The sequence below is a fragment of the Rhipicephalus sanguineus genome, unplaced genomic scaffold (assembly GCF_013339695.2).
Source record: "Rhipicephalus sanguineus isolate Rsan-2018 unplaced genomic scaffold, BIME_Rsan_1.4 Seq689, whole genome shotgun sequence".
NCBI lineage: Eukaryota > Metazoa > Arthropoda > Arachnida > Ixodida > Ixodidae > Rhipicephalus > Rhipicephalus sanguineus.
Window position 1 is genome coordinate 19384 of NW_023615773.1, and position 144179 is coordinate 163562.

Here is a 144179-nt window from a genome sequence, read left to right on the forward strand (position 1 = left end):
CTCCGGAAATAACGTTTCCTATGCGTACAAAAAACTGCGCATAAACGGTGCGTTGGTGCTGTTCGAATGGGACGAGAAAAAAAAAACGTTGTCCCCATAAATCAATATTACGATCATTATAATTCAGCAAAACACGTCCACCTGAACCTCTGCGGTCGTCGGCCTAAGGAGCGGACGAAATAACATAGGTGAACGTGAGTGCGCGCAGTATTGGTATTAGTAAATGAGATGTCTTGAAATCTTCATCAATCTGCAGCCTGATTAATATTTCTTTTGCCATCACTGAAACTTGGCTAACAAGCGATACTACAGACGCTGAGCTAACACCCATACTATGCGATTACGCAGAGAAAGGCATACACAAAGTGGCGGAGCGGCTATCTTTATAAAAAACAAGATTCCTTTCGCAATACATCGCGACGTAGATGGTGAGGCAGTTTTTTTTTTTGTAAACACTTGATAACGAAAAAGTTATTGTTCAAAACAACGTTATCGTTCTTGGCTCTGTGAATTGTGCACGTCCGTCTAGACCTGATTGCATGAATGCATGTGCGCGTAATGCGGCGTCGGGTGTCTGGTGGAAGAAATAATTATCATCATCGTCATCAGCCTGATTGCGCCCACTGCAGGGCAAAGTCCTTTCACATGTTCGGCCAATGAACCCGGCCCTGTGCTTTCTGCTGCCACGTTATCCCCGCAAACTTCTTCATCTCATCTGCACACCTAACTTCCTGCCTCCCTCCCTCTCGCGCGTTTGCCTTCTCTTGGAATTCAGTATGCTACTCTTAATAACAAGCGATTATCTTGCCTACGCGCCTACATGCCCGGCCCATGCACATTTCTTCTCTTTAATTTCGAATATGTCCTTAACCCCCGTCTGTTCCCTGACCCACTCTGCTCTCTTCCTGTCTCTTAAGGTTACACCTATAATTTTTATTTCCATTGCTCGCTGCGTCGTCATCAATTTAGGTTGAACCCTCTTTGTAAACCTCCGGGTTTCTGCTCCGTAGGTAACCACCGATAAGATGCAGCTGTTATAAATGGTGTTTTTTTAGACAATAGAGATTTTTTAATAAAAGTCTTATGACAGTAAGGCTCCTGTCGCTTTCACACACGAACTCCACGTCAAGGCGGAAATACTTTCCCGCAGTTGAGATTGATGCAGCTGATTAAAAAACTGGTTAATTAACTTTTGAAATATTGATTTGAGGGCAGTTTTATACTAGAAAGTTGTAATGTGCACCAATTATTTGCATACCCATATTTTAGAAATCACGAAAGTTGCGACTCCTTGTCACGACTTCCTTGTCGAGGGTAGTTCCAGTGTTCTTCGCTGTCGCAACAGTGCGACATTTGGTGAAAGTGTTTATGAGTTCGTGTTCCGGACGTCCCCGCAAAGTGGCGAACAGAGCCAAGCCTGAACCACGAGAAAAACAACGCCCACCCGGACCATCGAGCTTGTCGCAGGTCGCCGTATTAGTTGTCGCAGAATCCAAGGATTTTCATCGCAGAACGGACCCTTACCAGACAAGACTATTGCAGCAATGGCCACAACAGCCTCTACGAGGAAACGTCCCTTCAACCGTGTTTCCGTTCAACACATTTTCCGTTAAGCTGCATCAGACGACCACAAAAGCTGCCTAGAGAAGTTTGAAAGGTCATCGATACACCATCGACAACAAGAACTCTGAAGATAAGTTGCGCCACTTCTCGTGGAAGAACGTGGCCACGACGCGATTCGAAAATCGGGAGCCGAAGCTAAATGCGTAATTTCGCAGGAGCCTCTTATCAACGTCCACAACGTCATTTGGAAAGAACAAGCCCGAGTTCTGCTGGAATCGCAAGCACAGCTGCCCAAAGAGAGGAGCGCCACCTTCGCGGTGGATGTTACTCATATTTTCCGACCCGGATGTGCCAGGAAAGAGGGAAGGTCGTCCGCACGCAATCCAATATTGCAGGGCCGTAGCCAGAAATTTCTTTCGCGGGGGGTGGGGGGGAATCAGCCATATACTTTATGTATGTTCGTGCGTGCGTTTGTATGTGTGCGTGTATATACACGAAAGCAAAATTGAAAATTTGCGGGGTGGGGGGGGGGGTGTTGAACCTCCCAACCCCCCCGCCCCCCTCGCTACGCCCCTGCAATGTTGTGATTCAAAGGTTAGCGGAAATTTGCGAACGCTTCCGTTGTCCGCATTCGTGCGCCTTAAGCGCAAGTTGGTATCATTGATAAATGCGGTCGCTTCTTCGTAATGATTACTTAATGCAACACACGAAAGGAACAGTGCATCTCATTACGCAATAACACACAGAAACGTCCTTTCCATAACGCCTAGCTAGCTTGAATGCGAAACGATAAGTGCTTCCAAAGCATCTTCACGGAGCTTTTCAAAAAATAAACCGGCACCGCAAGAAATGTTTACGTAGAAGTGTGCCTTACGCTGCCTGAGGCATTATCTAGTCTGCATTTGCGTCAATTACCCTGAAAATGAAGTGGTTGTATAAACAAGTTAAATTTGTAGTGGGCTGCTTCGCTGAATGAAATAATTTCAGGGGTTATATGTGCCAAAACCTCGGTATGACTACGTGACATGACGTAGTAAGTTGTGTGTGTGTGCGTGTGTGTGTGTGGGGGGATTCGGGTACATTTTGAGAACGTGGCTGGTTACAGCTTATGTTCCAGTAGCGTACAGGGGAAAGCACTTATTCGCCGTTGTATTTCCCTCATGTTCTGTGTGGATTTCGATTGAGGCGAAATGCTAGAGGCCCGTGTACTTAGGTTTAGGTGTACGTTACAGAACCCCAGGTGGTGGAAATTTGCGGAGACTTCTACTACGGCGTCCCTCAATACGATATCGTGGTTGACGGACGTAAAACTCCAACAATTTTCCTACTTGTTCGATATGCCGTTTACGCGATGATATGTCGTTCTATAACGATGCTGCACTTAGTTGTCTTACTTAGGGTCTCCGGTCCACACGGAAGCTAACCTCGTATTTCCTGCGGCCACACAGCTTCTCCAGTATAGCACCATTCGTTTTATTGACTTGTCCTTCGGTGCATAATTTGCCCTTTTCTTTGTTCATTTTTTTTTCTATAGACTCACACCGAGTCACGCGTACTTCTGCGCCAGTTGCTCGAGCGCTGTTTATTACGACGCATCCGTCAGCGATGACGCCGCCAACAACGGCGTGTCGGCGCACAGACACACGCATTCGTACAATACGTTGCGACCGTATACAACCACGCGCTAGCGTCCTATTGTTTTTATTGTCTGACGGCTGATATTCACCCACTGTAAAGGTTCAACACTTGGCGTTCACTTACACTGTTGCAATTGCACTCCGACTTCAGCTTTTGTCCGACTTCAGCGTTTGTCGATGTATGTTGAGCTAAACGCCAAAACTAAGCTAAAACATTCAAAACTGCAGAGAGTTGTCAACGTGCTCTAAATAACAGGAGGAAAGTCTTTTTTTCTCTATGCAGACCGGCCTTAGATTTTAACGTATGTCTGTTTTCAAGCACGTGTTCATGGCTACGAGCGGCACTGGCTAACGCTTCCAGGATTATGCACACAGAAATGCCAATAAAGTGTATGGGAAAGCTACCGCCGCTGTAATTCAATTGGCAGAGCATCGGACACTTTTTTTATCGGGAAGTTGTAGGTTCCGCCCCTACCAGTGGCAAGTTTTTCATCCACTCAAATTTCTTATCATTTACGTCATAATTACTACTACACTACAGTTAAATACTACAAATACTGTCCCGTGTACCTCCCTTGTCTTCATTGTGTGTTGGTTTAATTAGGTTTGCCTAAGCAATTACGCTATATCATCTAATCAGCGACTTGATATAGGCCATTATTTTAACGCGATAGCGGTAGAGAGCTCGTGTCGCAGAAATTCCGGTGTCGGCATCGGCGTCTTTGGTTGTGAGCGAAAAATCGTCCTTGACCGAAAAATTGAGAAAGATGCAAATAAAATAAACAATAAAATCTTCGGCACCACTGAGGATCGAAGCCGGGCCGTTTGCGTGGCAAGCAGGTGCCCTACCACAAAGCCACGACGTTACTTGCAACTGCTTCGAAAAAAAAAAAGAAACACTACATAAATGCCATGCAGAGGAAGGAGTCTCCTTAAAGCATTTAATGTTGCATGGCAGAAGCGCACATTCGCGCAAGGCGACGCTTAACTGCATCAATTGCTTCAGTGCTATTTTCGTGTGTGAAAGACTTTGAAGCACACAGGCATATATGAAGACCAATTTCACATCTTTTGCACTCCCATCGGCTATTATCGGACTCTAATAGCCGTAATCTTAACATCCGCGCCCTGCGAGGCCGGGGACTTCCACACGCCGGATGTGTAAATAAATGTTATTTCTCTCTCTCTCTCCTCGGACATCTTGCCGTGTGCCTTGCAAACTAAGCACAGCCTTGAGGGATTCTTTATTTTGTTGGGCAGGTGCCACGACGAAAATGAGCCCATTCGGCGATTTGTAGGCGCATTGGCGAGGCCATCAAACTACGTTTTTGCTTGACGCCAAGCTTCGAAAGAGCCGGTACAGTGCACCCATCGCCGCTAAAAACCATGCTAAAAGACACACCAACACACCACACACACACACACACCCCACACACACACACACACACACACACACACACACACACCACACACACACACCACACACACACACACACAACCACACACACACACAAACACACAACACACACACCCACACACACACACACAGCTTCAAAATGGATAACTATGTCTATCTAGCGGAAAGCATACTAAACAAACAGCAAATATTAGATACAGTGAAACCTCGGTGATACGAATCGTAGGGGTCCACCAAAAATATTCGTATCATCTAAAATTCGTATCACCAGAAAGCATGGAAAATTAGCATGCGACAAAGAAAGCTGGCGTACATTTTCATTTATTGTTTTTCAGGGCCGCAGCAACGTCAGGAAGAACCCTGAATGATTGACAGTTAAGTTTTCATATGTCGGCAATCATACCAGCACTTATAAATACACGGCCCGTACGCGCGTACTTAATTAATGAACCAGGTGCGTTCGGAACCGTGACAGCAGTAGCCCCTTCCAAATTTTAGTATGCTTTTCTGCATGACACGTAACGAAAGAAGCGCTTTGCATGACATGTAACGAAAGAAGCGCTTTGACGCGATGGATCAAGGCCACAAAATTACAGAACCACAGTCCTGTGTTGTGTTTTTTTTTATCCCGGAGGTGTTGGGAATGTTTTTTGGGAGATCTACAGCCGTGCCCGCACAAGTGTGACCTCAACGGTCGCGCATGTTGACGTGAGGCCTGACTCCTTCGCCAAGACCGTGCTCGCCTTCTCTCGGGCCTCGTCCACCTTGCATAGGATGTCTGATGCACAAGGCAGGCACGTGTAAACAGTACAACGACAGCAGCCCGCGTCGACGCGTTAGAAAAAAATTACACCATCTCCCGCTAAAGGGGACCATGAGGCGATGCGAAGCCGGAGCACTTGCACGATCGCGTTCCGTTGGCGTTCGTTGGGCATGCTACCGACCTCGCGTCGTGGAACGCGAAGAGGGACGCTACGCGCGTCGTATCTTCCATCTAGCCTGGCCGTTAATTCTCACAGGGCGAGCGGGGAACGCGGCCTACAGGCGGGCGAGAGGGGGGCAGCGTAGGAGAGGAGAGAGAAGGGGAGGGGACGCGCATGCGCTCGAGCTCATCGCGGCGTTGAGCAGGGGAGAATTTCGGCATGTCTAGCCCGCGTTTCAGAGGAAGAGTGGAAAGGGGGAGGGAGAGGGGTATGGGAGGGAAATGGGAGGGAAGGGGAGAGGGAAAGTGGAGAGGGGAGGGGAGAGGGAAAGTGGAGAGGAGGTGTGTAGAGGAGGTGTGTAGAGGGGAGAGGTGGTGTGGAGAGGGTATGCGCATGCGCAGTAAGGGTGGTCAGAACGCACACCACCACCACACACCACCACCGGATTGAGCTCCGCCTTAAGATACTTCGCATCTAAAAAGCATGGCTCTAATGTCCTCTGCAATCTAAACGCGAAGGCACACGGAGGCACATAAGAGCCTCAAAGATTCGCGCACACAATCTAGGAGGCCGTGACGTGTCTCCGAAGGTTTATTCAGACCGTAAGAAAAGTGTTTTTCTTACACCTTGATTTTGAGAATTTGGCGGTGCGGCGCGCATGCCCACGCTTGCGTTCCCGCGCTCGCACATGCTTGGCGCGTCTTCTGCGACAGCACGGACAGCACCTCTTCGTAATTGGAGGGGGGCGCTGCAAGCGCGCAAGGTGATCGGACGTGCGGCGCAACGGCTCATCGTTTTTGGACTGGAACCGTGGATCTATAAGCTGAACCCCAACGAAATCGATGCCCTCAGACGCCTAACATCGCAAGAAATCTGTGGACACCGATTCTCTACAGGTGGGCTAAGTTTTCAAGACTTTTAAGCCAACTTGAAGTTTCCGCCTCGCCGCGGTTGAGCTGGCCCTATCAAGGGCTGGGCTCGACGCCGCTGGCGTCGGGGTTTCCCAGGTATGGCAGCGACGAAGATCACCGGGTATGACCCGGTGACCATGCAATGGACTGAAATTGACACCAAAAACCAAGATGAAGATGTTCCACCCACGGAAAATGAGTGTTTGCAAGCCCTAATGCGATTACGGCAACGCAGGACACAGGCGAACACAACCAAGGGAGACGCCAGCGCAGCGTCGCTGGCACAGGCGGGGATTCCCCGCTCAGGAACTCCCGGCGGTGCTCGCGCTGCGCCGCAGAATGGAAGTAAGAAGACAGCACAGCAGTGGCGCCCGAAACAGACGCCACGCCTGCGCTCAGAAGACCTCATCGTGGTCCTGAAACCCCGAGGGACGCTCCATTTAAAGACGGTGTTCAAGCACGGAGAAGTGGGCTCTGCAGTAGCTAACGTCGGTGACCTAGCAGCCGAAGACCTCAGCGTCTGGCCTGTGGGAACAGAACGTGATCGTTTGCGGCACGCAGACCACAGCCGTGGCGGACAAACTTACCAAGGAATTCGACCTCACGGTGGAGGAACAGAATTACCCCTTCCGTGGGCATCTGAAAATCAACGGTGACTGTTGCAAAGGGGTCATCCGCGTCCGTGATGACGAAACCTCTGCTTCACTCAAGTCGAAACTCCGCTGGAGGGAGGGCGAAACGCTTTCATCAGAAAACTGGGCTCCTCAAATGTAGCGGTGGTGACTTTCGAGGGCCGAAGACTACCCCGATACATCCACTACAACTATGAATGTGTCCCCGTGAGAACCTACAAGAAGACGATCCCGGCTTGCTACAGATGCGGTACAGTCGGCCACCGGGTAGACAACTGCCCCCACCCCGAAGATGGACGCTGCGGATACTGCGGCAAGCAAGTTGGGGCCACTACAGACGGCCTAACAGAACACGAGTGCCAGCCATCCTGCATGATCTGCGAAGGGGCCCACCTCACAGGGTCCGCGGACTGCACCGGAAAGTTCCGTAAGCTACAACGCTCGGAGGCAACGAACCAGGCAGGACCCTCAACAACACCGAGCAAGCAGCCACCCCCACTTCCGAAGATGGGGAAGCAAGGTCAGCAACAGCGGCAACCACCGCAACAGAAAGCCGGAAACAAGAACATGTCTCAACAAGTCAAGCCAGGACCAGGAAAGAAGTCCCCGACTCTCCAGGCCGGGGATTTCCCTCCACTCAACAATGCTCCAAAACAACAGGTGAGTGACTGGGCAGGGACTGCCTCACAGTCCTCCTCTCCTTCCTCCACCTGTCTCACACTCGAGATGAGTAAGCAGTTGGAGTCCTTAAGGAAAGAAAATGCGAAGCTGGCAGCCAAAATTCAGGCGCTCGAAAAGGCTAGAGCGGAGAACCCTACAGCGCATGGATGACGAGAGTGACTCGGCTTCAGTGTGCTCGGGCAGTACGATAACATCTCACTCGGCCTCGATCGAAAATCTGGAGTCCCGGGTCTCTAATATCGAAGAACAGCTACTAGCTTTCACCGAACAGATGACCCAGCTCCCAAATATGATTACTCAAGCCGTGCAGGCAGCTATCCAGCTGCAGACGCAGCACATGGTAGCAACTGTAACCCAGCAAGTAACGCAGTCCATTCAGACATGGCTCAGCAGTAACCCGAGATTCTCACGACGCACAGGGCCTATCCGCGAGGTCGGGCGCCCCAGTAAAATTCTCCGCGCAGCGGAGGGCGAGAAACGCGAGGAATTCTGCGACTTCCTAGAGAATGTGCAAAGTGACGGTACAGCTCTCTCCGCGGCACCGCTCACTAACCCATCTCAACAAATATAATAAATATGGCAGGGCCTACTTCTAAAGCAAAGAAAAAAAGAATCGCTTTCGATAATACAGTGGAATTGCAGAGGTTTCAGGGACCGGCGCAAAAGATCTCACCTGCACCTCTACATTCAAAATTTGGACGAAATGCCTGCAGTGATGGCCCTTCAAGAGCCAGGTTTGCAGGCTAAACTCTCAGGCTATAACACGTTTCAAAGGAACCCATCCACCTGTATTCTGGTGCACAAATCGTACACCGCGCAAGAGATAGACCTAGAGCTTAACTCGGAGCATTCCTACACCATGGTGCAGATCCTGCCCCTCCGTAGGACAAACCATGCGGTGTATATACTTAACATATACACTCCACCCAAAACAAACCACGTCACGTATGCAGACATTTTCTGCCGTGCACTGAAATGCGCCGACAGTGCACCTCTGGTTATCACAGGCGACTTCAATGCCCCTGCAGACTCTGGGGGTACAAACGCGAGGAGGCCAGAGGGAGGCGGCTTGCGGAGCTTATATCCACCTTAAGCCTCACCCTTCTCACCGACCCGGCCACACCCACGCGCCTTGGTAACTCGGTGAGCAGGGACACATGCCCTGACCTCACTCTGGTTAAGAACACACGACACGTTACATGGACTAACCTAGAGGAGACACTGGGCAGTGACCACTGCCTACTAAACATCACACTCTCCACACACCCTTTCAGACGGAAGGACAGACCAGCGCGAATAGTTAACTGGGACAAAATGCGCAAGGAAAATATCCCGCCTATCCTCCGTTCAGGCAATTATGCAGACTGGGCTGCGCACATCATACTCACCCAGAAGAAATACGAATCCATATTGCAAACATCGGATGAGCACCCCGCGGTTGACAACCACCTTCTGCATTTGTGGGAGGCCCGACAGAGCCTCACGCGCCGATGGAAACGCCAGAAGCATAATAGAGCCCTTCGAAAGCGAATTCAGGACCTAGCAACACAAGCAGCGGAATACGCAACGCACTTAGCAGATACAAACTGGGCAGACAAATGTAATGATATCGCACATCAGATGTCAAACAAGGGAACATGGCGGCTATTTCGTAGCCTCATTGACCCCACACAAACGCGAGGAGAAACGCAAAGACACCTCCGAAGAGCCATTCATGGATTTCAAGGTACCACAACACAACTAGCGGAAACGCTTCGGGACAGGTATCTCTGCCAGCAGCAAGATCCGCGAGGTCCGGAGTATAGATATTCGGGGAAAGAAAACGAGACCCTAGACGCCCCTTTCCTCCTACATGACATGAAGGCAGCATTGGCAAAGATGCGCAGAGGAACAGCTCCTGGTAGGGATAACATCACGGTCAAGACGCTGGCAAACTTGGCCGACCCTACGCTGACACAACTCTTGGAATACATTAATGATATCTGGAGTGGCCGGATGTCGGTCCCCCCTGAGTGGAAAACAGCCCTGGTCACATTCATCCCCAAACCAGGGAAGCCAGTAAAGACAGACAACCTTCGTCCCATCTCTCTAACATCTTGCGTGGGCAAGTTGATGGAAACGATGGTGCGAGACAGACTTTCGGAATATCTCGAGCAGAAGGGGGCCTTTGCTCCTACCGTGTTCGGATTCCGTCCTCATAAATCGGCACGGGATGTACTCCTGCAACTACACCGAGAGGTCATCCAACCGGTGGTGATGAAATACAACGACAGGGTCATCTTAGCCTTAGATCTTAAGGGGGCCTTTGATAATGTTAAACATAGCGTCATTCTCGAACACCTCAGCGGCACTAACTGCGGAAAGAACACGTTCAATTACGTGAAGGACCTTTTATCGGACAGAGCCGCCCTGATCCGCATAGAAAACTCAGAATACGGACCATATCAAATGGGTACTAGAGGGACACCGCAAGGTGCTGTCCTTTCTCCCATCCTATTTAACATCGCCATGATGCATCTACCACGCCAGCTGGCGGGCATAGAGGGCATTCGCCATGCCCTCTATGCAGATGACATCACGGTTTGGGCAACACAAGGGAACTTGGGTAACATTGAGGACAGCCTGCAACAAGCTGCAGAAATTGTACACACCTACGCGGCGCGCTGCGGACTCCAATGCGCACCGAACAAGTCTGAATTCCTTCACATCAGAGGCATGTCCAAAGAAAACACAGATATCTCCATTACGCTTCCTGCGGGTCCAATCAGACGAGCGGAGGAGATCAGGGTTTTGGGCCTATACATTCACCAACAGCTCCGAATTGACACAACACTGACCAAACTGAGGAAAATAGGGGACCAGGTGGGTCGCATGATCCGCAGGGTCTCCAACAAGAGGGGGGGACTTCGGTGCAAAGATGCGTTGCGGCTGGCGCACGCTTTTGTAACCAGCAGGGTCATGTACTCCGTCCCTTACCTCTACCTCCGCAAACATGAGGAAGAAAAAATCGAAGCAGTAATTAGGAAAACGTTAAAGAGGGCTTGACCTTCCGATCTCTACATCCAACAGCCGTCTTAAGGCTTTGGGTGTGGTGAACTCATATCAGGAGCTTAGGGAAGCCCACCTCCTCAACCAGTACACACGGCTGGCCCAAACACACTCTGGCCAAAGTCTACTTGCGCGACTGCATATAAAACATGACTTCCACCTACAGGAGCGGGTCAAGGTGCCAGAACTGTGGCGCACAGCCCTTCTGGTCCGACCTCTCCCCACTAAAATGGACAGAGATGAACACACCGCACGACGTGAGGCGCGCGCTCGGGCGCTGGAGCTACAATATGGACAGAAGCCAGGTGTCTACTACGTGGACGTTGCTGGCCCAAACCCCGAGGGGTGGTACACGGCCGCTGCTATTCACGAAGGAACGCAGGTGGATGGGCTAACCTTTAGGGCGTATACTGTAACACAGGCTGAAGAGGTCGCCATTGCCCTTGCGGCCTCTCACAGTAATTCCAGATGCATTATTACGGATTCGCGGGGCGCGTGTCGCAACTACGTAGCAGGGTACATCTCACCCTTAGCCTACAAAATACTGCGCAACTGCATAAGGGACGCGGACCCTCACCCGAAACGTATTATTTGGACTCCGGGTCATCAGGGATTGCGGGGAAATGAGGCTGCAGATGCGGCTGCCCGAGCGCTCATTTCCGGGTTTCCTCCATCAATCCCAATGGAGACAGACGGGGAGGGTTACCCTCTCCTCCGGTATAGGGAAATTCTAGAATATTATAGGGAAATTCATCGCCGCTACCCTCCTCCTGCAAGGGGGCTGAAGAAAGCAGATGAGCGCATCCTATTAAGGCTCCAGACTAACACAATGTTATGTCCTGCAATCATAAACATTTCGACCCTACGGTCACAGGACAGTGCCAGCACTGTGGGGAGGTGGCGGACACCTACCACATGGTGTGGGCCTGTCAAAACAACACAGCCCTTACTCCTCACCCGAACCCTACACGAGAGGACTGGGAGGCGGCCCTGCTCGGCTGCTCAGACCTTCGGGCCCAACAGGCCTTGGTACAGAGAGCCAGGGCGGCGGCTTCAACCAATGGGGTCCCGGAATAGAGACTCCACCTAGTCTGTAGGAACCTCTAATGAGGTCCCACACCTCCCTTGTAAATAAATGCTTTTCACCACCACCACCTACCCTAAGCAGTAGCAGAGCATTTTAATGCAGCAGGTCACACTTTCGAAGATCACAATCTTTACATACTTCAGTGAAACTTCCTGCCCCCAAGGGACAGAAAATATACAGTCGTACCTTATTCACAAGTTAAATACGCTCCAGCAAGCAGGTATTAACGTTTCTAAGAGGGCTCTTGAATCGATTCGGCATGGTACATACACAACGAAAACCAACGAGAGTTAAGCCCTTCTTCTAGGAATTTCGAACCTACTATTGTTAATATACCACGTGTTTCCACTCACAATCATTCAGCGAAACGTACACCCTCCCCTCTCCGCCCCCCTCGCTTTTTTTTTCCTTTTTCCCGCCTTCCTTATGCCTGACACAGTTCGTCACGGCGGCCTCTCCCCCCCCCTCCTTCCGCTCCCCCACTCTGGAGAGGGGGAGCGGAAGGAGGGGGGGGGAGAGGAACGTCTGTTCGAGCACCCACCCCCTGTTTACGGATTTTTGCATCATCTTGTAGGCAAGTTTTATAACAGAAACCAAGGCTTATCTTCCAGAAAATGCACACATTACATAGGCGCTGTCAGAAAACGCTATGTTTATTGCTCAAATAAATATAAAGTTATAAATAAGCACAAATGACAGCATTAATGCCCATACGTATGCTCTTTACCAGCGGCGCCTTTTACTGGGTAAAATTCGCAAGTATATTTTTTTGTGGCTTAGTATCGCGCATGCTTTACGCTGTCTTCTTCCCGAAGTGCACACGCAGCACACGTGCGGGCAATGTTCTGCCTAACTTGTGTACACATGTGCTCGACGTTACGTTGTACTAACACAAATTAAAACGTTCAATAAATCAGCTGGCCGTTTGCTATATAATTACGTGGTTGCGATGGTGAGAAATGTAGTGATCAAGCTTGTGGCGACAGAAGTATTTTTGGGCGAGCCTGTGCACCCTTCACACAGCGTAACTTTTGTCATTTTTTCCAAGTGAACTATTATAACGAATACACTGCAAAAATTATGATGTTCCCCATGAAAAATTCCTAGAAAAGCTGAACAGATCGAATAGAGGGCCGCTATCATTAGCAAAAGTTTTGGGTCCATGGCCAACAGAAACCTTTCAAAACATTGCTGCATGCTCCCTAGTACAGTTTTTAGAAGAGTCGGAAATATTAAAAGATACTGATTCACATTTGTAATTATTCTTCCCATTGAGATACTTCTGCTCACATGTTTCGCGTTGCCTCTAGTGATTCAAGACAGCTGTGTTTAAAGTGCGCGCAAGGTCCCAGTGACTGTTGTGTGACCGCAATATACAAAGGACTGTGAGATGAACTCTTCGGCAAAGTGCGAACGTTTCCTGTGTATCTTGTGTGTGAACATTGTTGTCGACACGTGGACATTATGCATGACGTGAGAACATTCCTTCTAATAGGACATTAGGGAGTTTTAGCTTGAAGGTCTACTTCTTTACGTTACCGTGTTACCGGATACCGGATGGAATCTGCGAATGCGCGAACCTTTACGGAACGTAAACATTTGAGCAACGTAAACTACTCGCCGGATAGGCTTTACGTTCGCGGCCCTATCTCGCAAATCCACCTTTGTTCGTGGCTACTCGCGATATCCCCTTTGCGGAGACTCCAGCCGCCGAGTCAAAATAAGCCGAAGTGCGAGCGCCACTTACGATAACCTTATTTCAGACTGATTACCGAGGCTAGAGCGACCTAGAATACCGAATCCGCAAACGTGAGAGTCCTAAAGACGCTGACAGGCTAGATAGGTGGCGCCATCTAGCGGGGCCAAGGTGTACCATGCAAGCACAAAATTGTTATTGCAGAAACATCGGACATTCTACTTCCAATGTAAATGCCTTGCAGCGGCATAATTACAAATGACTTGCCTTGTTAATCATTTTCCTCTCAAGTACACTAAGCGAAAACAAACGTGTCCATGATTGTGGTTGCGCGAAGCGTCACAAGATATCGACACCATCGCCCGGTATCCCGGTATTGCTACACCCTTCGCTTACTCCAAGCGCTAATCACCTCTCTTATGATTTTGCCGCAGTGTAATTCAATATTATCGAAATTAAATGTAGTTTAAATGCAGTTAGCATCACCATTTAGTGGTTTGCGCAAACGTAAAAGTTTATGTTTGGGCAGCTAAAAACCTTTACTAAAACTCTAGTTCCGGTAAAACGGTAAACGAAATGCGGTAGAGGTAACGTAAAGAAGTATACGTTCAAGATAAAACACCCTATTGCCGTAATTGAATTTTACAATACTCTACTTTCATTTACAAGTTCGTGACGCAAATTGATAAGCCAGGGAAGCAGAGTAGCCGGAGCCATGTATAGGCACCAACCTCTCCTTAAACACATTCGATATAAAAATACGCCCTTCCCAGACCCTTATCTCCTTAAGGGGTGGGTGAACGTTAAATTTTGGAAAATTACACCCAAGAAATTGTTAGGGTGTAAGGACGGTTCGACGATTGTTACACCATTTATTTTGTTAAGAAGCATCGATACGTATCTTATGCCAGTGGATGCAGTGAGGACGAGGCCACATGGCAACTTTCCCGTGTGAAATGCCGATGTTTCGGCTTCTTCTTCATTTAACTGATCATTTGCCGATATATACCACGCCGTATACCACATTAAATATACCACACTATTTCCATTATACACCGCGTGTTCAAAAGGTTAGGTTAGGAGCGAGCGTTGTCCAATGCGAAAGAAAGAATAGCAGTAGGTAAGGCACGCCCACGCCAACTTTCGCTTGCCCCATTTGATCGACAGGGGAAGGGCTCCTGCAATTTTCGGGAACCTCTCCTTTACGTTGTGTTGCGAGGAATTACGGGGAATGCTTCTAACTTTCCAGGAATATGAAGTCGAAAGCTGAGTTGGACATAGCAATGTGAAATAAAGCGTCAGACAGTACATTCTTTGCAGCGCCATGGCCGCCAAACGCGCGTCACATATTATTTAACAACCATACTGCGCTGCTGCTCTCGCGCATTAGGCGCGCTCATTTAATTTTTTCACAGTTGCCTACAAAGAAATAACAAAGCATTATTGATTCGAAAGAGACCCCTATCCTCCCGCTGTACACACACTTAACAGGCAGAAAGACGGTGGGCTGGCTTGGCGCCTCCTTCAAACAAACTTTAAAAAATCTAACGGTATTGTATACGCTTTATGTTACAACTATTTGAAGGAACAGTTGTCAAGCATTGATTACTTAGACGTTCTGCTGGATTACTGGGATCTTCTCCAGATTTTTTTTTAGTATACCCAACTTTTTTGCAAAGAAAACCAAGCAGAAGCCAGAGCGACAACACCACCGCCCTTCTTCCCCATGTACCACACAAAAAGCTGATGTTTCAGCCTAATCTCAGGTGGGTTCACAGTTGAGCAAATATTGAGCACTGACTTCCCCTGACTAACAGGCGAAATACTGACGGGATATTTTCGTTACATTCCACATGTACATTACGTCTCAATTCTTCATTCTTTCAAGTACTCGAATGCAAATTTTCAGATAATACTCATCATTGATCTTAAAAGAATTTCATTTCTCACCTTGCGATAAACGATACTTGCTTCTATATGTTACAATATATCGATTTATGTCTACGATTCTTGCAAACACTAACCAACCACAGCAAACAAAAACGAAAAAAGAAAGAAACTGCCTTGTGTATTCTCTTCTGTCTGTTGTGACTTCTAATAGAGATATGGAATTGCTGATTGTATCGTGGCTCATATGTTGGGATGCTATGGAATACGGGTCTCATTACTCATGAATTATTTTTGCTTGCTTTCGGATTCCTGAAAACCATTAAAAGTTTCCGAAAAAAAGAACAGAACCACTCAATAAGAACCTAAAGTTCACAGGCGTTCAAGTCATCTTTGCAAGGGGACATGAAAAATGCATCCACCTCCCCGAAGGGAATCGTGAGGAAATGCGAATGCATCTCTTGCGCCGAGAGACACGGCGTAGTAATTTTAATGGCATAAAGCTGGACACATCGACGCGCACAAGTGTCTCCCTTTTGGGCGCCTCTTTCAACGAACGCTCCTACGTGCGTTCGTAATGACTAGGGATGTTGCCACCGCCTTCAATGCAGCACAAAGCGTTTAGAACGCGCTGTTTTCAGGCTGTACCAAGACAGCTCAAACGCTACAAACGCGTTTCAAACGCACTGCATTGAGGCGGTGGCGCGAGAGGGAGAGAGCGAACGGCGAGAGAAAGCGGCGAAACACTGCACCTACCTTCTCCTACACTATATCCACACACGCGGGAGCTCCGCCGAGCTCCCGCGATGCGAGCGCCCTCGCACGCCAGAACGCGCTCCTCCTCTCTCACTCAATCTCCGCACTCCCCCGCACCACCCTGCCTCCTTGCGAGGGGCGAGGATAAGCGCCGCGCGCGCGCGGTTGTTGAATTTAAGACTTTTTTTATCTCGTGTTTAGCGTCCCAAAACCACGATATGATTACCAGAGACGCCGTAGTGGAGGGCTCGGGAATTTCGACCCTGGTGTTCTTTAACGTGCACGTAAATCTAAGCACACGGGCCTCAAAATTTCGGCGCCATCGAAAATGCAGCCGCCGCGGCCGGGATTTGATCGCGCGACCTTCGGGTCAGCAGTCGAGCGCCATGACCACTAAACCACCGTGGCGGGGCAGCTATGGGAGAGGGAGTGAGGGCGGAGAGGCGCGCGGACACCGACCGACGCCTGACATAGCCCGACAAGAAATGCATTCGCAATTAAAAATGCTGCTGGCATCTGTCCAGTTGTTAGGCGGAGTTTGTGGTGTCCTGACTTCTTTCTTGTGTCCGTGATTGCACGCCCTGTCTTTTTAGAATCAATAGATTAGAAGGTGAGCTTCCGGTTGGCGATCTCTTATGTTCAAATAATATCTCTGGTTAAGCAGCGGCCCGTCTTTCTTACGAAGAAGCGGCCGCAGTTGAAAGGCACCACCCCACACTTGTACGGCAATCAGTGAATTTCTTGGTGTGTTCTACGAAACAAATTTCCGTCAGCTTCTGTCTTTGACAGGTTCATTCATCCTCTACAGAGCGGCGCAAATCTTACCTAGCTTATGGCAAACGTAAAAACAATAGTATCTCCGAGGCTAAAGAGAGTAGGAAAGTAAATACGGTGTTAATGTGTTTTCACAGCGGCCAGTAACCTCGGTAAGATTTCTGCCGCTGCACTCTAAAAAAGTTTACACCCTTAAGGAACAATCTAAACACACGGTGTTTAGAAATAGCCCTTATAAAGTTGGGTGTAAGGATGAATTACACCCACTGCAATGGGTGTTTACCAACACCCCTAAAGTACGGGTGTTAGAACAAGCTACACCCACGCAAGTGGGGTGTAACACATACAACCACCCGTGAAAAGGTAGGGAGGAGCATATATGGTCCTTCTTCCCTGTCAACCCGCCTGGGGCACAGACATCAGCGGGCATCACGGGATTTATCTTAGCGGTCTGTCACAGAACAGAGGTGGCCCGTTCTATCGGGCCACTCGTGATTGGTGGAGGCTCGTTTGATGGTCAAGAAATGAGAATAGGCAAGAACGGTCATAGAACGGTCTCTGGCCCCCTTCCATAGATAGAACGCATACAAAACGGTCTCCGGACGACTTGGACTTGATCGGAACGTAAGCGCTGGAGCCGGAGAATTGAATTTCGATCCAATCTAAGTCGTCTGGACACTGTTTTGTATCCGTTCTATCGAGAAAACGGGGCCGGAGACCGTTCTATGGCTGTTCGTGTATATTCTCATGTTTTAACCGTCAAACGACCCTCCATCAATCGCGTGCGGCTCGATAGAACGGAACGCCTCCGTTCTGTGACGGAACGGTTCCAAAATATCCCCCCTGGTCCTGTTAGGCGCACCCGAAAATGAATTTTGCCGCTGTAGTTGCCCTTCCGAAGAAAGAAAATATTGGTGCCACCACTGCACTTTTATGCCTGCATTTATGCAGTTAATAAAATAAGGTGCAGTTGTCTTGAACGAGCAGCTTAACGTCAGTGGGGCTCTTCGATTTTCCACTTCTGGCTACCCGCGGGCTGCCAGAGCCAGCCAGAGCGCGCTCGTTTTTCTCGGGTTGCTCCGACCCCCCCGCGGCGCACTTCCGGTTGGCGTTCGTTTTTCTCGGGTTGGACGGTTCTGGCGACCCGCGGGGAGCCCGAGGGTCGCCAGAACCTTCCAGGACAATTTAGTCGTGGAAGTTCTCTGGAAGGTTTCGGGCTAGCAGACGCCGAAAAGAGACGACACGCGCCCGCCGCCATCTTTGTGAGGACTCGACGGATTGCAATGCGGGCGCTTGCGGACTACACCTTTGCTTGTCCTTACGCTCGGGCCGCTCGGCGCCGCTCCGCCGTGCGAGATGGCGCGATTACGAGTGGCGGCGAGCATTTGGAGCTAATGTTTATTGCTTTTCTTATGTGCCCCATGAAGTTTCCTTCCGTGAACAACGCGGCGAACTGTCGCGTTCTAACCATTCTAACTGCGTCGTGCACATGTCCCAAAAGTTATGTACACGTTCGTACGAACGCATGGAGACCCCTTTCGAGTTTATTTTTTCGTAGTAGTAATTCGACTGTGGTGTTTTGTGTGCTTTATGTGCATTTAGCTGAGACGATTGTGATCGATATATTTCGCTCCGTCGTATGTTTGCGTGCGTGAACCCCGTCTGAACTTAACTATTTCAACTAGGTCATCGATGTTGATAAAATGCACTGATCGAATAAAAGCGATCGCGACGTTGTTTTTTGAGTGATGCTCGTTGGTCGCGAACGGCGTGCGAGCGTACTTCGATCTACGGGCCAGTACATGAGGTATATGGTATAATGTTATGCTACGACGCGTCGATGTGAAAAAACGAAGATGAATTCAGAAATGTATACATCCTTTTGTTGCTTATTTCATCGCCGGCTCTGTCTTTTTCCACCTCTTAGTAATAATTCCATGCAGTATGTACGCGGTTATCACCTAGTAGCTCAAATAAAAGCTAAGCTAGTACATGAGATTTTTGGAGTGCCACTTAGGACTGGAAAAGAGGCTCAGGCAACATCTGCCAAAACGAGTCCAAGACGCGTCACACGGAAGTTTATTTTAGATATAACACGCACTCGTGGTACCCATACCGCCGCACGTCTCAAGTTATGACAAAACGCAAGCTGGTCAACGCGTGTGTGCGACGATAGATCCTCGAGCTCTTTTGGGGACACGATCACTTTCGCGAGATTTTCGCGTCGTGTTGTGCAGCGACTGTTACACGTACTAAGCAGACGTGAGCTGGTTAAGCAGCGTTAGCGGCGCGGCAGCTCACCTTGCATCGCTTTCGTGGCGCCGTGCGCCAGCTGGCTGTTTTGTTCGCGGACGGGGTGAGTTGCGCACGATTTTGCGAACGTACGTGATCGTATCCCAAATCCGTATGCTCGAGAATATCACTTCAGCTCTTCAGCAAACCTAGCCACATATTTTCAAGCGGGCAATGCAGAAAAACCAACGCGCACGCGGCGCAAAGTTTCGTTTGCTGCCACGGCGGTAGCGTTTGTTTACGTTTACGCTGGCTGTCCCAGCGTTCGATTTTGTAATCTTGGGGCAGCTTCGGGTTGTCTCGGGCTTCCCACACACGTGACCAAGACGCTGTTTCCTGTCCCGACCGGAACTAGCTGGCTGACCCTCTGGCTATCTCTGGCTGCCAGAAAGCTGCCAGAAGTCCGAAAATCGAAGAGCCCCAGTGTGTGTTTGGCATCAACTGGAACATACGAGGTTTGTTCAGGTCGTTCTCCTGTTAAGGGTATACTTAAGAAATGTGCAATCCCTAGATGAAAAAGTGGATTGATAAAGTTTCAAAATTCCAGTAGTGCCCACACCACTGTGCCTGTTGTTGTGCATTGTGCCTACATAGCAACAGTATAATGAAATTTTGCATACGCATCTTCAGGGAAATTTGAAGATTATCGCTTTCCATGCAAAGACAACAGAAACATTGGTAATGGAATAAAATGAGTATTTATTAGTTTTTTAAATAGCTCGAAAACTAAAAGCTTGTCATGTCACTTAAAAAATCCAAAACAACATTCCATGCACTGATTTCAGGACAAGTACTGTCAATTGTGTTAAGCTAAAGGTTCAGTAGCGAAAGATCTCAATTAATAGCTACTGCAAAAAGTCACAAAGCGCAATTGAGTATAAAATCTGAGTGAAAAAACACAAACCCGTGTGACCTACGAGAACACATTGAAATCGGCAGAGGCTTGTAACAAAAAGTCACAAGAAAATGAGCAGAAAAATTGAAATGAAGAAATGAAGTTAGTACCACTATAGTAATCGTTTCTATAATCGAAAACAAATAACTACTCGTTACCATATGAAAATATAACTTTTTGGTTTAAACACGAGTCGATCACAGGTGGTGACATATTTTAAACAGAAACTAAGGCCTATTTTAGGCTTTCTTGAAAATACTCAGAAGCTTTACTACTTGCGACCTCGGTGTCGTTACCCGCTGGCCGAGAAGGAGCCATTCAACAGCGACGAGAACGTTCAACGCCTTGCGAGGGAACTCGATATTCAACAGCCAATGTGCTGCCATGATGCAGCTACTCCTTCTTCAGTATGGACACTGAAGAGCAGTTCTTTGTCCACGTTGAGGAAAAGCTTGCTTGCGTAGAGAAGATTGCGGCCATCGTACACAATGCAAGTTGTTGTTGGAACGCTCTCTCTCTCTGCATGATAAAAAATAAAAAAATATTGTCCGGAAAGCACTACGCAGACTTCAATGATTTGTTTCAGTACATAACAGTTTCTGTACCATGTAGCATACAAATATAAGGCTCATAACAGGCCCGTAGCCAGGAAGTTTTTTCGGGGGGGGGGGGGTGCACTTGCCGGAAACATTGACCTTTTGAGAAAAAAACTAATTTTTATTATTTATTTTTGGTAAAAACACGTACTCCACCGAAATTTCGGCGGGGACCCGACCCCTAGCCCCCACCCCTGACTACGGGCCTGGCTCATAAGATGCCCCGTATTTAACTAGAGAGAATTAACAGCTTTTCTACGTGCGACTATCTTAGTACTACTTGTCAAATATAATCAGCATTTTTAAAGCAAAAGGAGCATTTTGTGGCAATAAGGATTCCTGCACAGCGATAAAAAGCGTATGAAACAAAACTATGCACAAGGACTTCAATTCTTCAAGGCTGCAACTTGCAGCATTGATGAGTGGAGAATTTAAAATATCTGATAAACCATTAGTTTAGTCTTTTACCAGAAAATGTAATTGGAGGTGATGGTAACAACTGCGTTCTATAATGCTTGTACACGTAAAGCTATTTAGTGAAGTTACAACGCCAAAGAGGGCGAGGCGCATATAACTCCTAAAGGGACACTAAAGGCAAATAACAATTTATGTCAGAGTGAAAGCTCAATGTATGAAAACTTCGAAAACGGCAATATTAACAACAGCAGTGCCCTACTTACCGAGAAATTAATCTAAATGTATCACATCATGAGCGCCACGAGTGGGATATTTTTGAAGTGATCCCGATGACGTATGAGAGTCTGCCTACAATAAATCACTGGCAATCAAACTAGCAGCAATAAAAAAACCTTCCGTGCATCAAAAGACGTAATAAAATGCTGTTTGTTCGTTTCCGTTTGATTCATGGAAAAAAGAACCTCTGTGGCGTTGCCATGGGGAACGGCGCGCGTCGTTCAAAGGTTCCGTTTTCGGTGAACTGCGTTTCGCCCGGCGCCCTGCTTCGCTCACGCGGTCGCGTCTCAGCGGTAGTTTCGGGATCGCGTGCTGCCGCGTGTTTTGCGCGCTCGTGAAAGTCGCTCTGACAGGAAGTTCGACAATATGCCTCATGCAACGACGCCGGCACTACGAGCCCTCAGCAGCATACCGCGTTCATCGGGGCTCAAGCCGCTGAATTGCTGCCCAGCGTCGCAAGCCAATGTCTCGTTGTCAAGTTCTCCGTCCACATCCATTGCAGCGATTGCGGCAAGCTTCGGTGGCTTCTATGGCCGTTGTTGCTGCTGTGGGTCCCGCTACTTTCGCTCTGCTGCTGCTACTAGTGTCTGCGGCCGCGCAGTAAAGGCGGGCAATGTTGGGCACAGCAGCAGTGACGTATGAAAGTCGGATTTCAGGCGGGTGATTTGAAGTGCGCTAACGCGATGCGGACCACTAAAACGTGATTTTATTTCAAAATAAGCATTTCCTTGGCATAAAAGTAGCACTACGAGGTTTCTGGACCGCTATTTCAACAACCAACGTCGACTAATTATTTGCCTTTAGTGTCCCTTTAATAACAACAGCAAAGTAATGAAAGCTAGTCATAATGGAAACAAACAGAATAAAATAAATTGTTCTCGAATGGGCGCACTCGTAGGCGACGCACATACGCCTGTGAGTGCGCGCATTCCGCATACTTTGACTTCATAAGAAGGGTGGGGGGGGGGTGCAGAGATTAACATTCCTCCCCAAGAGAAAACAGAGCAAAGCATGAGAAGCAGGTGCGGAAAGGGTGTAAGGGGGGAGAAGAGAGAAAAGCGGGGGGGGGGTTCAATGTTAAGTATACAATGGTTACTGTGTACTAATCGGGGACAGCCAACACGGGCGCATGAAAAGACGACGCCTGGCACGATTTTCACTCGACTCACTGATCACCAAGCAGAACAGCATGGATTCTTGCGTCGTCGACGAGCTGCTCCTGCGCCTAGGGCAACGCCGAAGAACGCCACCGATTATGCCACGGACGGCAGCGCTCGTACTCGAGTGCTGCACGATCAGGGGGGCCTTCGACTGCGATGACCTGCTAGACATGGCCTGCCAAGCTGTTGAGGATTGGTCGACAGTGTTCAGCGAGTTCGACCTTGAGCAACGCGCCTGTATGCCTGGCAGGCACCTCCAGACAGCTCTCACTTACTGCGGCTACACCGTCAGTGGTGATTTTCTGAGGCTGCTGCGCACTATATATTCGCCCATTGGGTGGGTGACCTTCGACGCCTTTGTTACAGCTTGTTCTGTGCTCGCAAGCACTTGCAAGTGAAGAAGCCTCACCTCTTCACTGGAGATTTCTCAAAAGGCCCTTTTCAGGGCCACCCAATATCTGCTTTGGCTGAGCTCACCCAGCGTGATCCTGGTTCTGCACCCTCACAACATTTTTCTTGGAGTAGTACACTTAATTAGCGTTACTGAAATTGATTAGCCTGTTGTCTGATACATATTTCACGGCTTTCCTTCAGTCCGAAAGAAAGCCAAAGTAACGGTATAGCTGTCGTCATTTGCAGTAGATTGACGCGCCGGCTGGTCGCGTAATGCGCGTTTTTTTTTTTTGCATTTTCATATGAGATTTAGCGTTGTTGCTCCTTTAGGGTTACAAATATTCCCGCGCTGCACTTTGGAGCTACGTTGCCATTGCAATTAGAAAACAGACAGTATAGGTGAAAGAGTAATGAACGACAAGCGGAAGAGAACAAAGTCCATTATTTTGTCAGTGCGCGTGGAACGCTTTCGGCAACAGCTGCTTTCAATCGGCAGTAATGCAGCAGTTTCACCGAGAAACTTATTATGAATAGTAATAGGTGGTATCGATGTATCCCGATTGGGTACTAACCACTGAAATTCATTGTTTTCAGTCATGGACAACATAGCGATGAGTTCCAGCACCACATCACCAATGTTATTTTAACGCGACAGTGTTGAAGAGCTCGTTTCGGAGAAATTCCGCCGTGGGTGTCGTTAACTGTGAGCGAAAAATTATCATCTTGTCCCTGACCGAAAAAATCGAGAAAGATGTAGACATATCTGATCATCATTAGCTACAAAAGCATCAACAAAGTGAGAAGCTGCGAAAGTTGGCGTGTTGCCTGAAGGACGCGTAGTGGCCCGTTGGCTGATTCGCAGAAGGAAGAATTACGGCGTAGTGGGCACATAACAACTGTACTTGAAGTAAGCGTTCTAGTATAGTGTGAAACGGCCAATGTTTCGCGCACAGTCGTTCGTTTCCTTACGGCACGGTTGATGCATGCACCGAGAACCATTTTTGTTTCTCAACGTCCTTCGCTTTCTTATCTTGCGCTTGCAATGTTCGAATAGAATACCGCTTTCTAAAACCCCGCTTCGAACACAGGCCACCTAAAATTACCTAGATAACCGTATTTAATTTTTTGAGTCAGTTTACATACATAGGGGTCTACAAGTGGTGAATGTGTCGGGCAGCGATGCAGGAGATTGCGGTTTTTCTTGTGGCTAAAACGGTTTCACGGCTTAGCACTGCCTGTTCCCGGCACTCACTTCTCGAGAAAGTGGTCTCCTTTTTCTGCTCCTATTTCACTATTTTTTACGCTCCCGCCAACAACGGTGCGCAGTGATTACTCGTGGGTTTCACAAGGAATCCTCATTCCTATTCTGAAAGCACTAATACATTCTACTACCTTGTATCGCTCTTGTCCGATAAATAAAGGAAAGTGGGCACATTTGTTAACAGAAATGCTAGTGAATGAGGGTCCAGGTTAAGTTCCGAGCTGAAGGCTAAAAATATCCAGAGGCAGGAATAACTCGCGTGCTACTACGACGTAGCTTAGTTTAACGTACTACACTGTAAGCAAAAAAAAAGCCGAGATGGGAGTAAATGGCCTTGTCCTCTAGCGCACGCCCCGATGGGGGTTTTATATACTCCGTCAAGGGGAGTAAAAAATTTACCCCCCTTAAGTACGGAGCTTTTGGATGGACTGAGGGGAGTACTTGTTCACATCCATAGGGGAGCTTTTCCAGGTAAGTATGGGAGTACATTTTTATAACCATCGAAAAAAAAATGCTTTTCGCTGTCGTACCATGCACCAGAGAATCTTTAATTAAATTAGCATCGAAACACGCAAACTCGATCACACGTACATAAACATGCACACAACATTCGCAAAGTAATACAACACTCAAACTGACAACCGCTCGCCACCCGCGCTTTTTTTTTTTCTTTGCTTCACAACTAAACTTTGGTCACCGAGTATATATAGGCACCACATCTTGACCTCCAATGTAGCTCGGATGGGACACTCCTTTTCCGCGTAATTATGCACCAAACATTCATGGCGTATGTGTATATTTGCGGTGGGCTTATAGATACTACTGAGGCACACTCGTCTTTTACTATAAACCCGCCTAACATTCAACGCCTTTTTAATTAGCGAATTTTGTTTATCAGCTGGCACTCGGTATCCGCCTTAGCAGTACAGTGCGGTGAGTCCGTAAAATGCACCTAATCGTACACGAACCACGAGCGGCCGTGCACGAACGCTTCAGCAGCACACATTCAGCAACACCGGCGAAGAACCGCGCCGCCCCGCCGGTATACCGCGTTGTTGCCGACGGCGTCGCTAGGCCTCTCGCAGGAGTACGGCACGGCTATACGACGAACGGCAGCTCGCGATCACAAAATGGTTGCTGCTGTGCAGTTTTCGTCGCCGTTATTTTACACACACAATAAAAAAACAGGTGTCCGCTATCCGCGTTAAGCTACGGAGCGATGCACTTACAACGAACGAGACGGCTCGTAGTCGCGGTTCCTGTTGCTCGCAGTGCAGCTGCGGCCGCATGTTGGTTCAATCTATCTCGTATCGGCGCTCGCCTTCTCGCTATACGTTTGACAACGGTGGTTGCATGGAACAAAGAGACAATTTAAACTTACTCATTCCAGCAGCTTTTATTTCTGTGAAACATATTCTTTGCTTCACCGGTGGCCGGTGCGAGCTCGTATATAGACTCGCCATGGCGACCGGTGTGCCTGTGCGAGTTCGCTACGCGCCGCCGGCTTGGTACCGACGACGTAGCGAAGCCTTCTTACCGCTTAGAAGTTGCAGCCGGGGAAACATCGGTTCGGTGACACTCCGAGAAGCAAGCGTTGCCGGTGGTCGGGGCGAGCGCGTCGCCGGCGCAGCTCTCACACCGGCGGCCGGCCGGCTTGATGCTGACGACGTTGCGAAGCCTACTTCTTACTGCTTCGAAGTTTTAGCCGGTGAAACTCCAGAAACAACCCGCTGACGATCGCAACAGCTTACTTTTGTTACCGATGAAATTATTCTTTGCAGTTCTTCGTAACTCGGCACGTTGAAGCGAGGATCCGTGGCGTGTCGGAGGCTTGCACTCGTGTGCATGGGCACTGCCGCTTGACGGGAGAATAAACACGGGACAGCCAGCTCGATGTGTTCGCGGTCGGACGCTGGCGCGAGTTGAACTTGTCTCTGACCAGAACGGTTCAGTGGAGAAAATAGTCCTACACGTCTACACAAACCAACCGGCCGTTGCAAATCCTCGCTGCAAATCGTCGGTGCAAACAGATGCCCGTACACACACGCACATTCACACACGCACGCATATCACGACCAAAAATGGTTTCTAAAACTCCCATAGTGAGTTTCTAACCACGTGACACGCACGTCACGACCAAAAATACTTTTGAAACCTCCCATAGGGAGTTTCTAACCATGTGATCTAAAACTCCGTGGGGAGTTTAACAAGGTCCTGTCGTTCATAAACTCCCTCATTAAGCAAGGGGCGTTTTACGACGACATGTGCCGACTTCACCCCGCTACCACGGAGTAAATGATTGAGGCATGGGGGTTTTGAGGGCTCATATGCTGGAAAGGCTCCCATCTCGGCTAATTTTCGTTTACAGTGTATGTTCTGCTAAACTTTATCAGCTAAGGCTTGGAAGTAAGATTAAAGGAGCCAGCCCGGCTGGGCCGCTATTTTGATTGTAAGAGGTCTAAACGGCAAAATTCATCTTGGAGACAACCACTAGGTGGATGCGTATCTCTGTTTAAGTTTGTCGATATTATGAATTGCCACAAGTAACTGTGTGTCACTAGTTCCCTGTATTATTGAGAGCTAACAGACAATAATGCCAAGTAAGGACATTATTGTCTTGGCTTTATGGTCTGTTAGTTCCCATTAATATTCTGTCTAGCAAATAAAAACGAGCCCTTAAAAGTGATCTTTCTCTAGTTCCCTGTATAGTATGATCCTATCTTTTACTGCCACTATGCCGGTATTTCTATTGCCAGCTTTTTACGATATAAACTTTTAATTAAAGTCCGCTTTTTTAAAACTTGTCCAGCACATTTTTCTTCAAAACGCTGGTAGGGATCATGCATCGCCCCTGTTTTATGTAAACATTTTTTTTCGTAGGCGTGGATAAAGTTATTCACCATTTCTTACCAACTCATCAAGTGCGCAAAATACTTTGATGTACAATTTCCTGAAAAGAAACAAACAGGCTAAAATCTTTTAAATATCTTATACATAAACGCCATGTTCCACAATGTCGAGTGAGCCAACAAAGTTTATGTCTGCTTTATGATTAGTGAATTCAATTTTTTGCCTGTGTTGCTAAATATGGAACACGATATTTAGAAGCACCTGTGATGGAATTTCGCAGTTGCAACACGGGCATTTACGTGTATGATTCCAAAAACGAGTCAAAGATTTCAAATTAACATTTTTTGGGGGGAGTTTGCCCAAAGGCATACATAGTTAAATATACAGATAGAGGCCGGTTTCCGCTATATACATCGACAGTGCTCTACCTTGAGGATAAATAAAAATGCCTTTCTTTTGCAACCTATCCTTGACAACTTCGCTGCCTTTTTTTGCTGGAGGGCAAAAGTGAGCGAATCAAAGGCGTAACGATAGGCACCTTCTCTTGAATTGAGTTCTAGGAACAGCTAGCCCTAGGCCAAGGAACCTCCTCTCCGAATGGAACAAACGGCATCAGTTTTCTAATGCTAACCATGCCTCCCACAATGAAAGAGGTCGCACTAACCACTATACCACTGCCTTGCAGCTTTATGAATTCGCCAAAGTAGCTATGTTTGTCCACAAAATTTGACGGGCCCATATTGTTGGTAAAGAGAGGGAACATGAAAACGTTCACTCCAAGATCCCTTGCACCTCCCACTTTTCTCGCACTGAACAGTAAAATCTTTTGCCTGAACTAAAGAAGAGGACGAGAAGGAAAAGCTTCGCGCGTCAACATTTACTCACTCTCATTCTCTCTCATCCTATATCCGGCAGCTACCTAAAATTTCGCAGCTGCGCCAAAGAAAGAAAATGAAGTAAAGTGGGGACGGATTGCCGTTAATACGATAACCTGTGTAACGAATCACAAGAAGTTCGGGGAGTTCACAAGGGGGGTAGCAGTCGTTATCTCGACCACGAGTCACAACAAAAAAATGGTAGAAGAACGCCTTTTTTTCGTGTTCCTTGACCTTCATACATATTTTTAAGTCTCACGGGGTACATTCGTGCCATTAAGTACCAGCAAACATAGTTGCGCTAAAACATACAGTCGATAATAAATACACACTCATATGGGAACAAATGAACGAAAAAAGAATGCAGCTTAACAATGTTATCCGCAAGGTGGCAGCGCATTTCAGATACCAGGCGAACTGCTCAGTACAGCATACAAGTGAATGGCATATTCTCTTCTAAAATATTGTTATGCCTAAAAAACGAGAACTCATGAGAATCTTCAATATTTATTTTGTGAACAAGATGCCTGTAGTTTTCTTTTTCTAAACGTCAGCTCTCCTTATAAAGATTCTTTTCCCGCTTCGCCTGGCGCTGCTTCTTTTTTTTTAAGAAAATATACGCGAGAGACAGTAGAAGATCCACACTGAAGCTATTCAAATATGCCACAAAAACATTTTAAAAAGTTCAACACAGCAGGCAAGTGTACGAGACGGTCATCTCCGAGAAGTAGAGCAGGGTGGATAGGCGTGTGTTTGTATAGGTGACTGAAATATGTTTGTCTCTGCGTAACAGTATGGGGACATGTGGTCAGGATGTGTGTAACTGTTGATGGTTCTTGACATTTTTCACATGTTGTCTATGACACTTTTTGGAAGAACCTGTGTACCGCAAAACACGCAAAGCTGACAGGGCGCCTCGGTTGCGCAGTGGTTACTCCGTTGGGCTGTAGACCAGAAAGACGCGGGTTCGATGTCGGGATTTGGAGGAGGCGAAATACTAGATGCACGTCTGCTATGAGATCGCAGACACCGTTGACATACCACTGTTTTAGCATCTTTTTTTCTAAATGGTGTAATATCACGAATACACTCCCTTCCAACACCCTTGTTCAATTAAAGGAGGGTGAAGGGCACATCTTCGCAAATTACACCGCAAAATAATTATCGAAGCTTGCACTAAGCTGAGCCAGGCTTGAAAGAACGAAAGTGGACGATTCTGAAGATTAAACTTGTTTCTGGCCTTAGCTAAGTGAGGCAGGTTGTTTCGACGTTGCTGCTAGGTCAATGCTTGGCCTTAGTGAGATTATGATTGGTCGCTTCGACGTTGATTCTCAGCCCAGAGAGGTTAAACCACAGACATTCACAGCCACGACACGGGCACGTTGTCGTTGGCGTAGGCTTTCCGTCGCTTCAGGGTCTACTCGCAGCCGCAGTTGCCTTTCCTGTTCCCATATAGTATTCTCGCGTTGTACGTATTCGGGGTCTTCGGCTCGCCGCCGTCGCTTCGCCGTCATTTATGGTGCAATCATCTGCATATCATACGTAACTTCCATTAATGTATTCTCCGGGTTCGAGCAATGCGTCAAGGAAAGGCGAGAAAGGACGACACGAGCGCTGACTCTCAACCCCGCTGCACGTTTACCCGAAGATATTCATCTACCAACTCACCCAGATCGGCGTGTTAGTTCAATATAGCTTGCTGAATCATATGAATAGAAATGTACTATTCACTAGACCCCATAAAAGGGGAGCCAACACGGCAACCAAAGACGTTAATCTGATATGACGCCTGTATCATAGCAGGACATATGTAGTGTTTTTGTTTTCTTGCAAAATTAGACAGCCCGCACCAAAACCAGAATGGACGTTGTTGCACCGCCATTACGCCTGCATAGGCTCTTTTTCCAAACCACTTTATAGACCTGGCGTGCCTCTTTGGTGGAATACCAGATTGCCACGCCGAATGCTTGGGTTCGATTCCTGCGCATACTAATTTTCATTTTTTTTTCGTCGGGTCAACGCTACCGATGTCAGATTTTCTTAACGCTCTCGCATTTAAATTACCAATGTCTGCTCTCGCCGTTTCGAGGCAGATATAAACTGTCAATCACCTGTGGCGCATACCCGCACACCTCGGCGCGTGGTAAACTGGTATGTGCGCACGTGTCTGTGGGAAAGGGTTTGACGACGTACGCGACGGCATTTTCACGTTATTCAGGACCCGACAGTCATATTCGTCAAATGCTATTATCCTCCTATGCCAATTCGGTCTACACCAAGTTAAGGAGGCGATCATGACAGCACCCAGATAGATAGATAGATAGATAGATAGATAGATAGATAGATAGATAGATAGATAGATAGATAGATAGATAGATAGATAGATAGATAGATAGATAGATAATAGATAGATAGATGAGATAGATAGATAGATAGATAGATAGATAGATAGATAGATAGATAGATAGATATATAGATAGATAGATAGATAGATACGTGGACAGAAATGCTCAAAGTGCTGAATGTTCGCTAAATGTTATTGAAGGTACGACAGTAACGTATTCTTTAAGAAAGCGCAACATCGACTTTCGCTTCCCGTTATACTTTTTAAGGTTGCCTAGTTATCGAAATGCCGGATTGTGTTGACTGTGTTACATGGACAGATGCCTTAGCGATGTACCTGTTTCGCATACCTAACCATTTACGCAGGGCGTAAATGATCGTGCACGCCAAAAAAAAAAACTAAATTTTCATGAGAACAGCATTGAATCTATAGTGACGTAGACAATAATAAATCACTAATGGGGAAAAATTATAATACACCATAACACGTTACCAGGCGTTGGTATTGACACCTTTGTGACTTTTCGTGCAGACACAATAAAAACCTCGTTCATTTTCAGCTGGCGTTATTCAGCGAGAAAAATACCGCTCCAGATATCAATGCTACTTCAGTGATTCTGCATAGGCATATTCTACTAACACTGCGAACACACGAACTTTAGATGTCAAGTTTAATGCGTAATAATTTTCTTCCGAATGGTGTAATCGTCGCTGCTTAGCTGCACTGAAGAGTGTATGCATGGGTATGTTGGTAATAAAGCAAGCAACAATTGTTTTGTGCAACAATCAACGCACATCTTATCAGAGGGCTGTGGTGGCGCGGTCCTCCGAGAAACATACTTGCATCGTTTTTATTAAGCCTTCCCGCAAGGCGGACCGATGTGTTGACAAAAATTATGTGCACAGGGTGACGATGCATTCATGCTTATTCTCCAAGAATTACAAATCAGTAGTTTTTTTTCAGGTTCGGAAATAAATAATTTCGTAAATTTGGCGTTACATTGTTAAGCATTATCGGTCCAAATAATAGTAAAAGATACCACGCAAGGCGTTTTGAACAGCGTAACGAAAACATTGATCGGACAAGACTTACGCTCCGACTGCATAAAAAACGGTTAAGATAAAAACTAGATAACATTCAGATATTCTTCGTAGGGCCCTCCAACTTCGACGCGGTTCGGAATATTGATGCCCAAACGTTCGCGAAGCCTGACTTCCTCGGTTGGAGGAAATGGTTTTCGCTGAATTTTTATTGTTAAACGGGAGCAATGAAAACGTTATCTTGAAAACCTTAGCTCAGCTAATAACTGTTTGCTACAAACTCGGTTTGCGGGAAAGAAGGAAAGGCACGAGACGCAAGGGGAGAGGGTGAGCGATGCACAAGTGGAAAGCGAAAGGGGGTGGTGGGAGTTTAGAATACAAAAGCCATTGTGAGACGTTCTCTAACACCCAGGGTGGGTATATAAAAAGACGACGACTTGCCGGATTGTCACTCGACTTGCCACTTCTCAAGGTGTTCAGCATGGCTTCTCGCCTCGTGAACGAGCTCCTTCTCCGCCTTCGCCAACGGCAGCTACAGCCAATGATCATGCCACTGACAGCGGCCTTCGTGCTGGAGGCCTGCATGAGCCGCGGTGTCACGGAGCGCGTCGAACTTCTAGACATGGCCTGCGATGCCATAGAGTACGGGGCGGCCGTGTTCATGGAGTATGACGAAGATGGAGACGGGTGGATAAGGGACAGCGACTTGCAGGCAGCTCTGGAAACGTGCGGATTCACAGTCCTAGAGGAATACTTGACACGTCTGCGCGTGACATATTCCCATTACGGCTGTGTTTCTTACGACGGTTTCCTGAAAGCCTGCGCGTGCATCGCGAAACGTCACCGGTGAAGTCTCCTGTCCGCCGCACCTTAACGCTTCTGAAAAGGCCCTTTTCAGGGCCACCCGAATGTTGCATTGGCTGAGTCCGCCACTGGCGATCACGCTTCGTGTTACCCTCATAACTTTCTACTTATAATATACCTAGCTGCACTCAAGCGCGCAGCCAGGAATTCTTTTTTTTTGGGGGGGGGGGGGGGGGGGGGAGCGGGGGCACTTGCTGAAAGCCCTGACTATTTGAGAAAAACGCCTATTTTATTATTTATTTTCGGCCAAACAGCATCTGTCACAAAAATTTCGAGAGGGGGGCAACCCCCCCCTTGAAATGCGGGTCCGAAGCTAATTTTCGAAAGTGCGTGTCATCGCTGAGTTGTCTGATAGCTTCGTTTTTATACATTGCAAAGAGGACTCGTCGCCAGGGCCCAGGAGGCGATCCCGGCCAGAGGATTCCTGGGCTGAGGGACCCTCCCACCTAGGGTACCCCGAGCTTACGAGTCGGGAACACCGTTTTCGGAAAATTAAAAGTTTATTTCATCATCATCATCTATAGGCAGATTACTATACTACCACAGTTGTCCGCAAGAAATTACCGCAAGATGCACTAAACAAAGGTCTACAACGGAGCATGTCAACTAGATAGGAAATCATCACTAGTTCAAAGGGACCCCCGTAGCACAGCCCAACAGCCACCAGCATTCATAAACCAAATACTCAAATGCGCTACCAAACATAAATAAATCATCCGTAAGTATTGCCCCATATGGCAAGCAACGAGAGCCTTGAAAAAGCGTTTCCCGGAGTACCAAATGTCGTGTATCACCGCAATAGGAATTTTAAGGACATGTTAGTGCATGTAAAAGTAAACCCTCATTCTATGCCCACATAACACCTTGCTCGTCCCAAAATGTAAGACTTGTAAACACCTTCAAGATGACGTTATAGTAAAAGCACCGGAAGTGATTACGTCCATCATAAAAACCTAGTTCACCTGCATTAGTTCAAACGTTACTACATGATCGAAAGTTCCAATTGTCAAAAGCGGTACATTGGCGAAATGGGACAACCTGTTAATGTTAGATTAAACGGGCATCGTGCGGACACGGCGAAGAAGTTACCCAAAGCAGGGGCGCTGCAAGCGCGCAAGGTGATCGGACGTGCGGCGCAACGGCTCCATCGTTTTTGGACTGGAACCGTGGATCTATAAGCTGAACCCCAACGAAATCGATGCCCTCAGACGCCTAACATCGCAAGAAATCTGTGGACACCGATTCTCTACAGGTGGGCTAAGTTTTCAAGACTTTTAAGCCAACTTGAAGTTTCCGCCTCGCCGCGGTTGAGCTGGCCCTATCAAGGGCTGGGCTCGACGCCGCTGGCGTCGGGGTTTCCCAGGTATGGCAGCGACGAAGATCACCGGGTATGACCCGGTCACCATGCAATGGACTGAAATTGACACCAAAAACCAAGATGAAGATGTTCCACCCACGGAAAATGAGTGTTTGCAAGCCCTAATGCGATTACGGCAACGCAGGACACAGGCGAACACAACCAAGGGAGACGCCAGCGCAGCGTCGCTGGCACAGGCGGGGATTCCCCGCTCAGGAACTCCCGGCGGTGCTCGCGCTGCGCCGCAGAATGGAAGTAAGAAGACAGCACAGCAGTGGCGCCCGAAACAGACGCCACGCCTGCGCTCAGAAGACCTCATCGTGGTCCTGAAACCCCGAGGGACGCTCGATTTAAAGACGGTGTTCAAGCACGGAGAAGTGGGTTCTGCAGTAGCTAACTACGTCGGTGACCTAGCAGCCGAAGACCTCAGTCTGGCCCGTGTGGGAACAGAACGTGATCGTTTGCGGCACGCAGACCACAGCCGTGGCGGACAAACTTACCAAGGAATTCGACCTCACGGTGGAGGAACAGAATTATCCCTTCCGTGGGCATCTGAAAATCAACGGTGACTGTTGCAAAGGGGTCATCCGCGTCCGTGATGACGAAACCTCTGCTTCACTCAAGTCGAAACTCCGCTGGAGGGAGGGCGAAATCGCTTTCATCAGAAAACTGGGCTCCTCAAATGTAGCGGTGGTGACTTTCGAGGGCCGAAGACTACCCCGATACATCCATACAACTATGAATGTGTCCCCGTGAGAACCTACAAGAAGACGATCCCGGCTTGCTACAGATGCGGTACAGTCGGCCACCGGGTAGACAACTGCCCCCACCCCGAAGATGGACGCTGCGGATACTGCGGCAAGCAAGTTGGGGCCACTACAGACGGCCTAACAGAACACGAGTGCCAGCCATCCTGCATGATCTGCGAAGGGGCCCACCTCACAGGGTCCGCGGACTGCACCGGAACGTTCCGTAAGCTACAACGCTCGGAGGCAACGAACCAGGCAGGACCCTCAACAACACCGAGCAAGCAGCACCACCCCCACTTCCGAAGATGGGGAAGCAAGGTCAGCAACAGCGGCAACCACCGCAACAGAAAGCCGGAAACAAGAACATGTCTCAACAAGTCAAGCCAGGACCAGGAAAGAAGTCCCCGACTCTCCAGGCCGGGGATTTCCCTCCACTCAACAATGCTCCAAAACAACAGGTGAGTGACTGGGCAGGGACTGCCTCACAGTCCTCCTCTCCTTCCTCCACCTCTCTCACACTCGAGATGAGTAAGCAGTTGGAGTCCTTAAGGAAAGAAAATGCGAAGCTGGCAGCCAAAATTCAGGCGCTCGAAAAGGCTAGAGCGGAGAACCCTACACCGCGCATGGATGACGAGAGTGACTCGGCTTCTGTGTGCTCGGGCAGTACGATAACATCTCACTCGGCCTCGATCGAAAATCTGGAGTCCCGGGTCTCTAATATCGAAGAACAGCTACTAGCTTTCACCGAACAGATGACCCAGCTCCCAAATATGATTACTCAAGCCGTGCAGGCAGCTATCCAGCTGCAGACGCAGCACATGGTAGCAACTGTAACCCAGCAAGTAACGCAGTCCATTCAGACATGGCTCAGCAGTAACCCGAGATTCTCACGACGCACAGGGCCTATCCGCGAGGTCGGGCGCCCCAGTAAAATTCTCCGCGCAGCGGAGGGCGAGAAACGCGAGGAATTCTGCGACTTCCTAGAGAATGTGCAAAGTGACGGTACAGCTCTCTCCGCGGCACCGCTCACTAACCCATCTCAACAAATATAATAAATATGGCAGGGCCTACTTCTAAAGCACAAAGAAAAAAAGAATCGCTCTCGATAATACAGTGGAATTGCAGAGGTTTCAGGGACCGGCGCAAAAGATCTCACCTGCACCTCTACATTCAAAATTTGGACGAAATGCCTGCAGTGATGGCCCTTCAAGAGCCAGGTTTGCAGGCTAAACTCTCAGGCTATAACACGTTTCAAAGGAACCCATCCACCTGTATTCTGGTGCACAAATCGTACACCGCGCAAGAGATAGACCTAGAGCTTAACTCGGAGCATTCCTACACCATGGTGCAGATCCTGCCCCTCCGTAGGACAAACCATGCGGTGTATATACTTAACATATACACTCCACCCAAAACAAACCACGTCACGTATGCAGACATTTTCTGCCGTGCACTGAAATGCGCCGACAGTGCACCTCTGGTTATCACAGGCGACTTCAATGCCCCCTGCAGACTCTGGGGGTACAAACGCGAGGAGGCCAGAGGGAGGCGGCTTGCGGAGCTTATATCCACCTTAAGCCTCACCCTTCTCACCGACCCGGCCACACCCACGCGCCTTGGTAACTCGGTGAGCAGGGACACATGCCCTGACCTCACTCTGGTTAAGAACACACGACACGTTACATGGACTAACCTAGAGGAGACACTGGGCAGTGACCACTGCCTACTAAACATCACACTCTCCACACACCCTTTCAGACGGAAGGACAGACCAGCGCGAATAGTTAACTGGGACAAAATGCGCAAGGAAAATATCCCGCCTATCCTCCGTTCAGGCAATTATGCAGACTGGGCTGCGCACATCATACTCACCCAGAAGAAATACGAATCCATATTGCAAACATCGGATGAGCACCCCGCGGTTGACAACCACCTTCTGCATTTGTGGGAGGCCCGACAGAGCCTCACGCGCCGATGGAAACGCCAGAAGCATAATAGAGCCCTTCGAAAGCGAATTCAGGACCTAACAACACAAGCAGCGGAATACGCAACGCACTTAGCAGATACAAACTGGGCAGACAAATGTAATGATATCGCACATCAGATGTCAAACAAGGGAACATGGCGGCTATTTCGTAGCCTCATTGACCCCACACAAACGCGAGGAGAAACGCAAAGACACCTCCGAAGAGCCATTCATGGATTTCAAGGTACCACAACACAACTAGCGGAAACGCTTCGGGACAGGTATCTCTGCCAGCAGCAAGATCCGCGAGGTCCGGAGTATAGATATTCGGGAAAGGAAAACGAGACCCTAGACGCCCCTTTCCTCCTACATGACATGAAGGCAGCATTGGCAAAGATGCGCAGAGGAACAGCTCCTGGTAGGGATAACATCACGGTCAAGACGCTGGCAAACTTGGCCGACCCTACGCTGACACAACTCTTGGAATACATTAATGATATCTGGAGTGGCCGGATGTCGGTCCCCCCTGAGTGGAAAACAGCCCTGGTCACATTCATCCCCAAACCAGGGAAGCCAGTAAAGACAGACAAACCTTCGTCCCATCTCTCTAACATCTTGCGTGGGCAAGTTGATGGAAACGATGGTGCGAGACAGACTTTCGGAATATCTCGAGCAGAAGGGGGCCTTTGCTCCTACCGTGTTCGGATTCCGTCCTCATAAAATCGGCACGGGATGTACTCCTGCAACTACACGAGAGGTCATCCAACCGGGGTGATGAAATACAACGACAGGGTCATCTTAGCCTTAGATCTCAAGGGGGCCTTTGATAATGTTAAACATAGCGTCATTCTCGAACACCTCAGCGGCACTAACTGCGGAAAGAACACGTTCAATTACGTGAAGGACCTTTATCGGACGAGCCGCCTGATCCGCATAGAAAACTCAGAATACGGACCATATCAAATGGGTACTAGAGGGACACCGCAAGGTGCTGTCCTTTCTCCCATCCTATTTAACATCGCCATGATGCATCTACCACGCCAGCTGGCGGGCATAGAGGCATTCGCCATGCCCTCTATGCAGATGACATCACGGTTTGGGCAACACAAGGGAACTTGGGTAACATTGAGGACAGCCTGCAACAAGCTGCAGAAATTGTACACACCTACGCGGCGCGCTGCGGACTCAATGCGCACCGAACAAGTCTGAATTCCTTCACATCAGAGGCTGTCCAAAGAAAACACAGATATCTCCATTACGCTTCCTGCGGGTCCAATCAGACGAGCGGAGGAGATCAGGGTTTTGGGCCTATACATTCACCAACAGCTCCGAATTGACACAACACTGACCAAACTGAGGAAAATGGGGACCAGGTGGGTCGCATGATCCGCAGGGTCTCCAACAAGAGGGGGGACTTCGGTGCAAAGATGCGTTGCGGCTGGCGCACGCTTTGTAACCAGCAGGGTCATGTACTCCGTCCCTTACCTCTACCTCCGCAAACATGAGGAAGAAAAAATCGAAGCAGTAATTAGGAAAACGTTAAAGAGGGCTATTTACCTTCCGATCTCTACATCCAACAGCCGTCTTAAGGCTTTGGGTGTGGTGAACTCATATCAGGAGCTTAGGGAAGCCCACCTCCTCAACCAGTACACACGGCTGGCCCAAACACACTCTGGCCAAAGTCTACTTGCGCGACTGCATATAAAACATGACTTCCACCTACAGGAGCGGGTCAAGGTGCCAGAACTGTGGCGCACAGCCCTTCTGGTCCGACCTGTCCCCACTAAAATGGACAGAGATGAACACACCGCACGACGTGAGGCGCGCGCTCGGGCGCTGGAGCTACAATATGGACAGAAGCCAGGTGTCTACTACGTGGACGTTGCTGGCCCAAACCCCGAGGGGTGGTACACGGCCGCTGCTATTCACGAAGGAACGCAGGTGGATGGGCTAACCTTTACGGCGTATACTGTAACACAGGCTGAAGAGGTCACCATTGCCCTTGCGGCCTCTCACAGTAATTCCAGATGCATTATTACGGACTCGCGGGGCGCGTGTCGCAACTACGTAGCAGGGTACATCTCACCCTTAGCCTACAAAATACTGCGCAACTGCATAAGGGACGCGGACCCTCACCCGAAACGTATTATTTGGACTCCGGGTCATCAGGGATTGCGGGGAAATGAGGCTGCAGATGCGGCTGCCCGAGCGCTCATTTCCGGGTTTCCTCCATCAATCCCAATGGAGACAGACGGGGAGGGTTACCCTCTCCTCCGGTATAGGGAAATTCTAGAATATTATAGGGAAATTCATCGCCGCTACCCTCCTCCTGCAAGGGGGCTGAAGAAAGCAGATGAGCGCATCCTATTAAGGCTCCAGACTAACACAATGTTATGTCCTGCAATCATAAAACATTTCGACCCTACGGTCACAGGACAGTGCCAGCACTGTGGGGAGGTGGCGGACACCTACCACATGGTGTGGGCCTGTCAAAACAACACAGCCCTTACTCCTCACCCGAACCCTACACGAGAGGACTGGGAGGCGGCCCTGCTCGGCTGCTCAGACCTTCGGGCCAACAGGCCTTGGTACAGAGAGCCAGGGCGGCGGCTTCAACCAATGGGGTCCCGGAATAGAGACTCCACCTAGTCTGTAGGAACCTCTAATGAGGTCCCACACCTCTCCTTGTAAATAAATGCTTTTCACCACCACCACCTACCCAAAGCAGTAGCAGAGCATTTTAATGCAGCAGGTCACACTTTCGAAGATCACAATCTTTACATACTTCAGTGAAACTTCCTGCCCCCAAGGGACAGAACCCTATTGCAAAACCCAGCGCCACTGGGTACCAGCGTCCAGTGCCATGCCTGATTATGGGCCCAGCGTCGCGCTGGATACTGGGCCGCTGGAGCGGCGTTTTACTGGGAGGCGCTGGGTACTCAAGCTCAAAACGGCTCTACAGCGTTAAAACAGCGGTGCCTACGTTCCCTACATATACAAATTGCTAAAAAAAGTCATATAGAAAGCATTAGTGCAATAAAAAAAAAGAAAAAAAAAGCCGTACGAAAAAAAGAAAAAACTCTACCAGGAGGATTCGAACACGCCACCTCTCAATCTCCAAGCGAGTTCTCTACCACTGCGCCACGCCGAAACACGTCAACATCGCTGTAAAAGAGCTAGTCAATACAGTAAGAAAGCGTTTCGTTTCATAGTCGGTGTCGTGCATTCAAGGAAGACGCAATCTTCCTTTCCGGATCACGCTTGCTTCTGTATTAGACACAAATAGAGGTTGGCCGGCAAGGAATGAAATGCCCAAAAGGGAAGAGCGCTAGGTTTCTTTAAGAATTCCCGTTTTAACTCCGAAAATTATCAAATGGATCGAGGAGCCGGGTATAGTTTGACGGCTGTTACTGCCGATTTTTAATAGCCGTTCCTCGCCCTTGCTAATGACGAACGTGTACAGAAGCTTTATGATGACTCGTTCGATAAACACGCTCCTACATGAATTCATACTGAGTAGTTTTGTCGCGCGAGCGACGATATTACTGCGGGGCGGGCGGGCGTGGTGTATTCTGACTTGCAGTTCTAGCGATACCTACAACTATAAAACCGCTCAGCAAAAACAAATACATTTAGTTTAAAAAAGATGCCGGTGTTTAGTTCACTAACGCGTACCAGTTGACAGGTATGTGTTCTGACGTATGAGTCAGAGAAGTACCGGCGAGTGCGGCCGGCTGCCTTCGGTGAGCCTACGTTCGTTGCTGAAAGCGCGTCGCATCGATGGTCATCGCTCCTTGTGGGAACACCGTACACAAGAAAAAATGGTTAATTTAGGTTAACGAATGTCCAGACTATACTTTACAGTAAATCTTACACGTTGGAATTGCGTGTACTTAAACCAAGAAGCGCCGGTGGCATGCAGACGGACTCGGCCGGTACGCTAGGCCTAACGCTCGCTGGGAGTCGCACTGGGTAGGACCGATCTCGGCGCAGATGAGTTGCGATGGTTGAAGTTTCTGAATTTTAGCCTCGAAACCTTTTTAACTGATACCTAACGTATAGCTGAAGTAAGTGGAAGTGCAAGAATTGCCTGAGATGCGTTTCTGGTGCGGCGATATCGAACGACGGCTGTTTTTCTGGCCTCCGTTAGGAGGGGCCGCGAAGCCAGAGCTCATTACTTCTTGCCAACCGCATGGCGATGTAACGATCAGCTCTGTATATTCAGACCAACGCCTCCAGACTTAGAAACATTACAATATGAAGTCATAACCGCAACACATCACGGATGCAAAACTGATATATATGATCGGCATGCACAAATTGTGTATTCATTGCTGCTACGTGCTCCGCAAAAATTAACAACGTTATTGACACTGCATGAATAAGAAAAAGCGTGGCAAAAAGAAAAATGACCAGTGTTGGCTGCTTTTGGGTTATTAACATTTTTTCTTCACATTCGACAGGGAAACATTAAAAGTGACCGTGATTTCACATATATATGTATATATATCACGTATAGCATGAAAATAGTGCGCATCTCCTCGTCTTTCTCTGCCAAGCTAGAATTTGTGACACATGTTTGAGATCCATTAGGATAGCATCTATCGGTACCATCGAATCAGACATTCGATATTCAACGATACCAAAGCATTCTGCCGCGCACGATACTGAAAGCAGCGCGCGGCACTGGAAGAACAGTGCAGGCTCCAGTATGTACCAGCGCACGCCAGTGAGGATTCCAGCGTCTCCAGCGCTTCCCAGTGAGCGCCAGCGTCACAGCGGCAAAGCCAGTGGCTCTACCAGTGCGACCCAGCTCTTTCCCAGTGCTTTCACCGGAGTCCAGTGAATTCGAGCGTATACCAGTTCCCAGTGCGGTCCAGCGCCAAAACGTACTGTTATCACGCTGGGGGTACTGGAACGGCGCTGGTTTTTGCAATAGGGAAAATATACAGTCGTACCTTATTCACAAGTTAAATACGCTCCAGCAAGCAGGTATTAACGTTTCTAAGAGGGCTCTTGAATCGATTCGGCATGGTACATACACAACGAAAACCAACGAGAGTTAAGCCCTTCTTCTAGGAATTTCGAACCTACTATTGTTAATATACCACGTGTTTCCACTCACAATCATTCAGCGAAACGTACACCCTCCCCTCTCCCGCCCCCCTCGCTTTTTTTTCCTTTTTCCCGCCTTCCTTATGCCACAGTTCGTCACGGCGGCCTCTCCCCCCCCTCCTTCCGCTCCCCCACTCTGGAGAGGGGGAGCGGAAGGAGGGGGGGGGACAGGAACGTCTGTTCGAGCACCCACCCCTGTTTACGGTTTTGCATCATCTTGTAGGCAAGTTTTATAACAGAAACCAAGGCTTATCTTCCAGAAAATGCACAAATTACATAGGCGCTGTCAGAAAACGCTATGTTTATTGCTCAAATAAATATAAAGTTATAAATAAGCACAAATGACAGCATTAATGCCCATACGTATGCTCTTTACCAGCGGCGCCTTTTACTGGGTAAAATTCGCAAGTATATTTTTTGTGGCTTAGTATCGCGCATGCTTTACGCTGTTCTTCCCGAAGTGCACACGCAGCACACGTGCGGGCAATGTTCTGCCTAACTTGCGTACACATGTGCTCGACGTTACGTTGTACTAACACAAATTAAAACGTTCAATAAATCAGCTGGCCGTTTGCTATATAATTACGTGGTTGCGATGGTGAGAAATGTAGTGATCAAGCTTGTGGCGACAGAAGTATTTTGGGCGAACCTGTGCACCCTTCACACAGCGTAACTTTTGTCATTTTTTCCAAGTGAACTATTATAACGAATACACTGCAAAAATTATGATGTTCCCCATGAAAAATTCCTAGAAAAGCTGAACAGATCGAATAGAGGGCCGCTATCATTAGCAAAAGTTTTGGGTCCATGGCCAACAGAAACCTTTCAAAACATTGCAGCATGCTCCCTAGTACAGTTTTTAGAAGAGTCGGAAATATTAAAAGATAGTGATTCACATTTGTAGTTATTCTTCCCATTGAGATACTTCTGCTCACATGTTTCGCGTTGCCTCTTGTGATTCAAGACAGCTGTGTTTAAAGTGCGCGCAAGGTCCCAGTGACTGTTGTGTGACCGCAATATACAAAGGACTGTGAGATGAACTCTTCGGCAAATTGCGAACGTTTCCTGTGTATCTTGTGTGTGAACATTGTTGTCGACACGTGGACATTATGCATGACGTGAGAACATTCCTTCTAATAGGACATTAGGGAGTTTTAGCTTGAAGGTCTACTTCTTTACGTTACCGTGTTACCGGATACCGGATGGAATCTGCGAATGCGCGAACCTTTACGGAACGTAAACATTTGAGCAACGTAAACTACTCGCCGGATAGGCTTTACGTTCGCGGCCCTATCTCGCAAATCCACCTTTGTTCGTGGCTACTCGCGATATCCCCTTTGCGGAGACTCCAGCCGCCGAGTCAAAATAAGCCGAAGTGCGAGCGCCACTTACGATAACCTTATTTCAGACTGATTACCGAGGCTAGAGCGACCTAGAATACCGAATCCGCAAACGTGAGAGTCCTAAAGACGCTGACAGGCTAGATAGGTGGCGCCATCTAGCGGGGCCAAGGTGTACCATGCAAGCACAAAATTGTTATTGCAGAAACATCGGACATTCTACTTCCAATGTAAATGCCTTGCAGCGGCATAATTACAAATGACTTGCCTTGTTAATCATTTTCCCTCTCAAGTACACTAAGCGAAAACAAACGTGTCCATGATTGTGGTTGCGCGAAGCGTCACAAGATATCGACACCATCGCCCGGTATCCCGGTATTGCTACAACCAAGTTCGTGACGCAAATTGATAAGCTAGGGAAGCAGAGTAGCCGGAGCCATGTATAGGCACCAACCTCTCTTAAACACATTCGATATAAAAATACGCCCTTCCCAGACCCTTATCTCCTTAAGGGGTGGGTGAACGTTAAATTTGGAAAATTACACCCAAGAAATTGTTAGGGTGTAAGGACGGTTCGACGATTGTTACAACATTATTTTGTTAAGAAGCATCGATACGTATCTTATGCCAGTGGATGCAGTGAGGACGAGGCCACATGGCAACTTTCCCGTGAAATGACCGATGTTTCGGCTTCTTCTTCATTTAACTGATCATTTGCCGATATATACCACGCCGTATACCACATTAAATATACCACACCACTATTTCCATTATATACCGCGTGTTCAAAAGGTTAGGTTAGGAGCGAGCGTTGTCCAATGCGAAAGAGAAGAATAGCAGTAGGTAAGGCACGCCCGCGCCAACTTTCGCTTGCCCCATTTCATCGACAGGGGAAGGGCTCCTGCAATTTTCGGGAACCTCTCCTTTACGTTGTGTTGCGAAGAATTACGGGAATGCTTCTAACTTTCCAGGAATATGAAGTCGAAAGCTGAGTTGGACCCATAGCAATGTGAAATAAAGCGTCAGAAGTACATTCTTTGCAGCGCCATGGCCGCCAAACGCGCGTCACATATTATTTAACAACCATACTGCGCTGCTGCTCTCGCGCATTAGGCGCGCTCATTTAATTTTTTTCACAGTTGCCTACAAAGAAATAACAAAGCATTATTGATTCGAAAGAGACCCCTATCCTCCCGCTGTACACACACTTAACAGGCAGAAACACGGTGGGCTGGCTTGGCGGCTCCTTCAAACAAACTTTACAAAATCTAACGGTATTGTATACGCCTTTATGTTACAACTATTTGAATGAACAGTTGTCAAGCATTGATTACTTAGACGTTCTGCTGGATTACTGGGATCTTCTGCCAGATTTTTTTTTATGTATACCAACTTTTTGCAAAAGAAAACCAAGCAGAAGCCAGAGCGACAACACCCACCGCCCTTCTTCCCCATGTACACACACAAAAAAGCGGATGTTTCAGCCTAATCTCAGGTGGGTTCACAGTTAGGCAAATATTGAAGCACTTGACTTCCACCTGACTAACAGGCGAAATACTGACGGGATATTTTCGTTTACATTCCACATGTACATTATACGTCTCAATTCTTCATTCTTTCAAGTACTCGAATGCAAATTTTCAGATAATACTCATCATTGATCTTAAAAGAATTTCATTTCTCACCTTGCGATAAACGATACTTGCTTCTATATGTATCAAATATATCGAGTTATGTCTACAGATTCTTGCAAACACTAACCAACCACAGCAAACAAAAACGAAAAAAGAAAAAACTGCCTTGTGTATTTCTTCTATGTCTGTTGTGACTTCTAATAGAGATATGGAATTGCTGAATGTATGGTGGCTCATATTGTTGGGGATGGCTATGGAATACGTGTTCTCATTTACTCATTGAATTATTTTTGCTTGCTTTCTGGGATTCCTTGAAAACCATTAAGAAGTTTCCGAAAAAAGAACAGAACCACTCAATAAGAACCTAAAGTTCACAGGCGTTCAATTGTCAGCTTTGCAAGGGGACATGAAAAAATGCATCCACCTCCCCGAAGGGAATCGTGAGGAAATGCGAATGCATCTCTTGCGCCGAGAGTACACGGCGTAGTAATTTTAATGGCATAAAGCTGGACACATCGACGCGCACAAGTGTCTCCCTTTTGGGCGCCTCTTTCAACGAACGCTTCCTACGTGCGTTCGTAATGATTCAGGGATGTTGCCACCGCCTTCAATGCAGCACAAAGCGTTTAGAACGCGCTGTTTTCAGGCTGTACCAAGACAGCTCAAACGCTACAAACGCGTTTCAAACGCACTGCATTGAGGCGGTGGCGCAGAGAGGAGAGAGAGCGAACGGCGAGAGAAGGAGCGGCGAAACACTGCACCTACCCTCTCCTACACTCTATCCACACACGCGGGAGCTCCGCCGAGCTCCCGCGATGCGAGCGCCCTCGCACGCCAGAACGCGCTCCTCCTCTCCACTCAATCTCCGCTACTCCGCCCGCACCACCTGCTCCGGTTGTGAGGGGCGAGGATAAGCGCGCGCGCCCGCAGCTGTTGGAACTTAAGATTTTTTTTATCTCGTGTTTCATCATCATCATCATCAGCCTGTCTACGCCCACTGCAGGGCAAAGGCCTCTCCCATGTTCCGCCAATCAACCCGGTCCTGTGCTTTCTGTTGCCACGTTATACCTACAAACTTCTTAATCTCATCTACCCACCTAATTTTCTGTCTTCCCCTCACGCGTTTACCCTCTCTTGGAATCCGTCAGTTACCCTTAATGACCACCGGTTATCCTGTCGACGTGCTACGTGCCCAGCCCATATCCATTTCTTCTTCTTAATTTCAACTATGATATCCTTAACCCCCGTTTGTTCCCTGATCCACTCTGCTCTCTTCCTGTCTCTTAAGGTTACACCTATCATTTTCCTTTCCATCGCTCGCTGCGTCGTCCTCAATTTAAGTTGAACCCTCTTTGTAAGTCTCCAGGTTTCTGCTCCGTAGGTAAGTACCGGTAAGATGCAGCTGTTATAGACCTTCCTCTTGAGAGATAGTGGTAGACTGCCATTCATGATTTGATAATGCTTGCCGAATGAGCACCATCCCATCCTTATTCTTCTAGTTATTTCACTCTCATGGTTCGGCTCCGCGGTTACTACCTGTCCTAAGTAGACGTACTCTTTTACAACTTCCAGCGTCTCGTCACCTATCGCAAAGCGCTGTTCTCTGCCAAGATTGTTCCACATTACTTTAGTTTTATGCATATTAATTTTCAGACCTACTCTTCTACTTTCCGTATCCAGTTCAGTAATCATGAGCTGTAATTCGTCTCCCGTGTTACTCATCAATGCAATGTAATCAGCGAATCGCAGGTTACTGAGATACTCTCCATTAACTCTTATCCCTAATTCTTCCCAATCTAGGGCCCTGAAAACCTCCTGTAAACACGCGGTGAATAGCATTGGAGAGATCGTGTCTCCCTGTCGTACGCCCTTCTTTATTGGGATTCTGTCACTTTCTTTATGAAGGACTGTAGTGGCTGTGGATGCGCTGTAGATTTCTTCCATTATGTTTATATAGGCTTCATCGATGCCTTGATTCCGCAGTGCCTGCATGACTGCTGATGTCTCCACCGAATCAAATGCCTTCTCGTAATCTATGAAGGCTATGTATAGGGGTTGGTTGTATTCCGCGCATTTCTCTATCACCTGATTGATAGTATGAATGTGGTCTATTGTTGAGAAGCCTGTACGAAATCCTGCCTGGTCCCTTGGTTGATTAAACTCTAATGTCGTATTAATTCTGTTAGCAATTACTTTTGTGAATAGCTTGTAGACAACGGACAGTAAGCTGATGGGCCTGTAATTTTCAGGTCCTTGACGTCCCCTTTCTTATGGATCAAGATGATGTTGGCATTCTTCCAAGATTCTGGTATCCTCCCTGTCGAGAGACACTTCGTATACAGGGTGGCCAGTTTCTCTAACATAATCTCTCCCCCGTCTTTCAACAGGTCTGATGTTACCTGATCCTCACCAGCGGCTTTGCCTCTTTGCATTCCCTTTAGGGCTTTCTTTACTTCTCCTTTTAATACTGGTGGGATGTCAGATTCCTCTGGGATATTACTGCTTCTTACGTTATCATCCTGACTGTCTCGGCTGCTGTACAGATCTCTGTAGAACTCTTCCGCTACCTCAACTATTCTATCCATATTGGTTGTGACCTTGCCATCCTTGTCCCTTAATGCATACATCTGATTTTTGCCTATGCACAGTTTTGTCTTCGTAGCTTTGAGGCTTCTTCCGTTCTTTAGAGCATGCTCAATTCTCTCCATATTATACTTTCTTATGTCGGCTACTTTACGCCTATTGATCAACTTCGAAAGCTCCGCCAGCTCTATTTTATCTGTTGCATTTGAGGCTTTCATAGCTTGACGTTTCTTAATGAGGTTTTTCGTCTCTTGGGATAGCTTACCAGTGTCCTGTCTAACGACTGTACCCCCGACTTCCACTGCACACTCCTTAATGATACTAGTCAGATTATCATTCATTGCGTCAACACTAAGGTCGGTTTCCTCGGTTAAAGCCGCGTACCTATTCTGAAGTGAAACTCTGAATTCCTGTACTTTCCCTCGCAGAGCTAGTTCATTAATCGGCTTCTTGCGTATCAGTTTCTGCCGTTCCTTCCTCACGTCTCGTGTTTAGCGTCCCAAAACCACGATATGATTACCAGAGACGCCGTAGTGGAGGGCTCCGGGAATTTCGACCACCTGGTGTTCTTTAACGTGCACGTAAATCTAAGCACACGGGCCTCAAAAATTTTCGGCGCCATCGAAAATGCAGCCGCCGCGGCCGGGATTTGATCGCGCGACCTTCGGGTCAGCAGTCGAGCGCCATGACCACTAAACCACCGTGGCGGGGCAGCTATGGGAGAGGGAGTGAGGGCGGAGAGGCGCGCGGACACCGACCGACGCCTGACATAGCCCGACAAAGAAATGCATTCGCAATTAAAAATGCTGCTGTGCATCTGTCCAGTTGTTAGGCGGAGTTTGTGGTGTCCTGACTTCTTTCTTGTGTCCGTGATTGCACGCCCTGTCTTTTTAGAATGAATAGATTAGAAGGTGAGCTTCCGGTTGGCGATCTCTTATGTTCAAATAATATCTCTGGTTAAGCAGCGGCCCGTCTTTCTTACGAAGAAGCGGCCGCAGTTGAAAGGGACCACCCCACACTTGTACGGCAATCAGTGAATTTCTTGGTGTGTTCTACGAAACAAATTTCCGTCAGCTTCTTGTCTTTTACAGGGTCATTCATCCTCTACAGAGCGGCGCAAATCTTACCTAGCTTATTGGCAAACGTAAAAACAATAGTATCTCCGAGGCTAAAGAGAGTAGGAAAGTAAATACGGTGTTAATGTGTTTTCACAGCGGCCAGTAACCTCGGTAAGATTTGTGCCGCTGCACTCTAAAAAAGTTTACACCCTTAAGGGTATTTTAATTTGTCGCACGGTCAACACCCTTCTAGGGTATTTAGGAACAATCTAAACACACGGTGTTTAGAAACAGCCCTTATAAAGTTGGGTGTAAGGATGAATTACACCCACTGCAATGGGTGTTTACCAACACCCCTAAAGTACGGGTGTTAGAACAAGCTACACCCACGCAAGTGGGGTGTAACACATACAACCACCCGTGAAAAGGTAGGGAGGAGCATATATGGGCCTTCTTCCCTGTCAACCCGCCTGGGGCACAGACATCAGCGGGCATCACGGGATTATTATCTTAGCGGTCTGTCACAGAACAGAGGTGGCCCGTTCTATCGGGCCACTCGTGATTGGTGGAGGCTCGTTTGATGGTCAAGAAGTGAGAATAGGCAAGAACGGTCATAGAACGGTCTCTGGCCCCCTTCCATAGATAGAACGGATACAAAACGGTCTCCGGACGACTTGGACTTGATCGGAACGTAAGCGCTGGAGCCGGAGAATTGAATTTCGATCCAATCTAAGTCGTTGGAGACTGTTTTGTATCCGTTCTATCGAGAAAACGGGGCCGGAGACCGTTCTATGGCTGTTCGTGTATATTCTCATGTTTTAACCGTCAAACGACCCTCCATCAATCGCGTGCGGCTCGATAGAACGGAACGCCTCCGTTCTGTGACGGAACGGTTCCAAAATATCCCCCCTGGTCCTGTTAGGCGCACCCCAAAATGAATTTTGCCGCTGTAGTTGCCCTTCCGAAGAAAGAAAATATTGGTGCCACCACTGCACTTTTTATGCCTGCATTTATGCAGTTAATAAAATAAGGTGCCGTTGTCTTGAACGAGCAGCTTAACATCAGTGTGTGTTTGGCATCAACTGGAACATACGAGGTTTGTTCAGGTCGTTCTCCTGTTAAGGGTATACTTAAGAAATGTGCAATCCCTAGATGAAAAAGTGGATTGATAAAGTTTCAAAATTCCAGTAGTGCCCACCCATTGTGCCTGTTGTTGTGCATTGTGCCTACATAGCAACAGTATAATGAAATTTTGCATACGCATCTTCAGGGAAATTTGAAGATTATCGCTTTCCATGCAAAGACAACAGAAACATTGGTAATGGAATAAAATGAGTATTTATTAGTTTTTTAAATAGCTCGAAAACTAAAAGCTTGTCATGTCACTTAAAAAATCCAAAACAACATTCCATGCACTGATTTCACTGACAAGTACTGTCAATTGTGTTAAGCTAAAGGTTCAGTAGCGAAAGATCTCAATTATATGCTACTGCAAAAAGTCACAAAGCGCAATTGAGTATAAAATCTGAGTGAAAAAACACAAACCCGTGTGACCTACGAGAACACATTGAAATCGGCAGAGGCTTGTAAAAAAAGTCACAAGAAAATGAGCAGAAAAATTGAAATGAAGAAATGAAGTAGTAGTACCACTATAGTAATCGTTTCTGTATAATCGAAAACAAATAACTACTCGTTACCATATGAAATATAACTTTTTGGTTTAAACTCGAGTCGATCACAGGTGGTGACATATTTTAAACAGAAACTAAGGCCTATTTTCTAGGCTTTCTTGAAAATACTCAGAAGCTTTACTACTTGCGACCTCGGTGTCGTTACCCGCTGGCCGAGAAGGAGCCATTCAACAGCGACGAGAACGTTCAACGCCTTGCGAGGGAACTCGATATTCAACAGCCAATGTGCTGCCATGATGCAGCTACTCCTTCTTCAGTATTGGACACACTGAAGAGCAGTTCTTTGTCCACGTTGAGGAAAAGCTTGCTTGCGTAGAGAAGATTGCGGCCATCGTACACAATGCAAGTTGTTGTTGGAACGCTCTCTCTCTCTGCATGATAAAAAATAAAAAAAATATTGTCCGGAAAGCACTACGCAGACTTCAATGATTTGTTTCAGTACATAACAGTTTCTGTACCATGTAGCATACAAATATAAAGGCTCATAACAGGCCCGTAGCCAGGAAGTTTTTTCGGGGGGGGGGGGTGCACTTGCCGGAAACATTGACCTTTTGAGAAAAAAACTAATTTTTATTATTTATTTTTGGTAAAAACACGTACTCCACCGAAATTTCGGCGGGGACCCGACCCCTAGCCCCCACCCCTGACTACGGGCCTGGCTCATAAGATGCCCCGTATTTAACTAGAGAGAATTAACAGCTTTTCTACGTGCGATAATCTTAGTACTACTTGTCAAATATAATCAGCATTTTTAAAGCAAAAGGAGTATTTTTAGTGGCAATAAGGATTCCTGCACAGCGATAAAAAGCGTATGAAACAAAACTATGCACAAGGACTTCAATTCTTCAAGGCTGCAACTTGCAGCATTGATGATGAGTGGAGAATTTAAAATATCTGATAAACCATTAGTTTAGTCTTTTACCAGAAAATGTAATTGGAGGTGATGGTAACAACTGCGTTCTATAATGCTTGTACACGTAAAGCTATTTAGTGAAGTTACAACGCCAAAGAGGGGCGAGGCGCATATAACTCCTAAAGGGACACTAAAGGCAAATAACAATTTATGTCAGAGTGAAAGCTCAATGTATGAAAACTTCGAAAACGGCAATATTAACAACAGCAGTGCCCTACTTACCGAGAAATTAAGCTAAATGTATCACATCATGAGCGCCACGAGTGGGATATTTTTGAAGTGATCCCGATGACGTATGAGAGTCTGCCTACAATAAATCACTGGCAATCAAACTAGCAGCAATAAAAAAAAGAACCTTCCGTGCATCAAAAGACGTAATAAAATGCTGTTTGTTCGTTTCCGTTTGATTCATGGAAAAAAGAACCTCTGTGGCGTTGCCATGGGGAACGGCGCGCGTCGTTCAAAGGTTCCGTTTTCGGTGAACTGCGTTTCGCCCGGCGCCCTGCTTCGCTCACGCGGTCGCGTCTCAGCGGTAGTTTCGGGATCGCGTGCTGCCGCGTGTTTTGCGCGCTCGTGAAAGTCGCTCTGACAGGAAGTTCGACAATATGCCTCATGCAACGACGCCGGCACTACGAGCCCTCAGCAGCATACCGCGTTCATCGGGGCTCAAGCCGCTGAATTGCTGCCCAGCGTCGCAAGCCAATGTCTCGTTGTCAAGTTCTCCGTCCACATCCATTGCAGCGATTGCGGCAAGCTTCGGTGGCTTCTATGGCCGTTGTTGCTGCTGTGGGTCCCGCTACTTTCGCTCTGCTGCTGCTACTAGTGTCTGCGGCCGCGCAGTAAAGGCGGGCAATGTTGGGCACAGCAGCAGTGACGTATGAAAGTCGGATTTCAGGCGGGTGATTTGAAGTGCGCTAACGCGATGCGGACCACTAAAACGTGATTTTATTTCAAAATAAGCATTTCCTTGGCATAAAAGTAGCACTACGAGGTTTCTGGACCGCTATTTCAACAACCAACGTCGACTAATTATTTGCCTTTAGTGTCCTTTAATAACAACAGCAAAGTAAGAAAGCTAGTCATAATGGAAACAAACAGAATAAAATAAATTGTTCTCGAATGGGCGCACTCGTAGGCGACGCACATACGCCTGTGAGTGCGCGCATTCCGCATACTTTGACTTCATAAGAAGGGTGGGGGGGGGTGCAGAGATTAACATTCCTCCCCAAGAGAAAACAGAGCAAAGCATGAGAAGCAGGTGCGGAAAGGGTGTAAGGGGGGAGAAGAGAGAGAAAAGCGGGGGGGGGGGTTCAATGTTAAGTATACAATGGTTACTGTGTACTAATCGGGGACAGCCAACACGGGCGCATGAAAAGACGACGCCTGGCAGGATTTTCACTCGACTCACTGATCACCAAGCAGAACAGCATGGATTCTTGCGTCGTCGACGAGCTGCTCCTGCGCCTAGGGCAACGCCGAAGAACGCCACCGATTATGCCACGGACGGCAGCGCTCGTACTCGAGTGCTGCACGATCAGGGGGGCCTTCGACTGCGATGACCTGCTAGACATGGCCTGCCAAGCTGTTGAGGATTGGTCGACAGTGTTCAGCGAGTTCGACCTTGAGCAACGCGCCTGTATGCCTGGCAGGCACCTCCAGACAGCTCTCACTTACTGCGGCTACACCGTCAGTGGTGATTTTCTGAGGCTGCTGCGCACTATATATTCGCCCATTTGGGGGTGACCTTCGACGCCTTTGTTACAGCTTGTTCTGTGCTCGCAAGCACTTGCAAGTGAAGAAGCCTCACCTCTTCACTGGAGATTTCTCAAAAGGCCCTTTTCAGGGCCACCCAATATCTGCTTTGGCTGAGGTCACCCAGCGTGATCCTGGTTCTGCACCCTCACAACATTTTTCTTGGAGTAGTACACTTAATTAGCGTTACTGAAATTGATTAGCCTGTTGTCTGATACATATTTCACGGCTTTCCTTCAGTCCGAAAGAAAGCCAAAGTAACGGTATAGCTGTCGTCATTTGCAGTAGATTGACGCGCCGGCTGGTCGCGTAATGCGCGTTTTTTTTTTTTTTTGCATTTTCATATGAGATTTAGCGTTGTTGCTCCTTTAGGGTTACAAATATTCCCGCGCTGCACTTTGGAGCTACGTTGCCATTGCAATTAGAAAACAGACAGTATAGGTGAAAGAGTAATGAACGACAAGCGGAAGAGAACAAAGTCCATTTTTTGTCAGTGCGCGTGGAACGCTTTCGGCAACAGCTGCTTTCAATCGGCAGTAATGCAGCAGTTTCACCGAGAAACTTATATGAATAGTAATAGGTGGTATCGATGTATCCCGATTGGGTACTAACCACTGAAATTCATTGTTTTCAGTCATGGACAACATAGCGATGAGTTCCAGCACCACATCACCAATGTTATTTTAACGCGACAGTGTTGAAGAGCTCGTTTCGGAGAAATTCCGCCGTGGGTGTCGTTAACTGTGAGCGAAAAATTATCATCTTGTCCCTGACCGAAAAAATCGAGAAAGATGTAGACATATCTGATCATCATTAGCTACAAAAGCATCAACAAAGTGAGAAGCTGCGAAAGTTGGCGTGTTGCCTGAAGGACGCGTAGTGGCCCGTTGGCTGATTCGCAGAAGGAAGAATTACGGCGTAGTGGGCACATAACAACTGTACTTGAAGTAAGCGTTCTATATAGTGTGAAACGGCCAATGTTTCGCGCACAGTCGTTCGTTTCCTTACGGCACGGTTGATGCATGCACCGAGAACCATTTTTGTTTCTCAACGTCCTTCGCTTTCTTATCTTGCGCTTGCAATGTTCGAATAGAAGACCGCTTTCTAAAACCCCGCTTCGAACACAGGCCACCTAAAATTACCTAGATAACCGTATTTAATTTTTTGAGTCAGTTTACATACATAGGGGTCTACAAGTGGTGAATGTGTCGGGCAGCGATGCAGGAGATTGCGGTTTTTCTTGTGGCTAAAACGGTTTCACGGCTTAGCACTGCCTGTTCCCGGCACTCACTTCTCGAGAAAGTGGTCTCCTTTTTCTGCTCCTATTTCACTATTTTTTACGCTCCCGCCAACAACGGTGCGAGTGATTACTCGTGGGTTTCACAAGGAATCCTCATTCCAATTCTGAAAGCACTAATACATTCTACTACCTTGTATCGCTCTTCTCCGATAAATAAAGGAAAGTGGGCACATTTGTTAACAGAAATGCTAGTGAATGAGGGTCCAGGTTAAGTTCCGAGCTGAAGGCTAAAAATATCCAGAGGGCAGGAATAACTCGCGTGCTACTACGACGTAGCTTAGTTTAACGTACTACACTGTAAGCAAAAAAAAGCCGAGATGGGAGTAAATGGCCTTGTCCTCTAGCGCACGCCCCGATGGGGGTTTTATATACTCCGTCAAGGGGAGTAAAAAATTTACCCCCCTTAAGTACGGAGCTTTTGGATGGACTGAGGGGAGTACTTGTTCACATCCATAGGGGAGCTTTTCCAGGTAAGTATGGGAGTACATTTTTATAACCATCGAAAAAAAAAATGCTTTTCGCTGTCGTACCATGCACCAGAGAATCTTTAATTAAATTAGCATCGAAACACGCAAACTCGATCACACGTACACAAACATGCACACAACATTCGCAAAGTAATACAACACTCAAACTGACAACCGCTCGCCACCCGCGCTTTTTTTTTCTTTGCTTCACAACTAAACTTTGGTCACCGAGTATATATAGGCACCACATCTTGACCTCCAATGTAGCTCGGATGGGACACTCCTTTTCCGCGTAATTATGCACCAAACATTCATGGCGTACGTGTATATTTGCGGTGGGCTTATAGATACTACTGAGGCACACTCGTCTTTTACTATAAACCCGCCTAACATTCAACGCCTTTTTAATTAGCGAATTTTGTTTATCAGCTGGCACTCTGTATCCGCCTTAGCAGTACAGTGCTTGAGTCCGTAAAATGCACCTAATCGTACACGAACACACGAGCGGCCGTGCACGAACGCTTCAGCAGCACACATTCAGCAACACCGGCGAAGAACCGCGCCGCCCCGCCGGTATACCGCGTTGTTGCCGACGGCGTCGCTAGGCCTCTCGCAGGAGTACGGCACGGCTATACGACGAACGGCAGCTCGCGATCACAAAATGGTTGCTGCTGTGCAGTTTTCGTCGCCGTTATTTTACACACACAATAAAAAAACAGGTGTCCGCTATCCGCGTTAAGCTACGGAGCGATGCACTTACAACGAACGAGACGGCTCGTAGTCGCGGTTCCTGTTGCTCGCAGTGCAGCTGCGGCCGCATGTTGGTTCAATCTATCTCGTATCGGCGCTCGCCTTCTCGCTATACGTTTGACAACGGTGGTTGCATGGAACAAAGAGACAATTTAAACTTACTCATTCCAGCAGCTTTTATTTTCTGTGAAACATATTCTTTGCTTCACCGGTGGCCGGTGCGAGCTCGTATATAGAACTCGCCATGGCGACCGGTGTGCCTGTGCGAGTTCGCTACGCGCCGCCGGCTTGGTACCGACGACGTAGCGAAGCCTTCTTACCGCTTAGAAGTTGCAGCCGGGGAAACATCGGTTCGGTGACACTCCGAGAAGCAAGCGTTGCCGGTGGTCGGGGCGAGCGCGTCGCCGGCGCAGCTCTCACACCGGCGGCCGGCCGGCTTGATGCTGACGACGTTGCGAAGCCTACTTCTTACTGCTTCGAAGTTTTAGCCGGTGAAACTCCAGAAACAACCCGCTGACGATCGCAACAGCTTACTTTTGTTACCGATGAAATTATTCTTTGCAGTTCTTCGTAACTCGGCACGTTGAAGCGAGGTATCCGTGGCGTGTCGGAGGCTTGCACTCGTGTGCATGGGCACTGCCGCTTGACGGGAGAATAAACACGGGACAGCCAGCTCGATGTGTTCGCGGTCGGACGCTGGCGCGAGTTGAACTTGTCTCTGACCAGAACGGTTCAGTGGAGAAAATAGTCCTACACGTCTACACAAACCAACCGGCCGTTGCAAATCCTCGCTGCAAATCGTCGGTGCAAACAGATGCCCGTACACACACGCACATTCACACACGCACGCATATCACGACCAAAAATGGTTTCTAAAACTCCCATAGTGAGTTTCTAACCACGTGACACGCACGTCACGACCAAAAATACTTTTGAAACCTCCCATAGGGAGTTTCTAACCATGTGATCTAAAACTCCGTGGGGAGTTTAACAAGGTCCTGTCGTTCATAAACTCCCTCATTAAGCAAGGGGCGTTTTACGACGACATGTGCCGACTTCACCCCGCTACCACGGAGTAAATGATTGAGGCATGGGGGTTTTGAGGGCTCATATGCTGGAAAGGCTCCCTTCTCGGCTAATTTTCGTTTACAGTGTATGTTCTGCTAAACTTTATCAGCTAAGGCTTGGAAGTAAGATTAAAGGAGCCAGCCCGGCTGGGCCGCTATTTGATTGTAAGAGGTCTAAACGGCAAAATTCATCTTGGAGACAACCACTAGGTGGATGCGTATCTCTGTTTAAGTTTGTCGATATTATGAATTGCCACAAGTAACTGTGTGTCACTAGTTCCCTGTATTATTGAGAGCTAACAGACAATAATGCCAAGTAAGGACATTATTGTCTTGGCTTTATGGTCTGTTAGTTCCCATTAATATTCTGTCTAGCAAATAAAAACGACCCTTAAAAGTGATCTTTCTTCTAGTTCCCTGTATAGTATGATCCTAATCTTTTACTGCCACTATGCCGGTATTTCTATTGCCAGCTTTTATACGATATAAACTTTTAATTAAAGTCCGCTTTTTTAAAACTTGTCCAGCACATTTTTCTTCAAAACGCTGGTAGGGATCATGCATCGCCCCTGTTTATGTAAACATTTTTTTTCGTAGGCGTGGATAAAGTTATTCACCATTTCTTACCAACTCATCAAGTGCGCAAAATACTTTGATGTGTACAATTTCCTGAAAAGAAACAAACAGGCTAAAATCTTTTAAATATATACATAAACGCCATGTTCCACAAATGTCGAGTGAGCCAACAAAGTTTATGTCTGCTTTATGATTAGTGAATTCAATTTTTTGCCTGTGTTGCTAATATGGAACACGATTTAGAAGCACCTGTGATGGAATTTCGCAGTTGCAACACGGGCATTTACGTGTATGATTCCAAAAACGAGTCAAAGATTTCAAATTAACATTTTTTGGGGGGAAGTTTGCCCAAAGGCATACGTAGTTAAATATACAGATAGAGGCCGGTTTCCGCTATATACATCGACAGTGCTCTACCTTGAGGATAAATAAAAAAGATGCCTTTCTTTTGCAACCTATCCTTGACAACTTCGCTGCCTTTTTTTGCTGGAGGGCAAAAGTGAGCGAATCAAAGGCGTAACGATAGGCACCTCTTGAATTGAGTTCTAGGAACAGCTAGCCCTAGGCCAAGGAACCTCCTCTCCGAATGGAACAAACGGCATCAGTTTTCTAATGCTAAGTCCATGCCTTCCACAATGAAAGAGGTCGCACTAACCACTATACCACTGCCTTGCAGCTTTATGAATTCGCCAAAGTAGCTATGTTTGTCCACAAAATTTGACGGGCCCATATTGTTGGTAAAGAGAGGGAACATGAAAACGTTCACTCCAAGATCCCTTGCACCTCCCACTTTTCTCGCACTGAACAGTAAAATCTTTTGCCTGAACTAAAGAAGAGGACGAGAAGGAAAAGCTTCGCGCGTCAACATTTACTCACTCTCATTCTCTCTATCCTATATCCGGCAGCTACCTAAAATTTCGCAGCTGCGCCAAAAGAAAGAAAATGAAGTAAAGTGGGGACGGATTGCCGTTAATACGATAACCTGTGTAACGAATCACAAGAAGTTCGGGGAGTTCACAAGGGGGGTAGCAGTCGTTATCTCGACCACGAGTCACAACAAAAAGAAATGGTAGAAGAACGCCTTTTTTTCGTGTTCCTTGACCTTCATACATATTTTTAAGTCTCACGGGGTACATTCGTGCCATTAAGTACCAGCAAACATAGTTGCGCTAAAACATACAGTCGATAATAAATACACACTCATATGGGAACAAATGAACGAAAAAAGAATGCAGCTTAACAATGTTATCCGCAAGGTGGCAGCGCATTTCAGATACCAGGCGAACTGCTCAGTACAGCATACAAGTGAATGGCATATTCTCTTCTAAAATATTGTTATGCCTAAAAAACGAGAACTCATGAGAATCTTCAATATTTATTCGTTGTGAACAAGATGCCTGTAGTTTTTTTTCTAAACGTCAGCTTCTTATAAAGATTCTTTTCCCGCTTCGCCTGGCGCTGCTTTCTTTTTTTTAGAAAATATACGCGAGAGACAGTAGAAGATTCCACACTGAAGCTATTCAAATATGCCACAAAAACATTTTAAAAAGTTCAACACAGCAGGCAAGTGTACGAGACGGTCATCTCCGAGAAGTAGAGCAGGGTGGATAGGCGTGTGTTGTATAGGTGACTGAAATATGTTTGTCTCTGCGTAACAGTATGGGGACATGTGGTCAGGATGTGTGTAACTCTTGATGGTTCTTGACATTTTTCACATGTTGTCTATGACACTTTTTGGAAGAACCTGTGTACCGCAAAACACGCAAAGCTGACAGGGCGCCTCGGTTGCGCAGTGGTTACTCCGTTGGGCTGTAGACCAGAAAGACGCGGGTTCGATGTCGGGATTTGGAGGGAGGCGAAATACTAGATGCACGTCTGCTATGAGATCGCAGACACCGTTGACATACCATTGTTTTAGCATCTTTTTTTCTAAATGGTGTAATATCACGAATACACTCCCTTCCAACACCCTTGTTCAATTAAAGGAGGGTGAAGGGCACATCTTCGCAAATTACACCGCAAAATAATTATCGAAGCTTGCACTAAGCTGAGCCAGGCTTGAAAGAACGAAAGTGGACGATTCTGAAGATTAAACTTGTTTCTGGCCTTAGCTAAGTGAGGCAGGTTGTTTCGACGTTGCTGCTAGGTCAATGGCCTTAGTGAGATTATGATTGGTCGCTTCGACGTTGATTCTCAGCCCAGAGAGGTTAAACCACAGACATTCACAGCCACGACACGGGCACGTTGTCGTTGGCGTAGGCTTCCGTCGCTTCAGGGTCTACTCGCAGCCGCAGTTGCCTTTCCTGTTCCATATAGTATTCTCGCGTTGTACGTATTCGGGGTCTTCGGCTCGCCGCCGTCGCTTCGCCGTCATTTATGGTGCAATCATCTGCATATCATACGTAACTTTCATTAATGTATTCTTCCGGGTTCGAGCAATGCGTCAAGGAAAAGGCCGAGAAACGGACGACACGAGCGCTGACTCTCAACCCCGCTGCACGTTTACCCGAAGATATTCATCTACCAACTCACCCAGATCGGCGTCTTAGTTCAATATAGCTTGCTGAATCATATGAATAGAAATGTACTATTCACTAGACCACCATAAAAGGGGAGCCAACACGGCAACCAAAGACGTTAATCTGATATGACGCCTGTGTTGACAGAAATTATGTGCACAGGGTGACGATGCATTCATGCTTACTCTCCAAGAATTACCAATCAGTAGTTTTTTTTTTTCAGGTTCGGAAATAAATAATTTCGTAAATTTGGCGTTACATTGTTAAGCATTATCGGTCCAAATAATGAGTAAAAGATACCACGCAAGGCGTTTTGAACAGCGTAACGAAAACATTGATCGGACAAGACTTACGCTCCGACTGCATAAAAAACGGTTAAGATAAAAACTAGATAACATTCAGATATTCTTCGTAGGGCCCTCCAACTTCGACGCGGTTCGGAATTTGATGCCCAAACGTTCGCGAAGCCTGACTTCCTCGGTTGGAGGAAATGGTTTTCGCTGAATTTTTATTGTTAAACGGGAGCAATGAAAACGTTATCTTGAAAACCTTAGCTCAGCTAATAACTGTTTGCTACAAACTCGGTTTGCGGGAAAGAAGGAAAGGCACGAGACGCAAGGGGGAGAGGGTGAGCGATGCACAAGTGGAAAGCGAAAGGGGTGGTGGGAGTTTAGAATACAAAAGCCATTGTGAGACGTTCTCTAACACCCAGGGTGGGTATATAAAAAGACGACGACTTGCCGGATTGTCACTCGACTTGCCACTTCTCAAGGTGTTCAGCATGGCTTCTCGCCTCGTGAACGAGCTCCTTCTCCGCCTTCGCCAACGGCAGCTACAGCCAATGATCATGCCACTGACAGCGGCCTTCGTGCTGGAGGCCTGCATGAGCCGCGGTGTCACGGAGCGCGTCGAACTTCTAGACATGGCCTGCGATGCCATAGAGTACGGGGCGGCCGTGTTCATGGAGTATGACGAAGATGGAGACGGGTGGATAAGGGACAGCGACTTGCAGGCAGCTCTGGAAACGTGCGGATTCACAGTCCGAGGGGAATACTTGACACGTCTGCGCGTGACATATTCCCATTACGGCTGTGTTTCTTACGACGGTTTCCTGAAAGCCTGCGCGTGCATCGCGAAACGTCACCGGTGAAGTCTCCTGTCCGCCGCACCTTAACGCTTCTGAAAAGGCCCTTTTCAGGGCCACCCGAATGTTGCATTGGCTGAGTCCGCCACTGGCGATCACGCTTCGTGTTACCCTCATAACTTTCTACTTATAATATACCTAGCTGCATTCAAGCGCGCAGCCAGGAATTCTTTTTTTTTTTTTGGGGGGGGGGGGGAGCGGGGGCACTTGCTGAAAGCCCTGACTATTTGAGAAAAACGCCTATTTTATTATTTATTTTCGGCCAAACAGCATCTGTCACAAAAATTTCGGGAGGGGGGGCAACCCCCCCCCCTTGAAATGCGGGTCCGAAGCTAATTTTCGAAAGTGCGTGTCGTCGCTGAGTTGTCTGATAGCTTCGTTTTTATACATTGCAAAGAGGACTCGTCGCCAGGGCCCAGGAGGCGATCCCGGCCAGAGGATTCCTGGGCTGAGGGACCCTCCCACCTAGGGTACCCCGAGCTTACGAGCTCGGGAACACCGTTTCGGAAAATTAAAAGTTTATTTCATCATCATCTATAGGCCAGATTACTATACTACCACAGTTGTCCGCAAGAAATTACCCGCAAGATGCACTAAACAAGGTCTACAACGGAGCATGTCAACTAGATAGGAAATCATCACTAGTTCAAAGGACCCCCGTAGCACAGCCCAACCAGCCGCCAGCATTCATAACCAAATACTCAAATGCGCTACCAAACATAAATAATATCGTCCGTAAGTATTGCCCAATATTGGCAAGCAACGAGCGCCTTGAAAAGCGTTTCCCGGAGTACCAAATGTCGTGTATCACCGCAATAGGAATTTTAAGGACATGTTAGTGCATGTAAAAGTAAACCCTCATTCTACTGCCCACATAACACCTTGCTCTCGTCCAAAATGTAAGACTTGTAAACACCTTCAAGATGACGTTATAGTTAAAAGCACCGGAAGTGATTACGTCCATCATATAAAACCTAGTTTCACCTGCATTAGTTCAAACGTTATCTACATGATCGAAAGTTCCTATTGTCAAAAGCGGTACATTGGCGAAACGGGACAACCTGTTAATGTTAGATTAAACGGGCATCGTGCGGACACGGCGAAGAAGTTACCCAAAGCAGTAGCACAGCATTTTAATGCAGCAGGTCACACTTTCGAAGATCACAATCTTTACATACTTCAGTGAAACTTCCTGCCCCCAAGGGACAGAAAATATACAGTCATACCTTATTAACAAGTTAAATACGCTCCAGCAAGCAGGTATTAACGTTTCTAAGGGGGCTCTTGAATCGATTCGGCATGGTACATACACAACGAAAACCAACGAGAGTTAAGCCCTTCTTCTAGGAATTTCGAACCTACTATTGTTAATATACCACGTGTTTCCACTCACAATCATTCAGCGAAACGTACACTCCCCTCTCCGCCCCCCTCGCTTTTTTTTTTCCTTTTTTCCCGCCTTCCTTATGCCTGACACAGTTCGTCACGGCGGCCTCTCCCCCCCCCTCCTTCCGCTCCCCCACTCTGGAGAGGGGGAGAGGAACGTCTGTTCGAGCACCCACCCCCTGTTTACGGATTTTTGCATCATCTTGTAGGCAAGTTTTATAACAGAAACCAAGGCTTATCTTCCAGAAAATGCACACATTACATAGGCGCTGTCAGAAAACGCTATGTTTATTGCTCAAATAAATATAAAGTTATAAATAAGCACAAATGACAGCATTAATGCCCATACGTATGCTCTTTACCAGCGGCGCCTTTTACTGGGTAAAATTCGCAAGTATTTTTTTGTGGCTTAGTATCGCGCATGCTTTACGCTGTCTTCTTCCCGAAGTGCACACGCAGCACACGTGCGGGCAATGTTCTGCCTAACTTGTGTACACATGTGCTCGACGTTACGTTGTACTAACACAAATTAAAACGTTCAATAAATCAGCTGGCCGTTTGCTATATAATTACGTGGTTGCGATGGTGAGAAATGTAGTGATCAAGCTTGTGGCGACAGAAGTATTTTTGGGCGAGCCTGTGCACCCTTCACACAGCGTAACTTTTGTCATTTTTTCCAAGTGAACTATTATAACGATACACTGCAAAAATTATGATGTTCCCCATGAAAAATTCCTAGAAAAGCTGAACAGATCGAATAGAGGGCCGCTATCATTAGCAAAAGTTTTGGGTCCATGGCCAACAGAAACCTTTCAAAACATTGCTGCATGCTCCCTAGTACAGTTTTTAGAAGAGTCGGAAATATTAAAAAGATACTGATTCACATTTGTAATTATTCTTCCCATTGAGATACTTCTGCTCACATGTTTCGCGTTGCCTCTAGTGATTCAAGACAGCTGTGTTTAAAGTGCGCGCAAGGTCCCAGTGACTGTTGTGTGACCGCAATATACAAAGGACTGTGAGATGAACTCTTCGGCAAAGTGCGAACGTTTCCTGTGTATCTTGTGTGTGAACATTGTTGTCGACACGTGGACATTATGCATGACGTGAGAACATTCCTTCTAATAGGACATTAGGGAGTTTTAGCTTGAAGGTCTACTTCTTTACGTTACCGTGTTACCGGATACCGGATGGAATCTGCGAATGCGCGAACCTTTACGGAACGTAAACATTTGAGCAACGTAAACTACTCGCCGGATAGGCTTTACGTTCGCGGCCCTATCTCGCAAATCCACCTTTGTTCGTGGCTACTCGCGATATCCCCTTTGCGGAGACTCCAGCCGCCGAGTCAAAATAAGCCGAAGTGCGAGCGCCACTTACGATAACCTTATTTCAGACTGATTACCGAGGCTAGAGCGACCTAGAATACCGAATCCGCAAACGTGAGAGTCCTAAAGACGCTGACAGGCTAGATAGGTGGCGCCATCTAGCGGGGCCAAGGTGTACCATGCAAGCACAAAATTGTTATTGCAGAAACATCGGACATTCTACTTCCAATGTAAATGCCTTGCAGCGGCATAATTACAAATGACTTGCCTTGTTAATCATTTTTCCTCTCAAGTACACTAAGCGAAAACAAACGTGTCCATGATTGTGGTTGCGCGAAGCGTCACAAGATATCGACACCATCGCCCGGTATCCCGGTATTGCTACACCCCTTCGCTTACTCCAAGCGCTAATCACCTCTCTTATGATTTTGCCGCAGTGTAATTCAATATTATCGAAATTAAATGTAGTTTAAATGCAGTTAGCATCACCATTTAGTGGTTTGCGCAAACGTAAAAGTTTATGTTTGGGCAGCTAAAAACCTTTACTAAAACTCTAGTTCCGGTAAAACGGTAAACGAAATGCGGTAGAGGTAACGTAAAGAAGTATACGTTCAAGATAAAACACCCTATTGCCGTAATTGAATTTTACAATACTCTACTTTCATTTACAAGTTCGTGACGCAAATTGATAAGCCAGGGAAGCAGAGTAGCCGGAGCCATGTATAGGCACCAACCTCTCCTTAAACACATTCGATATAAAAATACGCCCTTCCCAGACCCTTATCTCCTTAAGGGGTGGGTGAACGTTAAATTTTGGAAAATTACACCCAAGAAATTGTTAGGGTGTAAGGACGGTTCGACGATTGTTACACCATTTATTTTGTTAAGAAGCATCGATACGTATCTTATGCCAGTGGATGCAGTGAGGACGAGGCCACATGGCAACTTTCCCGTGAAATGACCGATGTTTCGGCTTCTTCATTTAACTGATCATTTGCCGATATATACCACGCCGTATACCACATTAAATATACCACACCACTATTTCCATTATACACCGCGTGTTCAAAAGGTTAGGTTAGGAGCGAGCGTTGTCCAATGCGAAAGAAAGAATAGCAGTAGGTAAGGCACGCCCACGCCAACTTTCGCTTGCCCCATTTGATCGACAGGGGAAGGGCTCCTGCAATTTTCGGGAACCTCTCCTTTACGTTGTGTTGCGAGGAATTACGGGGAATGCTTCTAACTTTCCAGGAATATGAAGTCGAAAGCTGAGTTGGACACATAGCAATGTGAAATAAAGCGTCAGACAGTACATTCTTTGCAGCGCCATGGCCGCCAAACGCGCGTCACATTATTTAACAACCATACTGCGCTGCTGCTCTCGCGCATTAGGCGCGCTCATTTAATTTTTTTCACAGTTGCCTACAAAGAAATAACAAAGCATTATTGATTCGAAAGAGACCCCTATCCTCCCGCTGTACACACACTTAACAGGCAGAAAGACGGTGGGCTGGCTTGGCGCCTCCTTCAAACAAACTTTAAAAAATCTAACGGTATTGTATACGCTTTTATGTTACAACTATTTGAAGGAACAGTTGTCAAGCATTGATTACTTAGACGTTCTGCTGGATTACTGGGATCTTCTGCCAGATTTTTTTTATGTATACCAACTTTTTGCAAAAGAAAACCAAGCAGAAGCCAGAGCGACAACACCCACCACCCTTCTTCCCCATGTACACACACAAAAAAGCTGATGTTTCAGCCTAATCTTGGCTGGGTTCACAGTTAGGCAAATATTGAAGCACTTGACTTCCACCTGACTAACAGGCGAAATACTGACGGGATATATTCGTTTACATTCCACATGTACATTATGCGTCTCAATTCTTCATTCTTTCAAATACTCGAATGCAAATTTTCAGATAATACTCATCATTGATCTTAAAAGAATTTCATTTCTCACCTTGCGATAAACGATACTTGCTTCTATATGTATCAAATATATCGAGTTATGTCTACAGATTCTTGCAAACACTAACCAACCGCAGGAAACAAAAACGAAAAAAGAAAGAAAAACTGCCTTGTGTATTTCTTCTATGTCTGTTGTGACTTCTAATAGAGATATGGAATTGCTGAATGTATGGTGGCTCATATTGTTGGGGTTGGCTATTGAATACGTGTTCTCATTTACTCATTGAATTATTTTTGCTTGCTTTCTGGGATTCCTTGAAAACCATTAGAAGTTTCCGAAAAAAAGAACAGAACCACTCAATAAGAACTGAAAGTTCACAAGCGTTCAATTGTCAGTTTTGCAAGGGCACATGAAAAAATGCCTCCACCTCCCCGAAGGTAATCGTGAGGAAATGCGAATGCATCTCTTGCGCCGATTGTACACGGCGTAGTAATTTTAATGGCATAAAGCTGGACACTTCGACGCGCTCAAGTGTCTCCCTTTTGGGCGCCTCTTTCAACGAACGCTTCCTACGTGCGTTCGTAATGACTTCAAGGAGGTTGCCACCGCCTTCAATGCAGCACAAACGCGTTTAGAACGCGCTGTTTTCAGGCTGTACCAAGACAGCTCAAACGCTACAAACGCGTTTCAAACGCACTGCATTGAGGCGGTGGCGCAGGGAGGAGAGAGAGCGAACGGCGAGAGAAGGAGTGGCGAAACACTGCACCTACCCTGTCCTACACTCGCTCCGCCGAGCTCCCGCGATGCGAGCACCCTCACACGCCAGAACGCGCTCCTCCTCTCCACTCAATCTCCGCTACTCCGCCCGTACCACCTGCTCCGGTTGCGAGGGGCGAGGATAAGCGCGCGCGCCCGCAGCTGTTGCAATGGAAGATTTTTTTTTTATCTCGGGTTTAGCGTCCCAAAACCACGATATGATTACCAGAGGCGCCGTAGTGGAGGGCTCCGGGAATTTCGACCACCTGGTGTTCTTTAACGTGCACCTAAATCTAAGCACACGGGCCTCAAACATTTTCGGCTCCATCGAAAATGCAGCCGCCGCGGCCGGGATTTGATCCCGGGACCTTCGGGTCAGCAGTCTAGCGCCATAACCACTAAACCACCGTGGCGGGGCAGCTATGGGAGAGGGAGTGAGAGCGGAGAGGCGCGCGGACACCGACCGACGCCTGACATAGCCCGACTAAGAAATGCATTCGCAATTAAAAATGCTGTTGTGCATCTGTTCAGTTGTTAGGCGGAGTTTGTGGTGTCCTGACTTCTTTCTTGTGTCCGTGTTTGCACGCCCTGTCTTTTAAAATGAATAGATTAGAAGGTGAGCTTCCGGTTGGCGATCTCTTATGTTCAAATAATATCTCTGGTTAAGCAGCGGCCCGTCTTTCTTACGAAGAAGCGGCCGCAGTTGAAAGGGACCACCCCACACTTGTACGGCAATCAGTGAATTTCTTGGTGTGTTCTACGAAACAAATTTCCGTCAGCTTCTTGTCTTTTACAGGGTCATTCATCCTCTACAGAGCGGCGCAAATCTTACCTAGCTTATTGGCAAACGTAAAAACAATAGTATCTCCAAGGCTAAAGAGAGTAGGAAAGTAAATACGGTGTTAATGTGTTTTCACAGCGGCCAGTAACCTAGGTAAGATTTGTGCCGCTGCACTCTAAAAAAGTTTGCACCCTTAAAGGGCCCCTAAACCACCCAGCGGTCGAAATTTAGTTGAGGTGAGGAAGTTGTGCTCGAGTTTACAACGAACACGTAGCCGTGAGAATTTTTCGAAACGGTGCCGTAATAGCGGAGTTACACGCGTTTGATGATCGAAACGCGACGATCGCTTCTTTCCCTCTTTCCTACGTTACCCTCTTCCAAAACCGCTTTGCACTCCTCGCTGAATGCCCCTCCTCATCTCGCGTGGCATACGTCACCGCTGACGCGCTGTTCGAGACAGCGTCTACTTCCGGTTGCCGCGACTCCGGCGACTCCGACGCTCCAGCTCGCCGTCAACTCTGTGTGGTATCTGGGTGCACTGTTCGTTGACTAACCGCTGTTGCTGCCGTGCCGGCCCGTGCCCCTACGAATCGTGCCGGTATGGACCCTGTGTTGCGCGCACGCCTTCAAAGGATCGCCAACGTGATGGGACCCGTACGGGGACACGCCGTGCCAGACCACGTCGGCTCGAGATGAGTTCACGGAGCTCATCAAACCGCAAGGCGTGGATGTGTAATTACGCTAGCGACTTGGCGGTTGCGTTTTAGTCTGTCCGGCATTAAAGAAAGCGTCGCGTAAAACCAAATAAAATGTTCCCAAGCTGGCGCCAGGTCAAGTGGCGCCAGCTATGGAGGATTAGAAACAACTAACAAACGCGTAATCTATGTCCTCCGAGCCTTCGGAAGCGCCCTTCTCGACTCGCTAAGCCTACAGCATCGATTATTTGAGTATGGCTCTCCAAAACGGGGCTGAATCGGTACGAATACTTTGCTGTCGAAGCTTAAGGACATGAATCTAAAGCAAATGGAAGCATCAGTTCGGAGCTTACACGCTACAGAGCACACGGCGGCCTCTTGATAGACTCGAGGTGGACGACAACCGCTTTTGGCACTGCGGCCATGTTTTTCGGAGGCTTGCCGGCGTAGCTTGCCGTGCAAGTTGGACTGCTGTCGCGCGTCCGGCGACGGCCGACGTTCTGCGGCACCGCGCCGTTGCGGTAGGCTTGCCGCTAGCGTGAGCGGGCCCTTACGGGCCGCAGATGTCGATTCGCAAGCGGCAACACGACCAAGAACAGCAAGGTGCGCACGAACAGCTGTTTGCAGAGTAACCGGAAGTCGTCGGTTGTCGTTCGGCCAATCGCAAGCATCGAAACTGATAACGTCATAGTTTCACTGGTGATGTCACACATGTCAGTGGCGGGAATGGCGGAGACCGGAAAGGAGAAGCTATTGTTTTTTCGAAATTGTGGCGCGCCCGCGACCTGTAGCGCTGCGGCGTGTGGCATCGTTGATCGCGACGGCATTCTGCACGCGATGCGCTTGTTTACTTGAAATGTTTGGGAAAATGTCGGAGGGGGTTTAGGGGCCCTTTAAGGGTATTTTATTTGTCGCACGGTCAACACCCTTCTAGGGTATTTAGGAACAATCTAAACACACGGTGTTTAGAAACAGCCCTTATAAAGTTGGGTGTAAGGTGAATTACACCCACTGCAATGGGTGTTTACCAACACCCCTAAAGTACGGGTGTTAGAACAAGCTACACCCACGCAAGTGGGGTGTAACACATACAACCACCCGTGAAAAGGTAGGGAGGAGCATATATGGGCCTTCTTCCCTGTCAACCCCCTGGGGCACAGACATCAGCGGGCATCACGGGATTATTATCTTAGCGGTATGTCACAGAACAGAGGTGGCCGGTTCTATCGGGCCACACGTGATTGGTGGAGGCTCGTTTGATGGTCAAGAAGTGAGAATAGGCAAGAACGGTCATAGAACGGTCTCTGGCCCCCATCCATAGATAGAACGGATACAAAACAGTATCCGGACGACTTGGACTTGATCGGAACGTAAGCGCTGGAGCCGGAGAATTGAATTTCGATCCAATCTATGTCGTCTGGAGACTGTTTTGTATCCGTTCTATCGAGAAAACGGGGCCGGAGACCGTTCTATGGCTGTTCGTGTCTATTCTCATGTTTTAACCGTCAAACGACCCTCCACCAATCGCGTGCGGCTCGATAGAACGGAACGCCTCCGTTCTGTGACGGAACGGTTCCAAAATATCCCCCCTGGTCCTGTTAGGCGCACCCCAAAATAATTTTTGCCGCTGTAGTTGCCCTTCCGAAGAAAGAAAATATTGGTGCCACCACTGCACTTTTTATGCCTGCATTTATGCAGTTAATAAAATAAGGTGCCGTGGCCTTGAACGAGCAGTTTAACATCAGTGTGTGTTTGGCATCAACTGGAACATACGAGGTTTGTTCAGGTCGTTCTCCTGTTAAGGGTATACTTAACAAATGTGCAATCCCTAGATGAAAAAGTGGATGATAAAGTTTCAAAATTCCAGTAGTGCCCACACCATTGTGCCTGTTGTTGTGCATTGTGCCTACATAGCAACAGTATAATGAAATTTTGCATAGGCATCTTCAGGGAAATTTAAAGATTATCGCTTTCAATGCAAAGACAACAGAAACATTGGTAATGGAATAAAATGAGTATTTATTAGTTTTTTAAATAGCTAGAAAACTAAAAGCTTGTCATGTAACTTAAAAAAATCCAAAACAACATTCCATGCACTGATTTCACTGACAAGTACTGTCAATTGTGTTAAGCTAAAGGTTCAGTAGCGAAAGATTTCAATTATTATAGCTACTGCAAAAAGTCACAAAGCGCTTTGAGTATAAAATCTGAGTGAAAAAACACAAAGCCGTGTAACCTACGAGAACACATTGAAATCGGCAGAGGCTTGTAACAAAAAGTCACATGAAAATGAGAAGAAAAATTGAAATGAAGTAGTAGTACCACTATAGTAATCGTTTCTGTATAATCGAAAACAAATAACTACTCGTTACCATATGAAAATATAACTTTTTGGTTTAAACTCGAGTCGATCACAGGTGGTGACATATTTTAAGCAGAAACTAAGGCCTATTTTCTAGGCTTTCTTGAAAATACTCAGAAGCTCTACTACTTGCGACCTCGGTGTCGTCACCCGCTGGCAGGGAAGGAGCCATTCAACAGTGACGAGAACGTTCAACGCCTTGCGATGGAACTCGATATTCAACAGCCAATGTGCTGCCATGATGCAGCTACTCCTTCTTCAGCATTGGACACACTGAAGAGCAGTTCTTTGTCCACGTTGAGGAAAAGCTTGCTTGCGTAGAGAAGATTGCGGCCATCGTACACAATGCAAGTTGTTGTTGGAACGCTCTCTCTCTCTGCATGAAAAAAATAAAAAAAAAATATTGTCCGGAAAGCACTACGCAGACTTCAATGATTTGTTTCAGTACATAACAGTTTCTGTACCATGTAGCATACAAATATAAAGGCTCATAACAGGCCCGTAGCCAGGAAGTTTTTTCGGGGGGGGGGGGGTGCACTTGCCGGAAACATTGACCTTTTGAGAAAAAACTAATTTTTTATTTATTTTTGGTAAAAACACGTACTCCACCGAAATTTCGGCGGGGACCCGACCCCTAGCCCCCCACCCCTGACTACGGGCCTGGCTCATAAGATGCCCCGTATTTAACTAGAGAGAATTAACAGCTTTTCTACGTGCGACTATCTTAGTACTACTTGTCAAATATAATCAGCATTTTTAAAGCAAAAGGAGCATTTTTAGTGGCAATAAGGATCCCTGCACAGCGATAAAAAGCGTATGAAACAAAACTATGCACAAGGACTTCAATTCTTCAAGGCTGCAACTTGCAGCTTGATGATGAGTGGAGAATTTAAAATATCTGATAAACCATTAGTTTTGTCTTTTACCAGAAAATGTCATTGGAGGTGATGGTAACAACTGCGTTCTATAATGTTTGTACACGTAAAGCTATTTAGTGAAGTTACAACGCCAAAGAGGGGCGAGGCGCATATAACTCCTAAAGGACACTAAAGGCAAATAACAATTTATGTCAGAGTGAAAGCTCAATGTATGAAAACTTCGAAAACGGCAATATTAACAACAGCAGTGCCCTACTTACCGAGAAATTAAGCTAAATGTATCACATCATGAGCGCCACGAGTGGGATATTTTTGAAGTGATCCCGATGACGTATGAGAGTCTGCCTACAATAAATCACTGGCAATCAAACTAGCAGCAATAAAAAAAGAACCTTCCGTGCATCAAAAGACGTAATAAAATGCTGTTTGTTCGTTTCCGTTTGATTCTGGAAAAAGAACCTCTGTGGCGTTGCCATGGGGAACGGCGCGCGTCGTTCAAAGGTTCCGTTTTCGCTGAACTGCGTTTCGCCCGGCGCCCTTCGCTCACGCGGTCGCGTCTCAGTGGTAGTTTCGGGATCGCGTACTGCCGCGTGTTTTGCGCGCTCGTGAAAGTCGCTCTGACAGGAAGTTCGACAATATGCCTCATGCAACGACGCCGGCACTACGAGCCCTCAGCAGCATACCGCGTTCATCGGGGCTCAAGCCGCTGAATTGCTGCCCAGCGTCGCAAGCCAATGTCTCGTTGTCAAGTTCTCCGTCCACATCCATTGCGGCGATTGCGGCAAGCTTCGTGGCTTCTATGGCCGTTGTTGCTGTTGTGGGTCCCGCTACTTTCGCTCTGCTACTGCTACTAGTGTCGGCGGCCGCGCAGGCGGGCAATGTTGGCACAGCAGCAGTGACGTATGAAAGTCGGATTTCAGGGGGTGATTTGAAGTGCGCTAACGCGATGCGGACCACTAAAACGTGATTTATTTCAAAATAAGCATTTCCTTGGCATAAAAGTAGCACTACGAGGTTTCTGGACCGCTATTTCAACAATCAACGTCGACTTATATTTGCCTTTAGTGTCCCTTTATAACAACAGCAAAATGATGAAAGCTAGTCATAATGGAAACAAACAGAATAGAATAAATTGTTCTCGAATGCGCGCACTCGTAGGCGACGCACATATGCCTGTGAGTGCGCGCATTCCGCATACTTTGACTTATAAGAAGGTGGGGGGGGGGGGCAGAGATTAACATTCCTCCCCAAGAGAAAACAGAGCAAAGCATGAGAAGCAGGTGCGGAAAGGGTGTAAGGGGGAGAAGAGAGAGAGAAAAGGGGGGGGGGGGTCAATGTTAAGTGTACAATGGTTACTGTGCACCAATCGGGGACAGCCAACACGGGCGTAAAAAGACGACGCCTGGCACGATTTTCACTCGACTCACTGATCACCAAGCAGAACAGCATGGATTCTCGCCTCGTCGACGAGCTGCTCCTGCGCCTAGGGCAACGCCGAAGAACGCCACCGATTATGCCACGGACGGCAGCGCTCGTACTCGAGTGCTGCACGATCAGGGGGGCCTTCGACTGCGATGACCTGCTAGACATGGCCTGCCAAGCTGTTGAGGATTGGTCGGCAGTGTTCAGCGAGTTCGACCTTGAGCAACGCGCCTGTATGCCTGGCAGGCACCTCCAGACAGCTCTCACTTACTGCGGCTACCCCGTCAGTGGTGATTTTCTGAGGCTGCTGCGCACTATATATTCGCCCATTGGGTGGGTGACCTTCGACGCCTTTGTTACAGCTTGTTCTGTGCTCGCAAGCACTTGCAAGTGAAGAAGCGTCACCTCTTCACTGGAAATTTCTCAAAAGGCCCTTTTCAGGGCCACCCAATATCTGCTTTGGCTGAGCTCACCCAGCGTGATCCCGGTTCTGCACCCTCACAACATTTTTCTTGAAGTAGTACACTTAATTAGCTTTACTGAAATTGATTAGCCTGTTGTCTGATACATATTTCAAGGCCTCCTTCAGTCCGAAAGAAAGCCAAAGTAACGGTATAGCTGTCGTCATTCGCAGTAGATAGACGCGCCGGCTGGTCGTGGAATGCGCGTTTTTTTGCATTTTCATATGAGATTGAGCGTTGCTGCTCCTTTAGCGTCACAAATATTCCCGCGTTGCACTTTGGAGCTACGTTGCCATTGCAATTAGAAAACAGACAGTAAAAAAGTAATGAACAAGCGCAAGACAACAAAGTCCACATTATTTTGTCAGTGCGCGTGGAAGGCTTTCGGCAACAGCTGCTTTCAACCGGCAGTAATGCAGCAGTTTCACCAAGAAACTTATTATGAATAGTAATAGGTGGTATCGATGTATTCCGATTGGGTATTAACCAGCGATAGTCATCGTTTTCAGTCATGGACAAAATAGCGATGAGTTGCAGCACCACATCACAAATATTATTTTAACGCGACAGAGTTAAACAGCTCGTTTCGGAGAAATTCCGGCATCGGTGTCGTACATTGTGAGCGAAAAATTATCATCTTGTCCCTGACCGAAAAATTGAGAAAAATGTAGACATATTTGATCATCATTAGCTACAAAAGCATCAACAAAGTGAGAAGCTGCGTAAGTTGGCGTGTTGCCTGAAGGACGCGTAGTGGCCCCTTGGCTGATTCGCAAAAGGAAGAATTACGCCGTAGTGGGCACATAACAACTGTACTTGAAGTAAGCGTTCTAGTATAGTGTGAAACGGCGTTCGTTTCCTTACGGCACGGTTGATGCATGCACCGAGAATCATTTTTGTTTCTCAACGTCCTTCGCTTTCTTATCTTGCGCTTGCAATGGTCGAATAGAATACCGCTTTCTAAAACCCCGCTTCGAACACAGGCCACTTAAAATTACCTAGAAAACCGTATTTAATTTTTCGACTCAGTATATATACATAGGGGTCTATACAAGTGGCGAATGTGTCGGCCAGCGATGCAGGAGATGGCGGTTTTTCTTGTGGCTAAAAAGGTTTCACGGCCTAGCACTGCCTGTTCCCGGCACTCACATGTCGAGAAAGTGGTCTCCTTTTTCTGCTCGTGTTTCACTATTTTTTACGTTCCCGCCAACAACGCTGCGCAGTGATTACTCGTGGGTTTCACAAGGAATCCTCATTCCTATTCTGAAAGCACTAATACATTCTACTACATTGTATGCTCTTGTCCGATAAATAAAGAAAGTGGGCACATTTTTTAACAGAAATACTAGTGAATGAGGTTCCACGATAAGTTCAGAGCTGAAAGGCTAAAAATACCCAGAGGTGCAGGAATAACTCGCCTGCTACAACGACGTAGCTTATATAGTTTAACATACTATGTTCTGCTAAACTTTATCAGCTAAGGCTTGGAAGTACTTAGATTAAAGGCGCCAGCCCGGCTGGACCGCTATTTGATTGTAAGAGGTCTAAACGGCAAAATTCATCTGAGACAACCACTAGGTGGATGCGTATCTCTGTATCAGTTTGTCGATAATGAATTGCCACAAGTAACTGTGTGTCACTAGTTCCCGTATTATTGAGAACTAACAGACAATAATGCCAAGTAAGTACATTATTGTCTTGGCTTTATTGTCTGTTAGTTCCCATTAATATTGTGTCTAGCAAATAAAAACGAGCCCTTAAAAGTGATCTTCTTTCCTCTAGTTCCCTGCATAGTATGATCCTAATCTTTACTGCCACTATGCCGGTATTTCTTTGGCAGCTTTTATACGATATAAACTTTTAATAAAGTCCGCTTTTTTAAAACTTGTCCAGCACTTTTTTCTTCAAAACGCTGGTAGGGATCATGCATCGCCCCTGTTTTATGTAAACCTTTTTTTTCGTAAGCGTGGATAAAGTTCTTCACCATTTCTTACCAACTGATCAAGTGCACAAAATACTTTGATGTGTACAATTTCCTGAAAAGAAACAAACAGGCTAAAATCTTTTGAATATATTATTCATAAACCCATGACTAATCTCGAGTGAGACAACAAAGTTTATGTCTGCTTTATGATTAGTGAATTCAATTTTTTGTCTGTGTTGCTAAATATGGAACATGATATTTAGAAGCACCTGTGATAGAATTTCGCAATTGCAACACGGGCATTTACGTGTATGATTCCAAAAACGAGTCAAAGATTTCCAATTAACATTCTTTTAGAGTTTGCCCAAAGGCATACATAGTTAAATATAAGATAGAGGCTGGTTTTTGCTATATACATCGACAGTGCTCTACCTTGAGGATAAATAAAAAGGTGCCTTTCTTTTGCAACCTATCCTTGACAACTTCGCTGCCTTTTTTGCTGGAGGGCAAAAGTGAGCGAATCAAAGGCGTAACGATAGGCACCTTCCCTTGAATTGAGTTCTGGGAACAGCTAGCCCTAGGCCAAGGAACTCCTCTCGGTATGGAACAAACGGTATTAGTTTTCTAATGCTAATCCATGCCTCCCGCAACGAAAGAGGTCGCACTAACCACTATAGCACTGCCTTGCAGCTTTATGAATTTGCCAAAGTAGCTATGTTTGTCCACAAAATTCAAAAAAGATCCTTTCCGCAAATGATCCCTTGCACCTCCCACTTTTCTCGCACTGAACAGTAAAATCTTTTGCCCGAACAAAAGAAGAGGACGAGAAGGAAAAGCTTCGCGTCAACGTACTCTCTCATTCTCTCTCATCCTATGTCCGGAAACTACCTAAAATTTCGCAGCTGTGCTCAAAGAAAGAAAAGTAAGTAAAGTGGGGACGGATTGCCGTTAATAGATAACCTGTGTAATGAATCACAAGAAGTTCGGGGAGCTTTGGGGGAGGGGGGTAGCAGTCGTTATCTCGACCACGAGTCACAACAAAAAAGTAAATGGTAGAAGAACGCCTTTTTTCGTGTTCCTTGACCTTCATACATTAATAAATACACACTCATATGGGAACAAATGAATGAAAAAAGAATGCAGCTTAACCATGTTATCCGCAAGGTGGCAGCGCATTTCAGGTCAGATACCAGGCGAACTGCTCAGTACACCATACAAGTGAATGGCATATTTTCTTCTAAAATATTGTTATGCCTAAAAAACGAGAACTCGTGAGAATCTTCATTATTTATTGTTGTGAACAAGATGCCTGTAGTTTTTTTTTCTAAACGTCAGCTTTCCTTATAAAGATTCTTTTCACGCTTCGCCTGGCGCTGCTGCGTTTTTTTAAAGAAAATATACGCGAGAGACAGTAGAAGATTCCACACTGAAGCTATTTAAATATGCCACAAAAACATTTTAAAACGGTTAACACAGCAGGCAAGTGTACAAAACGGTCATCTCCGAGAAGTACAGCAGGGTGGATAGGCGTGTGTTTGTATAGGTGGCTGAAACATTTTCCTCTCTGCGTAACAGTATGGGGTCATGTGATCAGAATGTGCATAACTTTTAATGGTTCTTGACATTTTTCACATGTTGTCTGTAACACTTTTTGGAAGAACCTGTGTACCGCAAAACACACAAAGCTGGCAGGTTGCCTCGGTTGCGCAGTGGTTACTGCGTTCGGCTGTAGGCCAGAAAGACGCGGGTTCAATGTCGGGATTTGGATGGAGGCGAAATAACAGATGCACTTCTGCTATGCGATCGCAGCTATCCTTGACATACCACTGTTTTTGGCATCCTTTTTTCTAAATGATGTACTATCACGAATACACTCCCTTCCAACGCCCTTGTTTACTTAAAGGAGGATGAAGGGCATATGTTCGCAAATTACACCGCAAAATAATTATCGAAGCTTGCACTAAGCTGAGCAAGGCTTGAAACGGTGAAACTGGACGATTCTGAAGATTGGTTGTTTCTTGGCCTTAGCCAGGTGATGCAGGTTGTTTCGACGTTGCTGCTAGGTCAATGCTTGGCCTTAGTGAGAATATGATTGGTCGCTTCGACGTTGATTCTCAGCCCAGAGAGGTTTAAGCCACAGACATTTACAGGCACGAACGGGCACGTCGTCGTTGGCGTAGGCTTTCCGTCGCTTCAGAGTCTACTCGCAGCCGCAGTTGCCTTTCCCGTTCCCATATAGTATTCTCTCGTTGTACGTATTCGGGGTCTTCGGCTCGCTGCCGTGGCTTCGCCGTCAATTATGGTGCAATAATCTGCACATCATACGTAACTTTCATTAGTGTATTCCTCCGGGTTCGAGCAATGCGTCAAGGAAAAGGCCGAGAGACGGACGACACGAGCGCTGACTCTCAACCGCGCTGCACGTTTACCCGAAGATATTCATCTACCAACTCACCCAGATCGCGTGTTAGTTCAATATAGCTTGCTCATCATATGAATAGAAATGTACTATTCATTAGACCACCATAAAAGCGGAGCCAACACTGCAACCAAAGACGTTAATCTGATATGACGCCTGTATCATAGGAGGACATATGTAGTGTTTATTTTTCTTGCAAAATTAGACAGCCCGCACAAAAGCCAGAATGGACGTTGCACCGCCATTACGCCTGCATAGGCTCTTTTTCCAAACCACTTTATAGACCTGGCGTGGCTCTTTGGTGGAATACCAGATTGCCACGCCGAATGCTTGGGTTCAATTCCTGTGGGATCCTAATTTTTATTCTTTCTATTCGTCGGGTCAACGCTACCGTTGTCAGATTTTCTTAACGCTCTCGCATTTAAATTACCAATGTCTGCTCTCGCCGTTTCGGGGCAGATATAAACTGTCAATCACCTGTGGCGCATACCCGTACACCTCGGCGCGTGGTAAACGGGTATGTGCGCACGTGTCTGGAGGAAAGGGTTTGACGACGTACGCGGCGGCATTTTCACGTTATTCAGGCCCCGACAGTCATATTCGTCAAATGCTATTATCCTCCCATGCCAATTTCGGTCTACGCCAAGTTAAGGAGGCGATCATGACAGCACCCAGACGTAGGCGGCTAGATAGATAGATACGTAGACAGAAATGCTCAAGTGCCGAATGTTCGCTAAATGTTATTGAAGGAATGAGAGTAACGTATTCTTTAAGAAAGCACAACATTGATCTTTTGCTTGCCGTTATACTTTTTAAAGTTGCCTAGTTATCGAAATGCCGGATTGTGTTTACTGTGTAACATGGACAGATTCCTTAGCGATGTACCTGTTTCACACAGTGTTGTCGGTAACGCGTTACAAGTAACGGCGTTACCGGTAACGCGTTACTTTTTTCAGTAACTTAGTAACGTACTCGTTACTATTTCGGAACTGTAACGGGTAACGTACTTACGCTAACATTTTTCGGTAACGTGAGGTGTCACGTTACTCGTTACTTTTTCATCCTGTAGGTGCCTTTTTCCCAGAGCTCGCCACGACGAATTCTTTTGTCGCAGCCTCGGAATGCTGTCCGCCTGCCAGGCACTAACAAAAAGTGCAGGCGGAATCACTTTTGTTTGTGGAAAATGTCGGGACCAATTCCTAAGACGCGCCGACTAACTTTGGAAAAAGTTGGGCCATCGCCACACAAAGCTTGAAAAAAGCCGCGGAATCCGCCATGAGAAACTGTACGGACATGTTTTTCGTGGAAGTGGATTGTAACGGGTGTAGGAAAAAACGTCCCCGGAATATACGTCCCCGGAAGATACGTCCCCTGAATAAACGTCCCCGGAAGAAACGTCCCCGCTGGCATTGCTCTCTAGGAAAAAAAGTCCCCAGGAAAAAAATTAACCAAAAACCGAATCCTGTGCGAACTCACTTGACAAAACACTGCATTCTTTATTCGACACTTCGTAATTTTCGGCCACATTGTGTTCAAAAAAGAATGAAGGTAAAACCGAATCGTATGTCGAATAACTCTCAGGAAATCTTCCATTTTCGTCGTCCCGGCAGTACAGTCCTCACACAGGTTGTGAACACTCTGCTGCATGGCCTTGAACGCTGATTTGCGCCTCTTTTTTCGGGGTGCACCGACTCGAGACTGGGCCATCTTCAATGTCGCGGTGTTTCTTCCGAGCGCAAGGCGTCAGAGGCCCTCCCCACTGTTGGGCGGCTGTGGCCGCGATGCCTCCGAGCCTTCTGGTTCAGGCCTGCGCATGATTGTTCGTCCTGTGTCCTCCAAGAACAGTGGCTGGTAGGCGTTCCACATAGCAGTAAAGTTGAATTTCGTAAACTACAATCTTCGCGCGGATCTTTTTTTTTATGCAGTAGGAAATAAAGAATTGGCGATTTCAAGGCGCAGCGTTTAAGGGCCCCCATATGGGGACGTTTTTCCGACAACAAAAATGGGGACATTTTTTCAGGACATTTGTTCCGGGGTCGTTTATTCCGGGGACGTATCTTCCGGGGACATTTATTCCGGGGACGTTTTTTCCGGAACCCGATTGTAACAGGTGGATTGCTGGCACCTGCGCCTTTTCGTGCCCAAGAGACAGGACGCCCGAAGAAAAAAGGGCGAGGGCTGGTTTACTCCATACCATGTGCTGATCGTGAGGCTTAGTACGCGGGGGAAACAAAGAATTTCCCGAGAGGCAACATAATAGGACGTTCGCAAGTCCGGGTGACAAAGGAGTACACTGTGGCACAGCGTGGTGAAAGACGAGCGCATCGAATTTAACAAGTCCCGCGTCGTTGACTTAGAAGCCAATTACTATAAGCGGCTTTTTGTGGAATCCTGACCCATCCAGGCGACAGCCGGTAACGTCAACCGGTCTACAGGTGCTCTGCCGATCGAGAGTCTGCCTCAACGGAGTTCTGCACATCTTGGAGAATAGGCGTGACCCCACGGCAGGAAGAAGACCCTCAAAAAGAAAACGAGTGGGACGCGAAACGTCTTACTTTTTCTTCGCTCTGTTTCAACCAAACCCATGAATACCGCTGTCACACGAACAGCTTTAATCGCGGTTAAGCTAACTACGGTTACGGCTAACCACGGTTTAGCTACACGGCAGGTGGTTATCGCAAACGGGTGACTCAACGAGAGATCGTCACGGATCCCAAAATGGATGTTTTAGATTTAATTGAGTATTTTGTATTTTATGCACATGTCACCCAGTAGCCTGAAGTGGAACCTAGTTTCTTATACCTGCATAATTACGAGCAAAAAAATAGCGAACATATTCAGTACAGAGGGACCGATTTTATTACCTGTCGTTCTCGAACGTTTGCAGTCATGAAAAATGCAAATATTACCGTTACAAAGACATTTTGTGTATGACATGTATGCGCAACAAAGAGTAAAGTAACATTGTTTGGAACTTGTATAGCGAAGGAAACTATTTTTGAAAAGTGTCTAAATATGCGACATTTTAGAGGTGCTACAACGTTGATAAGGCTTTTCAACTTTGTTTTGAAACTGAATATTGCTTCTTTCTATCTGCAGCTACAGTTAAGTTTCTGGGTATTGAACTCCTCAGCGAACGAGGCTGATTTTAAACACTCTATACAGGTTAACAGGTTATATAGGTTAAAGTGAACAAAAAATGTATTTTCACAGATATTTTCTCTGTCACTAGGCCATTAAATCATTTTTATTACTACAAAATTTTCGCACCTATTTTGCTAGTAGAAGCACGCCGTCAGAATTACTGTAAACTTTATTGAAAGTTCAGTGATGCTTTCTTTGCGGATAGTTTTAATAAATGAATCTCATAGTGGTATAATGTCACATTGAGGAAAAATGGCTTCACCATGTGGCAGAGTGAGAAGCCATCACATGCAATTCTACAGGCAACTTTAAGCCACTATAACGTAGCTAAAGTCCACTGCATTTGTGCAAATAATTCTCGTTAAAGCAGCATTGTGGGTATACTCGTTGTTTGGGTTCCAAATTTTATGTGAAACGTAAGTTTGAGATTTAAAAAAATTCCTATTGCGGGTTCCTGCAGCAAAGCCACATTGTTTAAAATTTATGACTGCGGAGTAACGGCAGAGGTAACGTCCATTACTTTTTTTCGGTAACGGTAACGGTAACACGTTACATTATTTTGTAGGTAACGTAGGGCGGTAACGCGTTCCTTTTTTTATAGTGTAACGAGTAACGTATTTAGTTACTTTTTTTCAGTAACACCTACAACACTGGTTTCACATACCTAACCATTTACGCACGGGCGTAAATGATCGTGCAAGCCAAAAAAAAAAAAAAAAACTGAATTTTCATGAGAACAGCATTGAATCTGTATTGACGTAGACAATAATAAATCACTGCTGGGGAAAAATTGTAATACACCAAATAACGCGTTACCAGGCGTTGGTATTGACACCTTTGTGACTTTTCGTGAAGACACAATAAAAACCTCGTTCATTTTCAGCTGGCGTTATTCAGCCAGAAAAATACCGCTCCAGATAGTCGATGCTAATTCAGTGATTCTCTGCATAGGCATATTATACTAACACTGCGAACACACGAACTTTAGATGTCAAGTTTAATACGTAATAATTTTCTTCCGAATCGTGTAATCGTCGCTGCTTAGCTGCATTGAAAAGTGTGTGCATGGGATGTTGGTAATAATGCAAGCAACAATTTTTTGTGAACAACCAACGCACATCTTATCAGAGGGCTGTGGTGGCGCGGTCCTCCGAGAAACACACTTGCATCGTTTTTATTAGGCCTTCCCGCAAGGCGGACTGATGTGTTGACAAAACTTATGTGCACAGGGTGGCGATGCATTCATGCTTATTCTCCAAGAATTACAAATCAGTAGTTTTTTTTCAGGTTCGGAAATAAATAATTTCGTAAATTTGGCGTTACATTGTTAAGCATTATCGGTCCAAATAATGAGTAAAAGATACCACGCAAGGCGTTTTGAACAGCCTAACGAAAACATTGATCGGACAAGACTTACGCTCCGACTGCATAAAAAACAGTTAAGATAAAAACTAGATAACATTCAGATATTTTTCGTAGGGCGCTTCAACTTCGACGCGGTTCGGAATATTGATGGCCAAACGTTCGCGAAGCCTGACTTCCTCGGTTGGAGGAAATGGTTTTCGCTGAATTTTTATTGTTAAACGGGAGCAATGAAAACGTTATCTTGAAAACCTTAGAACTGTTTGCTACAAACTCGGTTTGCGGGAAAGAAGGAAAGGCACGAGACGCAAGGGGGAGAGGGTGAACGATTCACAAGTGGAAAGAGAAAGGGGGAGGTGGGAGTTTAGAATACAAAAGACATTGTGAGACGTTCTCTAACACCCAGGGTGGGTATATAAAAAAATTACGCCATCTCCCGCTAAAGGGGACCATGAGGAGATGCGAAGCCGGAGCACTTGCACGATCGCGTTCCGTTGGCGTTCGTTGAGCACGCTACCGACCTCGTGTCGTGGAACGCGAAGAGGGACGCTACGCGCGTTCGTGTTCCATCTAGCCTGGCCGTTAATTCTCACAGGGCGAGCGGGGAACGCGGTCGACAGGCGGGCGAGAGGGGGGGGCAGCGTAGGAGAGGAGAGAGAAGGGGAGGGGACGCGCATGCGCTCGAGCTCATCGCGGCGTTGTGCAGGAGAGAATTTCGGCATGTCTAGCCCGCGTTTCAGGAAGAGTGGAAAGGGGGAGGGAGAGGGAAAGTGGAAAGGGAAAGTGGAGAGGGAAAGTGGAGAGGGAGAGGGAGATGGTGAGTGGGAGGGGAAGGGGAATGGTGGGGAAGTGGAGAGGGGGTATGTGGAGAGGGTATGCGCATGTGCAGTGAGGGTGGTCACGCCGCACACCACCACCACCACCACCACCGCCGGATTGAGCTCGACCTTAAGATACTTCGCATCTAAAAGACGACGACTTGCCGGATTGTCAGTCGACTTGCCGCTTCTCAAGGTGTTCAGCATGGCTTCTCGCCTCGTGAACGAGCTGCTTCTCCGCCTTCGCCAACGGCAGCTACAGCCAATGATCATGCCACTGACAGCGGCCTTCGTGCTGGAGGCCTGCATGAGCCGCGGTGTCACGGAGCGCGTCGAACTTCTGGACATGGCCTGCGATGCCGTAGAGTACGGGGCGGCCGTGTTCACGGAGTATGACGAAGATGGAGACGGGTGGATAAGGGAGAGCGACTTGCAGGCAGCTCTGGAAACATGCGGATTCACAGTCCGAGGGGAATACTTGACACGTCTGCGCGTGACATATTCCCATTACGGCTGTTGTTCTTACGACGGTTTCCTCAAAGCCTGCGCGTGCATCGCGAAACGTCACCGGTGAAGTCTCTGTCCGCCGCACCTTAACGCTTCTGAAAAGGCCCTTTTCAGGGCCACCCAAATGTTGCATTGGCTGAGTCCGCCACTGGCGATCGCGCTTCGTGTTACCCTCATAACTTTCTGCTTATAATATACCTAGCTGCATTCAAGCGCGCATCCAGGAATTTTTTTTTTTGGGGGGGGGGGGGGGGGGGAGCTGGGGCACTTGCTGAAAGCCCTGACTATTTGAGAAAAACGCCTATTTTATTATTTATTTTCGGCCTAACACCATCTGTCAGAAAAAAAAGACGCCAGGCCTGCGCTAAAACCGCAGCACAGTCACAGCGAAAGCTGGAAGAGCGGCGTTAAGCTCTCTTGGGGCTACAATACAAGTACACTAGAAAGGTACCCACTACGCCATAAATCAACATTTTTGTGAAGTTTGGAAGCACCTACTAAGCCATTATTCTTCATTCTGCGGAGAAGCGAGGCACCAGCTACACTTCTGTAAGGCATTATGTGCACTTTGTTCACGCGACGACTGGTGACGATGAAGGATTATGGCTCAGGCCTTTGTAATGGGTTGGAATCTCTAAACGGCCCACCAGTTATGTAATTTGCATTGGGTGACGCCCGGTCGCTATTTCCCTCCCGTCATGCTGTATAACATACGTTGACGTGGGAAAGAGACGGGGGGGGGGGGGGGGCGAAGAACTTTACTGAGACCCCGAGGAAATGGATCATGCGCTTATGGGCTTCCTTGGCAAACAATACAAGTGCCCTTGCGAGGAACCCACTACGCTATAAATCATTGTAATTTTACTGAGACCCAGAGGAAGCGGATCATGCGCTTATGGGCTTCTTTGGCAACCAATACAAGTGCACTTGCGAGGAACCCACTACGCTATAAATCATTGTAATTTTTGAGAAGTAGGGCGCAGGCACTCTGCCATTTTTCGTCATTCTACGGAGAGCGTTGGTACCTGCTCAACCCATGTAAGGCATTATGCGCACTTTGTTGATGCTGTGCCTGATGACGATGAAGAATTATGGCAGGGTCCTTTGTAATGGGTTGGAAGCATTCAACAACCTACTCGTTGCGCAATTCGCATTGTGTGACGCCTGGTTACAGAATTCGCGTTGTGCGACGCTAGGCTTATTTTACTCTTCTACCACGCTATATTGCATATGCTAATGTGGTTCCTTCCCGACATGAAGCCTGTATAGGACCTTTTAGCAAAGCGGTTTCAAGCACCGGCATGGCTCAGAGGTGAATACTGGGCTCCCACGCAGAGGGCCCGGGTTCGAACCTCGTTCCATCCTGGAATTTTTTTCTTACTTAGTTTTTCTTATTTCGAGCGATATGGTTACGGACACCGGCGGCGGCGGCGGACAACTACGGCGCCAAAAACGGCCGGTGAAATGATCTCATAACAGCTTTCGCTGTAAAATTTCGGGAGGAGGCGCACCCCCCCCCCTGAAATCCGGTTTCGAGGCTAATTTTCGAAAGTGCGTGTCGTTGCTGAGTTCTCTGATAGCTTCGTTTTTATACATTACAACGAGGACTCGTCGCCAGGGCCCAGGAGGCGATCCCGGCCAGATGATTCCTGGGCTGAGGGACCCTCCCACCTAGGGTACCCCGAGCTTACGAGCTCGGGAACACCGTTTCGCAAAATAAAAAGTTTAATTCATCATCATCATCTATAGGCCAGATTACTATACTACCACCGTTGTCCGCAAGAAATTACCCGCAAGATACTCTAAACAAGGTCTACAACGGAGCATGTCAACTAGATAGGAAATCATCACTAGCTCAAAGGACAGCCCAACCAGCCGCCCGCATTCATAACCAAATACTCAAATGCGCTACCAAACATAAATAATATCGTCCGTAACTATTGCCCAATATTGGCAAGCAACGAGCGCCTTGAAAAGCGTTTCCCGGAGTACCAAATTTGTATCACCGCAATAGGAATTTTAAAGGGCCCGTAAACAGGCTGCGACTTTTTTTTTACACCGCCAAACAAGCTCCTATCCGTACAGTAGACCCGGCGATCACGTTTTCCGAATATTACAGCGCTGCGCGCCGCGCAGACCCTTCATTTCGAAAAACAATTCCCGCGCTTCTTTCCTACGCCTGACCAATCCTCGTACGCGCAGTGACGTCAATCGGCGATCGCCGAGTTGACGTAGCAGAGCTCGTCGATTGGTCTAAACTAGGTCTCACAAACAATTGTCAAGTTAACGTCAGTTCCTGTTCCAGCCATCGCTACGAAACTGCGCCTTGTTTTTGGCCCTGCGTGATGAGGTTTCAGCCATAGCACCTGCACGCACTTCGCCTTCGACATGAGGCGAAGCGTTGTCCAGTTGCCGGCTGCAAATCGAGCGGGGAGAGGGGAACCTCCTGTAGCTCGGACGGGTTGCGCTTGCTCGCGCGGCAAGCGGGGTTCTCCAGGCTTTTCTCTCGCGCCCCTTCGACGTCTCGGAAAGCAAGCACGCATTCCTGCTGCACTGTGAACTGTCACAAGGTTTTAAAATAGTGAAGAGCCGAAACTGCCCGTCAAGTTACGGAGCACGTGCAGCAATATAAACAATAAACAACCAGGAGCCGCAGCAAGCGGAAGTGCATTGAGGACTGATCGAGCTCGCCCATGACGTCAATTGTTGACGTCGTGTCACGTTGTCGAAGGGGCGGAGTCACGACGACGGGCTACGCCTTTTGCCTCCATTGTGGCGAAGAAGGCGGCGAGGCCGCGCGAAATTTGAAACCAGCTGAAACGGATCTTCCAAACTCTGTAAACTTCCTTATTATTGCACGTACTCGCAAAATTCTTGCGGCAGCATGTTCACATAGCAAAAGTGCGCATATTTCTTTTCATTACAATTTTGGACATCGGGTTGTTACTGGCCCTTTAGAAGTTAGTGCATGGAAAAGTAAAACCCTCATTTACTAGCCACACAAACCTTGCTCACGTCCAAAATGTAAGACTTGTAAACATTTCAAGATGACGTTATAGTTAAAAGCACCGGAAGTGATTATCCTCATAAAATCTAGTTTGCCTGCATTAGTTCAAACATTATCTACATGATCGAAAGTTCCTATTGTCAAAAGCGGTACATTGGCGAAACGGGACAACTTGTTAATGTTAGATTAAACGGGCATTGTGCGGACACGGCGAAGAAGTTACCCAAAGCAGTGGCACAGCATTTAATGCAGCAGGTCACACTTTCGAAGATCACAAACTTTACATAACATCAGTCAAACTTCCTGCCCCAAGGGACAGAAAATATACAGTCATACTTATTCACAGGTTCATATGCTCCAGCAAGCAGGTATTAACGTTTCTGAGGGTGCTCTTGAATCGATTCGGTATGGTACATACACAACGAAAACCCCCGAGAGTTAAGCCCTTCTAGGAATTTCGAACCTACTATTGTTAATATACCGCGTGTTTCCACTCACAATCATTCAGCGAAACGTACACCTCCCTCTCCCGCCCCTCGTCACTTTTTTCCTTTTTCCCGCCTTCCTTATGACTGACACAGTTCGTCACGGCGGCCTATCCCCCCCCCCTCCTTCCGCTCCCCACTCTAGAGAGGACACGAAAAACGTCTGTTCGAGCACCCACCCCTGTTTACGGATTTTTGCATCGTCTTGTAGGCAAGTTTTATAAGAGAAACTAATGCTTATGTTCCAGAAAATGCACACATTACATAGGCAATGTCAGAAAGCGCTATGTTTATTTCGAAATAAAGAAAAAGTTATAAATAAGCACAAATGACAGCATTAATGCCCATACGTATGCTCTTAACCAGCGGCGCCTTTTACTGGGTAAAATTCGCAAGTATATTTTTTTGTGGCTTAGTATCGCGCATGCTTTACGCTGTCTTCTTCCCGAAGTGCACACACAGCACACGCGCGGGCAATGTTCTGCCTAAATTATGTACACACGTGCTCGACGTTACGTTGTACTAACACAAAATAAAAGGTTCGATAAATCAGCTGGCCGTTTGCTATATAATTACGTGGTTGCGATGGTGAGAAATGCAGTTATCAAGCTTGTGGCGACAGAAGTATTTTTGGGTGAGCCTGTGCACCGGAACAAAATGCAACGCTCACAGCACAATGACGAGCGCTTCGGTGGCGCAGTGGTTACAGCGCTCGTCTGCCGACCCCAAAGACGCGGGTTCGATACCGACATTTCGACGGAGGCGAAACACTAGAGGTCCATGTGCTGTGAAATGCAGCGAACGTTGAAGAGGTGGTCGAAAATAGCCAGAAACCGCCACTACAATTCCGTAACATGCCGCAAAGAGTGAAGTGACGATGATTACCCCCTCACACAGCGTAACTTTTGTCATTTTTCCATGTGAATATTATAACGAATACACTGCCAAAAATGATGTTGCCCATAAAAAATTCTAGAAAAAGCTGAACAGATCGAATAGAGGGCCGCTATCATTAGCAAAAGTTTTGGGTCCATGGGCCAACAGAAACCTTTCAAAACATTGCTGCATGCTCCTAGTACAGTTTTTAGAAGAGTCGGAAATGTTTAAAAAGATACTGATTCACATTGTAATTATTCTCACATGAGATACTTCTGCTCACATGTTTCGCGTTGCCTCTTGTGATTCAAGACAGCTGTGTTTAAAGAACGGGCAAGGTCCCAGTGACTGTTGTGTGATCGCAATATACAAAGGATTGTGAGATGAACTCTTCGGCAAAGTGCGAACGTTTCCTGTGTATCTTGTGTGTGAACATTGTTGTCGACACGTGGACATATGCATGACGTGAGAACATTTTTCTAATAGGACATTAGGGGGTTTTAGCTTGAACGTTACTTCTTTACGTTACCGTGTTACCGGATGGAATCTGCGCATGCGCGAACCTTTACGGAACGTAAACATTTGAGCAACGTAAACTACTCGCCGGATAGGCTTTACTTTCGCGGCCCTATCCGCAAATCCACCTTTGTTCGTGGCTACTCGCGGTATCCCTTTTGCGGAGACTCCAGCGCCGAGTCAAAATAAGCCGAAGTGCGAGCGCCACTTACGATAACCTTATTTCAGACTGATTACCGAGGCTAGAGCGACCTAGAATACCGAATCCGCAAACGTGAGGTCCTAAAGACGCTGACAGGGCTAGATAGGTGGCGCCATCTAGCGGGGCCAAGGTGTGCCAAGCAAGCAGAAAATTGTTAGGCAGAAACATCGGGCATTCTACTTCCAATGTAAATGCCTTGCAGCGGCATAATTACAAATGATTGCCTGTTAATCATTTTTCTCTCAAGTACATAAGCGAAAAACAAAACGTGTCCATGATTGTGGTGCGGGAAGCGTCACAAGGTATCGACACCATCGCCGGTATACCGGTATTGCTAGACCCTTCGCTTACTCCAACGCTAAACACCTCTCTTATGATGTTGCCGCAGTGTAATTCAATATTATCGAAATTAAATGTAGTTTAAATGCAGTTAGCATCACCATTTAGTGGTTTGCGCAAACGTAAAAGTTTACGTTTGGGCAACTAAAAACCTTACTGAAACTCTAGTTCCGGTAAAACGGTAAACGAAATTCGGTAACGGTAACGTAAAGAAGTACACGTTCAAGATAAAACACCCTATTGCCGTGATTGAATTTACAATACTCTACTTTATTACAAGTTCGGACGGAAATTGATAAGCCAGGGAAGCAGAGTAGCCGGAGCCATGTAGAGGCACCAACCTCTCCTGAAAACACATCGATATAAAAATACGCCCTTCCCAGACGCTTATTCCTTAAGGGGTGGGTGAACGTTAAATTTTGGAAAATTACACCCAAGAAATTGTTAGGGTGTAAGGACGGTTCGACGATTGTTACACCATTATTTTGTTAAGAAGCATCGATACGTATCAATGCCAGTGGATGCAGTGAAGACGAGCCCAGCATGGCAACTTTCCCGTGAAATGACCGATGTTTCGGCTTCTTCTTCATTTAACTGATCATTTGCCGATATATACGACGCCGTATACCCATTAACTAACCACACCATATTTCCATTATACACCGCGTGTTCAAAAGGTTAGGTTAGGAGGGAGCGTTGTCCAATGCGAAAGAAAGAATAGCAGTAGGTAAGGCACGCCCACGCCAACTTTCGCTTGCTCATTTCTCGACAGGGGAAGGGCTCCTGCAATTTCGGGAACCTCTCCTTTACGTTGTGTTGCGAGGAATTACGGGGAATGCTTCGAACTTTCCAGGAATATGAAGTCGAAAGCTGAGTGGGACACATAGCAATGTGAAATAAAGCGTCAGACAGTACATTCTTCGCAGCGCCATGGCCGCCAAACGCGAGTCACATATTATTTAACAACCATACTGCGCTGCTGCTCTCGCGCATTGGGCGCGCTCATTTAATTTTTTTCACAGTTGCCTACAAAAAATAACAAAGCATTATTGATTCGAAAGAGACCGCTATCCTCCCGCTGTACACACATTAACAGGCAGAAAGACGGTGTGGGCTTGGCGCCTCCTTCAAACAAACTTTAAAAAATCTAATGGTATTGTATACGCCTTTATGTTACAACTATTTGTAGGAACAGTTGTCAAGCATTGATTACTTAGACGTTCTGGTGGATTACTGGGATCCTCTGCCAGATTTTTTTATGTATACCAACTTTTTGCAAAAGAAAGAAAACAAAGCAGAAGCCAGAGCGACAACACCCACCGCCCTTCTTCCTCATGTACACAAAAAAAAGCTGATGTTTCAGCCTAATCTCGGCTGGGTTCACAGTTAGGCAAATATTGAATCACTTGACTTCCACTGACTAACAGGCGAAATACTGACGGGATATTTTCGTTTACATGCCACATGTACATTATACGTCTCAATTCTTCATTTTTCAAATACTCGAATGCAAATTTTCAGATAATACTCATCATTGATCTTAAAAGAATTTCATTTCTCACCTTGCGATAAACGATACTGCTTCTATATGTATCAAATATATCGTGTTACGTCTATTGATTCTTGTAAACACTAACCAACCACAGCAAACAAGAACCAAAAAAGAAAGAAAAACTGCCTTGTGTATTTCTTCTATGTCTGTTGTGACTTCTAATAGAGATATGGAATTGCTGAATGTATGGTGGCTCATATTGTTGGGGTTGGCTATTGAATACGTGTTCTCATTTACTCATTGAGTGGCAATTTTGTTATAGACCAAGTTAAGGAGGCGATCATGAGAGCACCCAGTCGTAGGCGGCTAGATGGATAGATACTAGATGATACATAGATACGTAGATAGATACGTAGATAGAAAGGCTCAAAGGGCCAAAGGTTCGCTAGGAAATGCTTCGCATTTAAATAGTGATAACAACAAATGGAAAGAATGAAAGCCCAGCATAGTCATGCATAGTATAGCAGTCGGGTAAGAAAGGGAAGTCAGGCTGGGAGGCGGGAATTGTGGAGGGTACAGATAAAGCATGGAATATTTATTTATACTACAGTATTGCGAAGGAATCGGATTTCTTTCTACTACAGTATAGCGAGGGGATCTAGGGAGTCGGAAAATTTTTAAGGCGAAAGCATCAGGTGCCTCATCAAATGCGATGAAAGCGGCGTCTGTGAGATTTTGCGAGACCTGACGATACATCGCGATTCCAGCATCGGCGTCAGCAGTATTGATTCAAAATAGACTCAGCAACAAAATTTGTAAGCAGTCACGTGATACTGACAAGAATGTGTGCAGTCGGCATACCAAAAGTCACATGACCTCAGTTTGAGTGCGCGTATTATAGATAGTCTTCTGTACCATTCTTCACAATAGTGTCACCTGTATTACTGTTTCACGAGGAAACATAAGCACAATCATCACTTGTCGTCAGCTCAGGACATTAATATTTAGGCTATTCGTAAGCAAGAATAAACGCCGCAAATAAGTCGGAAAGTACAGAAAGACGCAAAAAGATAGCGCTGAACTCAAAACTATTTTATTTGTAAATGTGTTTATTGATGGCACTAGACGACGATGCACAACGGTGACAGTCACGACGGAGCGCCGACTCTCAGAACGAGGGGCGTGCTCTCAGAACCGAAGAGGACGACACACTAGAAAGCGCTCGAGAGGACGACACCATTACAGAGTTCCAACGCTTGTCTACATATTGCTTTGTCTTCCATGTTTTTGCGCTGTTTATTCTTTCTTAAAAAGGAACCAACACACACAAGCCGCCGTTTTAGCTAGGGTACGGTATATGCACTATGCTATTAATAGTTACTCTTTTACTCTAATGGTTATCCGCTATTGGAGGCAAGCATCATCCCTCCTGTACTGGATCGTTTATTTTGTTTTTTTTAATATTAATTTTGGCAAATTATGTTAGAGCTTTCTAATAGATTTCTTAACTCCACACAACTAGCACCAAGTGTAAAATGACCACTTCAAAGATTTTCGTTCTTTTTGTACCTATATGTAACATCAAAACAACATATTCATATGCTTGTTTTTGTCGTTAAGTTTATGCTATGGTTTACCCAACCTAGGATAACTCGTCGTTATCCTAGACTGCTAGCAAACATAACTAAATTTTTTGCTTTCTGCGAAAACATTTTTTACCTGATAATGTGGCTCGCTGCGTCGCTACGCGTTTTTCAGTGCTATAGTATCTGCTCCTACGTTATCTTTTTTCTGTGCAAGCCAGCATTTCTTTGAGGACTTGTCTTTCTTAGCGAGGATCACGTTGGAGTCATTTGATATTCACACCATCATCCGCATATTATCTGTAAATATAATCTACAATGAACTGAAAGTGATACAAAGCAGTCTCTAGAGATGATCCTGACGACGAACATCACACAATTTTCACTGCACTTTATTTTACTGGACGCATATTACCTACTGTGCTGTCTTTCAGGTTATGATGATGCGCCGCTGAGAAGAAGGTCGCGAAATAACACGAATTGTCTAGTGAGAATAGTTCACTTTACATCGTTTTTTCACACGCACACACCTTACTTTCTCGATTCGTTTCAGGTTGCCATGTGATTGCCTTTCTTGTTCTTTTAATTTGCGGCAACCGTGCATCTACGTATTTTGCTGCAGAACATAAAGAAATGGGGTAGCCAAATTGTGTATACCTCAGCATAGGCCGTCATGAAATGTGGAACTCACTCACACTCACTGATAAAATAGTTTTTGCGCATCGGACTTACTCGAACTCAAGCTCAACAAAATTTTCGTCAACCAGACTCATTCGGATTCACACTCACCAAAATATTACTCCATGAGACTCGCCCAGACTCAGACTCGTGACTCGATCTGAGTGAGTCAGTCTGTGTGAGTTGACTCATGAGCTCTCAAGCGTATAATTTGCGTTTTCGACATTGGTCTCAAAGTTTTATAACACAACTATCTGGCATATCGGTTCTCTACTTGACACCTTTTGATCACGTGCTTTTAAATACGAATTATCAGTAGTTGCAATTAAGTAAAGACAATTTTTATTGAACGAGATGACTTACACAAGAGATTTTGATGAAAAACTTTGCTTGAAAGAGTTTTCGTGTGGAGGTCAAGGCACCTCCCCCCCCCTATTCCCCTGGCGTATGAACGGTAGTGCGCTGAAGTATGCGTAAGTAGACCTGAGTATAAACGTGAAGCCGACATAAGGCTGATAGTAATGCTTAAAGTGGAAAGATAGAACCATGGGTCAGCAAAAAATGTGGCGCTCCTTCAGAATGACTGAAGAAATTATTTGGGCTGAAGGCTCCCTCAGATTTATCTCACCAGAATTTTACTCAGCCGGTCTAACTCAGATTCACTCACTAAATATTTCTCGAATAGGCTCAGTCGGACACAAACTCACCAATATTACTCACCCGGAGTCCGTCAGACTCAGCCACAAGGCTCTATCCAAGTCTGTGTCAGAGTTCGGTCTGTGTCAAAGACGGCTTATGAGTGAGTTTTCCGAGATATGTACCTCAGTCTCATGACAGCAAGAAAGTTATCACAGAAAACGTTGCGGGTGCAATCCTAGGCGCAGTGGCTGTATTCCTGTGGGTACTGAATACAAACATTATCGTAATTATTCTATACGATAACAAAGCGTAGACGGTCAAAGTTGCCCAACAGTTTTCTACGACGCAGTACTTCATAATGAGCGCGCACACGATCTTTAGATTTCGAATCTTTCAGAAGGAATATTTCGATTCCTAAAACCTTTCTTTCAAATTCAGGAACAGCAAACGGCAAAGTGTCGTGCTCGAACTGACAAGGCTGTTGGTTCGTTAGTGGTCTTGGCTATCGGCTCCTAGCCCTCGTTAATAATACGTCCGGTAAATTACCTTAAGTAACAAATCATGCAGTGACGTAAATCGGGGCCTTGTAAGGAACACGGTAACCCAGAGTGAAGGAAAAATTGGGAACCAAGTTCTTCACAACCGTTCCTCTAGGTGCGGGTTCATTTTATATTCGCGGTGTCCGCGCGAATAAATGATATTCAAAACTGCACGTTCGCGTGATACGAAATGCAAGAAAAAATAGCTACACCGGGTGGCATTGGACTTCGAGTCTTTTTAGACGATATAGATAAAAGACCCTATCAGTTTTTTGTCATGAGAACAAGTTTATTGTAAGATTCCTTTATGAATGCTTACTGGAACGCGGGCATGGCAGGAAAAGCACGAAAAGCACGTTTCTGTTAATAAGCACAAGTCCGTTTTGCGGCATTCCGTTTAGTGCGAATTCACTCCTACCGTACCCCTCGAGCTTTCGCATATATAAAGGAGGAACACTCCGCTCCAGCCGCAGTCTATGGCACGGAGGTTTTAATTCTTCTGAAACCTCCTTGAATAGCAAGGGAATCAATACGCATGTCAACGCAACAACCAACGAAAGATTTGAGCAACAGCCAGTTTTGCGGAAATATCGCCTGTCGTCCACTCGTCATTGACTAAAGGAAAATAATAAATTATAATTTATTATTTGTCGTTGTTATGTATGCTAAGGTTCGTCCTTATAATAAATACACATGCGGACGACACCTGCAGTGCAACCAAAGGATGCACGAAGACTCTTCGGAATACTGTTTGTCAGCAGCTGCGTATGAAACTGGCTCCATGAGCATTTGGAAACGTGCGTCATCAAAATGCGTGGCACTATTATTAATTGACGTGTTACCTACTGTAAACGCTTTGAAAATCCCTCTGTGAAAGTTCGCTAGGGACAAGTTACCACTTTCGCACAATGTACTCTGAATCGTCGAAAAGTTTAACAGCGGAGCTGCTTGGTAAACCCCGGTATTGCCTCGACAAGAAACTATCATCAGGCTCGGAAAGTCTCAAGTTCCAGCCATCACCGAAGGGGGGCGAAAAAATCGACCCCGTCGCAGCTAAAAAACAAACCATAATGGCTCCGTTCAAATCTGCCCTCGGCGACGCCAAAAAATCCGCCAGAGGCGCCGTAATAAAAGCAATATTTAAGAGAAATACAGCTATCATTGCCGCATAAAAGTGCTTTTTCTTGTGTAACTGCCAGTAATGTTTGAATGATGAGTAAATTTGTTGTTTAATGATTGAAAATCTCTCTGCCTTGTCGCTCACCGCTGACGGCCGGCGCGCGGTAGCGAGCAAGCGGACCCTCGCTGTGACCAGTGACGAAGCGCAAAAAGTGCGCCGCTGCTCTCGGGTGCTGCAGATAACGCGCAGAATATGTGCAGTTACCGTCCGATGGTTGGCAGCTGGTTTGTTGCTCCCCGTTTTCTTGCGAATTCTATCGTTAATGTTGTCTAAAATACGCATGAAAGTTTTTTAATTCACCGATGTAATCATATTGCAATTATGGTGGGCAGTCGGTGTGCTACTGTATGGTGCCGCAGGAGCTGCGATACCAGTGAAGGCGTCAGTTTCCACAGGCTCCTCGACGATGGCAGGTACACGTACCTTCAAGCTCAGCGTTTTTCTTTCTGCTTTGTGACCTCGTTAACATATCACACTTCACTGTTCTCGATTTTGAGTTGTATGCTAACACGTGTGGACAAAGCTGCTATTTCACTTGTACTTGCAAGGTCTGGTGGGCTCAAATGAACGAGTGAATTATGCGATGGCATGAGCACGACTTGGCCAGACTGTTGATGAAGCCTACTTTCCAGTGGCGATGCCACAATAAGAGAATGACCGGGATAGAATATCGTTTCTCCCTTCTCTGTATTTTCGCACCTCTTTGAGGCCTTGCATATATCCCATTTATGGGTTGTTTCATCGGTATCACGTGTTAAAATGCTCATGTTTTCTGCCATTCTGTAGGCATCCACTATAATGTGATTTCTTTGCGTGAACCTTCTTGGTATTCTCAGCCTGACCGCAATATGTTGTGAAAACAACAAACCCAGGGGTCTTCAGGCGTACTCGTTGAAAGCAAGTACTGAAACTGTAGCAAAAAAAAGATGCTGATGCTTTAGGCCTGTCCTACAGTACAAGTTGGTTATTGTGAGCGCTAGCTGTCGGTGGAAACAGGCAACAAACGTCATCTAATTTGTTTTGTCTCTTAGAAGTACCGCGAAGGCTAGTCGTTTACGAGCTCACGATGTCTGAACAAGGGCCTTTTACCGCTTGCTCACTGTCAATAAAGATTAACGTTCCTTCTACTCACTCGTGAATTGTTCTTACTGGTGCCAGTTGCCAATGTATGCCTTTCGGTTTCATGTAACCTTCGTACGCACAGGTACCAAGGCCAATCTAAATAGGTCGCGAAAGTCGGAACGAAAAGTGGTCGGAAACCTATTGCGACAAACATCAACACCCGCGTGACGATTAAATCACTACTAGGTGAGGAGGGGACAAATAATGAAAACAAAAAAATTAATTAAACGTTTATTTTCATTAGTTTTAATTTTATTTGTCACGAATTAAATTAGTAGAATACTTTAATCAAACTTTAGTCTTGGGTATGTGGTTGAGTGGCCAATTTTTTTCGTTTATTTTCAGAAACAGCGGGCACATGCAGGCAGTCTGTTAACATGGGCCAACGGTTTTGCGCATTTTCAGATGCAAATGGCGTCGCTCGTTTTTGCGCAGTAGGTTTGTGCCTGTCGTCCGTAGGTGATTTCCTCGCATAAGCGTTGTTTTCTAGTCGTGGTACTTGGCAGAAGGTAATATAGCCCATCGCAGCCATCGGGAACCGTTTCAGTGACTGTGTTTTGCCAGCGCACGGCCGGCGAGCTGTCGCCCTTCGGGACGATGAGTCCGCCACGCTACGCGAAGAAGCGCTGCGCTGTCTACGGATGAAAGAGCAACACGTGTGCAAGGTTTGTGTGCACGTTGAATTGTTATGCTACTTCTGATTTCTGTGTTATATATTTGGGGTAATATCCTGTTCAACTGCAATATTTCGCCAATAAAATACACCTTATTTATCAAATCTGTTTTTCGTCTTCCCGTTATCTTGCAGGCTTCCATTATGGAGCCGTCATAGTGATAAGAAAAAGAACGTGCAGCTATAAAAAAAAGTAAGAAGCGGCGCCCTGTCAAAAAATTTCATAATTTCGCGCCCGTCGCGTTAAAACGTGACGTCATTTCCGCTTCCGGTTATGACGTCATCTTTTTCTTTTTTTAATACTGTTTGTCCCCTCCTCACATAGATGGCGTCTGTTGCAACAACTAGCCACCGGCTTGACACGTGGGCTTCTACGGAAGTTACGCTACCAGTTTACATATACCTTGCAGGTACTGCGTTCCGAAGGGCGCTTTGGCGTGCTGCTGGGCGTATCGACGCGCTCAAAACAAGCGGGCGAAAGATAACGAAATACTAAACTTTAGCGCAAAACGAGCACGGCGGACAAAGAAACGACGAAGAGAGGCACTAATAAACGATAGTTGGAAATAGCACCTGTCTTCGTCGTTTCTTTGTCCGCCGTGCTCGTTTTGCGCTAAAGTTTTAGTATTATGGAATACCAACTAGCCAGCTCCCACACCTTGCTTCAGAAAGATAACGAGACCTCCGTAGCCCTACGCGAGTCCCGGCCTCTTTTGTCCACTTCTGTTTAAAAAGGATAGAATAAAAAACCAGCCGAGGCACCCGCGTATGCGCATACGCACCCGGTACGGAATTCAAAAGGCAGCCATTTGCTTTTTTCTACCTAAAAAAACAATAAATTTTGTTTTCCGCTTCCTGTTTACGCAGCGCCATCTCTTGGGTGCCTTCGGTAGTTCAATGCGCTACCGCTGCTTATCTTTCGTACCGTTGTCAAGGCTACAGTTTCCCTTCTCTAAACTGGTTTTTTATTCTATGCTATCATCATCATGAACGGCCGTGCGCGTGCAACGCATCGAGTCGACTGGTGCATGCCTTCTCCCTGCGCCGATTTTTTCCGGCGTGGAATGAAAAGCTCTGGCCGGCAAGAGAACGAGTACAGCGACACAGAAAGAAAGAGATAGAAGGAAAGACAAGGAGAAAAATGCAGAGATAGAAAGGGAAGAACGAGAAAAATATTTAGACAAAGAACATATAGACAGAGATAGAAACAGATAGAAAACAGACAGCAAGACAGAAAGAGGAAAAAAAGAAAAAAACAAAAAAGAGAGGTAAACAAATAATTAGAAAGAGAGATATAGAGACAAAGAAAGAAAGTAATGAAGGGAATAAGATAGAACGGGGAAGAAAGATAGAGAAAGAAAGAGAGATTTAGGGAAGAACGAAACATAAAGGGACACAGAAAAGAATTCTGATCGCCGCTTCGTGTTGGGGCAACGCCATCTGTGTTTGAAGTTTGGCTGTCTGCACTAGCAGCAATGTAACATTCCTTACATATTGCCACAGAAACTTCCAGCGTTCGAGTACTGCGAACACCGTTTGGTACATTGCAGGCGTCGCGAATCAAGGGAAACGGCGACATCTCCGTTACAACAAGCGAAACTAGCCGTAGTGAACGTGCCAGCCCTGCATGCGCACGAGCTCCGACCGAGGGACCAGCGGGCGTGACGGAGGAAAAAAGCGAGGTTAGAGGCCAGTGGCTCGTGATATCGACAGACTTCGCGTACGCTGTCTTTCGTACGGCGACACCGCTCAGCGCAGGAATGGATGCCTAAGAGCTGCGCTCTAAAAGCAGAGAGAAACAAAGAGAGGAAGAAAGAAAGGGAAAATAAAAACCAAGTAGGCTGCCCAGCTTCGCTATTGGTTCCACCTTTGAGCCAATGGTGAGAGCTACGGAGATTTTTCTAAACACCGAAGCTGTTTAGGCCGGATGTTAAGCCGTCAGGCGTTTGCAGAAAAGCCTCGCCGAGTGATGACGTCACCATGTTCTGCCTAGTAACGCGACGGAGGATGTAAAGGAGGAGGTGAGGAGAAGCGAAGTAGAGTAGAGGAGAAGAAGAAATCAGTAAAACGAAATGAAATTTCTTGGCGAGCGTCCAGGTACCAACGGGCCGAAGGTGAGCGTCGTCACCACTCGGCTATCCAGACGCGCTAGCAGAACAGGCATTTATGAGGACCATATGACAGCGCTGCCGTGGCTGAAAAAAAGGAGAAAATGATCGAGAGAAAGAAAAAGGAAGAAAGCAAGAGATAGAAAGAAAGAGAAAGAAATAATAGACACAGAGGTAAAGGAAAAGACAGCAATAAAAAGGAAGAAAAGAAGCATAGCAAAGCCATGCACAGTATAGCATAGCAACCCTGTGGGAAAGGGAAGTGATGGTATGGAAGACGGACATGTGGCGGTGGTGAGATGATAAACCACAGCATAGCCACGTATACTAGAGTACAGCAAGGGAATGGCAAAGTGAACTGAGGGTGAGGAGGAGTGATGTGAGGGTAAAGCAACCAGCTTCTCAGTTTCCACAGTGTTTGTCCTAGTGCGTAGGTGCCCCAAGTTTCCTGAGGCGAAAGCCTGAGATGCCTCATCAAATGAAAAAAATTCACCGTCTACGGCGCCCGCGAGATTGATGCAGTCTGTGAAAGGTAATAATAATAATAATAATAATATAATAATAATAATAATAATAATAATAATAATAATAATAATAAAATAATAATAATAATAATATCTGGGGTTTACCGTCCCAAAACCATGGCATGATTATGAGTGACGCCGTAGTGGAGGGCTCCGGAAATTTCGACCACATGGGGTTCTTTCAGGTGCACCTAAATCTAAGTACATGGGCCTCAAACATTTTCGCCTCCATTGAAAATGCAGCTGCCGCGGTAGTCTTTGAAAGGTCATGTGATATAATAAATAATGTGTGGGTGCAGTCGCAAGGCGTACTTAAAAGTCGCATGACCCTAATTTGAGTGTGCGTGCTATGAAAAGTGTACTGTGCTATTGGTCACAACAGTATCACTATGTGTTGCTGTTTGCCAGGGAAAGACACCTTTAGTTTCACTTCTCGCCAGCTGACGACATTCACATTTAGGCTATACACAAGAATTATTAAAGAGGCCAAAATGATGGAACACACAGAAAGGCGCACATAGAAATCGCTAAACTAAAAACTGTTTTATTGCTGTGTGTTCAGTATTTTTTGCGCTGTTTACAAACATCTATTTAACGTATGAGCCAACTCGCAGAAGTAGCCATTTTAGCTAGGTCAGGCAATTCGAACTATACTATATTCATTAAGGTTGCGTCAAACAAGAAGCGAGTCCTCGAAAATTCCCTTCCTTCATAATACTTACAGTTATTCTTGTACATTAATATTTGTGCACTATTTGAGGCAAGCTTTATCCGTCCTCTATCTGCGCTGTTTAAGATCGCGATAGCGTTAAAGAGCTCGTTTCGCAGAAATGCCAGTGTCGGCGTCGGCGTAGGCTTCGTTGGTTGTGAGCTAATTATCATCATCTCGCTCCTGAACGAAAAATCGAGAAAAATGCTAATAAAAGAAATGAGAAAAAGCTTTGTTCGAGTGGGAATCAAACTCAGGCCGTCTATGTGGGAAGCAGGCGCTCTACCCTGCGCGACGCCATTGCTTGAAATTGCTTCGAAAAAAAAAAAAACATTATATGAATGTCATGTAGTCGAGGGACTCTCCTTAACGCATGTAATAATGCTTACGCAGAAGCGCAAAATCACGGCAGGCGTCAAAACAGGCGAATTGCGCAACGAATGCATGCTTTAATGTCCCACCCAATACAAAGCGCTCAGACATATCATCGTCATCAGCTGCAAAAGCATCAACAAGTTGAGCAGCTGCGACACGTCTTGCCTTACGGACACCTAATGGGCACTTCGCTTATTGGAACAAGGAAGAATTATGGCCTAGCGGGCACTTAACAACTGCCCTGAAGTAGGCATTTTAGGGTACTTTCAAACGGCCAACGTTACGCGCACAGTCATTCGTTTCCTTACGGCACGGTTGAGGCACGCACCGCGAACCGACGCAAGGCTAGCAATTGAGAATGCGATGCTCACGGGGCCCAATTACGCTATCGCGTTCTACAAACGGATGCGAAGCTCAAGCGTCCTCCAAGTTTTTTTTATCCTTTAAATATTGACTTCTGGCAATCACTTTGCGGCATGCTCATAGATTTTTTAAATATAGACTACCAGTACCAGGTGCGTTGTGCACTGCGATCACTTACGCATCTTTTTTTTAACTGAACGTGACACAAAGTATTCGAACTCCAAATCCTCGTTTTTGGCGCTAAAATACGGTATCATTTAACGAACAGATCTAATTCATCCTCAACCTATAATACTACTAAACATGAACTGAACTGTATTGCTTTGTGCGAAAAGAATCTCTACGCGATAATGGTTCACGCTGTTTCGTTTCGCATTTACCGATTCTACGGTACTTGTCCCTGCGAAATTGCTTGTTTATTTGTTTTAAAATTTCGGCGAAAGCCTTAAATGCCTCATCAAACGCGAAATTGGACCATCGGCGCCCCGGGGCGTCGAGGTCGAGTGATGCAAGAAATCACCATGTCATGACGTCACAGGTCGCAATAATTTGGGACGTCATCATGACGTCACAAATTGCAGCGTGACATCACTATACGTAGCGTGACGTCACATGATGCCGTGATTACATGACATCGTAGCATGGTCAAAAGTGGGCAGATCACGGAGGCAGTACAAAACCAAGTGACGTGCCTCTCCGAAGCTGGAAGCAATGCAAAACCTTGCTAGGCGCGCAAAGCTTTTGAAGGTTGCTGGGTTGGATCAATACATCCACTGAGAAGGAGGAAGTGGCTTTCGCCTTTGAGTAGTCTTAAGTGAATGCATAAGAGATTCTGTGAGTTTTTTGGTGGGGTTCACACACCCTTTCTTTCAAATTGTTTTTTTTTGTAAAGCGAGAATCCCGTTGCAGTCATTTCATATTCACGCCATCATATGAATGCTATCTATAAATATTTACTCTATGATACATTTATACTAAACGGACACATCAAATAAGCCCGTAATGGTGACAAGGACTACGGACATCATGCGGATATCATAACATTTCATTTTACCGGACACGTTTTACCTAACGTACGGTATCGCAGGGCATGACGATGCACTTCCGACAGGAATGTTGCACGTGAAAACGGAAAGTTCCATGGCTATACTTTACTTTTTCCTGGAACGTTCAGACGCCCACATACTTCTTGCTGTATTTGTTTCACTAAGCTTGTACATTTCCTTTCTTGTACTTTTAGGTCAACTTTGTTCTTCTTTTCTTCCACGAAAACACAGAGAGATGGAGTAGCCTAGTTGCTTACTCCTCAACCTCTCTACAGAAAGCAAGGTGACGATGGCGCTGTGACGCTGTGTATTGGCGCTAGGACCAACCTAGGGAGGGCAAAGAATGTCATGGACGCCGCGAGCTTGTTGGCACTGAACAGCTTGCGGGTGCAATGGTTGGCGCAGCGTCTATATCCCTGCGGGTATGGAATAAGAAACTTACTGCTTAGCATACGTGGGGCGCACCTCTACAAACGGTAACAGATCAGAATTATCCAGCAGTTTTCAACGATGAAGTATCTCGCAATCAGCATGTGAGAAATTTTTACTGACTCTACTTCGTGTCATACTGCAGGCACCACAAACGGTAAAATACTCGGCTTGAATTAACTTCACTTTTGGTTAATAAGTGGTTATTGCTGCTGGCTCACTGCCATCGTTTATACTACGGCTAGATATTAAGGCGGTAGCCTTATGTAACTCGTCATGACCTGACCTTAAGGGTGGCGCTCTGAAAAACAGAATGAGCCAGAGTGAAGGTAAAATTGCAGATTTGAGGTGCAGATTTCTCTCATGTTCGCGGCGTTCGTGTGATACAGAACGCATGGTCAAATTGCTACAGCGGGGGCGTTGCACTTCGAGTCTTATTAGGCGAACACATAAAGACCCAGTGAGTGGTTCTCATTAGAAGTTTAGAGCAAGAGGGCTTTATGAATACTCACTCGAAGGCGGGGTTGGCAGGAAAAGTACGAAGACGAGTGCCATCCTGTCGGTTGTGTTATTAAATCTAAATCCGTTTAGGACGAACTCCACACCACACCTCGCGATTTCGCATGTATCACAGGAACACTCCGCTTCAGCGCAAATTTGTGGCAAGGGCGTTTTAATTATTTTCAAACCTACTTGATCAGCAAAGGATTGAATATGCATGTAAACGGAACAAGAAAGTAAAAATTCGAGCAAAACACGTTTTTCAGCAATATTACCTGTCATCCAGGGTTAATTGATTAAAGAAAACAAAGGAATTACACATGTAGCTTCGCCGTTTTTAGGTTTCTTAAGGTTCATGCTTAACAAAAATACATATGCGGAGGTAACCTGCCGTCCAAGTAGAGGATGCACGAAGGCTCTTCAGAATACTCTTTGTCAGCATCTCCTGATGAAACTGGCTCCATTGGCGGTGTCTGAAGGGCAGGCGTTTCCTAAAATGAACTAGATAAGGTTCTGGCACTGCGATCGTTTAGCCATCATGGGAATGATGGTAGTACATGGATTTGCCTAGTCGTTGCAATAGCGGTCTACGAACGCACTTGTGACTTTGTTTATTGCTGTGTTTTGGTTTTCTCTCGAATAAAAGAATGGATCGTTCGAGAGCACATTTCAATTGGTGAGCCTAAAAAGGTTAAAGTTGTGAAATGGAACTGCTGACCTTTGCTGAACTTCCTTTTGCGCAATGCCAATGCTCGTGAGGCGGAACCAAACGGTACCGAAAGAACAAAATTTAGTCAAATCTGTGTACTACCCATCATTCCCATGCTGGCTGAAGTGCCATGCATTGCAGCTCCCATAGACACTAGCGCCAGAGTTCCCCCTAGTGTATCTATATGAAACTCTATGCTTCGAAGTATAATGCCTTTTTTGACAAGTTTCTTGTTCTGTTGTTTCTTAGTAGTGTATAGTAGATTATTAGTCTGCGTATGGTTGCGTCTAGCGTTTCTATATGTTATACGGACACAATTTATAAATATTCAGTGAAAGCTCCTTGACCGATTGCGCAGACTGGTTCAATAAACTTTGCTTTGTGGATGCAGTGGTGATGACGAGCTATCTACAACACACACATCTGATTGAATATCCCGTTGTCAAAGTTTGGCAATGTCAAGTGAGCGCTCCCGTACAAAGTACCGTGAATCGCCGAATATTTTAACAGGTTCGCGTCGACAAAAACTATCATCATCATGAACGTATTTGAGCGTGCAACGCATTAATTCGACTGGCGCGCGCTCTCTTCATCATCATCTTACCTCCTGCTTCGCTGCCCCAAACACGTACGCCCTCACGCGCACTCTCCCGCTGCGTCGATTTGTGCGGCGTGGGACACAATCACTAGGATGGGCGAGAGAGCGAGTACAGAGAGAGAGAAAGACAGGGAAGAAATAGAAAAGAGACACGAAGACAGAGAGACAAACAGGCTGAGAGAGGAAGAGATACAAATATATAGACAAAAAAATAGTTAGAGAAAACAGAACAAGGCCAAAAAGATTTCCCATTTCCTATTCCATTTCTTTAGAGACAGTACCATGTTTGACGTCTGCATCCTAGGTCAGTGGGCATGGGCTGAAGATAGCCGTTGTGAGTGCTTCATGCTGCTTGAGGTACGTCGGCGAAAAGCTGGTGGAGATACAAAATTTCAAAAAAACATTTCTCAAGTTAAAAAATAATACCTTTTTGTACATTGGTATGTCGCTAATACATAGAGCTTTCAAATGACGTATCGTGCATATTTTTATTCCGACCACCAAGGCAAGTTTTTTGATGCTGAATACCGAGCTTTTCTAAAAAAAAGTGAAATTCGCATTTTTTCTCTCAGACGATCTGCACCACCTTCAGCGACTAATTTATTTTTCTTTTGTAGTATGTCGAACAAGCCACCAGTATATAATTCATTTCTACCCTTTGAGTTGCCTGTTTCGAAAAAAAAATTCAAACTTTGCAACATATATCAATTTTGATCGTGCGAAAAGCCCTTGAAGAATCGATATAACAAATAGAATCATTTTTTACAGTTAGATCACTTCATTAGCTTGCCGGAAACACATTTATCGAGTGCAATCCATAAACGTCCTTTGAAAAAAAATTACAGCATTCCACGGAGTGAATGATGATGATGGGCGAAGCTGCGAGGTTCATCGGTAAACCGTGACTCTTCCGTGAATTCTGCCCAGTACATCATCACCGACGTGAGACGGCCGCGTTTACTACAAGGTTCGATGAGTTATGACGACTTGGCAGCTCACTTTTATTTTACATGTACGCTGTGAATTTTCATTGTTTAGAAAACCAGTTGCTTTAAAAAACTCTGGCGTCTTTCGTTAAGCAGCTGGCGTCTTTTCGTTTTGCTTTAGAAACATCTGGCGTTCTTTCGTTTGCTTTTAGAAAACATCTGCGTCTTTCGTTGGTTTATTTCATCAGTCAACGGCGTTTTGAAGAAAATTTTTATTGTTATTCACGCACAGAGAAATCTCCCAGGCACTACCTTGGGGTAAACAATGGCTGCTAATGGGATGAGAGACAGAAGAGTCGGCTTTTAGCTAACACTTACACTTCTACTGACGTTTCCTACTGGAACATGGCCACTGGCTGCAATGGGAATGGAGACAGAAGAATTTCGGCTTTTAGTTAACGCGCACGCTGCGAATTTTTATTGTTCAACAACGCACAGGAAATTCCCCACCGGCACCACCTTGGAGGTCCAAGCGTAAGACTGGTTACGCACTACGACTACTAAGACTACGACTACGAGGGACGAACGGGTGCCGCCTTAAGGAGCTTCGCCCCTAAAATTGTTGTTGGATGTCCTTTAGCTCAGTTGGCGCAAAATTACAGACTCTCACAAATAGGTGGGAAAATTTTTGGCAACAGAAATAAATGAGCAGAACGAGTTTCGAACTTCAAGAAAAGCGTGAAAATTTTTTTCAGCCATATTTGGGATGCGGAAAAACGCTGGATGATATGGCATGGAATGACCCATGTAGAAACGCTAGGCTCAATCTTACGCCGACTGTAATATTGCACTGTACACTAATATGAAACTATAGAACAAGAAACATGTTAACAAAAGAATTATGCCTCTCAAGGAGGTCCAGTCTACTGCGGTTCACGACCGCTCATGAGCCCTTTGATACGTTTTCATAAGTTGCTGCCAAAGAGTATTCACAGCGGCACCCGTTCGTCCCTCGTAGCGTAGTATGTAACCATCTTACGCTTTGACCTGCAAGTTGTGCCGGTGGGAATTTTTCCTGTGCGTTGTTGAACAATAAAAATTCGCAGCGTTAGCTAAAAGCCGACTTCTTTTCTGGTCCTCTCACTCCCATTAGCAGCCATTGTTTACCTCCAAGGTAGTGCCGGGTGAGATTTCTCCTGTGCGTAATTAAACCATAAAAATTTGTTCAAAACGCCGTTGATTGAAAATAAACCAACGAAAGACGCCAGATGTTTTCTAAAAGCAAAACGAAAGAGCACGCCAGATGTTTTCTAAGCAAACGAAAAGACGCCAGCTGCTTAACGAAAGACGCCAATGTTTTCTAAAGCAATGGTTTTCTAAACAATGAAAATTCACAGCGTCATGTAAAATTAAAGTGAGCTGCAATCGTCATAATCATCGAAAACTTTAGTATAAACGCGCCCGATCCCACGTCGGTGATGATGTACTGGCAGATTCACGGAAGATTCACGGTTTACCGATGAACCTCCGCAGCTTCGCCCACTCATCATCATTCACTCCGTGGATATGCTGTGATTTTTTTTCTTCTTCGTTACACATCACGTGTGGGTACAGAACGCGGCCCTTTTTTGTGCGCGTCTCTAGGGTTTTTCGAATGAAGAAAATGTAGGATCGTCGCGTGATCGAAAACACGCTGAAGCTCATGCGAGATCTGCGTTCCACCAGAGAGACTAAACATTACTAATGTAATATTTATTCAACTTCTATGAAAGTGGCGCCAACACTGCAACCATAATTGACATTAACCTGGCATGACGCCTGTATCATAGGAGTACATTTGTAATGTTTATTGCTTTGTTATAAAATTAGATAACCGGCACTGCCACCACAATTGACGCCGCACTGACATTACGCCCACATAGGGGCTTTTTCCAAAGCAGTTTCAGGATGTTGCGTGAATGTGTGGCAGAATACCTGACTGCCACGCTGAATGCTTAGGTTCGATTCCTGCTGGTACACAGATTTTCATTCTTTGCATCGTCGGATCAACGCTGCTGTTTTCGGTTTTTCTTAACGCTGTCGCATTTATTACCACTGTCTGTTTTCACCGTACCTGGGTTGATATCAAATGTTAGTCACCTGTGGCGCCGTGGTATACGGGTATGTGTCACACGTGTCCCGAGGAAAGGATTTGACGTCGTACGAGACTGGATCTTCACGTTATTCATGTCATGACCACACATTCATATTCGCCAAACGCTATTAGCGTCCCATGCCAATTTTGGTCTACACCAAGCTAAGGAGGCGATCTCGAGAAGCACCCTAACGCAGGCGGCTAGATAGATAGATAGATAGATAGATAGATAGATAGATAGATAGATAGATAGATAGATAGATAGATAGATAGATAGATAGATAGATAGATAGATAGATTTGTAGCGAAGCGTTCTGACATATGCGAATCGTTCCACTCTGATCCGCAGTGCGCACACTCTGGGGTATCGAAAATCTACCACCGCATCCGCCAACGGTACTTTTGGCGAGGGATGTACCGCTACGTGCAGAAGTTCGTTCGCTCCTGCATCGATTGTCAGCGCCGCAAAACATCAACGCACCTGTCGCCGGCAGGTCTGCAACCTCGGCCTTGCCCTGACCGGCCGTTCGGGCGCGTCGGCATAGACTTGTATGGACCACTTCCTCTAACGTCGGCTGGTAACCTCTGGGCCATCGTCGCTGTTGACCACCTTACGCGATACGCCGACACTGCCGCCCTCCCAGCGGCTACAGCGCGCGATGTTGCTTCCTTCCTGCTGCACCGATTCATGCTGCGCCACGGTCCACCCCAGGAGCTGCTCAGCGATCGAGGCGTGTCTTCTTGTCGGAAGTCGTCGAAGCCATCCTGAAAGAGTGCAACGTTGTTCACGGAAACTACTGCTACCACCCGCAGACGAATTGGCCCCGAACGCTTTAACCCGCACGCTCGGCGACATGCTCTCGATGTACGTTGCCGCCGATCACACCAATTGGGATGCCATTCTGCCTTTCGTCACCTACGCCTAGAGCACTGCACGGGCTCGGCCTACCCGAAAACCCGGGCCCGGCCCGGCCCGTGGGCCGGGCCGGGCCGGGTAAAGTAGCTTTCACGGCGGGCCCGCGCCGGGCTCGGGGCCTGAAGGTCCGGCTTAGGGCTGGGCCCGCGTTTGAGGTGGCGCTCGGGTCGGGCCGGGCTTGGACTTTGTTCGGTTCTAAAATGGACCCATAGTGACTGATCGTTTTTAGACTGAAGTGTACAATAAGAACTCGAATGTCATTCATTTCGCCATCATAACTTTATTATCAGACGAGAAAATGAAGGTCAAAATTCCATTTTTAAGTTTCGCACCGAAACTCCGAGCATGACGTCACGCGTTTTAAACTTCATTTGTCATATTTCGGGGATATTGGCTCTACAAAATTTCCTGACACTCGGTATGTTAAGTCTATGGCCCCCTCAGTGGTCAATGTACCTAATTTTTAGTGATAAGGAGCTACGTAGGCCTTATTAGACGCCGTCAGAATCTAAGATGTCACGGTGTCTACTGCGCGAACGAACTTAAAGGGGGCGTCGCCACCCGCATTTATCTTTTTGCGCGTTGTCTCACTTGCCAAGAGTCTTGTCCCGGCGAGCGTGGGGATTTAGAAATTGCAAAATAGTAATTTATTGATAACAGAAAAATTGTTTTTCTTTCTAGTGCCCCTTCAAGTTTGTTCCACATACGTTGTGCATACATATATGTTTCACATTTTCTCTCGAAAAAAAGCTTTTTTTATGTGGGGAAAGCTATTTGGAAAATTTTTATTAGGGACAAGTACTGAACTTGTTTTGCTCCTTGTATATGGGACTACTTGATTTAACTTAAACGGGTGAGCTAAAAGTAGATATACCAGGCGCTTACATAGTTAACATGTCGTTATTCTGTGTTTTATTGGCATTCGTTATCATTTTATATCCAAAATGCTAATGGGGGGAGAGGCTAGGTCGTATCAAATGTCAGCTAACGTTGCCATTTAAAAGAAGAGCTTTTCGACATATCACATAGGGTCGCTTCTGAAGGGTATTTAGCGGCAGGATTCCAACAACATATCGATACCTATCTGAACATGACTACACTCTGGACGTCGATTTTGAAATATAGTTTTCTTTCACGGTGAGGTGTCAACACATGGTAGCCGCAGGGTATGCCTCACGACCGCAAAGCTTTAGACCTGTCATGCCTGTGTAGCTTAAAAACATACTTATCAAGAAAATGAAAAAAAAAATGGGACGAACACAGTCATGCGCGGGCCGCGGGCCTCTAGGGAGAGGCCCACGGGCCGCGTATTTGTGTCCCCTGCGCTATACAGGTACAGTGTGAGAGCCACATGATACTGCCGCAACACCGTTGGAATGTGCAGGAATAGCATAGGTTCAAACAGCATAAGGCGTCAGGCAAAATATATTTGCTTGACGAAATATCACGCTTGAAAAAAGGCAATTACGAATTCCGTGCCGGGTGATGTCCCTTTACCTCGAAACATATGCATCTAAGGAGTAAGCGCCGAGAAGCTTATTCAAGCCTTTATTACCAAACTGTAACGAACACCGAAAATAGATCGAAATCGCTTCGTCCACCTCCTGCTAATCCTACCCGCGTATTCTAGTGATCTCCTTCTACCAGTGCAACCAGAGGCGTAACCAGGGGGGGAGAGGTTCAAACCCCCGGAAAATTTTCAATTTTTCTTGCGTATATATACACGCACGCACACAAACGCACGCACGAACATACATAAAGTATGGCTGAACCCCCCCCCCCCTTTCAGAAAAAAATTTCTGGCTACGCCCCTGAATACAGCATCGTTAGGAAGGCATAGAGCATTATGACATAGAAAAAAAAGCGCGCGGTGCAAGCCGTGCATAACATACACTGCTGAAAACTACCAGGAGAAGCCCTCAAAGAGGAGCTTTATAGGTGGTACTGAATAGTGTCACGACGTTCGTGAACTATAGAAATGCGGAGCTACGTTCATTCTGCAGAGGTGCACAAAGACATCCTAAATTTGCTCCAGTGGAGGAAGTTAAGAACAACGACTGCCGACACCTTCACATTTAGCAAGGCAGATGTGCACCCCTGCGGCAAGCGCATGCAGTCGGAGAAACTTTAGCGTGGCAGGATATGTGATGCAACGGTGCATGGCTTGTTTAAAGCCGGAATCTCTAGATAATTTGATTTTTTGCACAATAACACGTGAAGAAATAACCTATACAATATACCACAAAAGACTTATGGACTGTATATAGTAGCAGTGGTGTGATATAAGAAAAGAATTCTACCACAAATACTTTCTTTATCTTTCGGCAGCCTATACGTATTTCTAAAAGTACACGTGGTGCACACGGTTCGTTATAATTTTTATCTAGGTTAGTAGTGTATTTACAACAAGGCACTAAACTTGTCTTTCTTCCTCTATCTTTCTATGGCAAGGTGCTACAATGCTGAAGACAGGTGGTACATATCCAGAAGCCGGGTGCACGATTGCATTTGTCGTTCGAGCATGTTTTAAGTTTCAATAAAGAGTGCAATAAAAACAAATTGAAGCGAGCGTTCTGTTCTCTGTCTTCTCTGTTTTTATTGCACTTCCTATCGAAACTGAACTCATGCTACAAATCACTTTCCTTGCTGCAATATCTGCTACAAAACGCTCTTGATGATCCCCATTGCATTTGCAAAAAAATAAAAATAAAACAGTTATAGTATACCATTGTCGAGCAAAGATACATTGTCCCCAGTATGTCCACTGAACTGTTTCCACTGTGAGCCCCTTTTTACACGAAATTACCGTAGGTTAAATTAGAACTGTTAGCCAAACATTCGCCATCAAAGCTTAGATATTTGCTACTTAACACTTTGCTGTATATTCTATGTTCTGGCAACACCACCTATTTTATTGAATCGGGCCTCTGTCGGGCCTGATCTGCCGTCGGGCCGGGCCGGGCCGGGTAGGCGAAATTTTTTCTCGGGTTCGGGCCGGGCCCGGGTCGCGCATTGAATCACCGGGCCGGGCTCGGGCGGGTAAACTTGAACGAGTTCCGGGCCCGGGCCGGGCCCGGGCCGAAAATCATGGCCCGTGCAGTGCTCTACCTACGCCTACAATACCGCTCCTCAGAGCACTACTGGTTTCTCCCCCTTTTTCTTATTGTACGGCAGACACCCGTCGCACACAATCGACACAATCCTTCCATACAAGCCGGATCCGCCTGAGTGTGCGCCTATTTCTGCCACAGCCAGACTTGCGGAGGAGTGTCGGGAGCTTGCCAAGACGTTTACTACGCATGACCAAGAGCGGCAAAAGAGCATTCGCGGTGACACCACCACTTCTGCGCCCACGCTCCGCCCTGGAGCACTCGTATGGCTCTCAGTCCCTACCACTGCACCTGGCCTCTCTTCCAAACTGCTGCCCAGTACGACACCCCTACCGTGGTCGTCGAACGCACATCCCCGGTCAACTACCTGATCGAGCCCGTTGACCATCTTCGGACATGCGCCGTCGAGGGCGCGACATTGTCAACGTGGAGCGCCTGAAGCCCTATCGACCCCTCATAGTGACAATCAGTTAGGTCGCCAGGCGGCTCCCTTTTTCGTACCCGGGGTAATTGTAGCGAAGCGTTGGAAGTCTGTAATGGGTCGCTCTCTGGAGCGCTTTCTAGTGGGTCGTCCCCTTCGGCTCTTCTCTGACAGCACGCTCCTCCCGCTCAGAGTCCGCGCTCTGTCTTGACTGTCGCCGTTGTGCTTCGTCGACTAGTGCCGTCAATAAACGCCTTTATAAGATAGATAGATAGATAGATATATAGATAGAGATAGATAGAGATAGATGATAGATAATATAGATCATAGATAGATAGATATAGATAGATAGATAGATAGATAGATAGATAGATAGATAGATAGATAGATACGCTCAAAGTCCCTAGGCTTTGCTCAGGAATGCTTCGCATTTTACAAAAAGTTGGAGAACGCTTGAGCCTCGCCTTCATGAGTAAAACGCGATAGCGTGATTCGGCCTCGTGCGCATCGCCATCTCAATCCGCCTTTTTCATTTTCCTCTGCTGCCCTCTGCAGTTTTGGTAGGGGTTTGGTAGGGGCTGGGAGAACCGGTATTGCGGAAGCAAAGCGTCCGAGATGAGAAGACGTTTCGCAACTTTGCCGCTAGGGTAAAGCGCATGCGCCGGGGCGGCGTGAAAAAGGTGGATTTGTAGCCTTGCGTCGGTAGCCTTGCGTCATGGGTGCGACTTTAACACACGCATTCGTTGTGAAATTTACATGTTTTGACGCCTGGCGTGATTCTACGCTTCTGCCTACGCATTATTACATGCATTAAGAGGGTCCTTGCACTACATAACATTCATATAGTGTTTTTTTTCTCAAGCAGTTTCAAGCAATTGCGTCGCCTTGCTTGCGACGCAGACGGCCTGGTTCAATTAATAATAATAATAACGTTTATTTCCACCATACAAGTTGATGGAGGGGTGAGAATAAAAGCGACTGTCCGCTGACTACGTTCTCACCCCCCTTTACATCAGACAGAGGCGGTGGCGGCAACAGAACACAAGATCTGACGAGGGTCTACACAACATTCTAGAATCTAGCAATAACAGAAATTCGCAACAGCAGGCTGCGGTGCTGGCAGAAAGAAAAAGAAGACAATGCATAAACTGTATACCTACAAACATAGATCACGTCAGTACATACACTATATACACTAAACACAAAATTTACGCGGTAACAGTGTTGGTTATATCCTCATTTTTATATCCTCATATCCTCATTCTCACACGAAACGAAGTTCTTTATTATTATTTTATTTCCTTTTCTCGATTTTTGGTCAAGAGCAAGATGATGATTTTTCGTCCACAAGCACTGATGCGTACACCGACGCCGACACCAGCATTTCTGTGAAAAGAGCTATTTAACGCTATCGCGTTACTAAACAGCCCAGAAACTGGACGGATAAATGTTGCCTCCACTATCGCAAAAATATTAGTGTACAAGAATAAGTGTTAATAGTATAAAGGAATACAAGTTTTGAGCGATGGCCTCGTTGTTTGAGACAACCTTAATAAAGATAGTAGAGTTCGAATAGCCTCGCATAGCTAAAACGGCTACTTCTGCGAGTTGTTTCTTAGGTAAGATAAATGTTTTGGAACAGCGCAAAAAATACTGAACACAAAGTAATAAAATAGAATGAGTTCGGCGCTGTCGCCGTGCGTCTTTCTCTGTGTTCCTTCACTTTTGCCCTTTATGTTCTTTCTTGGAGATAGCCAAAGTCTGAATGTCCTGAGCTGACAAGAAGTGACACTAAAGTTGTCTTTCCTCGGTAAACAGCAACGCATAATGATATTGTTGTGAACAATAGCACAGTAGACTATTCATAAAGCGCGTGCTAAAAATTAAGGTAATGTGACCTTTGTTACGCCGCACGACTGCACACACACATTCTTCTTAGTATCACCTGAGATTACACAGACCCTATCACTTAGTTTTAATTTGCACCAATCTTACTGACGCCGACGCCGGTCTCGGGATGCATCGCCAGGTCTCACCAAATCTTGCAGCCGCCGTAGACGGTGCATTTTCGCCTTTGATGAGGCATCTCAGGCTTTCGCCTTAGAAAACTTGGTGCACCTACGCACTAGTGGGGCCAAAACTGCGGAAACAGCGAAGCGTGCGACCTTCCCTATTTTCCCTCATCCTCGCCCTCATATCACTCCCCCTCATCATCACTTCTAATTACCACCCCCTTGCTGTACTGTAGTGTGCATTGCTCTACTGTGGTTTATCCTCTCATCACCTCGACATTTCCTTCTTGCTTACCGTCATTCCCTTTCCCACAGGGTTGCTATAATACACTATGCATGGCTATGATGTGCTTTCTTTCTACCTCTTTCTTGTTATCTGTTTCTTTGCCTCTGTGTCTACTTATTTCTCGCTCTGTCATTCTATTTTTCTTTTTCTTTCTCTCTATCATTTTCTCCTTCTTTCGCCCATTGCAGCGCAGTCATATGGTCCTCATAGATGCCTGTTCTTCTAGCGTGCCTGGATAGCCGAGTAGTTACGACGCTTACCTTAAGGCCGTCGGTACCTGGGTTTGAATCCTGCCCGGCCAAGAAATTTCGTTTCGTTTTACTGATTTATTCTTCTCTTCCTCTAACTGCGCTTCTCCTCTCCTCCTTCTTTCCATCTTCCAACGCGTTGCTAGGCGCGCATGGTGGCGTCATCACTCGGGGAGGCTTTTCTCCAGACGCCTGACAGCTTAACATCCGGCCTAAACAGCCTCGCTGTCCAGAAAAGTCTCCGTAGCTCCCAGCGCTGGCGCAAAGCTGGAACCAATAGCGAAGCTGGGAGCCTTCTTTGTTTTTCTTTATTTTTCCCTTTCTTTGTTCCTCTGATTGTTTCTCTCTGCTTTTAGAGCGCAGCTCTTAGGCATTCGTTCCTGCGATGAGCGGTGTCACCGTACGAAAGAGAGCGTACGCGAAGCCTGTCGACAGCACGAGCCACTCGCCTCTAAACTTGCATTTTTCCTCCGTCACAAGCGCTGGCCCCTCGGTCGGACCTCGTGGGCATAAAGGGCTGGCACGTGCACTGCGGTGGTGTCGCTTGTTGTAACGGACTGTCGGCGTCTCGCATGGTTCGCGACGCCTGCAATGCACTGAACGGTGTGCGCAGCACTCGAGCGCTGGAAGTTTCTGTGGCAATATGCAACGAATGCTACAATGCTGCAATCGCGGATAGCAAGAACTGCAACTACACCGCAGTTCGCCTTGCCCCAACACAAACCCACGCTAAGAATTCCCATTAGGCAGTATCGTAATCGTCAGTGAATTTTTTTCTATCTCCTTTTTGCCTCTGTTCTTTACCTATATTTCTGTTTCTTTCTCTGTATCTCTCTCTCTGTTTATGTTTTTTCTTTCCTTCTTTCTTTTCCTTCTCTCTCTCTTTCTCATTATTTATTTACGACTCTTTTTGTTTTTCTGTCTTTTTGCTGTCTCTTTTTTATCTCTTTCTTTTCTGTCCATTTGTTCTTTGAATATTTTTCTTGTTCTTCCCTTCCTTTCTCCGTATTTCTCTCCTTGTCTTTGCTTCTGTTGGTTGGTTGGTTGGTTGTTGGTTGGTTGGTGGAAAAACTTTATTTGGGCCCTGCAAGGCCCATCTGTGCTTTGCATCCCAAGCCGAAAAAAAATCCAGCATATCCACGGAGTGAATGATGATTAGTGGGCGAAGCTGCGGAGGTTCATCGGTAAACCGTGAATCTTCCGTGAATTCGGCCCAGTACATCATCACCGACGTGAGATCGGGCGCGTTTATACTAAAGGTTCGATGAGTTATGACGACTTGCAGCTCACTTTAATTTACATGTACGCTGGAATTTTCATTGTTTAGAAAACCATCGCTTTAGAAAACATCTGGCGTCTTTCGTTAAGCAGCTGGCGTCTTTTCGCTTTTGCTTTAGAAACATCTGGCGTTCTTTCGTTTTACTTTTAGAAACATCTGCGTCTTTCGTTGGTTTATTTCATCAATCAACGGCGTTTTGAACAAATTTTATTGTGTAATCACGCACAGGAGAAATCTCACCAGGCACTACCTTGGAGGTAAACAATGGCTGCTAATGGGAATGAGAGACAGAAGAAGTCGGCTTTTAGCTAACACTTACACTTCTACTTCTACTAACGTTTCCTACTGGAACATGCCAATGACTGCTAATGGGGAATGAGACAGAAGAATTCGGCTTTTAGTTAATGCGCACGCTGCGAATTTTTTATTGTTCAACAACGCACAGGAAAAATCTCCCACCGGCACCACCTTGGAGGTCAAGATCTGGTACTAGCGTTACGACTGGTTACGCACTACTACTTCTACGACTACGAGGGACGAACGGGTGCCGCCTTAAGGAGCTTCGCCCCTAAAAATCGGGGTAGCGGGAAGGCATGCGCCAGTCGAGCTATTGCGTTGCACGCGCAGGGCCGTGTATGATGTTGATAGTTGCTTGTCGTTGCGCCAGCCTTCATGTTACCTTGCGCCATAGCGGGTAACCTGACCCTAGCAAACTTTCACACAGGGATTTTCAAAGCATGCACTGTAGTCTGTAGGTTACTTGTCAATTATAAAGAACACCACATCATCCACTCCCGGGTCTCAGCGCATGCTTATGGATCCAGTTTCATAGGGAGACGCTCAAATACAACATTCTGAAGAGCCTTCGTGCATCCTCTGTTTGGAAGGAAGCTTTCTTCCGCATATGCATTTATTATAAGGATCGACATCAGTACATATAACAACAACACAACTCTTTATATAATTTCGTTGTTTTCTTTATCCAAAGATAAGCGGATGACAGGTAATATTTCCCAAAATCTGAGTGTTGCTCAAATTTTTCGTAGTTTGGTGCGTTGATATACTTATACATTCTCTTGCTAATCAAGGAGAGCGAGAGAACAACTTTATTAAACAGAAATGAACCCCAGTCCGGGTCCACTAATAAAAAAGGCAAGGCTTAGCCATCAGACAAGTCTAAAAGTTTCAAATGTCCGAGTAGTGCCTTCATGATGTCTGAGGAGGGGTCCGTCAGCCACTCGTCCAGGGTCGCAGGTCTTAGATCGGTAGGTATGTGTTTAAGGCTCTCGCCCATGGCTGCACGGCCACCCGGACAATCCTACAAAACGTGAGCGTTATCCGGTTAGACACCGCATGCCACGCAGGCAGGAGACCCACCCTTGCCTTGTATGTAAGTGTTGAATGTGGGGAGTCATCAAAGAATGAGTTTGGGCACGCCTCACCAGGGCTGCCTCGCGCCTCGTCAAGGAGTGAGGTGGATCGGGATAAACCATGCGATCGTTGCGCACCTCGTCTTATCGTTCGCGCCTGTCTAAACGCGCCATAGCAAAAATGCGGTTCGCTTCAGGGTATCTGGCCCTCACAGGGGAGGGCCCGGGAGACTTACGCGGGACATGGCGTGTGCCACTTCATTCCCTCCGATCCCCGAGTGACCAGGTATCCATTGTATTCGAACACGTAACGAAGAGTGGGCATCTAAGTGCTTCGTTGGAGTGCTGTAATGTAATAAGGAGGCTTCAAAAGAACTAAACGATCCTTACCACAGATTGCCGCTGAAGCTCAGTGTTCCTCCTGATGTATACGAGATCTCTAGGGTAGATGTGGATTCGCGGTTAATAGAATGTCAGTAAACACACTTACATTTATTCAGTATAATAAATATTCGAGCGAGTTGGTTTTGATTCATGATGTAGGCAGGCGCAACTAACACGTGACAAAAGAAAAATAATCACGCCATATCCAAGAAGTGAATGATGATTGAGGAGCTGGCTCCGAGATAATCGGGTAAACCGTGAATGCTCCTAACAATTCCTCTAGTGTCATATAAAGACGTGACACGCTGTTATAGTAGCGATTGTGGTCAGGTTGTTTTCGAATCACAAGCGGTCGCAGACCTTGCAGCTATGGCCGAACGTGCGGTCAAGGAAATCGCGCTTGAAACGCCCGTCGGCGCCACCAGCTTCAGGTAGCAGCCGCTTTTGGAGCTTGGCTGCTGCATCCCGCGCCTGTACCTCTTCGAGGCGTCGCGGGCTTGTATCTCGGGGTCCGCACGACGCTGACATCTCTCTGCGGCCTCGCGAGCTCTCACCACAGGGTCTTGGCGGCGAGCCCGCACTGCTGCTGTCTTGCGAGCCTTGTTCTTGTTCATCTTCAACTGTGGCCCACATTCATTGTGGGGAATTTGCCAAGAATTGAGTGGTTTTATAAAATGCTATAGTAGTTTAGAAGGGAAGTTACAGAATAGAAACATTAAAAATTTGAGTCCTCCGCTCCGCCGCCTTATATTTTTCGTTCATGTTATTAGTATTGAAGCGCACTGCCGGAGTGGAGCGAGCGCCGCATGCTACAGTTGGCTGAGCTATATATTGTTTTGCCTGCGCTATTATCATCATCAAGGCTCTCGAAGAACAAGAGAAAGAAGACTTCTCTTTTGCGCGAGCGTGTGCACGCAACAGTTCGCTATGCTATATGTGGTTTTGCCTGCGTTAATATTATCATCAATGCGCTTGAGGAACAAGAGGAAGAAGACTTCTTCTTTGCGCGAGCTGCGTCTGTAGTGGTCGCCTCTGAAACTAAGTTTACGCTTACGGCGCAGGACTTTGCAACAGCCTAAGAAACTGGCGAGCCAGCTCCTAAAAGAGGGAAACGTTTATAATGACAAACGACAGGACGGCAGTAGTCTTCGTACTCTGACAGCTATCTTTGCGTTCGAGTGAGCATCCATAAAGGAATCTTACAATAAACTTCTTCTCATGACAAAAACTAATTGGTATTTTATGCATTCGTTTAAGGAAACTCGGAGTCAAATGCCACCCGGTGTAGCAATTTTGCCTTGCTTTTTGCATCACGCGAACGCTACATTTTAATTTGTTTAGTCGCGCGGACACCGCGAAGGTGAAATACACAGGCACCTCGAGGAAGGCTCTTGAGAGGCACTTCGCTCGCAATCTCGCATCAATCTGCATCACCGTGTTCATTACAAGGCCACACCTAAGGTCACAACATTATGAGTTACTGAACGCTGTAGCCTTAATATCTGACAGCGGTGCTCAGGACCTATTACTAACGAAGGCAGCGAGCCCGTAAAAATGTCTATAACGGGCAAAGAGGCCTGTCAATTCGAGCCCGCACTGTGCCACTTGGTGTTTCTGAAATTGGAAGAAAGGTTTGAAGATTCGAAAACTTCCTTCCATCAAGTAGTTCGAAGTTAGATTCCCCTATGGCCTGATTATGAAGTACCACGTCGTAGAAAACTGCTCGATAACTTTAACCGTCTATGATTTTTAAAGGACCGATTCCACGTATGGTTTACAGTAAATGCTTGCATTACGTACCCGCCGGAGTGGAACCGTTACACCTGAGATATACACCCACAGCAAGCTCTGTTCTAACTTGCTTGCTGTTAGAGACTAATGTATAAGCAACTCGGCTGCTCCATTTTTTTATATTCTGCAGAAAAAAATGTAGATCAACGGTGACACGAGAGTAAAAATGCAAGTAAAGAAGTCATATAGCAAATTTACACAAATAAAGAAAATAACATGTGTGCCTGTGAAAATTACTGTGTAATGTGCACTGTTTCACTTGAAGTGTTCGTTTTTTCCGGGACATGCTTGTCGGGTGTAGATCCTCTGCGTGCCTGCAAGGTAGTTGAAATGCGCCCGGTCAAATATAATATATAGAAAGCTGCGTGATGTTCGTCGTCCGGATCATCTCTAGAGACTGCTTTGTTTCGGTTTAGGTTTATCTTGGTGTATCATTGAGTAATTATTTACAGATAGCATGCAGATGACGGTGTGAATATCCAATGACTCCAACGGGATCCTCGCTTAAAAACTCGCAGGGTCCCTTATGCATTCACTTAAGACGAATCGAAGGTGAAAGTCATCTTTTTTCACTCAACTGATGAGGCACCTCACCTTGTTTTGCAATGACTCCGTGGTCCGACCACCTTTGTCCAAGCTATGATGCGATGCCATGACGTCATAATGACGTCACAAATTTTGTCAATATGTTACGTACTCGTGACGTCATATGGTGACGTCATCACGTGATGATGATTTTTAGCATCACTCGTCCCCGACGCCGCGGCACATTAGAAGCCGCCGACGCGGGAAGCCGACGGTCAGATTTCGCGTTGAACGAGGAATAAGGATTTCGCCTTAAAAGACACATTTACAAACAAATGCCGGCTGGCTCAGATAATGTAGGGACAACTATAATAGAACTGAAAAATGCGTAGCGAATCAGCGGGATACATAATCGAGTACAAAAATCTTTCCGCACAATGCAAGATAGTTCACTTCGTGTTTACTAGCACTCTGCGATGATGAGGTAATTAGTCTGCATAATTTTATCGCCAACTACGAGCACGTAGATTTCTTCTATTTGATGGTAGATATAGTCAACAAGGAAGGGAAAATTTTGAAGGAGTCGTAGGTCACTCTGTGCTAGTAATGCGGAGTAGAAATTTACCAGAAAGGTGTAAATAAATGTACAGCAGATAATATTTAAAAGGTAAATAAACATTCTTGATATTGGGAGGATAAAGCTTGGCGCAAATGGCGGATAAATATTAGAGTAAAAGATGAACTATTGTCAGTATAGTGCGAATAGCCTCAACTACCTAAAGCTGCTCTTTGTGCCTGTTGGTTCCTAGTTATGAAGTTCCTACAGCGCAAAAAATACTGAAAACAGAAGAATAAAATAGTTCTAGATAAGCGCTATCTGTGCGTTCCGCCTTTTTTACGTTGCTTAACATTTCTTATGAATAGCCGAAAGGTAAAAGTGCCTAGCTGGAGAGAAGTGAGAATGAAGTTAACTCTCTTCGCGAGGCCGAAGAGAGACGCCAGCGCCGACAACAAGCACAAGCCACTACCAGCACCGAGGCGGCGGCAGCAGCGAGGGCTTGTTGCTACCGCCGCCATTATGCAAAGCCAAAACGTTCCCTCGAGCTTATGTGATTCGTAAATAAGCTCTTGAACAAAATTTATATACACATCAATATGTAAATTTGTGTATATAGTGCATCGATATCAAAATCATAAACATTGTGTATATAATGTCTATATACCATCACACCACAACAACTGACGTGTGACATCTTTGTATGATGATTGAGCAGATATACAGACGATTTAGGTTTCCGGGATTTAACCTCTGGAGAAAGCTGCTTCATCATTCACTTCGTGGGTATGCTGTTGATTTCTTTTTGTCTTCTTTTGCAGTTTTCAAGTTCGCTTCATCTCTCCGTTTCCTTCCCAATAAATAACGTGTTGCTAGGCGACGCACGGTGACGTCATCACTCAGCGAGGTTTTTCTGCGAACACCTAACGGCCCGTTTTCCGGCCTAAATAGATTCGCAGCTTCCTCCAGTGGCGCAAGGCTTTATCCCTCTTTATCTTTGCCTTTCATCTATTTGTCTGCATTTCTTTCTCCTTCTTTCTTGCTCTCTCTCTATTTATTTCTCTTTTCTTGTATGTTTTTTTCTATCTCTATATCTTCCTTGTTTCATTCACTATTTCTGTTTTTGCCTGGCTCTCTGTTTTTCTAACTCGTATTATGTCGGTATCCTCGTATCACTCCCTCTCTCTGCCTATTTGTTTCTCTGTCTTCGTATCTTTTCCATTTCTTCCCTTTCTTTCTCTCTCTCTCTCTGTACAAGCTCTCTCACCCATACAAGTTATTGCACCCTACACTGCACAAATCGGCGCAGCGGGACAGTGCGCGTCAGGGCGTCCGTGTTTGGGGAGCGAAGCTGAAGTTAAGAAGATGACGAAGAGAGCGCGCTAGTCGAGTTATTGCGTTGCACGCGCAGTGCCGTTCGCGATGACCATAGTTCCTTCCCGAGGGGAACCGGGGTTTGCCAAGGTTAAACAACTCCGCTGTTCGACGATTCTTGTTACCTTGTATGAGAGCGCTAACCTGGCTCTAGCAAACTTTCACATAGGGATATTCAATGCATGTGTGTACTGCAGATAACGAGCTAATTATTAAGGTCACCAGACTGCTCAGAAAAACTTTAGTCTTCGATTCGCGAGGATGACCAGCGCTCATGGAGCCACTTTCATACCGAGCAGCTGATATAGAGTATTCTGAAGAGCCTTCGTACATCCTCTGGTTGGACGGCAGGTTTACTCCGCATATGTATTTATTTTAAGCGCGAGCCTTAAGAAAGTTAAAAACGACGGATTTCTTTATGTAATTCTTTCGTTGCTTTAATCAAGGATCACTGGGTGAATTTTTAATTTGTTTTTGCGTTGACGTGCATACCCATTTTCTTGATATTCAAGGTGGTTTGAAAAAAATTAGAACCTCCTTGACACAGATTCCCGCTAAAGCAGTGTGTTCCTTGCGATAAATGCGAAATCTCGTTGGGTAGGACAGAAGTTAATTTGCACTCGTCCAAAGGGCGTCAAACAGACTTACATTTATTAAAACGAACGACAGCACGGATGTCGTCTTCGCAGTTTTCCTGCTGTCTCTGCGTTCGAAGGATAATTCATAAAATCCTATTGCACTAAACTTGTTCACATGAGAAAAAAAAGGTCGGTAGATCCCATTCGTTGTGGGCATTGGTCTCATGCGAAGCAGTCAGCGAGTACTTTTATGCTGTATTTTGTGGCTTCTAGACAGCTTCATGAGGTGAATCTGCGCATTTATTTATGTGTAGTAGCTGTGTGCACATCGTGGGCTCATCAGGCACGTCGACAACACTGACGTTTAAAGGGTAACTTTAAGCTGTTTAAGCTATTTTCCTTGCATATTTTAACAAGGGACGCCGGGTTAGATTTTCTTTAGGCACGCGGATGCCGCAGGGATAAATGGAACGCGCACTTCGAGGCACGCATGAGCGGAAAATTGCTTAGAATTTTCGCTTCACTGCGATTACCGTTCTTCTTTAGAATACCACGCTTAAGGCCGCTGCATGACGAGTTACTTAAGACTATTGCCATAACATATGGTCAACGGTAAGCTGGGCGTATTATTAACGGAGGCAGTGAACCAGCAGCAATGATCACTTATCAACGAACAGCTCTGTGAATTCGAGCAGTGCATATTACCGTTTGTTGCTCCCGAATGTATGTTGTTCCTCTTTGTACAGCGGCTCCACGCATGGCACAGAATAATTTTATCTATTGCTTACCCATGGAATTTGCCCGCTGCGCCAAGCATTGCCCCCGCGAGCTGTTCTGTTTCCAAATTGCTTGCTGTGTGCATGACGTTGTTTGGCCTCCCTCGGATCTTGCGCAAATAAACGGTATCAGAGCGTCATCGTTACTTACTTTCTGTGTATAGATTGAGGAGTAAGCAACTAGACTACTCCATGTCCCTGTGTTTTACAGCAAAAATACCATAATGTTAACCATAAAATAAATACCAGTAAAGAAATAAAAAGCACAGTGAAACCAATAGAGAAAGAGGAATGCGTGCTATGAACGTAACAGTAGAAAGTAAAGTATTGCTATTGATCTTTGCTTGTACCCCGCAATCTTCCTTCGGAAGTGTATCATCATGCCCAGCGAGAGTGTAGCATGAGTAAAGCACGTCGGGTAAAAGAAATCTTATAAAAACTGCATGGTGTTCGTCGTCCTAATCACACCGAGGCTGTTTTCTCGCGGTTTATGTTGATCACAAGTGTATCACACATTATTATTTATAGGTAATAGGCAGGCGGGGTGTAAACGTGAAATGACTGCGCAGGATCCTTGCTTAACAAAAAATCACATCGACAAACAAATGTTCGTTAGCACAAAAAATAACAGGCAACGTTATGAGCAAAAGAAAAATGGGCACTTTGGAAGGACACATACCGTAGAATTGAAAAATGAGCAACGACACTGCGGAAAAGAATATAGGGTCAATATTCCCTCATACAAAACAGAACAGTGCAGTTAATGTATACAGCATTCTACGATGAGCACAAAGTAAGTCGGTAAATAAAGACCATAAGTTTAAGCCGAAAGGAGCATGTGAATTTTTTCTATTGCGTCTTACAAAGAGACGTCTTACATTGAGCATTGTAGAGTTGAGATGTGCGAGAATACTATAAAGTAATTTTCAGAAGATAACATTAAGTGATAAATAAAACAGTCAACATGCACGACAGATAAAGACAGCCATAAAAAGCGGAGAAGCATTCGAGTAAAACTAATTATCAGTAGAATAGATCGAAAGGCTGAGCTAGCTAAAGTGAAAGCTTGCGCGGTTGGTATCGCACTTAGGAAAGATCAAGCAGCGCAAGAACAATGAAACGGGTAGCAAAAAACCTATACATCTGCCTCAGTCGATTCCCAGGCAAGAACGATCTTGTTATTTTTGTTCTAAGTCGATGTGTTACAGTTACTGTTGTGACTCTTTTAGGAGCCATAGTTGCGGATAGGTCCGCCGCCTTCCACTCCAAATCAGTGGGATGAAGCCATCCCTGTTCATGCAGGGAGCTACATTCTAGGCTGGCATTTCGTCATTGTACTTATTGCTGCTTCTGGGAACCTCAGCTACTCACCCTAGTTCCCAAAAAATATCAATAGAAGTTCTAAGTTGCCCTTTATTCCGGTTTACGAAAATATTTTTAAGGAATACCATCCTGTCGTTGGACCTTGTAACACTTCGCGGAACCAGAATTATAAGAATTTGGTTTTTTTTGCCTAGTGTCCATCAGGTCAAAAGAAAAGATGGTTGATCCCTCCTTCATAGGAAACGGAATAACACGAAAGTAAGCGTACCCTTACAGAAGTACGGATTGTTTACAGAGTAACTGAATTGATATAGAGAGTTTGCGCAATGTATTTGATGTCTGGCAGCTATAACACCGTTACCGTTCTTAGATTTAGATGCACGTAAAAGACCCCGGTGGTCGAAATTTCCGGAGCACTCCACTACGGCGTCCCTCATATGCACATCGTGGATTTGGGACGTTAAACACCAGACAGTTTATTATTATTATTATTATTATTATTATTATTATTATTTTATTATTTTATTATATTATTATTATTTTTTAGAAAAAAGCGCGTCTGACAGGCCGGCTGAGTTTTGGAAGTAATTCGCAAACGGTCGAGCAAAAGTGGCGAATCCTTGAGATACTGGACCCAAATGGAGTATAAGTTCAAACCGTTTGCTGACTGTTTCGCCATGCATTTCTCATCTGTTTATAAGTCCCCAGCCTCTGTAGCTAGTAACGGTCGACAGGTTAAGGCAGTTGGCACAGCTGATGCTGTGTCGCTAGATGAAGATTCCATTTCAGAATGCATAAATACCTGAAACCATCTTTTTCAGCTAGCCCCGATGGCATCCCCTCTGCCATACTAAAAGCCTATGGCAGTAGACTTATACCAGTTATTGACTGCCATATTTAATTAGTGTCTGCATGCTTCAACTTTTCCTAGCATGTGGAAAACTGCTCGTGTTTCCCAGTATTTATGTCTGGCTGTAAAAGTGACGTTTCGAACTACCGCCCTATTTCCCTTCTTTGTGCCGCATCCAAAATCTTTGAGCTTGCTCTTCACAAATATTGTCTTTGATGTAAAAATTCATTGATTATAATCAATGGGGTTTTCGCTGGCCGCTCAACTGTCACTAATCTTGCCAGTTTCATAATGCAAGTCTCCACGCCTATTTGCAGAGAGGACAGGTTGACGCTATTTACTGTGACCACAGCAAAGCTTTTGACGTTGTCAGCCATTCGCTGCTTGTGGATAACTTGCACACTTTGATGTTGATTCTTCAATTGTGATCTCCTCCATAGCTATCTTCTTGATATATCATGTTATGTTGTCGTTAATGGCCAAACGTCCTCTTGTACAAAGCTACTAGTGGGGTTCCTCAAGGGTCGGTACTGGGCCCACTCGTCTTTTTAATTTATGTTAATGATGTTTCTTCTGTCATTCGGAATTCTTCTTTCCTTTTGTATGCGATGACATAAAGATATTTAAGGATATTCATTCAGCTATCGATTGCCGCTTGCTGCAATCTGATTGTGTTCTTTTTCTGAATGGTGCAGGAGCAATAACCTCTCTCAAATATTTCAAAAACCAAGGTAATTAGTTTCACTCGAAAACATCTACTGTGCCATTTTTATATTCTGTCAATTCTGTGTCGTTGTGTAAGGTATGTGATCAATGATCTAGGTGTTCTTTTTGATAGCACCTTACACTTTTCTGCTCACGCTAAGCGTGTTGCTTTGCGGGGTCTTTCGCACCCTAGGCTGTTTTTGCAGAATGTCTAGAGAATTCCGTTCTCCTTTGCCCTTCCGAAAATTGTACACCGCGCTATGTCTCCCTCAACTTGAGTATGTATCTGTGATCTGGAATGGCATTCTAATTCCGGCAGCAACGCCATTGAGCGAGTCCAGAAAAAATTCCTAAGCATTTACAACCATCGTTTCGCTAGAAATGCCCCGCCACGGTGGTCTAGTGGTTATGGCACTCGACTGCTGACCCGAAGGTCGCGGGATCGAATCCCGGCCGCGGCGGCTGCATTTCGGTGGAGGCGAAAATGTTTGAGGCCCGTGTACTTAGATTTAGGTGCACGTTAAAGAACCCCAGGTGGTCGAAATTTCCGGAGCCCTCCACTACGGCGTCTCTCATAATCATATCGTGGTTTGGGACGTTAAACCCCAGATAAAAAAAAAAAAAAAAAGTTTCGCTAGAAATGACTCTGGATCTCGTACTAACGCTGCTGGATTATTATCATTGCCATCACTTTACTGCCGACGAAATCGCGCTGATCTGTTATTTCTTTACAAGCTTGTGCATGGTATCATTTCCGGCCCTGCACTGCTCAACTCTTAATTTCCGAGTTTCACGTAAGCTGACCAGAGAGAATAGACCTTTTCATGTAACCGGCCTGCCTCTATGAACATTCGACCATTGGCAGGATACAACGTTTACAATGCTTACTTTTTGGAGCTCGATGTTTTTCACAGCTCCCAGTCGTTGTTCTGCTCCGAGCTTTGCACTGTACTTACATAGCCTCGTACACTGTTGACTTTTTTTTCTCCTGCGCATAGCTGTATATGTGCAATTTTATAACGTTTTTTATCCCTGATATTTTATTAGGAATGTTGGCTTTTTTTTTTTCGTGCGCCAGTACAAAGACCTTACGGTTGTTCCTGGGCACGTTAAATAAACGTTTGATTGATTGATTGTTTATTTTATTTATTTTTATTATCACTATCTTCTTCTTCTTCTCTTCTTCTTCTTCTACTTCTTCTTCTTCTTCTTCTTCTTCTATTATTATTATTATTATTATTATTATTATTATTATTATTATTATTAGTATAGCACCCTTTAACGTGGATGCACCCATGGACTTTGATGATTGGTGGTACATCTCCATCCCGACGACTAACGTTCATGTTAAATCATTACACAAACCCTTGTGGTAGCTGTAGTAGTTAACGGTGAAAGCGTAATAAGAGAACGAGGAGTGATAGCCAGAGGAGCGTCGCATATTGGACGCTGAACTTGATCGCCATCCCGCGGCATGTTAAAATGTGATTGAAAACTACAACCAGACAAGGGGGAAACGCAAAGCTCGTCCTGCCGCCCCGGTAGCCCAGCCACGATTTTTCTCGGGGCGAGCGCGTCAGCGGTGAACGCGGTGTTACAGCAAGGTGAGGCAGGCGCGCGTCGCAGAGCTATATTTGATTTGGTTAGCGTGATGCTATGAGCGAAGCCGACACTTTTACGACGCTTGGTCTAAGATCGCCACTTCGCGGTGTGTTAAGGCATTGGCAAAATTGAACTTCTATTGACGCGCCGAATGGGACAGACGTGTAACGCGTTGCAGGTGCTAATCGCAGAGGCCACAGTGATGACGAATTACTTTACTTTACCGCTCCCAGAGGGCAACACACCCCGCGACCGGGAGAGTGGTAGATATAAAAGGCGCGTTTGTAAAGCCTCTAGCGTCTGTGGCCGTGGCGCAGTGGATAGCTTGCCCGGTTGCGGACCGAGCGGTCGTAGGTCCGATGCCCGTTGACGGAACTTATTTTCTTTGACATATGATTGTGTAAATTTTTTTCTACGTCATTTCCGGGACGGAAATACGTCACTGAAGTCTTGGTGGACCCCGGCATAAAACACTTTCCTGTTAAAATTTAAAGAAGGCAACTCGTGCGCTAATGGGTCAATGCCGCGAATTTACGCCCGCAGGGATGCAGAATGCACTATGTTTCGGCAAACACAAGTCTATGTTTGACTGCTTCATTTCGACCGCACTAGATGGCACCACATATCCGACTTACGCGTTTACAGCTAACTTTGTTAGTTAACAAACGGCTAATTTTATTGGCAAGCATTCTAATACGAAAGCTGTAAAATCAGGTAGAGAGTACGCACTATGGTAATAGGTGTAATGCGGAGCAGTCCCCAAGGAGCGGTATACATCGCATTATATGTCTTAGAGGTACTTGAGGACATTCTTGGCATTACATGTAGTTCATTATCGCATGTTTTTATGCATGTATGAATGTACAGTCTGGTATAAAATATGCTATTGAAACGAATACTGTGGTATACACAGCGCATGACCTGTCATTTATGTTCGTCACGCACTCATGTCATCACATACCAATTTCGATATACGTCAAGTTAACAAAACGGCCGCAAGCGCACCAAGACATTGTCATGTAAATCATGCCGTAAATGACGTGTATTTCATAATTTTTATGTTAAGTCATGTCATTTATAATAATCATGCAGTGACGTCACGCCATAGCAATTTTCATATAAATCCTGTGAATGGAACGGCCGCGAACTGACAGTGGGGTTGGCATGTAAGTCACGCCGTACTGGCATAGAGAGCGCAAGTTGCATATTAGGACATGTCATTTATGTTAGTTGTACATTCATGTCACGCCAAGCCATTTTCGTATATATTCAGTGAAGGAAACGCCCTAGACTGCACCATTAGCGTGGTTTGTGAATCCTGCCGTACACGACATGATCGTCATGACATTTATGTTAGGGCCTGTCAGTTATGTTCGTTATAGATTCATGTTATATAATGCTGTTCGTTATAGATTCATGTCACGCCCTACCCATTTCGGTACATATTGACGCAAGACGGACATGTTCATACTAGCACGCAGGTTCGTGCGCCCTCTAAGAGAACAGCGGCCCGATGCTAAAACAAGGAAAGGCAGTGATGGCGCACGACTACACAGCGCGTGATGCGATGAAGAAGAAGTGACGCGCCGCTCGAGGACTTCACGGAGACTGATTTTTTTATGGGCCTCCTGCGAAAAACGCTGTGAGCATCTTTCATCTTACTTTTCGGGCACAAGTTAGCCCCTAAATAAATATGTATTCGCATACTCCCTGAATTTTGCGTTACAATTCTGGTGGAGGTGCTGGGTAAGTGGGTGGTTGCCTGGACGAAAGTGCGTACAGGGGTTCCTATGACTGCCTCGGCGTACGAGATGCGTGAGAAAGAAACAGAAAAAAATAGACAAAAAGCGATAGAAAACACAAACAGGAAAAGCGACCAAAGAGAAAAATAAGCGAGACAAGTACGGCCGGCCATCTCCGCTGTTGGTTCCAGTCTTGCGTCGCTAGAGCAAGCTGCGCAAGTTATTTGAACAGCGACGCTGTTTAAGGCGGAGGTCGGGCCGTTAAGCGTTCGCACAAAAGCATCGCCGAGTGATGACGTCAACATGCGTCGCCTAGCAACACGTTATTTGAAGGAAAGGAAGAGTGCAGGAGAAGAGAACTTGAAAACAGGAGGAGAAGAAAAAAACATGGCTGATCCCTCGGTCATATTAATCGGGATAACAAGAAAGTGAAACGTGTCTTCACAGACGTAGTTAAGCGTTTGTTGTGCATTCTTTCGACCCAAGGGTGAAGGAATGAATGCTACAGCAACAAATTGTAACGTCACGCAAAGAACGGCAAGCAGCTCGAAACTTGCAACGCGCTGCTTAAGCAGAAAGGGGCACGGAACGAACGTACACAGGATGAGAGCGAACTGTCACATTTATAACTTATTTCTGCGTGAGCACAGCTCTCCTTTTGCAAAAGCGGCCGCTGCAGTGGCCCAAGTGACCTTCGTGCTCTAAACGCAACACGTACGAACCACGGCGATTACGAGATAAGCGCACGCACGAGCGACCACGCCCTGTAGAGGCGGGCGCTCGTCGCAGTGGCGGCGACTTTTAAAGCGCGCTCTTCGAGCCCCTCGCGCATCTCGCTACTGATAACGAAAACACGCTGTAACACGGATCTCTGAGTATTGCCAACGGCAAATGCTGTATATAAATAGCTCGCCGTTAGCATTGCGAAGAGCGTGCCGTCCACGGCCGAATCGTTTCACGCTGCGCGCTGCGGAGAGAGGGGTCGTAAGTTCTATTCCGGTGACGGAACTTTGTTTTCTTTGCCCACTGTTAGTCTTTCTATTTTACAACGTCATATCCGTGACGGAAATACGTCAGTGGAGCCGTGGTGGACACCGGCATCAAACACTTTCGTGTTAATAATTAAAGCGAAATAAAATTTCTTGACGAGGCGGGATTCGAACACAGGTAACCACGGGCCGAAGGTAAGCGTCGTAGCAAATTGGCTATGGAGGGTTTCATTATTTAGTCTTCAAAATGCATCATCTTAAACAAATGTTATTAAAACACATCAGCCCACTTTGGTTTACATGAAACATTAAAATTCCTTCATTTAAACAATTAATCGAAGATAATAATATAGACAGGCTGTTAGGGGTGATGTCTAAAAACTCATGCATATCCATGAAGTGAATGATGATGAGTGGGTGAAGCACCGGCGATCATTCGGCTAACCGTGAAATCCCCGTACATTGCCCACTCGAGCACGCATACGCGTTACAAATACGTGTGTACAGTATATACAATGTTGTTTTATTGATGGCATAAGGCGTATATGGTGGTCGACATGGCCGGTCCCGATAAGCCACGGGCAGGATGCGGCGCGCATCTTTTATATGTTTGCGCGCCTCGGCCGGACACCACTGCGGCGCTCGGCCGGACACCACAGAACTCTGCTCGAGATCGCATTGATTCACTATGCCGAGGACATCCACGTTTTCCCTGTCAATTTACTGCGTAGTCGTGCCATCTAAGCGTGAGAAACCTGCACCTCGGGGTCCGCTTGTCGTCTGCATCGCCGTGCTGCAGCAGCTTTGCGAGCCCTAGACACCGCTTGTTGTTGAGCCGCCACTCTCGCCTTTTCATCCATGTCAGAAGCGAAAGTTTTCATCCATGGCTGAAAAGAGAAAGAGAGCGCGCGCCTAAAACGTGCGCTTATATCGTGGATTTCAAGCAAGACGGACGTGCCGACCGCGATGTCCTGGATTACTCCTCGTGCCTCTCGCTGACCGGCGCCCCGTGACGGACTCCTCGCCCGCTATCCCGTGCGCCGCTCATCGACGGGGCCTCCGCCGCTTCGCCGATGTTGTGCACCGTGCCTCTAGCTGTGTGTCGCGGACCCGTCCCTGAACTCCCGTGACCGTTTCCCCATCTTTCCTGTCCTCTTTTCTCTTCGTTGGATGGATGTGCTCCTATCACTTTTCTCTCTATTTTCCTACTTTTCTTTTATTCCCTCCTTACCCCCACCCCTACAAGGCACTGCGCCGTGTCGCCTATAGGCAGACAGAAATTAGGTGCCTTTTTCATTTCCCTAATAACCACTGAAGAATAAGAAACGTGGGCGCGTAAACGTGCCCTTTGGCACCGCAGCGTCCCTAGCGGTCTCCATTCAAACCAGAGAACGCGCCGGGCTCACGCGCCGCGAGCACGCTCCGGGAGCATGCGCCGGGTGCGAGCGCATTAAAACTAGAGCTACGCTGGACGCGGGGGGTACAATCTGGGCCCTAAGGTGCTTCGCCCCTAAAACATCAGGTAAGTAACCGACACCTTCTATAAGGTGCTCTCTTGTAGACCTCGCCTTAACGCAAGGGTGTGTCGCTGACAAACACGCATTCCACAAACTCTGCAGGCCCAGAAGCATGATCTTATCACGTTATTATTATTTCTGTGTTAACAAACCTTTTTTTCAAGATATTGTTCTTTGTTAAGCAAGCATCCCGTTGCAATCATATCAATATGACGCCATCCTCTGCATGTTCCCTGTAAATAGTTACTCCGTGATGCATTTACAATGATTTGAAACCACAACAAAACCTTCTCGAAGTGATCTAGATGGCGAAGATCATACGGCTTTAAATAAATTTATTTTACCGCGCGCGTTTTACCTTAACGTACAGTCTCGCTGGGCATGACGATTCACTTCCGGAAGGAAGGTCGCAGGTGAAAACGGAACGTTAGTGGTAACAGTTTGCTTTAGACTGTAACGTTCACAAGCACACATACTTCCTTCTCTGATTGCTTGAATGAGGTTTTTTTTATATTTTACTGGTACGTTTAGGTTAGGGTTAACATTTCCTTACACTTTTCCCTGGAAATTATAAAGACATGGAGTAGTCTAGTTGCTAACTCCTCACTCTCTTTACAGAAATTAAGTTGACCCTGAGGTTGTGATGCTGTTCGTTGGCGCAAGGGCCAACACCAAAGGATGGCAAATAGCGCCATGTACGCAGCCAGCATGCCGGAAAAAAACAGCTTGCGGGTGCAATGGTCGCCGCAGCGGGTACATTCCTTCGTGTAAGGAATAAGAAATAATTGTGTACCATACGTGCAGCGCCTTACAAACAGTAGACGAACACAGTTATCCAGCAGTTCTCTGCGGCGCAGTACCTCATAATCATGGTGTGCGAAATCTTTCTTCGAACTCCTTGGCGTCATACAGCAGGAACAACAAACGGTATTATGCACTGGTCGAATTAACAGAGCAGCTGGTTCGTAAGTGCTCACTGATGCTGGCTCACCACCTGCATTATAAATTTATTATTTAAAACCGTCGTTCGAAATAAATTTAAAAGCGCCATCGTGCGATACAAAATGCAAGGAAAATAGCTACACTAGCTTTGGACTTTGAGTCTACTTTGACGAATACATAAAAGACACTATGGGTTGTTCTCATGAAAACGAGCTTAGTGTAAGAGGCATTCATGAATGCTCTCTCGAACGCTGAGGTAGCAGGAAAAGTGCGAAGGCCACTGTCGTCCTGTCGTTTGTGTTAATAAAAGTCTCTTTTGCGCCATTCCGTTTGGGGCGAACTTACTTCTACCCTACCCTCGAGATTTCGCTAAATCAGGAGGAACACTCCACTTCATCGGCAATCTGTGGCAAGCAGGTTTTAATTATTTTCAAAGCAGCTTAATTAGCCATACAATGGATATCCACATCAACAGAACAAGAAGCAAAACATTTGAGCAATACACAGTTTTGAGGGAAATATTACCTGTCATCCAGAGGTCTTTCATTAAAAGAAATAAAGCAATTACATTCAGAACTTCGTCGTCTCTATCTTTGTTAAGGTTCGTGCTTAAAGTAAGTACACACGCGGAGTAAATACACCGACCAACGAGAGGATGCACGAAGGCTCTTCAGAATACTCTATGTCAGCAGCTCTCTGTGAAACTGGCTCCATGAGTGGGCTGCTCCCACCCTTGGCTCCCACGATGTACAGCACCTCCTTGAGAGGTATAATGCTTTGTGAACATGCTTCTTGTTCTGTGTTTTCTTAGTAGCGTACAGTGCAATATTGCCGCCTTCGTAGGCGTTTGTATAAGTTATACAGACAATTTATCAGTAATAAGTGTATATCCGGCTCAAGCGCTTCCGTATACTGGTCTAATAGATTTCCTTTGAGGATGGTAGGGTGATCGTATTAATTAGCGAGTTACCTACAGTCCACACTTGCATTGAACATCCCTGCGTGAAAGTTTGCTAGGGTCAGGTTTGCGCCCTCGTTCGCAGTAACGTGAATCGGCGAATATATCAACGGCGGAGCAGTTTCAGCTTGGCGAATCCCGGGCTCGCCTCCACAAGAAACTACCAACACAATGAACGGCTTTGCGCGTGCAACGCAATAACTCGACTGAGGCGCGCTCTCTTCGTCATTCACTTACCTCCTGCTTCGCTCCCCAAACACGTACGCCCTGACGCGCACTCTCCCGCTGCGCCGATTTATGCGACATGGGATGCTATCACTCGGATGGACCAGAGAGCGAGTACAGAGCAGAGAGAGAGAGAGGGAAGAAATGAAAAAGGGATAGGAAGACAGAGGAACAAATGGGCACAGAGGGGAGGTGATATAAGGATACCGACAAAAGGAGCGATAGAAACACCAGAGAACAAGACAGAGAGTAAAATATTGAGTGAAAGAAAGAAAGGTAAAGAGAGCGAGAAAGAAAGGAAAGGCAGAGGAATATAGAAATAGCGAAAAAGACAGCGAATGAAACATACACAACAAAGACAGACAACGCAGCGAAAGAAAGGAAGAAACAATCAAAAAAAAGGCATTCCAGCTCCGCTGTTGGGTCCAACCTTGAGCCACTAGAGGAAGCTTCGCAAATTTTTTGAACAGCGAACCTGTTTCAGGCGGAGGTCGGGCCGTGAAGTGTTCGCAGAAAAACCTCGCCGAGTGAGGATGTGATCATGCGTCACCTAGCAATAAGTTATTTGAAGGAAAAAAAGAGTACAAGAGAAGAGAACTTCAAATGTGGATGAGAAAAAATAAATAACACGAAACAAAATTTCTTGAAGAGCCGGGATTCGAACCCTGGTAACCATGGACCGAAGGCGAGCGTCGTAAGCAGTCAGCTATGGAGGTTATTTTGTTGATTCTTCGCACTACATCGTCACAGTGAAATGGAAGTAAAACACATCAGCCTACATTGGTTAACATGAAGCAATAAAATTCTTTCAATTAAACAATTCATCGAAAATACTAATCAAGACAGGCGGTTCTGGTTGAGGTCTTAAAACGTAAGGTATATAACCGACATTGTAACTGACATAAAACTGCAAGGGTGACGGAACACAAGTAGAACTTGACGGGACGGGCGCAGTGGAACACCTGTTGTAACAATTGTAACAACGGTTGTTAGTCTTCGCCCATCTTGTCAACTCCTTCTACCTGTGTTCCGTCACCCGCGCACTTTTATTTGTTTCACTGTCGTACCAAGTCGCCCGCCAACGCACTTTACCTGTGTTCATGTAACCGTCACTTTCTCTGAAGTTCTCGACTGATGACTTTGCCTTAACGTCAGCTTGTGTCACCGACAAGCACGCACTCCACAAAATGTGGAGGCCCAGAAGCATGATCGCATGAAATGGTATACCTTGTTCAATTTGCACTGGTAAGCATCTCATGCGATGCGAATAGGTTTATTCAGGCACGCTAGCAGAACAGGCATTTATGGGAACAATATGATTGTGTTGACATGGGCGAGAGAAAGTGAAAAAAGAAAGAAGGGGAGCCAGAAGTAGACAGAGATATAAAGAAAGACAGAAAACATGGCTATGTATAGTGCTGTAAAGCAATTGTGTGCGAAAGGGAAGTGAGGAAAAGGAGGAAGGAAAGCTAGAGCGGTGAGGGTAAAGCATAGCATGGCCATGTATACCATAGTATAGCAAGGGTACTTGAAATACGAACGCGTAGCTTAACAGGGACTTCGGAAGACAAGGACAAGCTCATAACAAGGAAAAGGCATAACAAGCACAAGGACAAGGGCATACGCAGTATCATGAATAAAAAACTCGCCCAATCAGTCATTTAGCAAATATAGAAAGGGGTTGGAAACGCGAAGTGAGGATGAGGAGGAGTGATGTTCGAGTGAGGAAGAGGAAAAGGAGCAGGGCAACGCCTCAGCGTCGCTCTTTCCACAGTCGTCCCAGTGCAAATGCGCAGCTGGTCCACTTTTGCAAAGTGGAAAGCCTTAGATGCCTCACCAAACACGAAAATTGATCATCTATGGCATCTGCGAGATTTGGAGCGACCTGACGATACATCGCAAGACTAGCATCGGTGTTAGCAGGATTGATATAAACACAAAACGAAGTCACGAAACTCCGTCGTAAATTGCTTGATACACAAGTGAATACGCGTGTGCAGCCAGTGGGCCAAAAGTCTCATGACCTAAATGAGAGTGTGCCTATTAATAAACGGCCAACGAAAAGGCTCCGACTTTTCCTTTACACCACCTAATTAAGCCCGCTAATTCGTGCAGAAGGCCGTGGCCATCACATTTTGCGAATATGACAGCGCTACGCACCGCGCAGCTGCTGCGTTTCGACAAACAAGTCACGCCACCATCTCCAGCGCCTCGCCCATTCTCCTCGTACACGAAGTGACGTAATCTTGCCTACGGACAACATTACGCTCCACCGAATTAATTGATTGGCATTTTGCGTACGAAGCTGCTTCTTGGACATGAGGTGATGCAGTTTTGTCGGTTGAGACTGTGGATTCTGCATTTTGATTTTCTTGCGCTGGCCACCCTTTTGGTAGAGCCAAATAAAATTTCTTGACGAGGCGAGATTGGAACCCAGGTAACCACGGGCCGATGGTGAACGCCGTAGCCACTCGGCTATGGAGGGTTGTATCATTTAGTCCTCGGAATACACCATCATAAAGAAATGGAAGTAAAACACATCAGCCCACTTTGGTTTACATGAAACATCAAATTCCTTCAGTTTAAACAATTCATCAAAATATTATCTAGATAGCGGTTTTGGTGAGGTCTAAACACTTGAGGTATATAACCAAAACCCTTGTATAAAATTCGCTCTTGAGACCTCGCCTTAACGCTAGCGGTGTGCTGACAAACACGCATAGCACAAACTCTGGAGACCCAGAAGCATGATAATATCAAATGGTATACCACGTTCAGTTTGCGCTGGCATGTATTATTGCTAATAGGTGTATCCAGCATGCTAGCAGAATAGGCATCAAGGGGAAACAATAGGAATGTGTACCTATGGGAAAAGGGCAGAAAAAGGAAGAGAGACAAAAAGCAACGCATACCCATGTATACTACGTATAACAAGGGGTTGGTAAAGGGAAGCGAGGATGAGGAGGAGTGATTTAGGGTGAAGCGGGCAAAAGGGAGGCGACTGGAATTAACGTGGTTGCTTGGGCGATTTGGTACGACATACTTCACATAAAAACAGCGCTAAAAAACGGCGGACAAGAGAAAGAGGACACAGACGGCGGCGCTGACTTACAACAAGATTTATTTGCTAGCACCGCGCAATATATACTTGTACAGTATCTGACAAATATAGGAAGAACAATAATAACAAAAACAGTGAAAACCTTTGGAACAATCACGCCATGAGCCTCACGTGTGCAAGCGTTCTGAAAGAATCAATTTCTTTTTGGTGATAGGGCAATTGAACGCCTGCTGACACACTCATCGCCCAGCCTAGCCATTTCCGCAGCCTCGTGGATTTCGTGAGGCTCATGCGATGATTGGTTCCGTAGGTTTTCCTGTTTTTTTTTTTTTTTTGTTGTTTTATCTTTTTATTGTTCTTCCTATATTTGTCAGATACTGTACAAGTATATATTGCGCGGTGCTAGCAAATAAATCTTGTTGTAAGTCAGCGCCGCCGTCTGTGTCCTTCTTTCTCTTGTCCGCCGTTTTTTAGCGCTGTTTTTTATGTGAAGTACGGACGGGAAGGCCACGATATTAGCTGTTTTGCAGTACTAGAGCGCAGCTGCCCCGGTTTTTTCTAAGGTGAACAGCGCAGATGACTCATCAAACACGAATATTCACCGTTTACAGCATCTGCGAGATTCGGTGAGACCTCACGACACATCGCGAGACCAGCACCTTTTTCAGCAGGACTGATACGAAAAGAAAAGTCATGAACGCACGTCATAATTCGCGGGATACTCAAGGGAATGTGTGTGTGTGCAACTGGTGTGCCAAGATTCCCGTGACCTACTGTGAGTGTGCCTGTGAAAAAAAGTGCCAGAATGCGGGCTCCGACGTTTCCTTTGTACCTCCGAAATGCGCCCTTTAATTGGTGCAGAAGGGCGCAGCGGCCACAATTTGCGAATATCAGAGCGTTGTGCGCCGCGCAACCGCTCCATTTGGAAAAGCACTTCCCGTGCCTCTCTGCAACGCCTGTCCAATTCTCCTCGTACGCGAAGTGACGTCATTTTGCCCATGAACAACATTACGCAGTACTGACTGTATCGATTGGTCCTTTGCCCGGCGGTGATGACGTATTGTTCGTTTTAACTGCGCATTCTGCATTTTCATTTTCTTGTGCAGCCCACTGTCTTCGCTGCCACAGGCCTGAGACTTCGGGACAAGTTGTAGTTTCAGAACGAAATACTCCGACATCAAGAGTTGCCGCGGGAATTTCTCCGTTAGTGGAAGGGTGCTAGCCTCACCAGTGCTTCGTATCCTTCGCTCCACGCTTTCTCCCTACGCCGCTACAATTGTTCGATGCGCGCCGTGAACGCACTCGCTAACATCGTGTTAGGTTCCCGTAGTGGGCGCAGTCACCACAAAGGGTTACGCCTTCCCCTCTCCGCTGTTTACAAGGTTGCGAAGGCCGATCGTGAAACCGAAACCAGCCGAAGGTCATTGTTCTATGTCCTGTAACTTTCTTATTGCACCATTTAATCTCAAACCTCTTGCGGCAGCATGTTCACATCTTACAAGTGCGTAGTTATTTCTCCATCAGAAACTTTGGACCACGAGTTCGTTTACTGGCCTTTTAAGTCTGCTCTGCCATCGTTCATAACAATACCACTGAGGTTACTATTTACCGGGCAAACACAACTTCATTTTCAATAGAGCGAATTTGGGCATGTTGGTGTAGCATAGTGAAACACACAGCGCGAAACAACGAGGGGGACACAGAAAGGAAACACACACAGCGCTGACTTACATCAGTTTATTAGAAGAATTTCCTTGGCATATATACAGAAAACAGCGATGCCAATGCGCATGTCAAAACAGATATGCTCCCCATCATCTTGGAAAACCCGGTCGAAGAAATGCTAACTCTTTATTTGATAACATGACTGACGGTGAACTGACACATTCATCACCCAACCTATGAATCATCTCAGCTTCGATAATCTCACGCACAAGCTTCTTACTATGTTTGCTTACGACATCAGCTTCATTAAATATTGGCGAACACGTGCAGTCCTCATTTTCATTTTCACTTCTCCTCATCTCAGGACATTAAGCTTCGGTATGTTCATAAGAACGGTTAAACAACGTAAAACCGACAGAACACACCTAATGAAGCACAGAGAGCGCGGACTTAAGACTATTTCATTGTTTTGTTTTCAGTTTCTTTTTGCGCTGTAAGAACTCGGTAAGTCGGAACGAACACACAGAAGCAGCCGTTCCATGTGTGTCAGGCTATTCATATTATGCTATTATTAGTTACTCTTTCGCTGTAATGGCTCTACACTATTTAAAGCAAATTTTAGCGCTCCTTTATCTATACTGTATATTTATCTTTTAAATGTTAACTTCTGCAAATTACTTTACAGAGATTTCTGATAGATTTATTAATAACTGCAGATTACTAGCACCAAGTCACTTTGATCGCTTCAAATGTTTCCCTGGCTTTTTGTATCAATACCTAACATAAAATACAAGATATCTACATGCTCCTTCTCGGCGTTAGGATTATGCCACAATTTTCTCTACCGACTTGATGCGTCGTCATCCCAGACGGCTAGGAAATATGAAATAAAGTGTGTTGCTTTGCGTGAAAAGATTTTTTACACGATAAGATGTCCCACTGCTTCGCTACGCATGTTTGATCTATGATAGTTGTTCCTACGTTATCTGCGCTAACGAGCCTTTATTTGCCGATGAGTCTTGTTAGCCGAGGATTTCGTTGGAGTCATTTGTTATTCACAGCGTCATCTGCATATTCTCTGTAAATAATTACTCTACGATACGCCTACTATAAACTGAAACCGAAAGAAAGCAGCCTAGAGATGGATGATCCGGACGATGAACATGAGACAGCTTGCTTATAATTTATTTTACTAGATGCATTTTGCCTATCGTAGTGTCTCGCTGGGCATGACGACGCCCTGTCGACAAGAATTTCGGGGGGAAAATTCACAGTTTAATGGCAGTTGTTCACTTTTTAAAAAAGTGGAGGAGCCGAGTTTGCTTGTACCTCAGACTCTTAACAGCTAGCAAGTTAGAACAGAACAGGTTGAGGGTTTTAATCTTTGGTGCGGCGGGTGGCGTTGCTGTGAATACGCAATAGAAATTTTGTACACTGTACGTGGAGTAGGCCATTTACAAACAGTCGACGGTCAAGGTTATTTGAGCACTTCTCTACGACGCAGTACATCATAATCAGCCCGTACGAGCATTTTCTTTGAAATACTCGGTTCGAAGAAAGATTTCGAATATTTTAGAATATTTGGAATCTTGTAAGTTTCGTTCGAACTTCAGGAACACCAAACGGCAAATTGCGGGGCTCAAATTGGCAGGGCTGTATGTTCGTTAGTGGTCATTGGTACCGTCTCGATGGCATGGTTAATAACACGTCCGGCATAGTGCTGGCCAGATATTGATGACTTAAGTAAAGCATCATGCACAGCTCACCCTAAGCATGACATTGTAAAGAACACGGTCATACATAGTGAAGCCAAAACTCCGGGCGAAGTGCCTCTCAAGCGTTCCTGTAGGTGCGCGTTTGTTTCACCTTCGCGGCGTCCGCGCGACTAAACAAATTAACAACCGTGTTCACGTGACACAAAAAGCAAGACTAAGTAACTACACCGCGTGGGTTTGGACTTCGAGTCTTCTTAGACGAAGACATAAAAGGCCCTACGATTTTTTGTCATGAGAACAACTTGATTCTTAGGTTCCTTCATGAATTCTCAATCTAACGCTGGGATAGCAGGAAAAGTACGAAGGCGACTGCCGTCGTGTCGTTTGTATTAATAAATGTAACTCTGTTTTGTGCCATTCCGTTTAGTGCACGGTGTAAGATACGTACTCTTTAGGTGGGGACACTCCTCGGCTTGCATGCAGAGCGCGTTCGACGCAAGGTTCGACCAGATAAAGTACAACGGCGCGCGTCTGTTGGTCCGGTGACCGCAGCGGCTATCTATCGGCGGGAAGACGCAAGGTAAAGAGAAAAAATGCTTTCTCCACTGTTGCTATAGCAACCAACGTGGTCAGCGGCAACGCCGGCGTCTGCCGCATGTCTCGTTTTTCGCTCGCGAAAAACGCGGTATGCGTTTCCAACTTTACTTGCTGGCGCGACAAGCCCGCATTCGCTGGCTAGGATATTGAGATTTCCCGCGAAGCGCCAGTAGCTACGGGAACGCGTTCTTGTGTTGAAGTTGCGTCATCCCGCCGATAGGTATCCGCTGCCGTCAGCGGACCGACGGGTGGTCAGCGTTGTTACTTCATCTGGTCGATGGCGTCTCGCGAGTGTCCTCACCTAAAGAATGTATATCTTACACCGTGGTTTAGTGCGAATTCACGTCTACCCTACCCCTCCGCTGCAATCTGCGGCAAGGAGGTTTTAATTCTTCGCAGACCTCCTGTTTAACAAGGCAATTGATAGGGAAGTCAACGCAAGAAGCAACGAAAAACTTGAGCAACACCAACGTTTTGGGCACTATTAGCTGTCATCCAGTGACCTTTGATTAAAGAAAACAAAGGAGTAACATAAAAAACTTCGACGTTTTACTATTGTTAAGCTTCGTCCTTGAGATAATATAGGATGCGTAGCAAACCTGCCTTCCAACCAGAGGACGCCCGAAGGCTCTTCAGAATAATCTACGTCAACAGCTCTGTGTGAAACTGGCTCCATGAGCTTTGCGACGCCGTGGTTGCGTGTAGTTCGCCTTCTTGTGAGGTATGATGCTTTTGTTAACATGTTACGTGTTCTATAGTTTCTTACCGCACAGTGTATAATTCCAGTCCACGTAAAATTGTGTCGACTGTTTGTATAAGTTATATTGCCGCAATTTATCAGTGTTTAGTATATAAGCGCATCTATCGCTTGCGTATACTATTTCAATAATCTTTCCTTTGTGGATAGCGTTTGTGTATGTTATAGCGACGCAATTTATAAGTATTTAGTATAGACATCCCTCTAGGTCTTACGTATGTTGGTTCACTAAATTTTCCTTTCCGGGTGGAAGAAAAACGAAGTTCCCGAATTGGTTCGTGAGAAGATGGAGTGCGTTACTGAAGCGTCAACACGGTGGCACATGGTACCAAATGATAGATGCGCGAATTGTGGGCAATCCGACACCACTAAGCATGCGTTATTCGAATGCGTTGCTACAAAGGGTGTATGCCAACTTGTGTGGCGCACCTTTGGAGTTAGCGGTTCATCGCTGTCGCAAAGGAATAACGGCATGTTTGCCCGATTGATACTCGTTGTGACAACCTACATGTTCTGGAGACATCGTAAGCTCGTCGACAACCACAACGTGCAGCGTTGCCGGCTTTACATCAAATTTATCTCATTGTTTTCGTATACCTAGTTGAAGAGCTGGACGTGAGAGGTGTACATGGCGTTTTAAGACGCTCGCACACTCCATTTGCCGTATTACGTGAGCGGAAACAGGAACTTCAAGCAGCGCCATACTGAGTTCAGAAAAAGAAACAAGTCATCCGACTCTCTATGCTACGCGCACCGCCCCCCTTGTTTCTATTTTGTTTTTTACCTCTTTGAGATGTATGATGTCTCGTTAACATGTTTCTTGTTCTATATTTTCTTTGTAGTTCACAGTGTAATATTGCAGACTGCGTAAAAATGCGTCTAGCGTTTCTGTAGGTTACACCGACTCAGTTTACAAGTATTTAGTGTATTAGTGCTTCTCTCGCTTGCATATACTGGTTGCATAGACTTTCCGTTGCATGGATGGTTCGGTGATCCAAAATTAATGAGCTATCTACAGAACGTACATCCTTTCAAAATCCCTGCGTGAAAGTTTGCTAGGACGAGTTTACAGCTCTTGTACGAAGTACTCTCTATTGCCGAACTTTTTAGCAGCAGAGCTGTTTGGGCTTGGCACACCCTGGGTTCTCCTCGACAAGAAACTCTCATCACCATGAACTGCCTTGAGCGTACAAAGCAATAACTCGACTGGCGCGCGCTCTCGCGCTCCGCCGATTTTCCGGCGTGGGATGCACAACTCAGATGGGCGAGAGAACGAGTACAGAGATAAAGGAAGATACAAAAAATACAAAGAGAGAAATACAGCGGAAGAAAGCGAAGGAAAAGAAAAAAAATTCAAAGAAAAAAACAGATATACAGAAAGAGAAACGCATAAAAAACAGAGAGCAAGACAGAAACAGAAAGAAAGAAGAGAAAAAAGGAAGCGAAAGAAATGGGGAGAGAGAGAAAAGAAGGAAGACAAGAAAAAAAGGTAGAAAGAGAGAGAAGGAAATGGTTAGATAGCGAAAGAAATACAAAAACAGAGACAAAAGAGACACAAAAATGTAGAGAGAAAGAAGAGAGAAACATAGAATTACAAAATAAAGGAAAACAAAGAACTCCGCCCAGCTCCGCAATTGGTTCCAGCCTTGCGCCGGTAGTATATGCATTGCGCTCAGTGGGTTCCAGCCTTGCGCCCAGTGTATGCATTGCGCTCGTTAGCTCAAAATTTTCAAACCTGGTGAGGGGCCCTTTAATAATGTTCGTGTTATTTACAGTACATGCTTTCAAAATTCCTTTGTGAATTCCTGTGTAGCGCCTGTCCTGTGTCGTTCTCCTCTTTTCCGTCTACGTTTCTTGCGCTTCGCCGACGATTAATCCGTATGCGAAAGTTTGCTCTAGTCAGGCTACCGCTTTGCCACAAGGTACTCTGAATCGCCGAACATGCTAACAGAGGAGCTGGTTAAGCTCGGCAAACCACGGTTTCGCCTCGACAACAAACTATCATCATCATGAACGGCCTTGCGCGTGCAGCGCAATAACTCGACTAGCACATGCCTTCTCACTGTGCCGATTTTTCCGGCGTGGAGTGAAAAGCTCCGATGGGCGAAAGAACGAGTACAACGATGAAGAAAGAAAGAGATGGAAGGAAAGACAAGGACAGAAATACAGAGAAAAAAAGGGAAGAACGAGAAAAAAATGTTCGGGCAAAGAACAAATAGACAGAAAGAGAACCAAGACAGACCAAGACAGAAAGAGCACAAAGAGAAATGAAAAAAAAAGGTAATAAATATTAGGAGGAGAGAGAGAGAAAAAAAGAAGGAAAGAAAGCAATAGAAAGAGAGAGAAAGATAGAGATAGATAGGGAAAGAACGAAAGATAAAGGAACAGACGCGTAAAGGAGATAAAAAAATCACAGCATATCCACGGAGGGAATGATGATGAGTGGGCGAAGCTGCGGAGGTTCATCGGTAAGCCGTGAATCTTCCGTGAATTCTGCCCAGTACATCATCACCGACGTGAGATCGGGCGCGTTTATACTAAAGGTTCGATGAGAGTTATGACGACTTGCAGCTCACTTTGATTTTACATGTACGCTGTGAATTTTCATTTTTTAGAAAACCATTGCTTTAGAAAACATCTGGCGTATTTCGTTAAGCAGCTGGCGTCTTTTCGTTTTGCTTTAGAAACATCTGGCGTTCTTCCGTTTTGCTTTTACAAAACATCTGGCGTCTTTCGTTTTTTTATTTCATCAATCAACGGCGTTTTGAACAAAATTTTTATTGTTTAATCACGCACAGGAGAAATCTCATCAGGCATTACCTTGGAGGTAAAGAATGGCTGCTAATGGGAATGAGAGACAGAAGAAGTCGGCTTTTAGCTACCGCTGCGAATTTTTTATTGTTCAACAACGCACAGGAAAAATCTCCCACCGGCACCACCTTGGAGGTCAAAGCGTAAGACTGGTTACGCACTACGACTACGACTACGACTACGAGGGACGAACGGGTGCCGCCTTAAGGAGCTTCGCCCCTAAAATCCACTGCCGATGGCGATACTGCCTAATGGGAATTCTGAGCACGGCTTCGTGTTGGGGCAACGCCAACTGTCTTTGAAGTTATTGCTACCCGCAGGTGTAGGATTATAACATTGGTTACATATCGCCACAGAAACTTCCAGCGCCCGAGTGCTACGCAGACGACTCTGTGCATTGCAGGCGTCGCGAACCAAGGGAAACGTCGACAGCCCAGTTGCGACAAGGGAAAGTAGCCGCATTGCACAAACCAGCGCTGCATGCGCCCGAGCTCCGACCGAATGGCCAGCGTGCGTGACGGTCCAGTGGCTCGTGATATCGGCAGATTTCTCGTACGCTGTCTTTCGTACGGCGACACCGCTCAACGCACAAACGGACGCCTAAGAGGTGCGCTCTAAAAGCAGAGAGAAACAAAGAGGGGAAGAATGAATGGGAAAACTAAAGAAAAAAAATCACAGCATATCCACGGAGTGAATGATGATGAGTGGGCGAAGCTGCGGAGGTTCATCGGTAAACCGTCAATCTTCCGTGAATTCAGCCCAGTACATCACACCGACGTGAGATCGGGCGCGTTTATACTAAAGGTTCGATGAGTTATGACGACTTGCAGCGCACTTTAATTTTACATGTACGCTGTGAATTTTCATTGTTTAGAAAACCATTGCTTAGAAAACATCTGGCGTCTTTCGTTAAGCAGCTGGCGTCTTTTC